Below are 121,896 nucleotides of genomic sequence, written 5' to 3'. Positions count from 1 at the left end.
CATCGTGACGTACGATAAAGTCCATAGTAGACCATGAACTCAATGTAACATCACAGAGCTGGAAATTACGGAACCAGCGAAGTTCTTAATCAGTTTAAAATTTGATGTTTTATTTCTTTAATCAATGGACTAGCTTTCAACATTTTGCAATTGAGATAAAAAATTGTAATATATATGGCGGACCGGCACCGGTCCACGGACTGGCGGTTGAGAATCACTGTTCGCTTGTGGTACCTTAAAATCGTGTACTGCATATACCCTGATTGGTAATAAGAAGTAGGAATGAAATACTGCTGCCATGCAAATTTTATATCAGCACACAATACAAAAATGATTACTTGGATAACATGCAGTAAAGCAGATAAATAGGACTACGACAAACCCGCTTATGTCCATGGACACAATACCAATGTTGTCATCACATAGCTCGACTATGATGCAAGATTGATCTGACGTCATATGCTGCAGCTGAACAGTAGCAGTGATGAAAGCATCAAAGAATTTCCGACGTTTGACAATATTAAACGGCGAGAGGGCAAGCGGTTCACGAAGGCAGACTTAAACCGTACACGTTTCACGTCGATGTGAACACAATGCGTGTCTCTGGGGAATTTCGGTGGAAGCCTTGATGGACGACCAGAGGTTGCTATGTTACACAACTTTGAATGGTATCTGAATAATACCTTGCAGTCGAATAGTTCATAGACTTCCTATCAGCTATACTTGTCCCTACAGAAAAAATTACACAAATTGTTTTACATCCAGTTTTAACCGAAGTATTTTAAACACTACACAGCACAGATTTGTGGATAAGTTTTGTTTATTGAAAATCACTTCTGGCATTTGCGCAAAACCGGTCGCACATTGGGTTAATATTGTGTTACTCGGTCACAAGGGTCAACTAGGATAAGGGCAAAAAGGGCAAGGGTCCTTTATATGGTAACAGTTACTTCCATTAGTAATGTACTGGGTTAAGTTTTCAAGTTACGTCCCAAAAGTTGTGCCGAGACATAAAAAAAGTTTGTAGAAAAGTGCTTTGTTATATACATCAATGCCCAACGATAGTCTAACGCACCATCGCTGTTACGTTAAGGTGACGTCACGCTACACACCAGGAATGCAAGTTAGAATAATCAACATATATATAATATATCGAAGAAAGATAACATATTTATACACCGTCAGTAAAGCTTAAATAAGATAATGTTTCTGTTAAGTAACGCGCTTTGAAAGGAGCAGATAAACCTAATAGTTTGCAGAAAAACCAAACACATAACACACGCAGAAGTGGATTCGACCGAAACGCAACCGTAGGATCAAATTTATTTGTAAAAAAAGCAAAAACTGTGCTTTTAAAGCAACGGGATCATGCAAGGCTCTACACATGTTAGTGGAGTAACAAAACATTTTCCGTTCTGAATCACGCAGAATTAATTGAATAAGTTCCATTTTACGATCGATAGAATCACAATTCCCTTTGTGACGTATGACAAAAATTACGTAACAGCTGGATGGACAGCAATTTGTGGAAGTTAACTGTTTTTTGATAAACACAATCCAAATGAAAGCGCCAAATCAAACTGTTTTGGATATGTTACGATCGTGCGAACTATTTCACTGTATCTACATAATGACGTCATCGCCGGATGCCTTGTCATCGATGAAAAGTGACGTCATACCCTAACAAACATATTCCGAAATGATTGAAGCCATGGAGACAACTATTGCTGGAATTGTGGCCTCACTTGTAGTTGTGACAACCAAGTTCCCAAGCAACGCCAACAGTTGCCTAAAAAACGGTCGCAAGTGACTTTATAGCTACATTGACCCGAAAAGTATACTAACTCTGAAAAACGAATGTAAAAATTGTAGCAATAGAATCGAACCCCGAGTTCTGGGATAAGGTTTAAAAACAACTTTGAATGTGAATGAAGCGAGAACTTAGTACCATACAAAGATAGTTGTTAAAACAGCAGTTCATTGTGGTAAAAAGAATAAATGGTAACAAGATTAAAAATAAAACAATGAAAACCTAGACCTGGGTTTCGATAAAAGGGTGCAGTTTCGACACCAAAAACGGACTATCTCCTACCTCTCGAGCGGTAGAGTGACACCAGGCTATGGAGCCGTTAAAATTAATATTACTTTGGGTGAAAACTCACTCCATGTTCGATATCCCAGGCAAGCAGCTTCAGAAAACTGCACAAAGGTAAAATGCATCGATTCACGGATGATAATCGATCTCAAGTAGAAAAACGCTAAAACTTTGAGACCGTAAGGGACGGGGGAGAAAACAGGTTCCGCGCTAAGCAGCTTTATTCTTCCGGGGGAAGTTGTTTAGGGGGGTGAGTAGGTTCAGGACCCCTTATGCGACGTTCACTAAGCCCCCCTTGAGGGGCGTCGTCCTTGATAATATAAAGGAGCAGAAAAAGTAGGGTCCGGTACATCAAACAAGATTGTACTCCTTGAGATTGGCCTGAAGGATGGTGTCCCGGACTGCAGCGAAGACGAAGCGGATGTTCTCGGTGTCTGTCGCGCATGTGAAGTGACTGTAGACTATCTTGTCCTGGTCTGGGTTCAGATCGACGAACATACAGAGGATGAATTCTCGAGCCGAATTTGCGTCTTTCGGTGGACCTGAATGACCAAAAAAAAAAATCATAATCGAGTCGCTAATCCACTCAAAGAGTTACTAAACTTGTTACGTAGGGGTGGGGTTGAATTTAAGCCAATTAAGCCAGGGAGTTGATTCAACACAGGGGTTCCCAACCGGCATCCTCGTGGGATGATAACTTTTTCGGGGTTGCGAAACCTATGAAAACGCAAATATTTGATAGTTCAAGGCAGCATTTTATAAAAGCAAGGGGTGGGAGCAACAAGAAAGGTTGAGGAAACCCCTGCTTTAGCAAAAAAAAATTACCACAGCTCTCAAGTGGACGGAGGGCAAACCACTTGCAGTAATTACCCTAAGTAGAAAGAACAAATTAATATTTTACTTTGACAACCCCAAACTTAACAAAAGAGCAATGGCCGCATATAAGCTATCACGACTCAAACGCCGAGCGACATTTATTCAAACAGAATACTGCGGTTATGAGAGACAGCGGTGTAATCTAAATTTTTATTAATAAAATATCAACCCGGAAATTTTTCGGAAAGGGAAAAATCATGTTCGACTTTGGGGTTGATAGTCTTACACAACAAAATTAGTAACATACAACCCACACAAGGTGACGTGTCGACTATTTTAGCCTTTCTTTTTGGGCCTGATTCACAAACCAACTATTTCACTATGGCGTGCCACGCGGTTCAGATAGTTGTGCGGTTACGTGGCGGATCGTATTAAGAGACGGATTTTCCGCGATTCTATTTCTGTGGATAGAAACGCAGTCATGTGACACAAATCGTTACGTGACGTGATTGTGATGAATGGTTTTTCAAGAACCAATATCGGACAAGCGAAACGAAACCAATGAAGCGAGACGTGGGCCCACTTTACCCTTCATAAAACCTATCATTTGCCTAAATATTGCAGCTTGCTATCGTAAACAAGCTTTGTTGGATAAGGCGTATTTGCCATCACCAACCGGAAATTAAAGGCTACTGTAATGTCATATTACAGTCGATTACTTACTGTTTATTTTTCTGTTGCCAAAGCCTTACTTTCTGTTCTACTGATATCATAACAAAGTTGGTTATATTTTGCATTAAATCAAAGATTAAGTTAATGCTGTTAAATTTATTTTTGCATTTATGATTGCGAATCAGTTAAAAAATGTTTAGTTGAATAACAGTAATTATTGTCCGTTCATCGACACGCGTCAATCGCTATAAACATACACGACCAAAAATATTTTAAAACATTTTAAAAATAGCAACGCTGATGACAAATATAGACGGACATGGATCAGAGATGACGATAGCGCAGTAAGTGTTAGCGGATCGTATGAAAAAAGGACAGAAAATCGTCTTAATCACATGTGTTAAACGTTATATGACGGTGTAGACTTATACAGTATTAAGATATCTTGCGATCATAATAGTTGGAGCAACAGGGTCAAATTTAACCATGCGCTAAACGCATGGCTGGCGAGTGGGAATCTTTACATAGTTTTTCCTTTCTGCAAAAAACGTAGAATAGCTTTTGAATCTAAACATGACTTCACAAAGCATCTGCAAGCGAAACAATTGAACAAGTCAAAGGCTAAACACTTCAAAAAACGTGAAATGTGAGAAAATGCGACGTATTTTTTCTGAAGTCTGCTACAGGTACGATGTAACCCCAATGTTATCTTTTATTAGTGAGCAACGGATAAAGCGCTTAACAATGCCATTAATAATTAATTAATGGGCCGAATAAAGACGGCTTTGTCTATGTCAGCACTTATGAAGGCAACGGAAAATCACACCACCCAAACGTACATAAGTTCGATAATTATAACCAAACTTGACAATCTTCTGTACAACTGCACTTAAGCTTTTGCACCCATCGATTACGGAAATCATACTGGAAAACGTGGAGATGAAGATGATATTAATTAGACCTTTTACGCCAGTTTAAGCGAATGAAAACGGTGCAACACGGTTGTCTCATGGCTGAAACTTCATTTTGCAATGTTATTGGTCAAAAGACAACGCCCATAGTAAAACTCTGTCTAATGGAATACAATTTCATATACCATAGCTAACACTGCCACCGGTTTTGCATGAAGATTGCGTCACTTAAATCATGATTCAGCGCTATTTTAGGAAATGCGACCAATTTACAACTGTGGTTGAAACTCGCGTCGCGGCCGCATATTTGTCGCAATTCACTGCAAATTTTCACCAATTTACACACAGCTTTGTGCATCCAACAGCAGAAATGACAGCTTGGCTGAAGTTGTTGTTTAAGCTCAAATGCAAAAAGGGATCTAACACGATAATGAGATATAATCAAAATTAAAACCCCAGCACGCACGTAGCATACAAATTACGTATCTCACAGTGTGTTATGGCATGACCCATGTGTGGCCACGAGTATGCGATGGAATACGAAATCAAGTCAAAAAATGCCAATTTCCTGTTCACGTGATTGGATATCATTCGTTGGTCGATGGAGCACGTTTCATTATGAATAAGTCGCGAAATACCGCGCCTGCTTGCATCAGGGCCTTGTGAGGTTTAGCAATTAAAAGCGTGCGCTAATCAAAAAACAAGCAGCCTCTCATCTCCGCCGCTGTTTCGTCCAAACCTGTCAATCAATGCGTGTGTTTGGCTCCTATTGGCAACAGAGGCAGGAGTTCAATGAATCCTTTCTCCTTTTTTTTCAAACAAAAGGGATTGAAACAAAAGTGATCACGACAAAACATTTGCCTGGTTTCATTTTCTTCGCAGAGTTTAACGACTTATTTTAAACTGACTTCAACTGCGATGGCAAAAAACACTAACAAACACTTTAGAGCTACAGTAAAGAGCAGAAGAAGGTCGTTAACTAACATTACGATGCTTTTTATTAAGTAACTGCTGTAAATAATAACACATTTTCCTAAGAACATCTTATCTTTGTTGTGAAACGTTATGACCAAAAAACTCTTTATTATACAGAGACCCCATGACCCACCGACACGAGCTCACCGGCTGTCGACAGCACAGGAAATCCACACCGCCTATATGTCGACGTCACCATTCGATTAGATCTGGTATTTAACGGCACTACAAAGGCTGACATACCTTCAAAATCGGGAAAGTAGTCAGCGAGGTTTGAATGTTCGATTTTCTCTTCCAGTAAGTCCTTCTTGTTGAGGAAAAGAATTACAGATGAATTATGAAACCATGGGTAGGTGATGATGGTTCGAAACAACGCCTTGCTCTCTTCCATACGGTTCTGGGGAATAAAAGAAATCTTGTGATATTTGTGGTCTCCCAGCTTGGTTGTAATGCTTTTAGTAAGGCTCACATTCCACAGTAACATCAGCATTAATTAACAACTTTCACGGATTATTTCAAAATTTTAACAAGTATGTTTTGAAAAATACATGTAAATTATTCCTTAATACCAATTTTAGCATCTGTTGATTTTTATTAATCCATAAATGTCAAGTAAAATTTCAAGCGAGTAACGTCACATATGTTTTGGCCTTGAATAACCTTTACTGGGGGAATGATAGCAGCAAAATTTGCATTTCCAGCTGCATCTTTAACACAAAAAGTACCGGTACCGAGTACTGACAAAGTACCGAATACCGGAACCGTCAGTACATTTTTGCGAAGTCCCTGTACCATTACCGATGGTACTTTCAAAGTACCAACTGCCCGCCTCTGTTAATTTCTGAGGATAACATTACAGATACGAACGTAACGTAAGTGTGTTGCAAATGAAGCATAGGGGTTAAAAATAGTTGAAACCTTTAACTGTATTATGAGTGGCGTCAACAAATGAAAGCAGACTTGTTAATTGAGTTTTACGAGCCCTGTGTGCTGCTTCACCATTTTTGTAATTACCTTATTCGAAAGATCATATATGCCTGATACAACATGATCAGTGGTTGTGATTGGCCAATTACAAGGGACACTACTACCATGTGCAGGTCAAGATTAGTTCAACTGTTCCAAGCGGGGACCTAGCTGCTATAACACTACCGCTACATATTTGAATAAAAGCAATTGACAAAGGAAACACCCAGTTTGAATAAATATTAACATTATAATGGAGAGTCTAATTACTAAAAAGACTTCCACAAAAAGAGAACTTATTGTAACACATTTAAATATATACTGAAGTGAACAGCAACCGTTGACCAATAACTAATGTGGCAAGGGTTGTCTGGGCGTAGTTCAACATTCTAATGATGAAACCATGCATGAAGATGGCTTTCTTTTTGTATTCAACGAGCCAGCACACCTAGCTGGTTCTGCCTTTACAGTTTTGTATTGCTTTGTACGTTATACGCGGCCTTGGCGTGCTGATGATGGGTGAGAAATATTGATCACCACAACAATTTATCGTTCTGCGTGATATATCATGCAAGTGACTTGAGTTTTGTAGACGGGTACAAATGCACTGATATTATTATAGAAGTTTCAGTTATCAACCTTGCAAATACAAAGCTTTCTTAACAGAATTTTCTCAAAAAGCCTGGAGGGATTTCACAGTAGCTACCAATCAGCGTAAGTGATATTCTTCAAGCCCAAGTCAATTCCACATCGGTTAACACATTGCTCTGCCATTTTGTTTCTTTTTGGTAGAAAAATCTTAGTTTAGTTCCAAACGTTCTTATTTTTTATCCCAAATAGATGGTAGCGCACCCTGTTTTTAATAGACAAGTACCTTTGCCTGCATTTCTATCAATGACCTCCCACATATTGTTATATAATAGTGGGATTGAATGTTGTTTCAAGAATCTGAACACTGATTCAATATTTTCACAAAATTTCTGATTCCAGAGACTACTGGTAAAGCAGATAGTTTTAGCCTGGCAGTACTTTTGGTTATAACCGCATGTGGGCGAAAACGTTTTTTGTCTGGATTAGCTTTCAACTGGCTGCTAGATAATTAATAGCTTGGCCAAAAAATTCGTTGGTTAATGAAATAAATAATTTTGTTGTGATTTACATTGCAGCTTTACACAAAATTCATTTACATTACAAGCTATAAAACCAATACATTTAAAAAAGGTCAAAAAATATGTGATTACACATATGTATATATACGGTATGTTATAATCTTTTCTACATCCTGAGTGGGTTTTGTTTGCTCAGTGCTGACACCAATAGCAAAGTACAAAAAACTGACAATTTAAGTGCTAATACTGCTTAGGAATTAGGATTTAATCTTTATGGTGTGGATTGATATTGACAGAAGGCAGCCCAGTCGGTGTTTAATTATTAACACCAACGCTTGCTTAGTAACCCTTGATATTTGTCACCCTGGTGACCTTTGGTTAATAATTAACTCAATGTATCATCAAAGAACAATAACAGAGAGACATCTATGCACACATGGATATTCCTTTATGACCCTGGATGGCATCATTACACCATAGACCTGTCGAATGGCAGCATCGTATAACATATAACCTAATCCAACTGTCTATACATTTTTACAAGTGTACAAGAAATCTACCAAGTAACATTGCTTAGAACTAAGATATTACCAGTATGATATAGATTAAATATATATAAGATATACAATTTTCATAACCAACCTCATTGCCTGCTTCAACAAGCACCTGATCATACTCGCTCAGTGCTACCAGAAACATAATGGAGGTCACATTCTCAAAACAATGAATCCATTTTCTTCTTTCTGACCTCTGACCCCCAACATCAACCATTCTGCATAGTTAGAGTTATAACACAATGCTTGAAATATTAAAGTATGAAAATACAATTGAATATATGCATATAACACCAAGCTTTCTAAACAGAAACAAGCTAACATTTTTAGTATATACATTATATCTGACGAAGGCACTGTGCAGACATATCATTAAAAAGTAGCGACAATAAAAACACACAAAAGCACATCGACATTATATATACTGTAATTGAGATCATGAATTGAGTCTAATAAAATTACATGACATGTCTATATATAAGGTTTACACGTTTAATAACAGTACTAAGCCATTTAAACTACAACTTCGCTATAGTCAGTGGTCAAACAAGCAAGCATGTAATTATGTAGTACATATATTCATCTATCAATATGATTTTTGTTACCTAAATATAATTTGATCTAAATCAAAAGGGTATTCAATGATGCCAGTAGTTGGAATTCTGACTCGTAAGATGTCTTGTTGCGTTGGTAGGAAGTTTGCATCTTTTATCCGCTCCAAAGCGGAAAGGTAACTGAAATGAAAGCATTCATACATTTTAATATAAATTACCAATGAAAGGTTGGATTGGGGGGTGAACTATAAATGATTATTAGCGTAGCCAACAGTTTAAAATAACATGCAATTTATAGCATGTATCACCTGATTGTACATATAACTTTATGTAGCATGTGGTTAGGTTATGTCATTGATTAGGTATGCACCAATGTTAAAGTGGATGACAGCACTTAACAGGACTTTAACAGAGAGACAAAATCTCTGAAATGCGCAAGTAATCCTAAAACACAATGAGAAGCACGTACAGGTTGTTTCACAATGAAGACCTTAAGGTTTATTGATCCTGACACTAACTCACGACCCTATGCCACAAACACACAGTGAAATATATTGATTTAACAACAGTCACTGACATAATATATGCTTTGCATAACAGAATAAAGAAAAGGTATGTCAGCCATGGTCAAAAAATTTGTTTTTCAAGAAACTTGGTGCTGGAAAATTAAACCACTGCGCTACCAGGAAAATCTACAGAAGAAAAAGACTGTAAATTGCTTTTAACTAAAAGTCTATCAATTCACCAACTTACGGTAAACGTTTCTGTCTGGATGGTGCCCCAAGGCAACTAGAACTACAAGGTTACACAGACAGTTTGGTGGCAGACAAACAACAAATAGTCTGAGTAAGCCTTATAAAATATGACGATACAAGTCTATGTACATAGAATTCAACTCGATCAGCGGGCTGTAGTTGGCGGATAAGAGTTATACTGTGGATGGTAACTACTACTAGACTATTGTCAGTATGGCGTAAATCCATTTTATTTATAAACTGTTTGTCCATTACATCATCAATGTTAGGGTAATTCTCGCTACCATCGCTGTTTATAAAACCATTCAATCAAGTTTATCCACGCAAGCTTTTTTAAAAAAGTGATGCTTTGGAAGGGGAATTTTGTGAATTGAGTTATTGTGCAAAAATCTATTGTGGTTTTCTGTATAAACACCAATCATTTATTTATCACAGAACACTAAAATATCTAAAACAATGCTACATTTCACATAATGCAAATGTTACATGTGCTTGTATGAAAATGCTACAAGTTTTTACGAAAATACTTGGTGTCCTATTCAAAACTGGCTCCAGCCTTTTAAATATGAGATCTTTGAACTGTTCTAAAAAAGAGTTAAAAGATCTTTCAGGTCTGACCTAGAGCCACCTTCAAAATTTAACAATATTCATTTGACTAACTTAAAACTTACTACTAAGAAACAGCCATAGATAATGTACAGTACAGTACAGTACAAATACATGTAACTTTTACTTTAAGTAAACTACTGGGTAAATGTTTGTCAAGAAGTCTAGCCAATGTATGACAAGCTTTCAGAGAGTTGAAGCTCTCAAAGACAGTTAGTTCCAGATATATAACATGTTCAAAAACACAATTTAAGCTTTTGGAAAATTGTAATCATGGCACTTTTGGAAGAGCTCCAAAACAAATTAGCTGAAAAGAATCAATTTGCAAAATCCACAACCTACCTTTCAAACAACACTATCAAATTTTATAAAATGAAATAAGATTTTTTTATTATTACACTTAATGTATTTTCAGCGTATTTTTAATAATAACCCATATTTTTCTTAAATGGCGAAGTTACACCTAGCCGTCTTGCAGCAGTGTAGCGTTCCATGATATAATCAGCACCGCTTGTAACGTTGGTGTCTGTATCTAATTCATGTACATCGACATCTACCACAGGTGAATTTACAATTAACGTCACTAATGACCAAGTGTTGAGTACTTCATTTCCATTACTCAATCAAATATCATCTTAAGTTGGGATAATAGCAATAGTATGAAGGCATTTTGTTAGGTCCAGTTAGATTACTTTGATTTATCTGAGTTTTTGAGTTAAACCATGTTCAGTTTACGTTCACCTCATGTGTTAATGTTAAAATGTATTTATACACACACAAATACATACAAGTCTATATATAGCTGTTTACTGATCAAAAAGAGAACGTGGTTTAAATATGCAGATAAGAATTATATAAACAAGGTAAAGTATGTCTGTGTATATTGTGTTATTGTTACTTAAGAAAAACGCAAAGCGGCCTTTCACAATCATTCTATGATATATATCTGCATACAATGAAAAAACGCTATATATCTGTGCATTCTATAGAGACTATCTTGCTTAAAATTACACAACATACAGAGTCAAAAAGTAAAATAGCACAAACAAACAACATCTAAAATTAAACTTACTAATTAGTGGAGTCTGATAACTGGTATTCTCTTCTTCGGTCATAACACCTTTGAATGCCTTGGTCTTGCCAAAGTTTTTGAATAAATGGAACAAAAATAACAAAATCTCTGTAATCTGACACTTTGTCGATTTGGATATCTCGAAATTCTTCAGCATTGCTCTGAAAGTAAAGAAGTGGTAAACTTTAATGACCAATAATCCATATGATATAATAGGTATATACACATAACCTATATAGTGTGCAAGAATACCATATATATACGCATCCGTCACCATTTTTATAAACATTATATATACACAGCATACGCAGGAACAAAAAGATATAAAACATCCAGCATATTTTGCCAGTAAAATGGAAATAGTTTTTTCATCATTGTTGGCTATCAAAGGTTGCATTGGTTTTAGTAGGCTATGGGCTAATACATAAAATATATATACGAACTATTGTATCAAAATAGGTATCAACTTGGAGTCTCGACGAGACCATATTATCACTCTTATTGCAATTTATAGAAACAAATGTTTGAATTTAACTGCATTTGCACTTAAAACATGGGCTTAAGCTGTATAACAACAGGCTAACATATAACATGTGCAATTTGTGAAATTCTACAGATGGAGAAATAAGTCTGTCTTGCTGTGTGTTGTACACAACAAAATCATCGTTTCTTTAAAAATCAAGTTTTACTATAATAAAAAGTAAAGGTCAGCAGGTAAGCGCTTGTCTCTAAACATGCATTCAATTAATTAAACACAATTTCACAAAAACAGAATCGTCTGTTAAAGCAAGTTCTCAATTAAACGTTGTCCTAAATATGGAGGATTTGTAAATTAACCCAAAGGCTACAGAATTTACTATAATTTATCTACACATTGAAATTTTGTCAAACATTTCTCCTAACTGTTAGGTTCCTTTAACAACATAATTCTCCACTTAGTGTGACATGAAGGAAAAAACGTCTTTTTTGAGCAAGAAATCATATGGGATTTCATTATTTAAAAAATCTGATGCCTTTGAGCACCACTACACCAGCATAAAGCTATATACCAGGGGAGGCCAAACTGCGGCTCTTTGAGCCTTTCATTGCGGCTCTTTAATGAATTAGTATTGTTGAATTTGACATGCAATTTTCCCGGACAAGACAAGTTGTTTGATCAGATTATGAAACAATGCGTTCTATCACACGTATTAACAATGGACTGATTGTTAGTAATAATCAAATCACACTCCAAAAAGTACATTATTGTACAGAAGTGTACTAACTTGTACACTGTAGTTAAGTAAACTGTCAGATTGAAGCTGTACGTCAGGGCTGACCTAGTTTTAAGTCTTGGTTACGGTTATAATAATAATTGCAAAAAGAGTTGGTGAAGCCCAGTTGGAGACTCATAGTATCACCACCCAGCACTAATGTTAATCAATAGCTACACTTCTTTGTGAGTGAATAAATTTGTGTTTTTTATTGTGTCTGTGTTGTGGCTCTTTTAAAACTGGATTATGTTATATGCGGCTCGAGCATGAAGCAGGTCTGGCCACCCCTGCTATATACATATATGTATGTACAGTATGTACCATTTACAAATATTGCAGTCTACTTACAGATACACATATCTGATTCATCACACACACATGCATATATAAATAAGGTATATGGCATATGGGTTATTAACAGTCATTAATGTGGAAAGTGGAAACAAACTAAATACCAGCAGCCTACTAAGCATACGAATTAGTTTCTTACATAATTTTCTTCATTTTCATATTCTATATGAAGCGTATTCATAGCAGCTGTCATATTCTGCATTGATGTGAGAATATTTTGGTATACAAGTTTGATGAAACTTCGTTTGTCTTCCTCGTTGTATCCATCTCCGTGGATAATTCGCATTTGTTTGATGAAGGTGCTTTTTCCACTCTCACCAGTGCCTAAAACGACAAATAAATTGTCACTAAACCAGTGAAGATGAATTGCAAAATGCAAATACTATATTGTCAGTCAGTCAGCCAAACAATAATAAGCTTTCTTCTATAGGCAAATATTAAATGCTGTTAGTTCTATATGTATATGTACATGTGAAGATAAATGATAGGCAACTTGGCATATTAAATACAGTATCACGTAAAAATATCACAACTATCATGCATGATGGGTAGTATCTGTTAAACTATACTGCACACAATATGCATCACTATAGTTATAGTATAAAATATATGATGAGTATACACATACAATCACTGTACAGCTGTTCGAGTAAATATATACAACAGAAATAGTTTTGATCAAATGGCTAGTCTGTACAACTAGCGCATACAGAAAATTAATTAAGCATTTCGCCTGACCATATGCTGCACACAATCAATGCATAATCAACGACTTTCGCTACAAAGCTGCAGTATATATAAGCATAGCTCAAGCAAAACACTCCATGAAGGCTTTAATGCTGTTTAGGTATTGTGCATAAAACGAGCTAATATGGTGACTGTTTAACCCAATCTGAAATTATTTAACCATCCATTGGTGAAAGAATGGCTAATTCAAATTTTCACGTAGCAACGTTTTCATTTCCTAGTTCCTACTACCATTTGTGCGATTAAAACATAGTCAAAAACTATGTTTTATTTCGAAGATTAGTATGCTGCATGTAACAAATTATTGGTATATGACCGTTATATGTGTATGTATTGAAACCAGTTAATCACAATATAAACAACTAAAACATTAGCAATTTGTACTTGTTTCGGTTCCAAAACACAGTAAAAATGCAGTTCTTACCCAGCAATAATAACTTCAGTTCACGACGGGCATCTTTTTTATGACGTCTAAGTTCACGCTCAATTTGCCCATTAATTTTTTCAGCCTCTATCTCTTCGTTCGATTTACAACAATTAGCTACAATGTTTATAACTCCCATTGTTGTATTATTGCAAGCAAATGACCATCAGGAAAATGCTTGGCAGGTTTTTGATACAGAATAAATATTAATCCACATTTTGTTAATCCATTCTTGTTATATCCAAGGCTAACCCATTTTCCATTTTCTAAAACTGGAAGAAAGTAGCTAATTTTTAAAACCGCATCTTAAAAAAGTATTAAAACCTAACCATTCTTTCAAAAACCTCATCTTTAGCGCTGACAACTTTAATGTCTTGCTAAAACATTTTAATTTGAGAATACAACTATACTGAACCGACTGAAGCTCCTTGCAGACAAACATTCCCACATAAATCCGTAAGCAAGCACCATAAAGATGCGGGATTACACTAAAATAATATTAGCAGTTTTATGAACAGTTAAACACACACTGAATATTTCATGGTGATTTTTCAAGTGCAACTGGAAGTAAACATAGAGTTTGGCTGATGACTAAAATGCAAATCTAGTTATTATAATATATGTTGTCATATATTCTATTCTATGCATATCTGGGAATGGCATATACTAACATATATACAACACGATATATACAGTACATATTAACAAAATCAACAATTTTGTGCAAAGAAGATGCATTAACAACAAAAAAGTGCGTTCCGAGAAAAAAGTATAGGCTTTTATATATATAATAATAAGAGAAAGAGCGACAACAATTGCAACATCTTGCACCAACTGCTACAATAACTAATTTTGCATGAAGTCATTTTTAAAACAACTAGCAGTACTACAGGTCAATTAAAGGCTACACAATCAACCTCACAAGCTTTACGACTAACTTAGACTAAATTAACCATGTCGAAGTAAGTTAAAACATAAGCTTGTAGGCTAAGTGGCTTCAGAAATAAATGATTTATACGCATTTCTACACTGTTGGGAATGGGAAGTGATGTGAATAGGCCTATATTAGCAACAAATAGAAAACAATTGTATCAGTCTAGTGGCTTTTAAATGCCACCGCATTGAATTCGAAAAAATACTAACTAGGCTAAATAAACTACAGCCTGGTGGCCTAACACAACAAGATTGTTTTATACAGATTTGTTTTTACCTTTTATACTTTTAACAATATCATTTCATTTTTTGGTCTAAGCTAGCGTTGGAATTGCTGACAACGCATGGTACAAGACTCGTTGTATCGCTAAAAGACTATGCAACGGTGGTTATTTACTGCTTTCAGTTAACTTATACCAGACAACGTATACCGTTACCAAACTGTCTCAAATTCTGTAAACATCATAGTGAGAGTAATAAAACGAGCTGAAAAAACATGATCTAGGTCTAGTACAGAAGTGCACAATCAAATGACGTCACAATTTGAGTAGCTGCGGTCTAGTATACAAATGCATTCTGTGGCTGTACGCTATAGACCCCAAAATCTATCAAAAGATGCAGACTCATTTTCACACAATTAACAGTTTACGGATAAGAAATAGGTTAGTCAAAAATTCCACCTGTTCTAGCTCTGCTTGACAACATCCGTATCTAAGGACATTACTTATTTATAGATTCTTTCAAACAACGAGATCGCTTTGCTTGGGAACGAGACTCGAGATTTCTGCTTTTTACTGACCGGGTGTGGTGTGCTGTTGCATTATGGGAAGTTATCTGATCAAAGCCGAAATGGAATGTTTAAATTGACGGGGAGAAAAAAGAGAAAAAGATTTTATTCTTTTAACCAAGAAAGTTTTCCTACCCATAACGATGAATGTTGTAAAATCTTGTATCTTTATTTTAATTCACATGATTCCTGATTCCTAGGTTAATAAAATAGACATTCATCTTTGTTATTGAAATCAACAAATGGCTATTTTTAGAAGTCTAAAAATGTAGACACGGGGAAAACCCTCAAAAAAAAAGAAGCTCCTGTAATTTACAAGTTTAGTTCCTCAGAAAAGGACAAACAAGTGTAAAAACTCGATTGACGTAAACCCATGTTTAGAAAAACCCGTGCAACAGCAACCATTTCGTTAATTGTTTAACGTTAATTCGTAATACTTCTTCTGATACAAAATACATGATCATTTGACTCGGCAACATTCAATGCTCGCATAGTGTCTAATCTCTAGGCTGAATCGTGCTTATTTCCTTTTCATGTGACCTATGTGTCAGTATAAAGACGTGTCCAGTGGCGATACAATATTTAATGCTTAAGTAAGTCAAATTCCCTTAACAGGACTGTTAAATAGTGGTTAATTAGATTTTGCGTTGGTCAGCAATTATTCCCTGAAAAACGTTTCTCGCGTTTACTGAAGTTACATGTGAGAAACAATCATGAGATAATTCACACTTTCTGTAGAAACAACTAGTTCCAAAGAAACAGCAACTGCTAAATCTATCTATCTGCGCTTATACATACCCATTTGTGATCAGTAACACCGAAAGAAAACACTGGTTAAACTTTCAACTACCATACCATAGCCTACCTTACTTTCCTCAGTCCGAGGGCAAACATTATGATACCAAATAACATAGCCTTTAATCATAAGACTTAAAGACTTCCATTAAAATACTTAAGATGTTTCAAGCAAGCACCAAGAACGTTTCCGCCGTCTTACTGTCGTGTTGAAAAAGGTCTCATTGTAAAGGAAACTTTACAATTACGCAATATGCCGTGACTGTAAGGCAACATCCTGGCTACTCATTTCTGAAAGAAAAACTTTTTCAGCAATTTTGTTTCAAAGTAAGGTCACTTTTACCCATAGCCCTAGCTTTTATATCAAGTTGATAAAGTGAGCCTGGATTTCTGTGTTTGATTACTTCTCAGTTTACCCGAAACACGCTTTTGAAGTCATTTTCTGTTTTGCCAAAAAAGCATGTTGGCAACATCAACGTATTGTTGTTGCAGCGACTACGGAACACTAATTTGTAAAACGTGCAGAAGTCCACAGAGCGCAATTTACACAAACGATATGTAACAGAAGAACTCTCACAAGACACTCACTAGCCTACTCTTAGAAATGCAGAGTTTGAGAGACAAATTGTTTCACTGAACTGCGCAACTTCGTTCCTTTCAAAACGTCTACTAGGCCTACAGCTTAAGAACGTAGGCCTACATTATATCTCCGTTCCCCAGGCGAAAATAATGGGATTCAAATACCGATTAAAACCAAACGCATTGACTTTGCGCTCGTTAAAAACGCTAGTGTTAAATTTGAAGGTTAGCTAAATTTGGTAAGAAGGTTTTACCAGCGCAACCGTAGAAAATATTTTGGGCTATGTTGGTTGTTGATTCTTAAAAGACCGCTGTCTCAGACAGTGAAACTAAATTATAATTTAGTTTCAGTGTCAATTTTGCCACTGATAGAAGATATAATGAACACTTCAAAAATAAAACTTGTCGCCTAATCTGCAGCAACAGGTCTATACACGTGATAATACACAAATTCGTTCCTGCAATTTTGCAGTCCCTTGCTAACCTGGAAAACGTCATAACACAATTTCAAGGTAGACTTGCATTAGCTTCCGTCTCAAATGACTCGTTTGAATGAGAGATAGACATATTCTGCCTTGGCTGTGTTCCGATGTAAATCTAGAAAAGTGTCGATGTTGTGGTAATGTGTTAGGACGACACGTTGCTATGCCTACCCTGTCTTTTCTCCTTCGTCTTCTGAACATACTAAGATCAATAAAATTGCGTCGACGTAAGAGTAGCCTACGTAGGCTTACGTCCATGACGTATGACGTAAATGCGTGATACAATGTTTTGTACGTGTGGTTCATTAGATATTCCACATGACCTTTGTCTGTCATTTTCGATCCATATAGCTAAAAAAGTAATTCTATTTTACGTCAAAACGCGACACGCCACAAACGGCCTTTGTGTATTATATTATATGACTTACGACTACGCTATTTATATAATGACGGTGACTACAAGCAGGTTAACGACAACCCATTAATAATGTAACCGTGTGATATGGCTATATTCGGGCAGCGATAACATTTCTGGAGATGTCAGTAACAGCCACGACTATTATTTTACTCGCACTGAATCACTGCAAAAGTTTAATGACGTCATCATAGCGTACACGTCATAAATATATACGCGGACGTGCAACATCATATGTTTGGAGTCAAAGTCATAGAAGTTCTATCGCTACGATAAAGGTAAATTTTCAAATTTAATAGTAGTAGACTACCGTAGTAAAATAGTAGTACAACGTCAGCACACAATCCCTGAACGTGGGTTGTTACATGGAAGGAACTTTTAGACGAAGCCTACCTTTCCACTTAGATTACGCCAGCCGAAACGAAATCATTACGTCAAGAACACGGTGAGAAACCAATCTCCCAAATTAGCCACGATCAAAGCAAACATAAATTTGAGAAATTACACCATGTTTTAAAAGATCCTCTTTTCGGCAAGCGCTTTGTTGTTTTTTTACGATACACCAAATTGACTTTAATCTTCATTTTGCAATAAATCAGCAGTCAAATAAATCAGCTTTTCTGACTTAGTTGTGTTATTAGCAACTACTTGGTACTGAAATCGGGAGTCACTTACAAGTGTTGGTTAAAGCCATATCAACCAATAAAAAAAACGCCACACCAAAACTGTCAAAAACAACCACCCCATACAAACAACCAGGAATTTGTTGGTGCTAATCAAGCCCCAAAAATGAGCAGACGTTTTAAGGCAGTGCTTCTCAACCCCTGGGTCGCGACCCAAAAGTGGGTCGCCATTTGGTTGGTTTGGGTCGCCGTCGCCAATTAAACTAGACCACAAAACCGTTCGATAACTGAGTACCTTACTCTATTCATTGCATATTGACTGTTTGTTGACGTCATACTGAATTGTTGCGGAAACACAAGTGAAGAAGCATGGTGATGATTTAATTATTTGCTGTGAGACTTTAGATTAGCTACGTTCGAGTAAAGGCTAAATATTTGTAAATATCCAATTTAGGGGTAAAAAATTGGGTCGCCTCAGCATCGCTATTAATTTACGTTTAATATTTGGGTCGGCGTAAAAAAAGGTTGAGAAGCACTGTTTTAAGGGAACGAAACACGTTTCCAAAGTTCTTTAGCGCCAACTTCCTGTTGTTTTCTGCAAAACTGGTTAACACCAAAAACCTGAAATCGATCAAGCTGGGCTTCCTTTGTCATCCTTCGTCAGCAATATGAAAAGAGCTGCTCATGTCAATTCAATCATAGAAAAAAGATCAGCATCATTTTCATTACGAATTTATAAACACAGAAACATGATTAACTTCTTGACTAATAGAAAACGACCGTTTTGAGAAAGGAATGGAACAAAAACTAAAGCTTTTCGCGTGTGATTGTTTCGCTGATTTTGCACGTACCCATTGAAATTATTGTGTCGTAGATATAAAAACACGTCCCCGTATAAAGGCCTATAACTAAGATTAACTTATTTTCATACTTTGAAACTTGTTGCCGTTATGGCAATTTATGAGCATCAAACCATGGCGTAATATTTGCCTGACTGCTAAAGTGTGTAAGACTTTGCAAAATGGTCTGGTAGCTACTGTAGTTGACAAGCCTATATCAATTTATTCCATCAAAACAAGAAAAGTAGCATAACGCTTAAATGCTGTTTGAAGATGCAGCTCAGTGCCATTTATTTTCAGCAAATTTGCTTTTTAATGTGTAAAAAGAAAAGCTATACTTAGTTTTTCATTGAATAATGAGTTATATCATAACGTACAAAAAACCGGAAATCCGGTTTAGCGAATGTTTTTTGGCTCATTGCGAATTATCGAAGACAGCTGATCTATAATGCATGCGACCTTATTGTGCACTTCCAACCTTTGAGTGCAAATAATTGTGAAGATTGAATGAATGACTGAATGAATTGAATGAAAACAAGGTTTGGGAAAATGTTAGACAATGCACACGCAATTTTAAATTACAAAATAATTTGTCACCAATAGCTGTCTATCTTGCAGAAGCGTTTAAATAATTGACGCTTGATTGAACTCGCGAGTCACAGGGTGTGTTAAAATCACTGTGCGTACAATCTGGGCATCAACTTAGCTAAGAATAATGCTTAGGTTACACGTTTTTTGGTGTCGTGTATGTTACAACAAAGAGCAGAGAGGGTATTCCTATTCATCCTATTGCCTAAGAGGTCAGACCACGTTAAGAACTTATGTATTTACTGCATGTGTTTTCCACAACAATAAATCTTTTAGAAAGGGTATAACGCGAAATAATTACAGCACTATTAAATAAACTTAGGTCTACGGTAGAATGGGAACGCGTATACTTACTACTTTAACAGAAAGATATCAGTATGGTATTAAGTACAGCTGCTTGCAACACTTTTATTATCGAATAAGTCTAACAAATATGATTTTCATACAGTGATGGTGTCATCCAATCGATGTATGCCAAAGTAATATGGACCCCATGTGCGTGGGTTAGATAAATATACGGAAATAACTTACCCAACAAGAGTAATTTCATCTCTCTTTTGTTGTCCTTGGAAGTTCTTCGTATACTATCCTCAATCGCTTTATTTACGCGCCGTTGCTCTCTCTCGGCCTTTGACAGAAAGCATGCCAGCTCCATTTCTGCCTGCTCACAAAATCGTCTTGGAAGAATTCGCTATTATAAACTTCTATAAATCCAGCAAAATTTCTTGAACCAGAAACAACAGATACAGCTTCCACCAGAACATTCGATTCCTGTAGAGACTAAATAATGCAGGTAAACCGGTGGGCTTTCCTTCTTTGATGAATTACCGCATATCCTATTTTATTCCACCTATGTCAAACAATACTGCCACACTATAAACACAACATAAGCCGAAGTACTGAATCTGTAACGTAATTGCTATGATAGTTAATAACAAAAAAACAATTACCAAAAAATCCTATCATATACGTTTAAACAACAGCTTATAGTCATGATTATGTAGGCATAATGTTGTTTCTTAGCAAACAATAGCTTGACATAGTTTGGTGGCGAGATGCATATGTTTTATGCCGGTGTCTTTTCGCCTTCGCTCACAAATTCAACCTCTGTACCTGTCATGAATATTTAAAACAAAAAACAAACGACTCGGTTTTTGTAGACATTTATGCAAGGCGTTTAAGGCGAAAAGAGAATGCACAAACCTAGTTTCGAATCCACCTTTTTGCTGAGGTGCCCGTTGCAAAATCATGCTTACATGTTAGGGCAAAACAACAAGATGAAAACATCTTGTCTGTTCTGTGTTTCTGCCTACTGCGCGTATAAGTATAACATTACACCAGCAAGCTATTACAGCTGGAACACAATATGGGTCAAGCGGTCAATTAGGAAAAAAAAACTAGGTTAAGATATTTAGGCATAACCCATATGTCATATTAGAATGCATTTATATGGACACGCCATAGAACTGTGAGCGCATGCTAAAAATAGCCTACATTAGCAACAAGTGCTTCCAAGGCAGAGTTAAAGTTAAATTGCTCGAGCGTTGATAATGTTGTGAAAATGTTTAAAATTCGACAGTCAAACAACCACCCTCTGTCTTACGCTGTTTCTCCATTTCTTGTTTTGCCGGCGCGGCCCCTGGCCAATTCCAACATCTGAAGACATTCTGTATTTCGCAATAATCGCCTTGAGAGGAAACTCCGTCAAAGCTCAGTTTTTAATTATTTATTGCTTTTTATGAAACCTTAAATTCACTTGCAGATTGTTTATCTCATCTACAGTCAACTTCTCGAACCATTAAGAGCTTAGCCCGGATCGCAGGAGTGATAATTTAAAACAATTTGTATGGAGCCCGACAATCATTGATCACACCACGAGACCTTACTTCACGGATTATTGTCGCTTCATTTCGGTCATAAGGTGTGATACGACGTCATTTTAGCTAGCGGAAGCTAAAGACGTATTGAACTCGAATTTCAATATGAAGCAATCTAATGTGCTATGGAATTTGAAGGCATAACTACCGCATTGAACGCATCAAACTTCATACACAATTCAATGTCTAGCATCAAAACTTGTCCTTTTTTATATCGCTGATAAGTTTCGTTTGCAACATTATGCATTTTACACGCCAAAATTTGCATGATTAAATTCGACGATATTGTTCAGTGTGCTGTTGAATGTTGACTATGACGTACTTAAACCATTGTTTTCCAGCGCACAATTTGCATGAAAAAGCAAACAGTTGCCACTGACTTCACGCATTGCACGTACAGAAATATTTAGGGTATAATATTAAAAGTTACTTCCTGTTCTTTTAATAGAAATAGCTTGCGCGAGGATGTGGCGTCACTTCAAGCAAAAAGGGAATTAATTAAACGGGCAAACATTTTATCTATTTACTACTATTTACTACTATTTACAACCCATGCAAAACTATGCTAAGGGCTATTAGGCCGGGAAAACTTTTATTAAATTTTTGCTGTTGTTGCTGCATGTGAATGTACTTGTTTTTAATGCGGCAACAACATTAAAATTGCAAAGTTAAGTTCAAACACCTCGCAATTAGTTTCATTTTATTTCGTTTCTTTTAATTAGTACCGGTAAGAAAATAACAGTTACTATAAAATAATTTTGCTCCATGTTATATACGACATTACTGGCTAAGTTATTGAAAGTTAAATGTCAAACTTTCTTGTAACAAAATGGGTGTATGTGGACAATGGAGTCGCGCCACGTTAAAAATGTGGCACCAATTCCGTGTGTCACTTCAACCTCCCGGCAAAGTGAACTGAAAGCTATAAATAAGCAAATCATATATACAAATGCTTTATAACGTCACGTTTTGACATGCCAGCATTCAGCAAGGCAAGCCTAAGGTTCAGTTGTGTCAAGAATGCCAACACTCTGTTGAAAAGGAAATACCTACTCCAGACCAGCTCCTACCACAGCTACTGATGGTGTGTTGTTTTTCATAAACACAATCATTCGTCGCTATCGGCCTAATATAATGTCTTAAACGCAAGGGCCCAAATATTCTATGCGCAGTACACAGTATGTTATAAACTATTTTAATTAAGTAAGACTACACTTTTGTCAAAGTCAGCAAGTTACGCTTCCAACGACTACTGTAACTGCTCTACCGTGGAAAAGCTGCAAGTCGCTCGAACTGTAACGTTTTCCATGATCGACCTTGTTCAGCATAAAATGATAGGTCTACTGTATCTGCACGAAAGCTAGCGTTCTTAAAACCTTGTTTTGCATTCACCGTTATTACGTCACCATTGATTCAACGAAAGCGAGTGTCAAAACAATAGCAGAACCACGAATACGCATTTTAGTCAGCTCTAAACAGCACTGTTTATTATGAACGACCTCGCTAGCAGTAGCTAACTTCCGGTATTAGCACATGCCTAGCGGTACAAACATTTTACGAAGATAAAGCCTACATGCTTCAGCATACGGATACGGTTGACAATATGAGCTTACTTGCTTGTAGCAGTAATAAATAACGGCATGGGCGTGTACTCAACAACTTTTTATTGGCTAAATCTATGAAACCAATTATGCAAAAAATTGTTTGCAATACAGTAATTTGTTTATGGTTTTGTTTTCTCATAGGCAGTAGGTCATATAAAAAATAATTTAACTTATTTTGACCAAGTCTTGCTCTGATCTGCCATTTACATAAAGGTTATATTCTTGCTGATAGAAAGTTGTTTAAAGGACTGGCAAAAACAAAACTTATTTTGCAGTATTCTAAACCAAAATCTACACTCTACAGTTTCCACATACAAGCAGTTAACGTATTGGCCTATCATTGTGACATCACAACGTTAAATCAGACTTCCGTTTTTGTTTTTTGCTCCTGCATCAAAGCATGCATAGTTTGGCTTCGTGACTTGGTTAGTTTTAAAAAGGTCCGTGTTTTTAGTACTTACTGTGCCGCCTGACAGAAACTCGAAAGAAAATTTTCTGAAAAAGCCAAACGTGTGTTTTACGATTCCGAGGTCTATGCTTTTTATGTTTATTCATTACCGGAGTTTTAAGAGATTTGGCCGTTTTAGGTTAGACAAAAACGGTAATCTGTACAGTATGTAGTTTATCTGTGTACGTTGCAGTCACATATACTGAAAAAATTTCGATTTACATGTAATTTATCTATGTATATATTTAGCATATACTGTACTGACACAGTGAAAACAATGTGCAATAGCGCCAAAAGGTGACAAGAAATTCAATGTTTTTCTTCCGCTAAACGATAAAACTTGAAATGATAAAAGAATGCTACAGGTTAAAACAAAATTTTCAGACTATTGCCGTGAAAGAGTTTTGAAAGAATGTTTCACTATGTTGCGCGTATATGAAACCACAGAAAGATTAAATAAAACAATCCAAGCAAGCTGCTAAAAAATGAAAGGTTATTTGTTCTTTGAATATCTGTGCATGCTAACTTAACATTGCTAATCGTGTGTGCCGTATTCCAACGGATTTTACAGGATTAATAGCAAAACCTTGATATAGTCTTTATAAAAAACTTTTAACAAAAATCATGGTAATATAGAAACAGCCAACCTCCTCTCCAAGTTGGCAAAATTAGACTAGACTAGACGATTACAGGCGACGATAAAGCGACTTGGACGCAAAATTTTGATCTTGACAAACTAGTAGTTGAAAGGCGAAAACAAAATTAAATTTGTGTTGAAATTGGCATTAACGGTGACTTGACGCTTCAATAGAAATAACCACATTTTACAAATTATGGTTTATATATCGTCTAAATTATATGGACTCGATGTTGTAATTGTCCCCAGTCTAAGTCTGGCCTTTTTCTCATGCAGGACAAAAGAACGAAACTAAAAAGGGGGCTTCGGTGCACCGGTGACGTACGGAATGAGCCTTCTCCCAACGAAGCTGTTTTTCTTACCCTTTGTTGAGCTGCGGTTCTGGAATAGGAATTAGCGCAATGCAAAAAGAGAAAAAAGGACAAGGAGCACTCTGTCACGTCACTCGCAATGGTCATTTTAAAACTTTTCAAGAGTCTTCGAATGTTCGGATGGAGGGTCGGATTTTCTGGCTTTCATTTTGAGTGTTGACTTAATTTCAGCTTCTTTCGTAAACTCTTTTCACAAAATGAATTATCGATTTTTGAAGGAATTCTTTTAAGTCCGTTTTCTTTTAGCTCCGTTACCTGGAGATCAAATCAACGTCTTTGAAATACTCGATTTCAGGTTGATTAAATTCGTTTCAAAAATATAAACTTCCAAGAGCTTAAAAACTGGTCCTATGCAAAGTACAACAAAATTTGACAGCGATGCATTTTTTAAACCATCAAAATAATCTACAAGGACAGAGACATGGTTGTCAGTTTTGTGAATGACTAATACTTCTGCTATTTAATTGTTTGCGATGTTGTTTGTTTATTTGATCACAAACAGATTTGTTTATATGGGAAGGGATCATTTCAGTAAACAGCAGCGTGTTTATCTAGGTAAAACAGAAATAGGCCTACACCGACTTTATACATTTTAAAAGCACAGACTCGCTCCACCTTTTATAACCAGGCATTCAGCTTAAAGGGGTAGGGCTGACTTGTTTACTTCATACCCGAAAATTATGATTAAAACGTCGGGCATTGTATAAACTATTATGACGTGACAATGGCATTCGGGTGTGTTGGTGTGTTTTATACGCGTGCATGCGCATGAAAGGCGAGCGTTAAAACCAAACAGAAGTCTAATCATTGAAGGCGTTTTGCTTCTCACAACACATCGACTGGAAATTGAAATAGGAGTGGTGAGCAAGAGAAAGAAAGAAACAAAGAAATAAGGAACAAGAACTGAGATTGAAGTGGCGGGGTGAGGTACTTTGTGATCATTGTGTGTTTTGGAACGTCTAAGCAACAACGACCGGCCTACCGTAGCCTTGAGAAGATAACTTTTTCTTGACAAAATTCTGTGATTTTCAAGTCGTACTGAAACCTTTGTGGGTCAAACTTTAGTTTATATCCTGTCAGCAGACTTATTTTCGTGACGTTAGACACACAGTAATCTGACGCAATAATTAAACATTATGACGTTAGTGAGTAGCAGCAGACCTTTAGAGGATATGGGAAAACTGGTGAACGAAAGTCATCCGGTTTTTAGGGGCCTGTATTCTTTAAACCTCGTTGCATCGCAGCAGCCTGGCATTATGAATCGAAGTGTTTCACCTCAATGTGGAAGTACTGGTGATGTCAACAGTGATGATGACGTTGATGATGAGATCATTAACGTAACTGATGAAGACGAAGTCGTTATGTCAACGACTGATCCAAAATCAACTGAGATTCTTCAAGATAACAAGGTGAACTTCTTAAAGTTAAAAAAAGTATCCATTAAGAAGTATAAAGTTATATTGTGTCTATGAAGTTAACAATACAACAGAGAAAATCTCTTGACTTTAGTCGTAACGGCGTCGTTGCCAGGTTACGTGTAGCAGATGACGCAGGAGTTATGCAATTGACTAATAATTTTTAGCTACTTTTAAATTCTCTGCGTGGATCTTGATGGCTTCAATGTAAAAAATGTAGTCTCGCATTGCATTGTTTGAAGAGGCTCGAAACGCACATGCGGTGCTTAAAACGCTCAACCACTTTAGTTGATAATTTTAAACCGGAGTTTAACGCATTAACATGGAACAACTCATCAAAAATTTTATGGAATATTTGCTGACGTGCATTTGACGTATTAATCCGCGATTTTTACATCTAAATTCGCTATTTCTCTATTTGTTGACTTAAATAAGCGAGAAAAAACTTTTTACAGTTAACCAGTTTCCGGAGTTTGGCGTTCGTCTGTCGTCGGTTGTTGTAATAGTTTATGAATATAACTGGTCCAGCGCACAGACCTCTGCCGATGACGGACAACGTTGTTTTAACTAAGTTCATTCGATTAAAATCGTTAAAATCATAATCGAGCCAAATGAAAGCATTCTATTTGGAGCAGGTTTATGTCATCTAAAATGGAATATGACGTCATAATTCGAAAGCGCGAACAATATAAAACCTGACGCCGTGATTGTGCAAGAATAGATTTTTATAGGGAGATGTCGTTCAACTCATTACGCGGTTGATCAATTTAAAGTGATATAATATAGAATATCTACTATTTCTTCCTAATTTCTATATTTTAAGCAGCTGAAAAGTATGTACTAAAATATAACGGTTAGAATATTTGCCATTAAGTTTTAACATTTCAATTAATCAAACACAAAAAATACAAAATTTCAAGACAGTTTATAATATTGTACGTCCATTTTGCAGAAATGCAACAAAGATTTGCAAGAGAAACAAGGTCCAAATGCAAAAGTTTATCAGCGAAGACCAAAACCGCCATTTTCCTACATTGCTCTCATTGCTATGGCCATAAAAGACTCTCCTACGGGTAATAATTTTCTTTCTAATAAAGAATTTGAAAAAGTATGTTGTAATAACAAAACTAATTCGAAACGAGCTATAATATATATATAATTTAATTTAATATATGATTTTAAAATGCGATATAAAATTTGACATTTGAATTATGATTGTTTGAATTTGTGTAGGCGTATTTATGTTCATCCATTTTTGCCATGCATTTGGGTAACTTTGGAAAAATCCGATGCTAATTTTAACCAATAGAAAAAACACAGCATTCAATAATGAATGTGTCGTAAATGGCGAAATGCTATGAATAAAATACATTAAAATATTTTATATTTATTTTTCTTAATGTATTCACTTCATTTAGCGCGAATAGGAAATCCATTAACAGAAAAGGATCGGCCAAACTTTCAAACTATCTTTTCATTTGGAATTAGAAGCCATGGCCGTAGTCTGAATAGAAGTTTACGTTAGCAACTACCAGTCTTACGAACAGTCGAAATAAAATAATACATCTTATCGGTTTTCGCGCTTTTCCAAACCCTGTGCTTTATTACGTGCTCCATTGACGCTAGTAATTTACCCCATATATCTTGCGGTTCCTTTTACATGAAATGAGTAGTTTGGAAACGCTAACCGAGCATTTGAAATTTCAAATAAATGATGATGACGCCGTAATTATGCTCAATAAGATTGCCTCGCATCGGTTAAATGAGAGATGTGAGCTCGACTTGAGTAGTTGATCTCGAGCAGTATATCTTCAGCTATAGAAGTTTACGCACTTGGCTGTTATAATACACACACACGCCACTATCACTTTAGCTAAAAACGTTGCGAAAAATGGGTAAAAACGCGGTTAAAAAATTCTTACCGCCATTTTAGATGTTTGAACAAGCCTACACTAGAGAAGAAGGGTTTGATAAACACGCAAATTTAAAATCCATTTAAAATCCAGTTTTTCATATCCACCCATAATCTGCGGTTGTTGGAGTGGCACTTTCGTACGAGTTTGCGTGTGTAATTTTACGCGGGAATCGCTATTAATAATGCCAACATAAATTAATTAAAACCATATTAAAAGGTTTGAACACGCGTTAGTAGAATGCGCTGTGAGGACTGACACTCGAAACACTTGGAATACTTGGCCGCACACTGGGTTGATTATGGCCTGGGGTAAGAATAATATTTTGATAAATTTCGCACTATATATAGGTGGTAGCTTATTATTAAACGGTAGCTCTAATAACAAAATGTCTTTTTGCGCAATTACTTTTTTGTTCTCTGCTGGGTTTGTGCCGTTGTTTTTCTTATGGAAATGTAAGCGTAGGTGACAAAGCATTAACGAATGGGAATCTACAAGTTTAAGGGCGACTTTGTCTGATTTTTGCGCCTATACCGCACGATATCCATTAAAAGTTTACTTTCGCCAAAATAAACACGGCCATAATACTTCTATTGTGACTTCGATAAAAATCTCTGTCTATACAAGGCCGTAGACATTTAAGAAAATTTTCCATTTGTCCAAGGTAAAGAAACTATCGTCTAACCGTTTCTTGTATCGATTGTTCGGGTTGAATCTATATAAACTCCTTTGCTTTCAATGATCGTATCGCGATACCAGCGTTTATATTTTGTCTTAAAGCAAATAAGTCTGTCAAAACCACCTCTGTCTGCTATGATCACAGAGGTGACTCTTGTAGTGTTTTGACTTGACTTTTTGTTTGGCTTTTCCTCTGAGTCATGACTCGCTTTAACTGTGCTCTTTCCTAAAGCATTTTGTGCCTGACTTAAGATTTTAAGAATTAGCTTGACGTTTGAGTTTGCTAAGTTAGAACTTTGCAAGAACTGAACCTCTGAACTGAACTGAACAAGAACCGAAATCTTTATCTTTCTTGTTCGCTTTCCAGGAAAATTGACCCTCGCTGAAATCAACGATTATCTGATGAAGAAGTTTCCTTTCTTCCGCGGACCTTACACGGGATGGCGTAACTCAGTACGTCACAATCTCTCGCTGAACGAGTGCTTCCGGAAGATTCTTCGGGATCCATCCAGACCCTGGGGCAAGGATAACTACTGGACCATAAACCCAAATAGCGAGTACACGTTTGCGGATGGGGTTTTCCGCCGGAGACGGAAACGATTGGCGCGGAAATATTCACACATGAGCAGCCACGGAGTGATGACGCTGTCGCCGACGCCATCAGTGACGTCACAAGGATCTTCTTCGTGCGACCCGAGAAGTGACTCGGAGTCAACTGGATCTCCGGTACCATTTTCCATCGATAGCATTCTGTCTCGTAAAGGTCCACAAGCAGCTTCACCTCCGAGTCAGATTTGGCAAACGTTCGTCCCTAAATCCCCGCCCCTTACCCCGGTCTTCCGCTTTCCCATGTCAGCGCCCCACTGTGACGCTATACCTACGTCGTTGTACGTCAGCCAGCCGGTGTTAGGCTACAAGCAGATGATGATGGATCCCATAACCTACCAGCATTTGATACACGCCCACACTCTACAAAGCAGCTTCTTGGCGTCAAGGGGAATCCCCGGACTTAATCTCGGCGACAGAGAACGTTTTTTCGATATCTATGCCCGACCCGGGGCGCCTAATTTGGGGCCGCCGCGTATGGTGCCCGTGTAAGTGCACCGGACAAATCTTTGTACTACCAAGCCATTCTACGACGATTTTTCCGTAAGGAAAATATTATCTTGTATTTATAATGTTTGCTTTGTACATTTTTCATCTTTTTCGCAAAACGAAAACGTCTTTCAGCGTTTGACATTACCTTAAACTTTTACACTTAACATCTTGTAGACCTGCTTAGCAACACCAGCTAATGGTTTTCCCTTTCCTCGCAACAAGCGTACTTAAATGCATTTGCTATGCAAATTTCCTATTTTGACTTGTGGTCGTCGTGCCTTGCACGTAGCAGACCTTCCTCTTCTTTGACATCACAGCCGAGTTGGCTGGGTAAGAATCGCTTTTGCTTTGTGACAAATTAAAAAGATAAAGCTTTGCTAATCATAGTTGTAAATACGTTTTGCAGCGACGAATCCTCTTTTCAGTAGATTTCCATAGAACAGAGCTGCCAATAAAGCGATCTATGAGATCATGGTGACGTCATTATAGGACGTTGCGCACAACGACACGGTCATATCGACTGTTGATTACTTCATCAACTGTTTTATTGTTTATTTCGTATTTTCTGTTTCAGTAACATTTAAAACATTCCTTGACTGGTTGTCGAAGACACTATACCCACTTTCAGGGCTTCATTTTCAAGCCAAGTTCCAAGTGTTCAATTTTCTAACCTTATAAATATTTACTTGGAATGTGTAAAACTGCTTCACGTGATCGATTGTGGCGTACGTTGACCTTTTTACATTTAGCCTAATTTTTTCTTCTTTTTTTGCAGCGCTGACCAACAGCTTTGGTCTTTAGCCAAGTTATCACGTTTTGTTTAAAACATGTTTCTCTTAACTTTTAACAATTTTACCAAACACTATTATTTTTCATTGCACTTTATAAATTTGCATGTAAACCAGGCATAAATGTATTATGACTTTGTTGGCAAAATATGGAAAAATATCATTCGGATATCACTCACTGTCAGTGAACTTGACTTCGAATTGTGATTGATCTTGATTTTATTCCCATGTTGTATTAGTTTATAAACCAAACCGGATTGTTAATAAAATTCAGTCATACTCTATCCTATTGTGCGTCAACTTTAGTCTGAAAAAGCTAAAAATTCGATTCTTGTTAGCTACGTTCGATTTAAAAAAGGATATCCTTTGTTGCTGTAGAAATAAAACCGCCATTTCCGTAACCCTATTCAAACAGATTTTTCTTTCCACAAAAGCACATCAATCGACGGGTTTCGGAACCTTATGTAAAGCAAACATTGCCGCAAAAGAAGGCCTTTGATTAAATTTCAAACGTATACTTATCCAAATAAATACGCAAACATTATCAGAGCGTTAATAATATTGACATTGGATACGTGTTAGCAACGGTGTGAAACGCAGCTGTCTGGTTTTTCTCTAACCCTGCTGTTGCTTTGTTCAAGCACAAAGGCAACCATCGCAAGGCGGGGTTAAAGCGCACCATGAATAGTGCAGACAATACTAACAATGGTTGTTCAAATAAAGCTCTATCCAGTGCTGTATAAAGTGAATTCAGTTCTATGTCGCAGTAGCCTACCTGTCTAAAAGCTAGGATAACGATTACACGAATCCATTTTCTGCGGCAAAAAGTTTAACTTTTTAATTTTGCCTACCTGCCTAAAAGTCCTGAAAAATTAAGCATTTCTCCAAACTTTATTAAATTCCAAATATTTTATAGCGGTTTCCGTATAATTATGTTTTGTGTAAGAAATTTTACAACTACGGTTCGTTGGTTGTGTATTAAAGGGAAGAAAAAGGCGCTGTAATAACTGCAGTTATTACAAAATAACGACATGTGTTAAACGATTGATCTTGTTGGAAATAAGAGAGTATAACTTCCGAACGCCGGGTCAAAACGACTTATCTAGACGAGTTTAAAATGTGTCAGGGACGTTGTATGTCTGCTGAGTGGTCATCACGTATGTTTGAGTGCTTTAACAGTTCTAGTCATTTAAACCCGGAAGCTTCATATTGAAAAAATGTCATTTTTCTCCTGTGGACGTAATCAATATGACCTATTGGCTTACATGGTGAACATATTTAACCATAGAAGTCGCGTAATATTGATCAAACAAACTTTTCATTGATTTGGACAGCTGATATAACACTCCGTTCTAAAAATGGCGCAATTCTTTCAATGAGATTGGCATGCATGAAATTGACTTTTCAGCACTGGGACGCTACCAAGCGGATCGAAAACTACTGCAACGTAATTTTTATAAAAGTCATAAGCGATAAGCATACACTTTTTTTTATCTTAAAAGTGACTCAACGTATCGCACAACGGTATATTCTTATGTTCTTTCTCACAGAAAGCAAGTTTGCAAGCTTTCGTTGCAACGCCTTTAAATTATTTATTATATATCAATTACAAAACTTCGAAGAGTTCAAAAAAAAAATTTGATCAGTTTGTTTTTCTAATGTCCCTAGTAAGTTTGGCGAAAAAGACTTAAACTTGCAACGCAAACATTACATGTTTTGTGTAACAAAAATTGTCAAAACGAAAATCTTGATATTTTCGCGAAATAGATCAAAAGTTAAGCTACCAGGTAATTAAAATGAAAACCAATGGCTTGTCATTTGTGTTTTATGTGTATTATTGCGTCATAAAGACCACGCGTTCCAATTCCCAACGCGCTCAAATTAAGCCTCGGCAACAGTTGCCGCAATGATTCCAATAATTAAGATTTCTCTTTTCCTGCGTACTCAGCGCTATAACGGGTATTCCCCAGAGAGCCTAAACGACAGTTGTTAGAAGCTTGAAGCGCATGGAAGCCGGTTTCTGCATCGGTTTATGGGCATGCGGCGGATTTCGACAAGAAAAACCGCAGAGCCGCCGAGCCGGGTATAAAAGCGTCCATATCAGCAGCAGCTGGCGCATAGGTATTCTTTGATACCTACTACAGTTTGGTAAGTTGGTGTTTAACTGATTTTGTTTTAGCCTTGTTCTAAAGTGATAGTGATTGGTTGCTTGTTAGTTTATAATTACGGCTTAGGCCTAGATGTCATAGTTAAATCCATGAAGTCTTTGGAACGATATCATCTGGCGTATTGAGAAATTGTAAATGTAGGCTTACCAATTAAAGTTTTAGGGTCTAGTGCAGCAGTGCACAACCACAGGATAAATTTGTATACTAGACCTCAGCTATTAAAACTGTAAGGTCTTTAGGTTGTTCACTTCTGCGCTAAAACCAAGTTTTTCTTGGTCATATTTTGAATAACCTATATTGGGCGATGTCAGGCGAGTGAGAGAGTACATTTTCTAAAGTTACACGTGCAAGGCCTGATTTTAATTCAAAGTAGACTGAATTTGTTTTATACGGACTTAAAAAGAGGTAAACTTAGATTTAATGAAAAAAAGTCGAAGGCAGAATATAGGCACAAATATAAGGTATGAAAGTTGAACTGACATCACCTCTAGCGAAGTAGCCTACAGGAAACCAGTCAAATCACCTTGATGTCAAACTGTTGTATTTACGAGCTCAACAAAGTAACTTTGTTTCAGATATTTTCTGACGTCATCAATCCAAACAGGACAACGTCATCATCATGGTGCCGCGTCCTACCAACAAAGAAACTGCGAAGGGTAACGACCTCAAAATTACGTCACAGTTATGTGGGTTATACTGGATAAATTTGTCGCCTAACCTTTAACCTTGCACGTGCAGGAGAATGCGGACCGGGAGACGACCCGATGCCCTTTCTCCGCCCCACCGAAAAGGAGCTGCTCGCTTTTGCCTCCATGTCCTACGATGGCAAAAAGAGCTGCTGGGTACCCCACAAAAAGGAGGGGTTCGTGAGGGCGGAAATCCAAGATTCGAGCGGAGAAAAAGTTACAGTCAAGACCAGCAAGGGCGAGGTTTGTTGAGCATGAAATTTCCCCCTTTTATTACCAAGTTTAGAAACGAGTTATCATTGCGTTAACGTTGTCAATATTTTACTATTTTATCTTACTTTTTTTATAGAAGCGCTTAAAGTAGTCATTGTTACGCTACGGAATTATTGCAGAAATCTTTTTTTGTGCCATCGAATATGTAAATTTAGCCAGTTTACGACCGTTTCTCTTCGATGATACAGTATCTCATCTACGATTGCATAAATAATAATTCGTAAATAGTTTACATTAAATACTTGATGGTAGTAACTCTTTCACCAGACCTTATCACTCAAAAAAGACGACATTCAGCAAATGAACCCGCCGAAGTTTGAACAAGCAGCCGACATGGCCAATATGACTTTCTTGAACGAAGCAAGCGTCTTGAATAACTTGAGAACCCGTTACGCTTGCTTGAGAATCTACGTGCGTAGCGGCTAACGGATAATTTAATTTATGAAAATAAGTAGGCTACAGCTATTGCCTCGTATTTGTTGTGAAAAGGCTCTTTTTCGGGTACTTAATGTACTGTACTATACTTTTCCTCTAAGCGCGGCCTATTCATCACTCATTACTTAATTATTTATGTGAGCATTGTTTTCTATATAGACCTATTCTGGTCTATTCTGCGTCTGCGTCAACCCTTACAAGTGGTTGCCAGTGTACGGTGTTAAGGTCGTTAGCATGTTTCGCGGGAAAAAGCGCTCCGAGATGCCGCCGCATCTCTTCTCGGTGGCCGATAACGCCTATCATGACATGTTGACTGATCGTGAAAACCAATCTATTTTGATTACGTAAGTACATGACAAACTTGCAATAGTAAACATCCCTACAGAGTCCGAGTCCGGCATTAGAAAGAAAACTAGAGAGAAAAGTTTCACCCTCATGAATGGTTGTCCGTTATCTCACCCCAAATAAAAATCTGTTTTCCAGCGGAGAGTCCGGTGCCGGTAAGACTGAGAATACAAAGAAGGTCATCCAGTACTTCGCCAACATCGCTGCCGCTGTGCCGAAAGATGGAGGAGAGACGAAGAAACAGAATCTTGAGGACCAGATTGTCCAGACTAATCCTGTGCTTGAAGCCTGGGGTAACGCCAAGACAATCCGCAACAACAACTCTTCTCGCTTTGTGAGTGAACAGGAGAGCAGAAAGATGCTTAAGCCTTAAATGCTTGGCTAGTTTAAGTTATTTTAAAAGAATTTCTGATAATGATCGTCAGATGGTCAGCATAGTTGTTTGCAATTCTATATTCGTTTGATTTATTCCGTCACAGTTAAAATGCAAAGTTATTGATAATAATAACAAGAATGACAAAAAATAACAAACGCACGCGAACAATTAACGCAAAAGTTTCACTCCGCTTGTATTGTATTCTAGAATAATATCATGCGGTCAAGCTTCACTTATTTTGTCGGAAGTAGAATTTATTTGTTTTTTCCTTCAACTTCCAGGGCAAGTTCATTCGAATTCACTTCGGCACCAGCGGAAAGCTCTCTGGAGGCGACATCGAGTCCTATCTTCTGGAGAAATCTCGAGTCATCTTCCAACTGCCGGCTGAACGTGGCTACCACATCTTCTACCAGGTAAGTGCAAAACGTTTTCGATTTTTTCCTTCCGTTTAATCTTAAATCTTCAGTTTGTCGGTTCGCTGGACAATGAGATGACAGTAATGAGTAATCAAGTTGTCTTGTGCTCTTTTTTTCCAGCTAATGACCTCTGGTGACCAGGGTCTTCTGGATACGCTCCAGATTACCAATAATCCACGTGACTATTTCTGGGTTAGCCAGGGCGTTACCACTGTCGACAACATGGACGACAAACAGGAATACGAATTCACCGACGTGAGTGACAAATATCTTTTAATGCTTTTATGCTATACGACGAGAAAGTCGTATTATCCTACGCAAAAGCTTTCTCAACTTATTCAGTACCAGCGGTGTCCTATTGATGTTTGTTTTAAGAATTGACTGACACTCGCATGCCTATTTAAGTAATTATCAATTAACCTATTAATTGACTAATATGGAACGTGATTACTTCTGTAACAGGAAGCTTTCCGAGTCCTGGGCTTTAGTGATGAAGAGAAACTGAATGCTTATCGCTTGACTTGTGGCGTCATGGTGTTTGGTAACATGGCGTACAAACAAAAGCCAAGAGAAGAACAAGCTGAGGTCGACTCCGTTGACGGTGGGTGACTGTGTAACTGTTAACTGTAACTTGTGTAACTGCTAACTGTTAACTGCTAACTGCTAACTGCTAACTGCTAACTGCTAACTGCTAACTGCTAACTGCTAACTGTTAACTGTTAACTGACTGTTAACTTGTGTAACTGAATCCTTACTTTCAGCCTTACTTTCGTGTTTTTATTTCTATGCGAGATGAAAATAGGCAGCAAAATAAATTGCATAGGCTCTTCTTGTAACGGACAACGCAATAACTCGATCCGGTTGTATTTTAAAACAACTTAATTGACGATACCTTGGATCAGTCAGTTAGCCGGGAAATAATTTATTGATGATCATATTTTCCATTTTTATATTAATTGCCATAATATGACGATAGCGGCACCAGCGGAATCTCAAACTTAAGATAGAATCGTTCAATTGTATTCTCTTAAGTCGTTTTCGTCTAGACTGAAACTTAATTCACCGCATCAAATCCTGATCTAATTTCCAATATTTCACTTTCAGTATCTGATAAAGTCTCCTACCTCTTCGGTATCAGCTCGCCTGAGTTCTGCAAGAGCATCACTCGCCCTCGTGTAAAAGTCGGTACCGAATACGTACAGAAGGGCCAGAATATCGCCCAGGTAAGCGAGGATATTCAAACAGCAATAAAGATTGTTTTGCAGTACATTAGACATGGTTGTAGTATCGACCGAAACGTCTGACTAACATAATACCTTCCGCTGTATTGGTTCTTGCATTCGGTCTACGCAAAAGATTGTTTTATTTCCATGTTTTCTTTACTGTCTTTTTACTGTGACTGTGCATTCGTTTCTGCTCTTTAGTGCAAAAATTCCACCGGTGCTCTTGGTAAAGCCGTGTACGACAATCTTTTCAAGTGGATCGTTTATCGCCTCAACGTTACCCTGGACACAAAGCTGCCCAAAAACTACTTTGTCGGTGTCTTGGACATCGCTGGTTTTGAAATCTTTGAAGTGAGTATAGCACTTCAAATATATACCTAACACTTTCGCGATTTGACGTTATAATAGTTTCAAGCCCAGGAAAGTATTGCCAATTCGTCTTGCAGTTATAGTCATTAACATTTTCGAAGCAGTTTCCTTCTTGATTTATGTTTATGAATTTCCTTTTATTAGTTTTATTAGTTATTAATCTCTAATACTGTTGTTAACTCACTCTTCGATTTTTCCTCTCCTGCGCAGTTCAACACCTTCGAGCAGCTTTGCATCAACTTCACCAACGAGAAACTGCAGCAGTTCTTCAACCATCACATGTTCGTTCTGGAGCAGGAGGAATACAAGAAGGAAGGAATCGAATGGGAGTTTATCGATTTCGGAATGGATCTTCAGGCTTGCATCGAGCTCCTGGAGAAGGTAACCGAAATCCGAAAAATTTTCAGAGTTTTCTGGAGTTTCTTTTAACCTTATTACCAAACACAAACCTAAGGCCAAAGACACCCCATAATATTGGCTAAAATCCAGAGTTTGATAGACAATAGTGATCTTTTTTCTCGAAATAATCGTACGCTAGAAGCTGCGTTTTGGATCAAATGCTATTCTCACGTGAAGGTTAAAACTAGTTTGAAATTATCTTTAGCCCAAGTCGAACGGTAAGATGCAATTTAGAGCTTAAATAAAAGTTTAACTTTAAGTTCTTCCTGATTAACATAACTACAGCGGAGGTATAACTGAACCCGTCCAAACATTTTGATTGCTTACTCTTTCTTATCATATGAGAGCAAGCCTTAAAGGTTTTGTTATCTTTTATCGAAGCCCATGGGAGTGTTCTCCATCCTTGAGGAGGAGTCTATCGTTCCCAAGGCAACGGACGAAACGTTCAAAAACAAGCTCTACGAACGCCATGAGAAGAAGTCTTCGGCCTTCATGAAGCCAAAAGTCGGAGGAAAAGTGAAGAGCAACGCCCACTTCTCTGTCATCCACTACGCCGGAATTGTGAGTTGTCATCTGGTTTGGAAGAACACAGTTGTAACGTGAACTTGAAACTTGTTACTGGTACACAATAGTGCAGTGGTATATAACAGTGGTCGGTCAATTTAATCCACGGCGATTAAACCCAGGACATTTTCAACCCACGGATGTTGTTTGGGTCGTCCGGGCTTGAATCGTTTGTGGGTTAAATCGAGCTGAAACCGTATCTTGAGTGAAATGTTTGTTGATTTGAAGTAATTGTTCGTATCATGGTAAATGACGTCACGTCCGCTCATAATTCTTCCTGAATCCATTTTTCTCTAAACCCGTCAGCCAGCTAAACTCTTAACGTTTAAGAATATTTCAACCAGAAGGGGCTAAATCCACTGTTCTGTAACAATCAGGTCGGATACAACGTCGGAGGTTGGTTGGACAAGAATAAGGATCCGCTCAACCAAACCGTGGTCGGGCTCTTCCGTAAATCTACCAACAAATTGATGGCGAATCTTTTCCCGGAAGTCCCAGAAGACAGTAAGAATACTTTAGAACGAAAACAAAATGTTTCGGAAAAACTAATCAACCACAAGCTTGATTATGCACGAGTTGAACGCAAACTCAATATCATACATCAGTTTATTTTATCTTAGTTATTCTATAACTTATTGTGACGTAATAACGCAACTTTGTGACGTAGCTGGCGGATCCAAGAGAAGAAAGGGCGGTGGAAGCTTCCAGACTGTCTCTGCGCTTTACAGGGTCAGTGGGTTTACCCTCAAGTTATTGCAAAATGAGGCTGTATTCGCGTTGTGTTATTCGTAGAAATAACTCTGGTCAAATTTTTCGTCAACCAGGAACAACTGAATAAGTTGATGACCAACTTGCGTAACACCAAACCCCATTTCGTGCGTTGCCTCATCCCCAACGAGATGAAGCAATCCGGCGTCATGGATGCAGGTACGTCATTATGACGAAATCAGACGTCATCCTGATTGTTCTGTTTTCCATTTAATCGCGTGTATATATGACGAGCTTCAATATTTTAGCGTTGGTTCTTGGCCAGTTGAAATGCAACGGTGTACTTGAAGGTATTAGGATCTGCAGAAAGGGATTTCCTAACAGGCTGCAGTATCCTGAGTTCAAACAAAGGTGAAATTTATGCAATGACAAACTTTGTAACTGAATCAAAACTACAACGTTTGCATAACGTTAATGTACTTCGTTTGTTGTCTTACATTTCTATTTTTTAGTCTTTTTATATTTCACCGCCATACACACGAGGTCTTGTAATCGAATAAAACACACGTCACAACTTAGGGACTCCTCATCTTATCGTAACCTGCACAGAACATAATTCAACTAAAAGACATTATATCCTCCTATAGATACCAAATCCTGGCCGCAAAGCAAGTAGCCAACATAGTGGACAGCAAAAAGGCCACCGAGACTATCTTGAGTGCAATTGAACTGGACCTTGCCCTCTACAAAATTGGTCACACAAAGGCAAGTAGAGATGATCCGCTTCTTGTTATTCCCTTGTTGCTTTGTTGCTTTTTACTTGAATACGAAACCGCTGAACTTTATTTCGTAATAAGTTGATACAGTAATAAGGTACAATGTACTAGTTCCTGAAGGTCTTTAGGTAATTTATTATTGCAGTACTCATGTAACAGTTCGAACAGTTATCATTTTTCGTTATTTGACCTTAAGTTACGACTAACTCAATAATTAATCTGTTAAGTTTGCAATGCGCTTGCACGCGCTCTAACGTAAGAATGTTTACTGCAGCTGAAACATCGCAGCAGACGTTTTAACTCAACTTACACAGTCTAAATACTTCTTATTTTCCTGTTTAATTGAAAGAATGTCCTCACGTTCTAGATCTTCTTCAAAGCTGGAGTCCTTGCCGATCTTGAAGACAGGAGAGATGACATTCTGGCCGTAATCGTGACTAAGATGCAATCGCGATCAAGAGGAAAACTGATGAGGATCGAATTTCAGAAGATGCTCGAGCGACAGTGAGTGACGCGTGTTTAAGAAGACACCTACCTGTATGACATCATAAAGCTGATATTATGACGTCATTAATTATTTCATTATTACATCACAGACGTGCAGCCCGTGCCATCCAGAGGAACATCAGAAAATTCCTCCAGTTCCGCGACTGGCAGTGGTGGAAGTTGTACACCAAGGTAAAAATCTCGGATGCTGTCACCTCCGCTTACCCATGAGACTTCATCTGCCTCATTATCACTATCCAGAGTGTAACTTATTTGTTCTCCATTTAGGTGAAACCCCTGCTCAACGTGGTCCGAGTCGAGGATGAGTTGAAGGCGAAGGATGAGGAGATTGCTGAGCTCAAGGAGAAGCATGAGAAGGAAGAAAAGCTGAGGAAGGAGTATGAGGAAAGATGCGTCACCCTCCTCGCCGACAAGAACAACCTCACCCTTCAACTTCAAGCCGTGAGTGAAATGTGTCCTAAAGCATCAGAAAACTCAACTTAAGTTGACTAAAATACCAGATAACATTAACACGATTAGTCTGCGGTGGCGTTTACTTTGCTAACCAGATCTGGAGCCCAGGTCACAGTTAACCGCTGACTGATGTTTAAAAGCATAAAACGAATAATTTCAGTTATAGGGATCGATAAGAATAAGCAAATAGCAAAAAAAGCAAATCTAGAAACTATCTTATACAAACACTGTTCAATCTCAAGTCGTTATCTCGCTGTTTGCCTTTTGAAACCGCGGTCTTATATAGAACAAACAGACGCATTACGACAAGCAAAGCGTTTCGCTGATTGCGCTGCCCGCTCGTATTTGAATTCCATTTATTTACTGACGTATTGATCAAGAGGTCAATGACCTTAGCTTTAGGTTGATCTATGGGTATCATTAAAGGTCAGGAGAGAGGTCGGGTTGAGGATATAACTATAATGATAGAACAAACACTTGTTTCGTATCATTGTTGCCTGTTTTTGTGAATTCGGTCTTGTCTTCACATCGATTGATCAAACTATTTAATCTTCTTTTACGGCTTATTGCTTTGTGTTCCGAAATTACATATTACTAAATGTTTTCTAAAACAAGCAAAGTCATTTCATTTTTTGCAAAGTCTGTGTGCTAATCGAGTGACTCATTCTTTACGCTTCTGACTTCATTATTTGCAGTTTGATTCATTCGTTTTTTTTGTGAGCTAATTTATGACGTAGCGTTGGACAGTGCCAGACGAACCAACGGTAAATTAACATTAACAAATGACATTAGTATATTACATTTAAATTTGAGGGACGAGCGGTGGTTTAAAGCAAGTTGCAGACGCTAACGTAGCTTAAAGAAATTTTCTTGAACAAGAAATATTTTAACGTGAATGACTTGGGCAAGTTTTACAATTTTCGTCCAAGTGTCCCCAATTTCAGGTTTAGTTTACATGGAACAAAATGTGACTTAAATTTATTCGCAATGTTGCGGTAATTTTATTCGTTATTTGCAACCAAAGTTGTCCAAACTTTCTCTTAAAGCATTTTTTGCATAAATGTCTCTTTAGAACGACTAAAACTGGTTTATTTTTCTTTCCTGAAGACGGCACGAGCGAAGTTTGGGTTTAATATTTGTCAAACAATTCATCTATTGTCTTAGCTGTCAGTCTCTCTCGTTCGATTGTTTGTTCATAGTCTCCCATTGTTTGACGTCAGAGATGACGATAAACTGTCATTTGTTAACAATCTTTACGATGCTGTCTCTTCAATCAATTCCTATTTTTACTTTCGGCCCTGTTTGAGCTGGACATAACTTAGTGAGAATTTGTCCGTTTACACCCGTATTAGTCAGCTACGTTCAAGGGTATTTTAAATGATTGCTCGAGCTAGTTCAGAGGAAAACCGATTTCGAATTTTGTGGTGATTTTGCGTCACGATACGTTTTCGTTCTGAGACAAGTTTTCGGAGAACAAGTTACAAAAAAGTACCATATAAAAGATTAAATATGTCAAATCTTGATGGTAGCGAAGTTGTCGTCCATCGACGCTCCCGGAATAGGAGAAAGCCAGTGACGCAGATTAACTTTCCCTCTGACAGTGATGACGAAATCGCCCATAAAACTCGTCCAAGCAACAGCAATGGAGCTTTGGATTTACGAAAATCTCCATCGCAAAATGAAAATCGAGTTTTACGCAGTTCTTGCAAAGCGCCATCTCACGAAGAGAATTTTTGTCACCCCAAGAACGACAAAGCCGTTGTTGGTGTCAGCTATGACGTCATTGGTACGTCTGATGATGTCGTCAACTACGGCCTGGTTCACGCCCCAAGGTATTCTGACGCTGATGATGAAATTGATGAAGTCACACACAGACGGTGCTCTCTCATGAGTGGTAAAATGAGCTCGAAATTGGTCGAGTTACGTAATCGTTACGTCAGCCATAACCTATTCGACGATCCAATACCTAGCGTTGCCAGTTCCGAGGAATTTGACCCATCTAACTATGACCAAGTAACAACCAGTTTAGGTTACGTCAATGATAAAACCCCTGATATAAACAATGATGTAGGTTCTTACAGTGACGGGCATGACAGGGTAACAAACTGGTTATTGGACGTTGATAACAGAGATACTGAAAGCGAAGGCCTTGGTCGACGTAGAACAGAAACTTCTAGCGAAAGCGGCCTGTTTATGGCGTGCAAAAGCTCGCAGAAAGGTCAAAGCACGCCCGAGCTAAACGAAAGCGGTAAAGAGAATCTTCAGCAGACAGCCGAACCTCAGACGGAACCGGTGTTTGTGAATGAAAATATCAACTCCAGGGTGCCGCCTTCTTTGCGATATAAAATATGCTTTGAGGTAATTCAGATGACAAACCTGGAGCCAGTTTTGACACCAAAGCACTTATACACCATGCAAAAAATTATTTACGTCCGATAAATAATATTTAGTATTTAATCGTTGTTATTTTTTACAGTGTTAGTTCCAGTTATTTCAAACGATATCATTAAAATGATCATTCTCTTACAGGAGCAAGAGAATCTTGCAGATGCGGAGGAGAGAAACGAGCAACTGGTCAAAGTCAAGCAGGATCTCGAAAACCAGGTTGATAAAAAATCTTCAGTTAACATAATCAAGACTGCTCAGTCAGCAAATATCATTGAGTTTTCGTTTGATACGATCTAGTAATTGTGATGTCACAATAGAATGCCGAGATGCAAGAGCGCTTGGAGGAGGAAGAGGCGACCAATGAACAATTGAGCGCCGCGAAGAGGAAGCTTGACAGACAAGTCGAAGATCTTACTCATGACGTTGAAGAAGCCGAGAGCAACATCAATCGCCTCGAGAAGGACAAGCAGGTTGGTTGTTTAATAATCGATTATTTAATAGATAAATAGTAGATGACGTAATCGATAAAGTGGTAATCGATTAATATTACCAGTTAATAATTGAATAATTTTATTTCAATAATTTTATCTCTTCCATACTTGACAACTTGCAAAGTATGGCTTTTGTCTTAAACGGAAGGAAGTAATCAACAAGTGGATTTAATTAATTGACAATCACTCGACTAATAAGACAATTAATATCATTGATATTACAAACGTCAAACAAACGGTAGCTCGTAGCAGTAACGAAATACTGAAGTTACACTCTCAAATGGTTGGTAACTTATTCTCCTTCTTCAGGGTCTTGATCTCAAACTCCGTGGATTGCAATCCGACTTGGAGCAGCGTGAAGAATCCATCAGCCGCCTCAACAAAGAGAAGAAACAGCTGGATCAAGTCAACCAGCAGACTCTGGAGGACCTCCAAGCTATGGAGGATAAGGCCAACCACCTCGGAAAACTTAAGACCAAGCTTGAGCAGCAGATTGAAGACGTGAGTTAAATACTCGCCTTTGTAATAAACTAGTGACAACCTGGTTGAATTAACTATTAACTCTACCCAACATTAACTATAGTTGATGGCGCATTAACCTTTCCAATAAAACAGTTGGAGCGTTTTAAAAGTTTACTTGGTTGCTACGTCATCACTGTGTTTTGTGTTCATCGGTAAATGCTTTCTAATTTTGAGCAAAACGTGTGAACTGTTTCCATTGAGCCAGCCTAAGTTTACGTTGAATTACAAAATGACTCAACCTACAAAATGGTAAAAGTATCAATGAACTAGGTGGAGGATTCCCTGGAACAAGAACGCAAGCAGAAGTCCGATCTTGAAAAAGCAAAGAGGAAACTCGAGAACGACTTAAGGAACGCGAACGACAACATCATGGATCTCGAGAAGGATAAATCTTCTCTGGAAGAAGTTAATCGCAAGTATGTATCGTGACGTGACAATTAACGGTAAAATTTGTCATAATAAAGATTTATTGCAACCTTTTTCATATTAGGAAAGACTTCGAAATCAACCAGCTCATTGGACGCTTTGAAGACGAGCAGAATATGGTTATCCAGCTCCAGAGGAAGATTAAGGAACTCCAGGTGAGAGAAAAAATATCTGTCTAAATACTACCTGTAAAAAATAATACAGAAAGACTGATCTGTCTTATCAATAAAAACTGTTACGAAATATTTTAATATTGAAATAATAGTTATTGCTGAACTTTTGATAGTAATAACTTTAATAACTTTTAACAGCGGTGACGACTAACAATGAACATAACAGCAATAACCACTAACAATAGTATTACGAACCTTAAAATCCGCTTGCTTCCTTCACTAGGCGCGCGTTGAAGACACAGAAAGCGAGTTGGAGATTGAGAGGACCGCCCGCAACAAGATTGAGAGAAACAGGAACGATCTTGTGCGTGAAATGGACCATCTCACAGAGCAACTGGAAGAAGCTGGTGGTGCAACAGCGGCTCAGGTGAGGCGGTGTCAAATGTAACAAGTGTTTGAACGCTGAGCTTATGGATAAGGTGACTGTTGTTCATTTTGACTGATGATGATTTGGTTTCTCTTGGTATGCAGGAGTAAAATTTCAGTGAAGTAAAATTAACTATCAGTTTATTCAATAGCCATACGGCGTCACGTTTTTTTCCATTCGTCTAAAATATTTTGTTGTCTATCATAAACCAGATCGAACTGATTAAACGTCGCGAAGCCGACTACCTTAAACTTCGTCGCGAGTTCGAAGAGGCTGTCATGCAAAATGACGCTGCCTTGAGCCAAATGAAGAAGAGACAACAAGACCAGATCAACGACCTAGTTGAAACGGTAGGTGTCGTCGAATCGTAACCTGGTTCGAAACCAGCCTGAACCGCTCTTCGTTATCATTTTCTTTTCTCTTCAGGTCGAGAGCTTGACCCGTGTTAAGAACAAGGTCGACAAGGAGAGAGTTCAACTTCAACTTGAACTTGATGACGTCACTAGCCAGCTTGAGGAAATCAGCAAGATGAAGGTAATTTGTGACGTCAGAAGCGGGACACACCACTTCAGAAATTACTGCCACAAGCCACAAGTCTTAGAAGCCCGATGTCGTAATTCTTCACGTTCCCTTGTCTTTTCCTCTCATTTCAGTCCCGTGCGGAAGCTAACGTTCGTGTCATGGAGGAGCAAGTGACCGACTTCAAAATCAGGGTTGAGGAGAACTTCCGCAGCATCAACGAGCTCACCATTATCAAGAACAAGCTCACCAGTGAATCAGCTGATAGTTCTCACCTACTTGAGGATGCTGAGAGCAAAGTGGGTGAAGAAATTCCCGAGAACGTCCGTTTGTGAAAAGTCGAATGTTTTTACCAAACTTTTGATACGTTTAGGTCAGTGCCTTGTCCCGTGCTAAGTCTCAAATGACGTCACATATTGAAGACCTCAAACGTCAGCTCGAGGAAGAATCGAAGGTATTATTGGTAGCCACTTCTGTTCAGCTGCTTAAAAATAATAATTACAGTAATAAGCATTTGTACAACGCTCTATAACTGGTAAAAACGTTCGCAACTTCATAGATTTTTGGTTTATGGAAAAGTGTTTATATCGTCTTGTAATCTTTATTCCAGAGCAAGCACTCTCTAGCTCACGCTCTCCAAGCTGCACGCCACGACTTGGACCTCCTCCGGGAGCAGGTGGAAGAAGAACAGGAAGGCAAGAGTGAACTTCAAAGAGCACTCTCCAGGGCGAACGCCGAAGTTGCCAACTGGAGGCACAAATATGAGACAGACGCTATTCAAAGGATGGAAGAGCTCGAGGAAGCCAAGTACAGCACTCTCTTATCTTCATCTCTTTTATCCTCATCTCTCTTATTCTCATCTTTTTTATCCCTATCTCTCTTATCCTCATCTCTCTTATCCTCATCTCTCTTATCCTCATCTCTCTTATCCTCATCTCTCTTATCACTCTCTCTGTTATCTTCATCTCTTTTATCCTCATCTCTCTTATCCTCATCTTTCTTAGCCTCATCTCTCTTATCCTCATCTCTCTCATCCTTATCTCTCTTATCCTCATCTGTCTTATCATCCTGATAAAGCTTGATAATCCCGCGCTTCAACACTGATTTTTTACCTTGTTCAATTCTTCCTCATCAGGAAGAAGCTTGCCATTCGTCTTCAGGAAGCTGAAGAGCAAACTGAGAATGCTCTTGCCAAGTGCGCCAGCTTGGAGAAGACCAAAATCCGTCTTCAGAATGAAGTAGAAGACCTGACTATTGATCTCGAAAGAGTAAGTTGCAAATAACAAACCAAACGATAATAATTAAAACCAAACAATATAAAACCAAACAAATAACATAGAAAAATAAAAATCACAAAAAATTGCAATGGTGACAAATTCGTATTATTAATTTTGAAAGAATATTTTTTGTAAACTCATTTTCAAAGCTATCAATTTCAGAAGAAAACGGCTTCATAAAAGAATGATAACAAAGCACTATTCAAGCATTGAGTTATGAGCGTCCAAACACATAAAAACAACAACAGGAAATTGATAAAACCGTTATCATTCCAGGCAAACGCTACCATCTCTGCCTTGGATAAGAAACAGCGCAACTTCGACAAAGAGATTGCAACTTGGAGCCAAAGAGTTGAGGAACTCCAAGCTGAACTTGAAGCCTCTCAACGTGAGGTCCGCACCTACTCAACTGAGATATACAAACTCAAGGCTTCTTATGAGGAAAGTATTGAGCAGCTTGACATCATTCGCAGAGAAAACAAGAACCTGACTGGTAAATCTACGCAATGTTTTGAAATTTTGCGTTAGCTCATTAGCTTTTTAGTGTTGTGTTGGCCTATTTTTCATAGACAATGAAACTAATGTTACGGATGAGAAAACTGCATTCAACTTTGCTTCGCATCTTACTAGTTAGCCTACTTAGTGCTTAATGCTTGCTAACTTGCTCTGTGTTAAGTGGAAAGTTTTTCAAATGTTTCCCAAACACTTTTGCTTACAGAGGAGATTAGCGACCTCACCGATCAACTTACAACCGGAGGAAAGTCACTCCACGAGCTCGACAAAGCCAGAAAGAAGGCTGAGCTTGAGTGTGAGGAACTGAGAGCCGCCCTTGAGGAAGCTGAAGGCGCCCTTGAGCTCGAAGAGGTAACAACCTTTATCGGAGTAATTCATTTTTATCAGCAACTGCAAAAACTGTAGTTTCTGTTTTAGAAAATCCATTTTGTCACAAAAATTGGTGTTTTGTTTCCAGAGCCGAGTCCTTCGCCTTCAGCTTGAGTTGACCCAAGTTAAGGCCGACATTGATCGCAAGTTGCAGGAGAAAGAAGAGGAATTCGACAGCACAAGGTCGACTTTGACAAGACATAGCTTACGTTTATGCAAAAAGTTTACTAAAACATAACTCCAAATAGAAATTAAGTGAAACGGTGTTTTTATAGAACCTAGACCTAGACCTAGACCTAACCTTGTAAGAACCTTTAACCTCCCGCAGGAAGAATAATACTTCCCACTAAACAGGCCTATGCTTGAACTGCTGTTAAAACGTCAGGGCTAGATACTACGCGTTTAAATAAAAACAAACAAAACCTTAACTGAAAACGAATTCTAACTTTATCCTCCTGCAGGAAGAACCATGCTCGTGCGATCGAATCCATGCAAGCGAGTCTGGATGTTGAGATCAAGAGTCGAGCCGATGCCGTACGCGCGAAGAAGAAGTTTGAGAGTCAGCTCAATGACACCGAGATGCAACTCGACCATGCGAACCGTAACTTGGGTGAACAGACTAAGCTTGTGAGGAAACTCCAAGTCACCATCAAGGTTTCATTTCTTTTGATTTCTTGTTAATTTTTTTCTGGCCTGGCAGAGTTGTTTAAACAAACTTTAAGCAATAAAATTCAATATTTTAATTTTTGTATTAAAGCTTTCCTTTCATAAAGCAGCTGACACGATTATTCGTGTCTCTATAATTTTGAAAACAGAAATTCAAAACCTACTTTTTAAGCAGAGTTAAGCGGTTTTAACGACCTTTTGATGTAGGAAATCCAAGACCAGATGGACGAAGATCAGCGCATCCACGAGGAACTCCGGGAGCAGTACAGCATCCAAGAGAGAAAGATCACCATCATTCAGTCCGAATATGAAGAAACAAAATCTGCTCTTGAATCGAACGAGCGCGCTCGTAAGTAATTTATTTTTCACTCAAGTTGGCTTTGGAGTTTCTGAGTATCCTCAGTGTTGAGTGCTTTTCGTTATGACCAGGCTAAAATTGAAGTGGAGTTTATAGGTTAATCTTAAAGTTCTACCATCAAATCTTTTTTATTATTATTTATTTTAGGCTTTTAGTTGTGTAGATTTATCTTATCATTTTGAAGTATCTGCCACATTAATTATTTGTCAATTAGTTTCTATTTAATCGTAATGACGTCACTGATGCGTAGGCAAGCACGCCGAAAACGAACTGCTCGACATCAGCGACAGAATCAACGGTCTCTCTGCTCAGAACTCCGCTTTGTCTGGAGCTCGCAGAAAGCTGGAGACTGAGAACGAACAGCTCCGAGCTGAATTGGAGGAGGCTCTTATGATCGCCAAGGATGCTGACGAAAGAGCCAAGAAGGCAACATCTGATGTAAGATAGAAAAAAACTTCCCTGACAGACTGATTTCCATGTTTCATAGCCCCTTTTGATTTTAGAATTAACTAATATTGGTTTATCAATTATTCGTGTTTAAATTTAATCGCGCTTGTAAACAACTGTTTAGTTATCTCCATCTTGCTTTTTATCACATGCTAAGCATATATCCGTGTAAAATTATATCAAGTTTCAAGTTTTTAGGCGTTTAGTCGAAGTTCAACTTAACTAGTTTGTATGCTTAACTCGATTATTCTTCCCGAAGGCATCTCGTATGTCGGAGGAACTCCGTAGCGAGCAACAACTGCTGATGTCATTGCAACGAGTGAAGAAGACTCTTGAGACTCAAGTCCACGAGATGTCGGTATGGAAACACGTTATGATACAAAGTACCACAACAGCAGTACAATAAGGACAAAAACCGACAAAGCATTTTTTCGTATCTTTTGTTTTTGGAAAATTAAATTCACTGAAAAAAAAGAAAATTGTAATTGTTGATTATTGCAACTTGGTACAACAAGTCGCTTTCAACTCTTTACAAGTTAAAAAGAAAAATGAAAATTGAGAACAGGCTGCAATAAGTTATCTCTTCACCGCAGATCAAACTAGATGATGCTGAGGCTTACGCTCTCAAAGGAGGACGCAAGGCTCTGGCCGCTCTCCAGGCTCGCATCAAGGAGATAGAGTCCGAGTTAAACGCTGAACAGAAACGTCACGCTGACACTCTCAAGAACTACAGGAAGATGGATCGTCGCCTCAAGGAGCTTTCCTTCCAAGTATGTTATAACCTTTGATGTGACGTAGCTTCCTTTTCTGCGTTGTGTTAATTTTTGACGCATTTAAAGTGTCGTTGTTTCCATTATTCGTGTTGAATTTTTCAATCTCACTTAAGCTGCATTGAACTTATCCTCCACTTATTTCTATCTAAGTTAAATCTCCACAGTTTAATCAAATCAATGATTCAAACTTACCGAGGTCATTATGACGTTTTCGTCGTCATTTAATCCAACCAATCTCCATGTGTCTCTCTTTTTAGGCCGATGAAGATCAGAAGAATCAACTTCGCATGCAGGAGCTCGTTGAAAAACTCCAGCTTAAACTGAAACAATACAAAAAGATGGCTGAAGAAGCTGTACGTATCCGTCACTTATGACGTCAAGGCATAGGTAATTTACTTACATACGTCATCCATTTGAACGATCGCTGTTTTTGTTCTGCAGGAAGAACAAGCGAACCAGAACTTGGCAAAATACAGAAAGGCGACACATGAATTGGAGGAAGCCGAAGAGAGAGCAGAATTGAGTGAGTCCGCTCTCAACAAAGTCCGCACAAAATCCAGATACATGGTGAGTGATAGATGTTGGGCCTGGCCTGGTTTAATCATCCTGATTTAAAATAGTCTGCTGTAATTTATGAAACAGCTCCAAGCGTACCTTGCATGTATATTTCATGAATCTTTAAAATCTCCTGATTTCTTTTAATTTGTTGGTTGAATAGTTAAATAATTCAGTGTTTATTGTGATTTGGTAATTGAATCAGAGTTACTTCGGTTAGGAAGGACATTGTATATCGTTGCATAAACGCAATTGCTATCATTTCAAACCAATGATAATAACAATCACACTAGTAATTAAACAATCATGATATTTGAGTGACAATAATGCGGCAATTTTTGAAGTAGAAATCGTAAAATTCGTTAAATCGATACTTTTAAACGCAACGCCTCGTCTCCTACACTTTTGATTCATCTCGATCTTCTTCCTCTTCCTAGTCTGCCACTGGAGGTAATGCTGGTGGTGGCGGTGGAAGCTACTCCTACAGCATCAGCCGTAAGGTGGTTACCACCAAGGGAGAAAGCAGCTCCTCCCGATAAACCTCCACCTCCTCTTCTCTCTTCTTTTTCTTCATTTCCATGTAAGTGATTGGTGTCAGTAATTATTACAAGAGAATATTTAGCAACCGGGGAATGACCAAGGTTCTAATCAATCTGTCCGCTTGATTCCGGAGTTGTTCTTCTACATTTCTCTTAACTCCGTCTTTTCTTTCCAGCTCTCATTATTCTCTTTCTCTTCCATCTTCTTCTTTCACGCTCGCCAAGGCTGGCCGGAAATGACGCAACATCCTTTCCTTTCAGACCAGTCTGATATCGGAGTCAGTCATGCATGAAACGCAGGAAATGACGTCAGAAAACTCATCCACTCTTCCGATGTTGTCTCCGGCCAAGCCGATCTCTCCATCTCCTCATCACCTGCTCTCGGCCGCTGTTCGTTTCGCGTCAACGAGAAAGTCTGTGACTTCAGATATTGCGTCACAACCTAATGACTTAAAGTCTGCTCACGTAATGACTTCACGAAGAAATACGTCAATCAATGCGGAACTAAACTTCGCTAACGGCACCCATGAGCACGCCTCATTAAATAGTGACGTCATTCATGATGACGTCGACGTGATGTCATCTCGCACTGCATCGTCATCATGAGAGTTTTCGTAAAAAATCAAGAAAAAATCTCGCCGTCTATTCAACTCAGTCGCTAAGTACGAGAGAGTCGTCTGTTGTGGTTTTATTTGCGTTTGTACACAACTTGTGTTGCGAAGTCTCTACATGAGCTTCGCGGTTTCGAAGGATTTTTATTGTTGGTGGCATCATAATGTCATTTCATTTACTTCATTTTTGTCGCCTGCACTTACGCACGGGGCAGAATTTTCATTTTTCACATCGTTCCAATTCGTATCTTTTCTTGTCGTCGTCGCTTTTCACAAAGTTATTAAAGCAACCCCGCAAATGAAATGATCTCTCTTGCAGTGTCTCTGAAGAGTAGGACTTACAGGGCCAGTTTACCACGTCTACTTTACACCAACAGCATATGCCTAGGTGCATAAATAGTCACTTAAGTCAGTTGCAAAAAATAGGGAAAGCCAAAATTTTATATTTCGGAACAACTGCCGTAATGCAGCACGTTACAGAAGGTAGAATTGAAATATAAAATAGCAGATTTGTTTCAAACTTCTGATAGAACCGCTACGAAGAGTTCGTCCCTTCCAAGTCTCATAGCAAAGATAACTAATTGATTGTTTTCTGACACGCGGTAAACTTTATAAAGTTTTTTGAAGTCATACTACGCGTTGTTTTATCATTGTCAGAGCCGTCTCAAATTTAAGTTGTTTCTTTTACATAAGTGTGATTGTTATGGAAACATTCTTTTTGTTTCATAAAACTCCTAATTGTTTGGCAATTATTTGTCACATTTACCATAAAGTATACAAGTTACGTCGAGTCATAACTAACTCAAGTCAAATCATTGCAAACTGAGACCCGAGTTGACTTGGGTCCAGCCATAGATTCAATATTTCGAGTCACTGCAACATTGTCTTTAGAACGACCAAGTATACTCAGTTTCACATCAACAGAATGAGCCAGATAAAAATTAAATATTTTTATGTAATGTAGTTCAAAATTTTTCAGTTTTTTTTTCAGATTAGATTCCATAGCAGTATATATTATCGCGTGTGTGATGTCATTCGTTGAATGAATTATGACTCATTGAATGTTATTTCCGCTAAGCAGCTTGTTATCGGCGATTGTTTTCCTAAAACCTAACCACGACGCAGTTACCAATCGTTACCGTGCAACTAATAGGGTAATCAGTTATCGAAATGTTTTGGTAATATAGCAGATGACATAAGCCTATAGCTAGCATTTCTGCTGCAGCAAGTCAGGTTCGGTTTGTACAAATTGTATCCAATTTATCAGGAAAGATTTAGGTGATGGCTTTGTATTATTTCGTATGTAACCAGTCGAGCTAGAATACAGTATATTTATACAACTTAAGATAAATCGCTTTTGTGGTCCAGCTTTCTCGGACTGTTTGCCTAGCTGATCTTTTCGTCTGAAGAGCGTCACCTTGCTTTCGTAACATGGACATCACGTTGACCTCTGGCCTTCTATTTTTACTTTCATTCGCACAAGAGGGGACGTCCCATCCACGTAAGTATTGAAGTTTGTTTTAGTTACATTCTACATTCTTATTATTTTTGTGATAAGCGCTGGTCTAAACTGGTAGTTTGGGCGAGTCCTTGGTCTTTTATTAAAAGGTTTTGACCAGGCGATATTGAGGGCTATGTTGTGATATTCACTGAAATGTCAAATTGGACGTGATTTAAAAAAGCTATTTTGTTTCAGATCCTTATGCTGGAGACCTTGGTGCAAATGGTAGGTTAAAAGCAGCAATGTATTTATAACTGTCAATCAAGATAACTCGTATCACTGTAATAAAAAATAGCCACGTTACTTAAAGCAGCCGAAAGTAGAAGTTGTAATACAAGTGGTGGCATTTCATTTTTTTCCAGTTATTATGTTATGTCAATTAGTATTAAGTCAGGCAGTTAGTTATAGGCCTAACTAACGTAATAAGTAAAGTGTGCAAGTAATAAATTTAGCTCAACTTACCTTAACTAACACTTAGCTTACACTTACAGTAGCTATAATAGAATTAGTGTGCAAATTTCCTGCCCTATAGCTAGCATCAAAAAATCGCTTAATTATATTTAGAGTTTCGATTTCGCGGCAAGATCTACGCAGTTGTCCGGAGAGATCTCTATCAACCGGAAGCAGAATTTTTCTGTCGGCGTTGGGGAGGACGATTAGCGACGATGCCCGATCGGGAAACTCAGGAATTCTTCAACTTCGCTACAGGCATCGATTTCCACGACTTTGGTGGCTTCTGGTTAGGAGTGATGAAAGATGGAGTACAGGAGGCAACTCAAGGGCTCCTCAACGACAGTAGACTCTACACAAATTGTACAGAAAATCCGGAGGATTGTCTTTTCGACACCCCGGGACCGTTTTTTGATAATGATATTGTGAGTGAGACGTGTATTGGAGACGCGTCCTGCTCCGAAGAAAGATGGGTGGATGCGAATGGTAACAACGTCACCTACCTACCGTGGAAAAACGGGTTTCCCGAGCCTGGCGTTCAATGCGGTCTGTTCGTCATCAATGACTGTCAGCACTTTGACGGGTGCAATGAATCCGCACTCGTTGTTGAGAAGTGCTGGCAGTCATGGTGCTGGTCATGTCATGGTGGTGCATTTGGAGCGATTTGCGAAAAGGAGGGTGAGGCGCAGCTGTTTATTTTTTTGTAAAACTTACTGCGGGTTTTTCCTCGTCTACAGAATCATTAGTCCTCTTAAACGATTAAATTATTATTTGCAACATTTTAGTGAACATTTTTTATTGTATCCTATCTATATTCATGGAGCGACTTAGCAATCCATACACTGTATCGCACAACCTCGACTTGTTTTAAGAATGTCCGGCGGAAATGGAAGCTCCAGATCCCGCAGTTACTCAGGACGAAGAACCATGGGAGACATTTCTTAATCTTCAAGTTTATTGTGGTCCGAGATTTTATAGGGTTGTGTAAGTGCTAAACAATTTTATTTTTAAACTGTTTTAATTGGCTAATTTTATATAAATTTTAATTTAAGACTCTTACAAACCACTGAAGAAAAAAAACTAAGTGTATGATCTATTCATTATTACTTGACGTAATTAAACAAAGCATTTGTGATGATCGTGGCAATGCTTGTGTCTGTCTCCAACCTGCACAGTGCGCAGGTTTTTAAATTACATTGGAACTTCTACTGTAGCTATCATCTATCAACCAGATTTAACAGGTTTAATCCACGTTTATCACATAGCATCAACACGTGCGCAAAGGAATACGTCGACATTCAAAACATTCGTCTGGGCTCAACAGCAACATCTAACGACAGTTGTCCAGCGACAAATGGCAACGTTCTTCAAGCAGAACTGGGAACGGGAACATGCGGAGTCGTTGGCGATATGGTGACGGTGAGACAGAGAAGTAGCATTCATTTAACTGCTATTTGCTCTAGTTGGCGACGTTTGCATTTCTCACTGATCACAAGTGCGACTTATGCGACTACGAAGGAAAGTCGTGCATAGTGTGGCAAGCAACTTTATTGAGAATGTTCTAAATCAAATTTCGCAATGAAATATTACAATATTATTACCGGTTCCAACACCACAATATCTTAACCAGATGTTATTTTTGCCGTAGTTTCCGTTTTGCGGACGTTGCGGGCGCAAAAAACGTTTTCTGAATCCGATTCGCTTTCTTCGCTATAACTTCACGATTCATGCCGAGTTTGGGAGTGGGAGACATCCGCAAGATGGTGCTGTGATTCAACGTTATCAACCCATAACTCTGACGTCAGAATGTTTTACTCCTGTCGACATATACGCTCACCTACACCCGAGTGATAGAATCATTACCGAGTTCGGGTGCAGATTAACGCTGCTTCACTGTTTTATAAATAGTTGGATCATCTTAAATTAATAGGTTATTAGATAATGTCAACCATGACGTCTTAATTACGTCATGGCTGATATACCAATTTTATGTTCAGAGAACCCAACCGTGTGGACGCTGTTTCCGGAAATGGGGCCTTTGACATCAATATGGAAATTTTTAGCGACCGCAATTTTACCCAGCACTTTTCCGGTGATCCCCCCGAAGTTTTGGTACCTGAAACGGTGTATGTCGTCGCATCGGTGTCACGTGACGGTGTTGTGTTGCAGGTGATTGCAGAACGTTACTTGCAAGTCAATTTTTTTTCTTAGTCAACTTTTTTGACTTTTTATCTTTTCAAATATGCAACGTGCTTGGTTAAGAGCTAGCTTAACTAGCTAGCTAGTTAACTAACTAACTCACTAGCTGCGCAGTCACTCATCATTGTTGCAAATTTTGTTAGGCTGATGAATGCTGGGCGTCAGACTCTGACAGATTTATTAGAGACGACGGGGTTGTTCACTTTGATCTCATTTTAAGCGGGTGACGTATTTTGGTTTGTAGTTCGTCCTGTCTGTTATGTTAAGTTGTAACCTGCGTGTTGTTCGCTTAGGTGCCCAGTGAACGACACCGCCGTTTATGAGAACTCAGTTTCTTCGGAAGCCTCGTTTTCGTTCGAATCTTTTCTTTTTACTCAAAAACCGGAGTCGCTTGTTTACATCCATTGTCTGGTACGCGCACTTCCGACTGATCACGGAATTGACAACGTGAGTTCCTCATTATTTTTGTCGATTAATTTGTGACATTAAAAACATTTCATTTCCTTGTCAGTTTCTGAAACTTATATAAGTGGTTAACACTTGTTCTATGTCGTCATAAGGACTGCGATGGTGTCAGCGACAGAAGGAGGCGAAATGCGGAAGCAATCGCATCTAAGCAAATGACTATTCCATTTAAACTCGTCATGAACGCGAAGGAAGCAAAGCAGGCCCAACAGGTCGCCATCGATGACACTACCCACGATGACGTCGGACATGACGTAGTTAGGGGATCTTCCTGTGAAAAGGTGAACATTAAAATTGTCAAATTTCATTCTTCTGTAATCCAAGATCCCAAGAATTATATTCCTGTTTAGCGAGCACGTTTAGAGAATTAACAGTCCAACTATGGTATGAAAGTCACCTATTTTTACGCATAAGCCCACACCACGCACAAAGTAACACCATTTTCCTAGAACAACGGAGGCTGCACGCATGAGTGCTCAGCTGACGACAAACTCGGTGTCACGTGTCTTTGTCCACTTGAAATGGTATTGGGGAAAGACAAACGCACTTGTTCAGGTCAGACTATACGCCTTTGGAAATTGTTTGTATCTTGACTTAACTTACGACATCATATGTAAGAGAAGAAAAAATTCAAGTTACGAAGTACCCCATGTAGGTTCACTTAACGATGGTCTACTTTTGCACTTTTCTGTGGCAGATTTAGTCACAACTCACAGGCCATCATTTAACTAACCATTATATTTATTTTTCTTTTATACTCGATTTCAGAGTCCAGCAAGATCGATAATGAAAATTTTGAAGCGGATTCAGCGGAGGTACTTTTCTATTTTGCACTGGCCGCTTTTGCTCTTTCTTTGCTGCTCGCTTGCGCCAGCTACCGGGTATTCAAAGACAGGTTCTCGAAAAAGGTTGTTGTGTATTAAATGTCGCATTGAAGCAGCTGTGATTTAAATCCACTAAATCTTAAGTGCTTTTAATTGAAATTTGTACTCAGTACTGTGGTAACCAGTAGATTAACTTTATTTGCTTCGCTGTGTATGGATTTTTTTCTCCAACTAATTCTATTGCTCAATGTCGCTATACCCATTTACTAAACGTTTGCACTTATGCTTGCTTATACACTTTATTATCAAAATAAAAGTAATCATAAAAATCTCTCTTGTTTAATACGTTTGATCAGAACAAACCCGAGGACAAAGGCATCATTTCTATAATATAACAAGCTTCACTGCTAGCGACAGCGGGCGATTTAACACCAATAATTATAACACGCTAGCAGGCGTTGTGAGTCATTGATGATAATTTTTAAATGCTTTCTGAGGTTGACTTGGCCTGCTTTTTCACATTAGAGCGATATTTTGCCACGAAAGCAACGGATAGAGCAGTTAGACAGAATGACCCAACCAAAAAGAATTTGGTCATTATGCTTACGTCATCAGAAAAATCAAGATCTTCGTACATGACGTCATCAACTTTATACAGACCTGCAAAGGTTTTTAAACACTTGAGTGAATTAACAACGTTCCGCTTGAGTAAGTGGAAGTGATATGATATAATACGATATGACGGAAGTTACATGCGAACCTGGATTTTCAACTTCACACGTTTTCCCGTCGCTTCCGAGGGTCATCGAATCCGGACACAAACATTCTACTCCTCCATCTTCAGCAGAAGAGCATTGATGCGAACATCCGCCGTTATCCTTAGTTGGAGTAATAAAAGTTATTGGAAATATCTAAGTTATTAAGAAAAAGTACTGAAGTCTACTACCAATTAGTAGATTTGTTGCAAATCTATTTGCCAGGGAATATGGAATTGTCAGTATCTGACAGCAGAGAACTAGCTGACTTTAAGCGATAGGGAAGCAAAAGGACACTATTGGGCATCAGATGAATCTGTTAATTAATTATTTAAGAGGGTTATATTGATTAATTAATCAACCATGAGTGATGACAAAATCATATAATTCTCTGTTGTTCGGCAACAATTGCTTCACAATTTAAGTTTCAACCAATCAATCAATGAAAACTCACCTTGGAGCAAGAACCCGAATCAAGGAAGGCGATGGGACCGACACGAATCTTCATCAAAGACTGAGGATTTCTGATTGATCTCCGTCTAGTTGTGTTTCCTGTCGGAAGGCAGGACTGCAAACATGGAGATGGAAAAGTTAAAGTCTGGAAACCGAGGGATTAATTAATGATTTACCTTAAATACAGCTATACTTATTCATAAGTTATCAGTTAAGAGTTTTGTTAATTTATAACAATTTTTTGACTGTTAATGCTACTACTAACACATGCCAAGTGATACACTTACGGGATTATCATAGCAATCGTCAGATACCCTAGGGTCGCAAACTGTTAATGCACATTCAAGGAGAATTACATTTGGTACAGGCAAGGTCCAATGAAATGACGCAAACTTCATAGAGAATTTTGTGCCGTTATAGTTGCTTAAAATCGTCGTTTTTGGGTCAACCGGGCAGCTTAAAAAACAAACGTGTCAGAGATTGAAAGTTAATCAACTAGTTTGTTTTTCTTCTAGAATTTGATCCAGGATTGGGCAAGCGTTTAACATAGATTTTTCTTACCTGTCCTGAACCAGATAATACCAAAACTTTTGAAGTAAAAACGGACAGGCAATGCAAGTATGTACCTGGAAGTTTAAATACGTTTTGAAACAACGAGCCGGCAAAAACTATCTTAAGAATGTTTCGGTGTATGCGAAAAAGGCCGGGAAATGATCGGTTTTACTGTACAGTGCCAAATACAGAAGTCAGATACTGATAATGCACAATAACATGCCGTTTGTATAGTATATATGCAGTGTAAATAATAATTCACCATTCAACTACGGTACCGTATGCAATGCAAAAGTCTTGCAAAAAACAAAGTTACACCTATTTCTCAAAATAACATTAGATCTAAAGTGTAATTACCTGGACGACAAAACCATTTTCAGGCACCTCAAAGAGCTCGACACCAACGTATACGTCATCAGGGACAGTCACATTGAATGGTCCGTTCAATGGCTCTATGAAGTTGTCGTTTGGAAATAAAGACATGACAGCGTGGAAATGACCATCGTGTTCATCCAGCGTGAATGTGAGCGAACTAGGAAGACAGAAACAAATTTTGGGTTTATATTCCAACTTGCCGTTTTATCGGTATGAAGCTGTAGGCCTACTTGCAAAGGTAAACTGCACGGCTACTATGGTTCAGTTTGCAAAGACATATATTCTACAGCATAATTAATGTGCGTATTGTTCGGCTGCAGACACTTAACTCAAGCTATCTCAGTAATTGGTTCACTGCACATACTTTGCAAAGGAGTTAACAGCATCAGAACTCGAAAGAACAGAGTTGTTGTAAGTGCATTGGAACGTTAAATTAAGGCAGCTTGGTCTTGATATGTGAGCGTCCTCTACTTTTCTTCCAGTCGTACTTATTTGAGCGAGTAGTCGATATGTAAATTCCGTTTGTTCCAAATCAGAAACCTGCAAGACATGAAACTAAACAAACCAAAAAACGTCTAATTTTATTTCGCAATGAAACAGCTTTACAATTTCACAGTTAACTTTAAACTTTGCAATCGTTTCGTCTTAGAGTTCAATGGAAACCTTGTCACTGAATTTAATCAAAAGCATTCGCAAAACTTTACCGACAGATCTGCAACGCAAGAGCTGTTTTGAATAAGAGCAATAAGAGATCCGTTGTGGACAGGGGCGCAAATATTATCCGGTGGATCACCAAACTGGATGTCAATTAGATCCAAATATGTGCGAGCACAGTAGTTTAACCTGGGTAATAAATCGTAATAACTCTGTCAATTGTCAACTTTTACTGCAATTTCCGTGAAAGCTTGGTGTTGTTTTTTAGTTTTTTTTGCCGCTACTCCCCTAACTGTATCAAATAAAATGTTTCAAGCTTTGAAACCCACCTAACAAGGCTTACGTAGACCCGACACAATAAGCAATAGGCATACAGACTCACGTGGTTCTGACGAAAATATCACTACAAACTGTCTGAAGACCCAAAAATTCCTCCAAATTGACGTCAACTTCGGGGGATAAGAAGGGAGTTAGATCCATAACGTCTGGACATGCTGAAAAATTAATTTTGAGATTGTTAAGACGTAAATTGCATTGACGTGGCGCAATTTTAAATGATTTTCTACGAAAAAAATCTTACCGTCTTTCTCACAAATGAAACTATTGGAAGCTAAACATCGTGACGTCATCCAATACGACGTCACGCAGCCTACCGGGTCGTGACAATCCTCAAACACGTTCACGACGCAATCATCTGTGCTGGTATCATTGCTGGGCTCGCCCGATGCCCAATTGTTGTAGCTTGCCAGTGATGAACCATCGACAAAGAAACGACTCTCGTTCAAGCAACTGTCGTCATCAAAACAAGAGCCGGCAATTGCATCGGTTACTGGATGCGGTCCTTCCACGTTGCTTTGACAGAAGTCATCGTTGGTTGAGTTTTGGCAGTCAACATAGGCTTCAGTCAGATTTTCAAACGTTCCTAGCTCGCTCAGACCAATGTCACCAACTATCCCTATCCAGAAACGACGTCCTGTGACTGACGGTACGGCCCACCTCAGGAAATCGTCAACATCTTCGGACATAAGTTTGACCAATGATCCTCCGTATCTTACACAGTGTAGGTGAGACGCGACAAAATTGTCTTGGAAGTTACTGACGAGATAGATTTTATCATTGGTGAAGAACTCTGGAATACAATTTCGCATAAACTTTATAAAGGTTCGTTTTGCAACCATCGGTGATCGACCTGTTTTTTAATCGCAAAATCGACTGTTTCCAATTAAAATAACTTATTTGTCACTGAAAATACATTCGCTTCCTTGCCGTAAACGAAAATAACTTTCCTTACCCGTTCCACCAAGCTGACCTGTGGATGGATCTGAAAAAGCAAGAACAATTTTCCACTTATTAAGTTTATTTATCTGCTGTAAAACACCCATCATTTTTACACAATGATGTACGCAAAGCATGAGATAGATTTATGCGGGGACGGATGTAGGAAATCGATTTAGGGAGTAAATGTTAATATTGTCTTATAAAAGCGCTATATAGTGCGATAACAAAGCCGTAAGAATAGGTAAGTTGGGCTACAACCCATGGGCTTTTTGCTGATAATTTAGGTCGCACAAATATGTATATGTATATATCAATATATATACCGCAAGAATCCGGCGGCACACTGCTGTGCAACTGTAACGACAATTCTGTTTCAAACACGACATGTCATGGCAGCAGCTGTACATGGCGCCCGGGTCCAGTGAAATCCAACCAAGTGCGTAGATCCAAGCAGCTTACTTTGTTCGTTTTTGTTTTATTTATTTTAGTAAAGACCGTTTGTCCAAGGTATAAGGGAGTTGCGCATCGCCATAGCCCGTATAAGTAAATGTTTACTGACAAATAAACAATTGCAAGTTCATGCGCGAGTCAAATGTATCAGCTACATTGTCATCCTTTTGCATATTTCCTCATTGTTGTAAGGCAAGCTCAATGACGTGCTCATTAGTGAGAGAGATCAGCATCAGTAGGCTACAAAAGTTATTGCACCAGAATACCTCAACTTTAGGTCCTTTAAGTATCTTGAATGGGAAATTTTTTAATTCCAGGTTTCAAGACCCATCCTACATTGTAAGATTATTTTGTCGTGTATTATTGTCCTGGCCTAATGTCTTGCTTATTTCCATGGTTTTGTCGTAAACTCCGAAGCTGTTCAAACATCTATAGAACACTGTTTCCTGATCTTTTTGTAATCGAGTGTCACTTAAAGATTCCAGCGCGTAGCCTCATAAAGTTCTAAACACTCGTATTTAAGTTATGACACAAAATAAAAACTCATCCGTAATTTTTCACGCGAAGGGGACAGTGTACCTGGCGATATAGCCTACAGATTGTGTGGTGTCACGGGTTGGAAAACACTATTCGGGCGCTAATCGATCACAAAAAGCGATGTCAAAAATCAAAAAAAGATGGGCAATTGCTTCGGGGAAAGACAAAGTAAGATCACCAAGACCAAGATGTTGAGAAATGAGGATTTCTGACACAAACCAAACATCGTTAGGCTACCTTAAAACTTCCTACAAACGTTTAGCCGGCAACAATTTCGTGTATACTGTATAGGATTATTTATTTTTGATTAGGAATCTTCGTGTGAAACTGTTTTGAAGCGTCATTCGGGAATAGGCCTACTGCACAATAAGTTAGAAGGCAATCAGCCAACAAACATTTCAGAAATTATTCTGTTGTTTGTGGCATAAAAGCTCTGCTTTTTAACTGTGGTAGTTTGTTTTAAACCTACACGCCAAATGCACAAACGTGCTGTATTTTTTACGGTTGTCGTTCAGTTCGACCAACGTTCGATCAAACCCCAGAGCAATTCAACCCACAGATATTGAATGGGGATCAACCTGGATTGAACCGACCGGGAAACATATTGTACAATCCGCCCCTGCCTTCGAACAAAACGCTTCATTTACTTACGTGGTAACAGCTGTGCTTTTGGCAGAAATGTTAAACAGACCAGAACAGTAGCGATCACATTGAAAGTTGTCATATTCTTTATAAAGCCTCCAACTTGCGGGAGACTGAACGCGGAATGTTTAAGACAGTGCGTATTTATTCTCTGTCTAACACTAACCTATATACACCTGTAGTAAACAGTCGTCAAAATGAATGCGCCCAATGCAAATCGAAAAACAATGTATCGGAAGTCTTACCGGAGGTCTTTTGCGTTGATTCATACGTAATAGGTTGTTTACGCCCAGAATGGAATATGTTGGATGCTATATTATTAGCTGCCACTATTTCAACGGGAAAAATTTGTGCGTTAGAAGCTATTTTTGACAGGTTCTTGTTAACATAACTTAAATGTTATAACATAGTAATCTAAATTTACATTTACTATAACATAGTAACTTAAACTAAATTTATTTGTAATCCAAATGTAACTCCAATAAAACCCTAAATACTTAAAGTCAACTTTTTGCATACCCATTCTCCTAATCTAACCGCCGATCTTAAACAACAGGCTGCGTGACCTACATGCGGGGAAATAGTCACTTCGCATATTAATTATAGATAGCGTATAGAGTAGACCATTGGCATGTCAACAGAGTCCTAGTTAAATAAGGCGTGACTCTTAGTTGAATGAAATAAATCTCATTTGTCATAAATAGGGCGATTATTTTTTGACTTGTCAAAAAAAGTCAAAAATTTGTCAAATTTATAGCGTTAGGTCAAAAATTGTCAAAATTTTTTACACAGTCAAAATTGTTTACAAACTGCATTGTCGTGGTGTCGTCGAGGTTGCACTGTCAGTGAACTCTTCATTTTACACATTGTAGCCTACTTTATACTGTTGTAAATGGCCCATTGTCTACGTATTGTGAATCATAAACCATTAAGTTAAATAATTAGGTTGATATGGTGTGATGCTCAACACACCTCAAAACGTGTAAAATTTTTGGTAGGTCCTAAGTCATTTTGCGGCAGCTGTAGGTTAGGTGCAGCTCTTGCTTTAGATACTTCATGTATCTTTAGTTTAGTGTGTTGAACAGTTTTTGTTGTGTCTTAGCTGCAGTTTTTTGGTAGTGATTTGTAATTAGCTCATTTCCCTTCTCAGAATAGGCTAGGTCTGTGTTCAGATTTTTGCCTTTCTGTTAGACTTATGCACATACTTTCGTTTTAGTTAGATTAGCTATATTTGGCTCCAACGTTGCCACTTATTTTGTATTCTGTCCTATTTCTATGTGTGTCTACTTCCTTACTTTGTTTTTCAGCTTAACTATTTAGTCAGCAACTTTATTCGAGAATAACCAGGGTCTTATTTTTTCTTAAAAAGCTGCTAAATTTTCATAGCTGTTTGTGATTTTTCGAAATGCCGAAAACATCAAATACGCGCGACAACAAAACTTGGATTTACATGCCAGAGTTTCCAAAAGAGTTTTGCAGGAACCCGAATGGCGAACTGTTTTGCGTCCTGTCCGTCCGTTTTGCGTTTTGAGTTCTTCATACGTCAAAATTTGTCAAAAAAAAGTTTTTTAATGTCAAAATTTTCAATTTTTAGGTCAAAAATTTTCGTTTTTTAGGTCAAAAAATAATCGCCCTAGTTATAAAGCTTATTATGACAAAACAGTCGCCATTTTATCGTCATACTTGAGATTCCTACAGCAGTACATTGTAGAATGTAAAGTATAGTAAAATATTTGCCATAAAATAACATTTTATAAATTCAAAACCGTAGGTACACATTGTCTAGTTGTTTCACCACTCAAAAAAGCCTGAAAAAGATAGCAAATAATGAAAATTTAAACAAAAACTTATTCAAAATGCCTCCATCAAATCTTCAACTTCCTTTAGTAGTTTAGTCTAAACTAAAAGCATTTGCAACAGTTTTGTCAACAATGCAAAAAGTTGTGTACAAGCGATATGTCAAAAAATCAGCTCTAACATAACTCAATATTAAATAATATAATATTCGTTCAACTATGAATACTAAACGTGAAACATATGAAAGCTTACAGAAAAATTTACACCAAGCGTGGTGACAACAAGCAACAAAAAATAGATTTGACACAAATTTAATCACAGGAACAACCAACTAATTCGCATAACAAACAATATGTCCAGACAACATCTTGAAATCACAATTTGAAAAGGCAAAACAAACTTAAAGTATTTTTAAAGCAAGGTAAAACAATTACAGTACCACAATAAATTAATGAACAAACGCAATTTTGTGGAAAAGTTTTCTAGCGCGTATATAACAAACTTAATTGAAGATGGTTAAAATACGTAATACTCCATTTCAGATAAAAAAAGTTTTAATATTAATTCACTAAAACAAAAACAATCTAACAGAAAAATTTAAGCATACTATGTTGCTCGTAATGTGATGTTAGTTATTTCGGGATAAGTTCCCCAACGTAATGGGAAACCGTAATAGACGCTACCTTGGGACACATAGACATAACTATCCTCCTTTGGACGATACAGGCCACTCATAAAGGGGTTGACGAGGTAACAAAGCCATATGATGGGGTACATCTGGCCACCGTGAGTATGCCCTGAAAAATTATTGTTTAACTTACAGAATATGTTGTGTTATAGTTACATAATGTGAATCTTAATAGAACAATCTTTGGAATACTCTTATAGGATGGTTTGATTCTGAGGTTTAATGATTGTTTTGTAACTGAATATGTTCTAAGAATGTCTGATAGTTAAGTTAACCAAATACCGTGTGTTGGTAAAATGGCTTTGCATCATAGGTTACCATCAGTTGCAGATAATGCTAATTAACTTACCAGAGAGGATTAGTTGAATACTAAATTCGGAGTCGAGAGCAATTTGAGCCGCTTTTGGTTGATGAGCGATCAAAATGGCAGGATGTGAAAGGTCGCATCCTCTGTAAGCTTTGCTCAAGTCCATACCGTGACCTTCGTAGCTGAAATAGATCATTTCTTTAGTGAAATGCATACTTTCTATTCTTGAATTTATGGTAAGTTTAAGAAATTATTGCTGGCCATTGTAACTATAGCTTATTCGGTAGAATCTGCTTAATATGACCTCCCACTTTATATAACCGATTTGGTATGGTCACAAGTTTTTTCATACAAAATTTTCCGTTTATTATGACCAGTTATCAAACATTATGACCACTTCTTTCTTTTTTTTATCATTTTTTTTTGTGTGAATTATGCAACGTGACAATGACAACGGTGTCACACGTACTATCGATTCATCTACTGACGTTCACTTTGATGTTGCTTTCTACTGATATTAATTAATCGAATAAATGATGAATTCGATGTTTTTTGTCATTTTGCACGAAACTTTATCGATTGTGGTGTGGTTACACAGCATCATAGCAGCTTCGGTTATTGTGACCATTTGGATATTACGACAAAAATGGTTTAGTTCCAAAGTGGTCATAATCAGCAGGGTCTACTGTAGTGCCTTTTGTGCTTCATTCCGTCAAAATTGGACGAAAGACGGAAACGTTACCACAAATTGGTGATGACTGCGTTGATTTAAAACAGTGGTTTTCAACTTTTTCTGCTGGACAAACTGCTCTTAATTTTATATTGACTCAGTCAAGTAGCTTAAAAAACCACTTTAAATGGCAAGTGGTATTTAAATCTGAATATTCTTACCAATGTCTGTCATATTCGATACCTATTAAACCTAATGTTGAAATGAAAAGTTTCCCAGCCTGGGTCTGCTAAAGCGGAGCAGGGGGCCTTCGAATTACACTTTAATTCTTCATGAATAGTCTATCAAGTAACAATTTTGGAATTGGAGGTCCGTGAGAAAATAATTATTGCAGTTAGGGGTCCACAAATAGGAAAAAGTTGGGAACCAGCGTTGAAGAAGATAGTGTAACAGTTAAAATTACCGTATCTGATCTGCTTGTATGTCATCGGTGCCGAGAATACAAATCCAATCATTTGGATTGCTTTTGCTTAGAATTTTTCTGTTGGAATTATGCAGCACTACAAAACCTGAACAGAGATATGCAATTATTTTCAGGTAATTAACAAACCTTCTACAGTTAAAAGTAATACGACTTAAAACTAAATACAGTATAACTATGTGAATTAAGTTGTGCCCAAAAGTATGCTTACCATATGATTCCAAAGCCTTAAACCAGTTTTCAATGTCTCCAGTGTAATATTCATGATTTCCTAAAGTCAGAAAAGAGATATGTATAACCTTAAACAACCATAAAATGTGTTTTAACAAAGAATGTTAATGTTAATTCCAGAATCAACTGATCTATTTTCAAATAAAAAAACAAGTTACCTGTTGCAAAATACTTTCCGTATGGAGCCTTTAATTCAGCCAGTGGAGTTGCTGCCCCATCAACATCAGCCAGTGTGGCATCCATCAGGTCCCCGGAAAATACAACAATATCTGAAAAATATAAAGCTCTGCATTGTTACCGGCTAACATTTTTACCTGCAGTATGAGCCACAGAACTGCAAATCAAATGAAACTAAGTCTTGTTTCAGCTGCGTTTTTTTCGACTCTGGCTAGAAAAAGGGCCTGTACTTTAAAGACAAGAATATAATGGCACCATTTTCAGTAATTAGCATAGTCAATAAATCTGTTTCAACTCCAATTCAAGTGAAGTCAATATATCATTACAATTCTAATCTTGTATTTCTCGAGGAGCTTAATGTGATTTTACTACTGGGATACATTTTTCTCTGGCTGTGAAAAGACTTTGCACAAGTTAAATTAAGCGTAGAATTCTCTCCGCTTGAACATGCTTGTCTGCGCGCATTTTAGATTTTTGTGGTTTTGACCATGAGGATCAGAAAACAGGAGCAAGTGTTGCATGTGTCTTGCCAAAGAGCAACATAACATAGCACTGCCATATTTCAAACCCACTATCAACTAGCAAAAATGCGGCCAGTGTTTAAAATAAAGTGACACTACTGTTGCAATGCCCTTAGTCGAAGCAATAAGAATGCTTGCTTCTGTTCAGTGGTCCAGATGAACACTTCCACATTCGGGCAATAAAAAACAACGCCTGTCCATCGAAAATTGCACAAAGACAGCTCGATAACCAGGGTTTAAGTGACGAGGAATCGCCAGTGAGAGTCGTGCAAAGAATTTTCTCAGTTTGAAGGAAAAAAATACCGCACCACACCACCTCGCATTTGAAGTAGAAATTACTAGTCTGACAATTGCCGTACTACGAAAACATCGTGAAATGAAGTACCTGGATTTAAAGCATTGGTCATATCCACTACTCGCTTCAGCTGAGTGTAGCCAACTGTGGGACCGAGATGAATGTCACTGATCAAACCAATTCTCATTTTGTCCATTGATGGAGCTAGTTTAGCTATAGGAACTTCAACACTGAAACCGTTTGTATATATACAAAAATAAATCACAGCTGAAAACTTGCATACATAATCTCTTCTAGATTTATAGTATCATGATTTCATAGCTATTGCGGTCATAAAGATAACAAAAATGGTTGCAACCCCATTCATAAATACCTAATAATTCGAGGAGCTTGAACAGCTGTTTGAAATGCCATCACAGAACATAAAGTGATAGTAACAACCACAAAAAGCGATATCTTCCGAGAACTGAAGAACTTTATGCGAGATGTCTTTCTTAGAAACTTGAAGAAATAATCTAAGGGCACTAACATGGCAAATAACAGTATGTAAGCACCAAAGCAGGTCCAAGCCGCCATATTTAGCCATGTTGGTTCTCGGGTGACAAAGTTTGTCGTAAAAGGGGATATGTGAGCAAGAACCAAAAAGAACATGACTATGCTTTTCCACGTGCACTTCACAATGTTAGGAGTACTGTCTTCCAGAACATCTTTAACTACGCGCTGCCAAAGGTGCTTAGAGCCAGCATAGAACACCAGATTAAGAACAATCGCAAACTGAAAGCGATAAACCTTATACTTTGTGCCGGATGGTAGTGAGGTAAAAACATAAGCTTCGAATAGAAGCAGAGTAAGGCATACTACCGTGCCTGCTAGGATTTTAAACCACATTGCCAAGCGTATTTATGACCACATTTTGCCTGTGTTATATATTACCACACCTTACAACATCTGAATATAAACATAAAATGAGATTACTTACAACCCGAACACACAAATGAAGTTATTAACGTAAGCGTTGTACATTGCTCATAAACATATTAACACATTGCAGTTTTACGGTAAATCTTAAGTACCATGACACATGCAAGAAAAGACAATTAAAGCAGTTCTATTTCTGAATAACATATTTGTGAAAATGCAATGTAGTGCATATTAAGACAAGACAAAGTAAAATAATGAGTGAGTACAAACTTTTTCAAAACTCACACAACAAAATCCTTTAAAATTAATTCCAAAGTTATATATCAATTTTTATCATACTAAAGTAAATGGGTAAATGGGAAAAGTAAAAACTAAAGTAAGTGAAGTAAAAACTAAAGCAAAGTAAATTTTTATCATACTAAAGTAAGTCGCAAACAAAAAACTCAAAGCTTCACGAAAACTTAACTCGGTAACGTACATGCTATAAACTGGATACATAATGTCCAAACATCATTAAAAACTTGTTAAACTTAAAAAACATTATCGAAAAACATATAAACATTATTAAAATCATTAAAACACACATTTTTATTCATGTTCATTAAAAACTTGTCTCAACGAACTTGTGTTGTTCCGCATCAGCGCATCCGTGGTGAACGTAGCCAGAAAGTTGTTGTTGGAAGAATTGTGTGAAATTTTCCAGAGGACAAGGTTTTGCATTTTACTGAAATCCACATTTTTTAATAGTTGGCCTTAACTAATACATAATTGTTGTCAAACTTAAAACGATTGTTTATCAAAGTGTTTTAAGCTTCTTATTCTAGTTGATTTATGCATTAGGTTTTATTTGTTGTTAGCAGTTATAATACATCAATGTATTTGCTGTTCTCTGGGAGAAAAATCTCTCGTACAACAAAGATCAAAGCATATTACACAGCATAAGTATCTTTAAAGCTTTGCTTACTGCAACCTAAGAAATTGCACCCTGAAAGTCCACATGGTCATATATCAGTACCGGTTTCTAAAGAAGTTTTACTTCCTAAGCGCCATGCCATGATAAGTGTGGTTTATGCACTTTTGAGACTCATCAACAGGCACACCAACTTTTTTCATTTTTACACAACTTATAAAATACTAAAACCAAGGGTGGTTGATAGCAAGGGTAATAATAACTTGACTTTATAAACTATCTTAATACCTACTATAAGTTTACAAACTTGTTACATATTAATCGGTTAGATGGAAATTTTTCTGCTCAGTGGAGACTGCCATCGTCAATCAATGTTATGTGAAGATAATTGTATATAATTGAAACCACAGAAGATGCAGCAATTTATTGTAGGCAGTTCCAGGGGCAAGCTTTGAAGTAAAATTTCAGAATATACTGAATGCTTAGAATTTTGTCTTATTTAAAAAAAATTGTTTGAGAATTGCCAAAATTTGCTACAATACCTCTTATTTCTTGCAAAATTAACGAGCTCTCTTAAAAGTACCGTAGAATATATGACATTTCGAAACCTTCAAATATATGACAAAGGACAGGTGGGTTGGCCTAAGAACGAAAATTTATAACAAATAAACGAAGAATGCTAACTTCAAAGCAAAATTTGTTTCATTGATCGCATAAGCTTTCGTTGAACATTTTATCAAAACGCAGTATGCTAAATGCTTAGCCACAATGAGCTTTTTTAATGGGCTTCAGGGTCATTATCTGTCAACTAAGAGCTGGTCATATAAGTTTACCTTAGATTTAGTGCACAGTTTTTTAAACCCTATTATAATCTCTAACTTAACTGAATTAAAAAACTACCCTACACCTGTAACAGGCCTACCAGAACAAATTCAGACATGTAAATCCTTCCAGTGCTTGTATTATGATCCGAAACAAATCAGCAACGTATTATCACTGACAATTGCAGAACAATATGTAGGCCTAGCATTTCGGTGTAAGCATTTGAGTCCTTTTATGATCTTGGACGTTCTTTCTTCCCAGTGAAGAGAGCGTGCAAAGAAACGTTGGCCACCTTTACAATCTTGAATCGAACACCTGGAATGTCACCAACAGCGTGACCACTACGACCAAATCCAGCAACCAGAACTTCGTCGTTTTCTTCAATATAATTCAAGCAACCGTCGTTGGGTACAAAAGCGGTTATCTTCTTACCATTCTTGATCAGTTGAACCCTGACACATTTGCGAATAGCGGAATTTGGCTGTTTGGCTTCAACGCCTATTTTTTCAAGCACGATTCCCTTGGCGTGGGACGCACCACCGAACGGGTTAGCCTTTAATGCTGTTCCCAAGTGGGACTTTTTGTAATCTTTGTCGTGCCATTTCTGATCACGACGCCTGTTTCTCAATTTTCGGGCACAACGAAGACCGCTTGGCTTACCCATGTCGATTTCAAAGCCTGAAACCACGAAAAGGATCTTACTTGTAAGCGGATGGTTAACTGCGTGGTATGGTATGTATTAAATGCAATACGAGAGAAGAACGGTAGGATTGATTGTTTAAAAAACCCTCTTCGCATGACATACATAGATGAAATAAGCCGGTCGTAAAGTTAAGCTATTTCGGATTTTTTATAAAGTAACAAGTTTTTTCAATTCTTCCGAATCTTTATGTTATATGTAAATTTAAAGTAATTTTCTTGTTTTTAAAAAACTAAGGGCGGTAGGCAGAAAGTCGGAACAAAATTGATCTCGATTGCAGATTGGATTAGATTTCGAATAATAACTAAATTTAATTGTGCAACAGAAACTCGGATCAACTGATCCGAGATTGTCATTCAAAATTTTGTAAGCGTCATCATTATAGCGAAGAAATCAAGAAGTTTTGATGTTAGAGCGACTTTCACCGATTTGTGTTTATAGAGATCGGTGAACTTTAACTTTGTGATGCTTGCAGCAAACCAATATAGTCTACTAGCGGCGAAAAGATTTGCAGGTGTACGCTGGAATGTTGCTGAAGATCATGTAACCTTTCATATTTCCACCGAGGTAGCCTAGGTTAGGTAATTAACAACTTTACAAGACATGCACCTTGTAAAGCTGTACCGAGTCCCGATGCCGTTGTTAAATTGTGTTTTTGTTGACTTGTAGCGGCCTGTGTCGAATTTTTAATACCCTTACATCATTTATTGAAAAATTATTTTCTAGTTACTGATTGAAGTTTATGAACTTGTTTTTTGATAACACTTTAACTGTCGTTTGATATTTGGAAACTTGCTCTGAATAAATTCGTGTGAACACTCCCTTTAGTACGTTCCCAGGTTGTTTCCGGCACCTGTGCTGATAAGAAATCTTTATTGCAAATGCCCGTTTCTTAACTTTATACTGATAATTAATTTATCTACGTGTCAACTTCAACTGCATGTAACTCCCATTGCCAACACATTGTTTTCCGCGCTTTACATGTTCTGAAATGCTCCTTTTTTTTGTCGAACATTTTTATTCCCATTGCTTCATGTTTTATAAGCTCGCAATTCTACCAGCGAGCAGAGAGAGACAGATGAGCTTTCTACGCTAGTCATGGTGATTGCAACTCAATAGACATCTTATAATTAGTAGTATTGCTATATGCTCTTGATTATGCGTAATATTGAGAAAGTGTAGAGCACCTACAATAAAAGCTTTTCTGGTAAACTATTTCTGTTATAATATTAAAACCTTTCGGCTGACAAGAAGTTAGAGTATTTTAACCGCACACAACAATAGAGTCAGATAATTGGACAGGTAAATTAAGTTAACATATGATAAGTTAGTCTCTGCAGACTTATAGGTCGATGTATTGTCCTAGAGCAAGGATGTCCAACCTTTTATTATGGTGGGCCGCATTGTCACTTGAAATAATTGAATGGGCCGCAAAACCTATTAAATTTCAAGAAAAATGGGTACATGAAGTACATACTTTTGGAGTGAAAATGACTAGCGGGCCGCACAAAAATCTCAGGTGGGCCGCACTGTGGCCCGCGGGCCGCAGGTTGGACATCCCTGTCCTAGAGTCTAGAGTCTAGAGTCTAGACAGTGTGGGAATAGCAAATATACAACTATGAACTGTATTATGTATGCTATCAACAATCAAGCAGGACGGTAAGTTTTCTAAGTTCATTGACTAGGTCCTAGCCAACTAAGCCCAAGGTTGTAACCATGTCATTTTTGACTCGAGTCTATTCGAGCTGAAAAGTAACAAAGCTCTTAAAGCGTAGATGTTACCGCTCACACGAAATCACTTTCATTGGTCAAAGGCAGTTACCGGTAAAAGTAGTTTAGGCAATGCCTACCACCTTCGGTACCGGCGCACTTTCTTTTCGGCAAGCTGATTCGTATATGATTAGGTTTAAGCAGTTTAGTTTACACATAGCCATAGCCTATGTGATTACCACTACATCTAAAAACTTCTTACCGGTAAATTCGGCAACCTATTCCAAGCATTCCAATTCATCCTTGATGGCGGAAGCAATTTATTTGGCTAACATTTTCAGGCCGTAGCTACTATCCCTGCATGGTATGGTATCGCACTATTTATCCTTGAACTGAGGAAAGTTTTTGCCCGACTTAAAATCGGCGATAACTCCTCTCAGCTTGACCTCCACTTACCGATCGAGTTTATATTTTTGTGTAAGTCCCAAAGGAAACTTGTCTTTTTGTTGATATATTGGCGTAATTTGGAACTGTCTGGGACCACTGAACATGCAGTAGCAGGGGTCATACATACTTTGCTCAAGAGGATCCCATTTGTAGTGCAACTGGCGATCGATTCCGTCTCGCATGTTTACGGTCCATAAACACCAAATGTTCCGCCACTGAGCAACAATAGCTACTATTTAAAAAAAAATCACCATAATACACGCATGTTAATGATTTCTTTAGTTATGTCAGAGAAAATGTGGTTTAATTTTTCATTAAATCAAATTGGCTAAGTTACCTTTAATTAGCCATTCAAATCGTTGTTATGGTGCAGGCAAACACATAGTGGGTGATAACAAACAGAAGTAGGGTGTTTAGGAGGCTTCACACACCAAAAAGTGTCATAAAATCTTTGTTTGTTTTATTATGCAGTGAATTTACTAAAAGACTGATTACTTAAAAAATCCTGCATGGGGCTCTCTGAAATTTTGCATGTCAATTTAGTACGCTATGGACTACCATTCCATAAACTGCCATCAAAAAAACATGATTCAAACTTAATAGAGGCGCTGTATAAATAAACACAAGAATTGCTGGCCTAAAAACAATGTAAACTACTTTCATGCTAAGTTTTAGCTTAATTCTGCACGCGACATGGGACATTGAAGCACACAGACTGCTACGTTAATTCTCAGGCAAGAAAACGACACCAACCATGCTGCCTTCTGATTGGTCTACACAGGTTTAAAACCCTACGTAAGACGTCCAACAAAATCATAGAAATCTTAGCGCTTAGTGTTTGACGCTTCATTTAGTCGATTCGGGGTCACCATTTGTAGCGACTGGACTCGCTCGCAATTTGATCAAATCCAAAGTGATGCAGCCGACTCAAACCTCAGTAGTTAGTACCACTGATCGAGTAAAAACCCTAATAAGCTGTGTAGCCTTTACGTTTGTGGTGCCTTCTTAAAGTGGCAGCGGCAAAAAAGACGCTACAGTGAACTATCTTTCTTGACGCTAAAACTCCATACCCAGTGGCACAGGTGCACTGTTAATGAAATACACTATCTCAGGTATGATTTTGCCACATTCTTCTGTTTGTACTTAGACTGTGAAGTGGATTCCAGTTTAAGGTTTACGATAAAACAAATCAAATATCATTAAAGAAAACTTTGATGAAGAAGTGGTGATCTTAAATTGGGGATCGGACTTGACTATAGACCCCAGAACCAGTGCATGAAAATTGATTTAAGGAAAAGAAAATTTTCTAAATCTAGAAATTTCGATAAAGTTGCTTTCTGAATTTTCACTCGAACGTTTTGTAATTTGTTGATTTATGTAATTAATGTTTGTTTCTCTGTTTTACTCCAAGCATTGTCAAATCTGGGCACCCTTTTGTTATGAGCGATCTCAACAGCGACATTCTTTTTGCAAAATGTAAACGGAACCGTGAGTGTGCACTTTTTTAAAGGCTCCTTTTTTGCGCAAATAACGCTGCAAACACACAAAATGGACACAAATTATTGGATTTAAAAATATTATGATTTTAGACTGCCGTAAAGTATAAGACTATAAGGCTTTAAACAGTGAATAAAAAATGACTGCTTTGAGACTACTTTTACTCACATTTTTCGTTGTCCTGAAAAATCGTCGTTATCCACGAAAAAACATCAAGACAATACGCAACACTAAGCCCATCAGAACTATGTCATGGCGGATCAGTATAAACGCTTTGCTTTTTAAGCTGATTACAATGGTCAATGAGGCTGATTACAAATGGGATGATAGATAGACTCACACAAATGAGCCGAATCGTCATCATGCTGACGTACTTTGTTTCACGTTGCCGTTATTTTTATAACTTAAAAGATTCATCCTTTGAAAGTTTTCAATTTTGGAAGTTAAACATTGAAGGTTATATTAAACTTAGGCATGTGCAATTCTGGAATGTTCTAAACACTCCACACGTCTATTAAACATTTGTAACAGGTGTGACCAAAACAAAATTTTCAACTTGGGATTCCATGAAAATTCCTAACATTTACAGCAAATAATGATAAGTAATTAAAGGTTGGAGTAAAATGCAAATTTGCAACATACGAATGCAATTGGTTTTGGAAAATGCGCCAGAGTGAAAACATTTTGAATTTCCAAAAAGAACGGGAGCATAAGCGGCAAAACGAGCTGGCTCTTTTCTTCAAAGAACACCGAAATCACTAGCATTTTTTCCAATCACGAGCAAGAACGACGCTCTTTTTAGGAGAACGGTTTCCCAGCTCTAATCATTGTAAAGTACTAACTCTGTCAATGCCTAACCACATTAATGCTTTTATTTGAATTAGACAAAACCTGGATAAAGATACGGAATCGTAAGTCCACTTCGGTAGAGTTTGTACACTCCCAACACTCCAAGGCTACTGATAATAAAGACAGAAACTACAAATTCTTGTTTCATGCGGCGAATAGCTGGGGAATCTATCTTGAGTTTGTCAAACATTGCTTTCCTGCTGTTTAAACGTGGAAACGCTTTGTTAGGGATTTCTTTTCCCAGAAATTTGCACAGAGGCTCCCAGCCATCTCTTACACTGTACACAAGCAGTTTGTCTTTTGGTGCGTTCTGTAGAAAGAAAGCTTTCTTGTAAAAATAATTTTGCAAAGTTGTAAGACATTTTCGCCATGTCCGCTGTCAAAGCTTACCGCGATACATCCTGTTTGGTGTGTACGGTAGGCCAATCTCATCATTGTTTCGTTTTGAAGAAATTTGTAGTCAAAAGGATGTCTCATAACTGCACCTTCGAATATTCTTACTGCAAAGTAATTTATCATCAGTTCATTTAGATGTAAATTTCAATGTTGTTGGCTTACCCCCTAACTGATAGTATTTAAACAACCGTCTTCCTGTTGGAGTGATTAGCATCATCATTTTAAACAAAAAATAATCATCCATTGATTTCCACTGGGCAATATAACTCGGGAGCCAATCGTCTTCATCTCTTGTTGTTAGTATGATCTGCCAATAGCGTAAAAACGTGGTTTTCATGAAGGTTTTTCAGATAGCAAGACGTTTATAACATACTTTAGCATCAGGGAAAGCATCGTGGATTTCTTTCCAAAATTTTAGCGGTACCATATCCGCGACTACATCTACATCTTTGTACATTCGTTGAAAGCGTTCTTTCGTGGCACCCTGGCTGCATATTATTTCTTGCCATTCATCGTAATGATACCAAAAATGCTCCAAGTAATCATAGACGTTGTAGCCCAAAGTTTCCAGTGCGGCTGCCATTGACTTGGTCCCAGTTTTGCAATAACCAGCCAGTATCACTTTCATCCTGCCTTGCCTACGTTCTAAACTGAGCAAATAACATGAAGTCAATTACCAGGGATGGGTCAACACGGACCCAAACCCGAATAGATTCGCCGAATATTGCCTGTGCGGTAGATTCGGGCGAACACGAATACTAGCAATGAGGAACCCGGATACTATACTACTTACAAATTTATCAACTGTCGTATGAAATAATGATTTATTTTCCTGGCTAAGCTAAACTAGGATCAGCATTTCTTATAGAAAATCATTTACTTGAGGATTTTGCTTTTCAAATTGCCATTTAATCATTAGTCTTCAGTAATTAAGTCATGTTACAGCAAGATTTGGCAACTTTTTGATAAATTTTATCATTGGATGCCGACACGAATAGATTCGGGATTCGTTCTGGTTAACTTTAACATATTCAAATTTGCACGAACCCGAATAATTGTCCTCGCTTCACAGCCTTAATTATCAATTACCAGAGTGATATTCTTTTCGCCTTTTTGTCGACATACGCCTGTAATCTAAACGTTACATTTTACAAAATAAATCAACGGTTTACAAAAAAATATTCACAATAGTTCTATTCGTTGTATTTGCGTTCTTTTAGAATAATTATGGGAATGTTCTTATTCAATCTATTTAATCTCTCACTTCTATATCGAAACGCGCTCACTAACTCTACAGCATGTGCAGAACAAATTTAAGCTCCCTACATATCGAGCATCGCGTTAGTAGTTAAACATTTTGCAGGACGTAATTTGACACTCAATTTATCAGCATGTGTTTCTGGAAATAGCACAAACGATAATGCTGTATACCAAAGAAACTTGCTTTTTCGTCGCAAATGTCGCTTATCGCATTCTGTGACAACAGCAATCAGTTAAATTATAGGTTTTGTTCCCGTTCTTTTCACTTGTCCTATACCTTATCTAGGGTTACCATATGTCTTATTTTAGGAGGATTTGTCCTCTTCTTTGAAGAAAAATTAATGATCCTTCGAGGACACTGAAAAACGCCCAAATGTCCTCCCTTTTTGCAATTTGCGTTTTCTTGCTTATACAGTATTTTCAACAGAACTATATTTTTATGTGACTTTTTGGCATGAGGCCTAATCATTTTCTTGTCATTGTTTTGATTTAGAAAACCATAAAAGCTAAGCCATAATGCCAAAGAAGAACACCGTGTTTTCTAATGAACTGCGGTATAAGTATCCTTGTTTCAGAAGAAGACGTAATGATCCTGAAGCTGAATGCATTACTTGTGCGTATGGTATGGCCGAAATGTAGGACATGCAGCGTTCGATAGTAAATAAACAAAATATATCGCTAATGTTTTCATATCTGCTGAGGAAATCCGTAGGAATTAGGTTTTTTTTAAATATCAGCGCAAAACCATATGTCCTACATTGCTCATTGCGTAGTTTAACTACTATCAAAGTTTTTTTTCCTACTCCAGTTACTCATTTTCATTTACACAATTGACTGTCATTGTCTGAGGACACTTGACTTCAAAAATAAACCAATTCACACCTTTATAACTTGCGTCTACTAAATATCAAACATAAAAAATTAATACGTTGTAAAGCATATTTTTTGAAAATATTCACTACGTGCATGTAGACTACTCTGCTACTATACATAGCTATCGAAATCGGAAACCTTTAAACATAACACGAGACACTCGTATGGCTTCTTCTCTTAATTGGAATTTATTTTTGGAAATGGCTTAAGGGAAGAATTCGACCCCTTTTCAGCTCCACGAAATTGGTATAGGCCTACGTGCACATGATATGCTAGGTCTATTATACAGTACCTGTGTTCAAACAAACTGACTCGCTGATTGAACGTTTACATGCTGACGAACAGCCAAGTAATTAAGCATAAATTTTTTATCTCATTGAATGCCAACGGAGCTCTCTGCTCTGGAAACCCAATACAATAGGCTACTACAAGTATTAGCAAATATGGGAAGAAGGATGCATTGGGGTGTCAAAAATACTTAAATTTCATGAATGGTAATGGCAAAGGTGGGAGCCTTGCCGGAGGTATCAAACAATTCGAATTGCCGAACTCTCTAAACCGGTGCATCCAAAGTGTAGGCTGCAAAGTCAGTCAACTTGCTACTAATTAGTTCGTCTCTTTGACAGAGAACGTCCGATCCAATTTACACGACTTCATTGCTGCATTTGTTTTCTGACTCTACAGTCTACAACATATAGTAGTAATTTATTGATTTACGTCTCACGCCAGGAATCGTTTGCCAGATAATTTCAGGATAAAAAAAGGCAATAATAAGATTTATGATGAAACTTGTGAGATCAACTTTACACTAAGCATTTACACGTTTTAAGAAATAAATTTGGAACAATACTGCACAGATTAGCAATCATGATATATATATACTGAGTTTATTCCTCCCTGAAGACAACAACTGGAACCTTTGCATGGTGTACTAGGAAGTCACTGACTGAACCAAGCACAGTGCGTCGGATCTTTCCCATGCCTCTGCTTCCAACTATCACCAAATCTGCATTCTCACTTTCCAGAAATGAAGCCAAGGTTTCGCCTGGTGAACCACCATCTCCAACTAGTACGCGAAATCGGCAGTTTACCTAAAAAAAGTTACATTTTGTATTAACTGTTAACTTCGAGTACTATCGGTAAGGTAATGTACGGCAAAGATCATAATGACGACTTCTTTACTGCACTGTTGAAACGCGAGGTAAATTGGCCGTTTATATTTAAGTCTTCAACATGGCTTGAAAGCTACAACAGGGATTTAATCTCTGCAGCAAAAAAATTAAAAACGACTTTGATTACAAAATGAAGCCACAGTACACTGTATTTCCGGAAATTGCTCACTAAAACAGATATTGCATGTTGACGTAATGTTTTTACCTTTACTTTAATCAAGCTGACAAACTGTCAATCAAGCTGTCGCAAATAAGCACAGTTGTAGTCGTCAAAGAACATTTTATGAAATTGGTCGTAGTAAACATATAAGACTTAGTGCAAATATTTGACTTTAGTGTCGACAGATATGGTTGTGCGACAGATTTGAAGATAGTGAGCTTCTAGATATGTTTAAACAGTTGTAACCTTATTCGACAAATCTTTTGACAGTTGTGGTAGCTGAGGTATAATTACTTACTTGCATTGCCTTTGCTTTGCTAAGGTACTTCGCTTTCATTTCTTCCATTTTGCTTTTGCATTTTTCAACCGCACGTTGGAATTCTTCCTTTGGAAAAACAGCCTCCTCTAAAACAACATTCATAGTAAATAAAAGGTTATTCTGTTTTTAAAAATACAAGTAGAAACCGCTTGATACATACACGGTTAATACAACCAACCGCTTATTACATCCAAATTCCTTGGGACGAAATTTTCCTATACCTTTCCCATTATAAAACCTCGGTTAATACATCCAGCAACTGTTTAATATGTCAACTTTCGATTTCCCAAACAAGCCAATTGTTCTTTAGTGTGTACAAATAATAATTGGTTATTTTAAGCAGCAATGCGTTAAATGGAGTATTGTGATGCGACACTAGTTTATCCATTCAAAAAGATTGCGTTAGAATAGCCGTAATTGTAGTCATCAGGGGCATAGTTTAGCATGGGCATTTAAAATCTGTTTTTACAACAACCGCTTATTACGTCTAAAAACATGTTGGCCTGAGGTGGATGTATTAACCGAATTCTACTGTATCTTGTAAATACAGCCGTCAATAACACAGCCATTAGCAATATCGTCTAATATATTTCAAATAATCAATCAAACAACGACCAAGTAGTGAATAATCACTCACCGTAAAAAACAAACGATGGTAAATGAGGCTGATTTCCAACGTACACAGCGAGCACCTCATTGCCTTGCGTATGGAATGACCTGAAATACCCTAAAGTAAAATAATCGTTTAAAAAGTTCCTTGCATGAACTGGTAATACAGGAAGTTGTGACGAGGTATATAGGATGTAACGGTTTTAAGCGACACCATAATTACTCTTTGCTGAATGTACCAAAATCGTCTCTTGTTATTTAATAATGAATCATATATGACAAACTTTGCAGAGGTAAACCTACATGAAAATGCCTCTTCCGCAGATACACTACCATCGACACATATTACAACTTTCATGGCTACCTCCAAGCTGAATCTTTCAGCTGTGACTTGCGTATGGCAGTGCTACAGCTGTATGACATAAACTGTTCATCTCTATGTCGTTGTGGTTGTACAGGGGTATAGCTAAGGTAAGGAACATGATCTTTAATCTTATGTAAATAGCCCTTCAGAGCAACGCTTGTATCAATGTTTACAAACCTATGTACAACAAATGTTTAATTTCTTGTATTACCTGTATCCCTACCGTGGTAGCCGTACATTCATGAAAAGAAAGAAATTTTATTCGATTTCAATTTTACGTTTTTTGTTTCCATCTTTCGAACTGGAAATGTGATTTTATTACTTAGCCTATTTTATCATCAACGAGTGACAATTCTTTATCACAGAAGTATTTTCTTTTTGTCTTGATCACTGTTGCGTTTTTTTTGATTATTTTGGCGGGCGGTGCAGGCAAACCCGAGCAGGGCTCCAATAAATATTCTCGAAATAAAAAAACTTTGTTTTATGTACATCCGAATATATAATTTATTTTTCCGAGTAACGAGGTAAAAGATTGCAACGTTTTCGAAAATAATCAAGCAAAGGTACTGTGCAAATGAAGACGAATTAAATCAGAAGGAAGCTCTAACTACGACGAAAACGATATCGAATATTTTTTTAAACAAACTAGATAGCTGGTTTCATCAACCCTCCCGTGAGCAACGTGAGCATAAGGTCTTGCTTTTTCAATATCAATTGAAGCATGGTAATGATTTGATCATCGTCGTCATCCTTGTGTTCTTCTTCTTCTTTAGTTTCTTGGCTTGGTTCTTCATCTCCATCCTCTTCTTTGATCTCACTCATTTCTTCTTCAACTTCGAGATCACTGCCGTCGGTCGAAGGACCTGCATCCTCTGTCGTGGGTTCAAGTTGCTCTTCAGAATCGTCGGATTGTGCTATCTCGTGATTTTCATCAGAGGTGGTTGATGGTTCTTCAACCACAGGCTCACTTTCTTCATCGATGACGTCGGCATCTTGTACAGCGACATCGCTGTCATCATCACCTTCGACTTCGTCTTCTTGCAGTTCTTCTTGCATTTCATCTTGAGCCATTGCCTCATCCTCAACGTATTCGACTTCTTTTAACTCATCTTCACCGTCATCGACTTCTTTTACCTCATCTTCACCGTCATCAACTTCCTTCACCTCATCTTCCTGGCTTTCACATTGCTCTTCTTCTGCTTTAACAGTCATTTCGTTATCATCTTCCTTGGTTTCATCTTGTTCGAGTTCGTCATCAGGTAAATGATCGCTAGTATCATCGAGATCTTCTTTCATATCATCGTGTTGCTCTTCAGGATCATAGTCGCTGGTTTTTGTTTCCTCCTGGTCGTCGCTGATGATTGCTGGTAGCTCTTCCACTTCCTCACACTCTATTGGTTCTTCAGGAGTTTCCTCTTTTACCTCTGTCTCGACTTCGGAAGGAAGTTCATGTTCTTCAGTGAGGTCCTCGCAGTCGGACGTTTCATCCTGTTCAGTTTCCTTGGGAAGATCTTCTTCACCAAGTTTCGTGTCCTTTGCACAATCATCTACGACTGAAATCTGGTTGTTCTGTTGTTCGACCCCGAGTAGATCGTCATCGGTCTCATCTTTGCTGTCTTTAAATCGAAAGATCAGTTTTCGACAGGCTCCTTTAAACCTGATGTAGACATCTTTAGACTGGATTTCCAAAGATCCGCTTGAACTGCGGCTATGGCTATCGTTAGCTGGATTCATTTTGCTATGCTCCGACTGCTTCAAAGATTGTCTCTGATACCGAGAGTCTCACCACTCCTAAATTATATAGCCAGAGAGTTATTACGTTAATTGACGTAAGTTGAATTGATAGATCCGTTACCGGTACGTGTTTTGGTGAAAACGTTGTAAAATTGACGATTTGTTTTCGTTCTAATCACGCGATTTGCTTGTGATCATTTCCCGTTCCTTCGCTGAGGTAAAACGACACGGATACTGTTTGCGTTGTTCAGTACTTTCGAAATAAAGATAAGCAACTGTTGAGTGCAATCGTTGTGAAGATAACTGACGCAGAAGTTACTCAACGATCTGTTACGGAAGCTGTGCACAATGACGCTGCAGCCGTCACCGATTTTACACGCAATTTTGTTTTTGTTTTCTCTGCTTTTGTTCATATTATGTGAGTCTGTTTTGTTTTACGTATGAAATTACCCAATGTATTTTACGACGAAAAGAGTTTTGCAAGAAAAGGCATTGTTTTGCTTTGCCTTGAATTGGCTTTTGTGCAATTACTGACACAAACAAATGGAAATGACACGGTAGGTTCGTTGCGTTACAGCTCAATTGGGTGGTATCGCTAAAAAGTATCAAATAGTTATACGTTAATAGAACAACATAGATATAGTAAGAACTATAATCAGCTTGAAAACAAAAATTTCGATCTATAATAATTGCCTTCTACAGTATACAACCTATTTCTTTTACCATAGAATGTGCAATAAGTGAGCTTTTTTTTGTTTTCTGTTTCTTTATTCCACTTGTTTCTGTGTTCTTGTTGGTTTATTGCAAGTTGTTGTCGTGTGGTGTGGTGGTAACTCATGTACTGTATTGTGTGTTTAATTACTGACAAGCCTTTTTGTCTTTGTCCCAATTCTTGCAACTCATCTCCGGTCAATCATCACTATTGTCTTGTTCATTTCATTCTTCATTGTTCATTTCATTGTTCATTTCATTGTAAATGCATTCCTGTCAACCTGTGAAAATATTAATGTTCTCAAACACCTCAATGTCGTTGGGTTCAACTCGACCTGAATTGGGTTTAACAGGGTTCGGTACGCCATCGTTCATTTTAGGTTGAAACACATACTGTAACTTGATTTATATCGAAGGACCAAGTTTTCTATTGTAGACCGGTAATTTCCTTATGACTTTTATCTTTGTATCGATCCATTGTTTTTTTGTTATAGGCTACTCAATTATTTAATGTAGTTCTGCCTTGGAAACAGTTTTTTTTTCTATTAGGCCTTTTCATTCAGCCTTGTTTACCCCATATAGGCTCCATTGTCTGAGATTACTCTGTTCATGTATAATAAAGTTTTTGCTTTTTATATCAACCGACTTTTACGTTCGGATATTCTTAAAACATGTCATGCATGTTTAAAATCTTATTATTTGTACACGCTGTAGCAACGAAATTCGTCGCAGTATAACGAATAGGTCGTCATTTAGTTGTGTGCAATATAGTCAAAATGAAATTTGACGCAGTAAACAGATGTGAAATCAAAAGTACTGATTTAACCACTTCCAACAGAGAAATAATTACACTGTAATATTTCTGAATAAAAACAAAACGGAATAATATTTCCAACTACAATCTTTAAAGCAATTGATACAAATAGACTTCATCAAAACAATGGTTTTCTGACTATTTAGAATTAACACCTCGATTGTTCGATTGTGCCTTCGATAATTTCAGAAGTTGTTACTTCGACTGATTTGTGAATCACTGATTTACCACCTCCACCGCTGTCTCTTCCAGCAGCACCATATTCGATTGTGCCTAATTCGCCTTCGATAATTTCAGAAGTTGTTACATCGACTGATTTGTGAATCACTGATTGACCACCCCCACCGCTGTCACTTCCAGCAGCACCATATTCGATTGTGCCTTCGCCTTCGATAATTTCAGAAGTTGTTAAATCGACTGATTTGTGAATCACTGATTTACCACCGCCACCGCTATCACTTCCAGCAGCACCATGTTCGATTGTGCCTTCGCCTTCGATAATTTCAGAAGTTGTTACTTCGACTGATTTGTGAATCACTGATTGACCACCGCAACCACCGTCACTTCCAGCAGCACCATATTCGATTGTGCCTTCGCCTTCGATAATTTCAGAAGTTGTTACTTCGACTGATTTGTGAATCACTGATTGACCACCGCTGTCACTTCCAGCAGCACCATATTCGATTGTGCCTTCGCCTTCGATAATTTCAGAAGTTGTTACTTCGACTGATTTGTGAATCACTGATTGACCACCGCAACCGCCGTCACTTCCAGCAGCACCATATTCGATTGTGCCTTCGCCTTCGATAATTTCAGAAGTTGTTACTTCGACTGATTTGTGAATCACTGATTGACCACCGCCACCGCTATCACTTCCAGCAGCACCATGTTCGATTGTGCCTTCGCCTTCGATAATTTCAGAAGTTGTTACTTCGACTGATTTGTGAATCACTGATTGACCACCGCAACCACCGTCACTTCCAGCAGCACCATATTCGATTGTGCCTTCGCCTTCGATAATTTCAGAAGTTGTTACTTCGACTGATTTGTGAATCACTGATTGACCACCGCTGTCACTTCCAGCAGCACCATATTCGATTGTGCCTTCGCCTTCGATAATTTCAGAAGTTGTTACTTCGACTGATTTGTGAATCACTGATTGACCACCCCCACCGCTGTCACTTCCAGCAGCACCATGTTCGATTGTGCCTTCGCCTTCGATAATTTCAGAAGTTGTTACTTCGACTGATTTGTGAATCACTGATTGACCACCCCCACCGCTGTCACTTCCAGCAGCACCATATTCGATTGTGCCTTCGCCTTCGATAATTTCAGAAGTTGTTACTTCGACTGATTTGTGAATCATTGATTGACCACCCCCACCGCTGTCACTTCCAGCAGCACCATGTTCGATTGTGCCTTCGCCTTCTATAATTTCAGAAGTTGTTACATCGACTGATTTGTGAATCACTGATTGACCACCACCACCGCTGTCACTTCCAGCAACACCACGTTTATCACCTCCATCCGCATTGCTTTCCTTTTCACCGTTAGATTTATCGCCTCCTTTAACATATTTCTTTGGACCTCGCCTGCAACGTCTCTTCCATTGTCGCCTCCAACGGCGTTTGCATCTTCGCTTCCATCCACGTTTTCTGCCGCCACCCTTTCTTTCGTCATCAGAAGAGTCAGTATCATCCGAATCACTGTAAACAGAAGACGAATCATCATCATCACCGCCTTGTTTCCTTTTGCAACGTCTCCTCCATCGTCGTCTCCAGTGGCGCCTGCCTCTTCGCTTCCATAGACGCTTTCTTCCGCCGCCCTTTCCTTTGTCATCAGATGAGTCAGTATCATCATCCGAATCACTGTAAACAGAAGACGAATCATCATCATCATCGCCTTGTTTTCTTTTGCAACGTCTCCTCCATCGTCGTCTCCAGTGGCGCCTGCATCTTCGCTTCCATAGACGCTTTCTTCCGCCGCCCTTTCCTTTGTCATCAGAGGAGTTAGAATTATCATACGAGTCACTGTCATCAGAATTTGAATCATCATCATTATCGCCTTGTTTCCTCTTGCAACGCCTCCTCCATTTTCGTCTCCAGCGGCGCTTGCATCTTCGCTTCCATCCACGTTTTCTGCAAATGCCTTTTCCACCATCATCAGTGTTTTTAGAGTCGTCATCTGAAGATTCATCATCCGAGTCACTGTCATCAGAAGACGAATCCTCTTCATCATCACCTTGCTTCCTCTTGCAACGTCTCCTCCATTTTCGTCTCCAGCGGCGTCTGCATCTTCGTTTCCATCCACGTTTTCTGCAAATGCCTCTTCCACCATCATCAGTGTTTTTAGAGTCGTCATCTGAAGATTCATCATCCGAGTCACTGTCATCAGAATTTGAATCATCATCATTATCGCCTTGTTTCCTCTTGCAACGCCTCCTCCATTTTCGTCTCCAGCGGCGCTTGCATCTTCGCTTCCATCCACGTTTTCTGCAAATGCCTCTTCTACCATCATCAGTGTTTTTAAAGTCGTCATCTGAAGATTCATCATCCGAGTCACTGTTATCAGAAGAAGAATCATCTTCATCATCACCTTGCTTCCTTTCGCATTGTCTCCTCCATTTTCGTCTCCAGCGGCGCTTGCATCTTCGCTTCCATCGACGTTTCTTTTCTTTGTAAGTCTTACTTACTCGCCTCCCTTTGCATGGTTTATCAGCATCGTACCCTGCAATGTTATTACTATCGGTCTTTGAACTTGAATCCTTGCATGATATGATTACATGTTTCTCCACTTTTGTTTCTGCTGTGCTAACAGGTTCGATTCCTTTTTCCATATCGTCTGTCACTAAGTAGTGTTCTTATAAATCCTAAGTCAACACAACGGTTTATATAGCAATATCATTTCTTCGTAGAACATTGAACGTTTTTTCCCAAAATATTACGCATATTTTCAGAATTTAAATGCTATACCGTTTACACGAAATTAAGCTGCAAATACGAAATGCAGTTCTGCACGTTTGATTCACTTCGTTTCATGAACCATAGCACAGTATAGCCAAAGAACATAACAACCATAGCTTTTAAAGGGCGTTGCCGGTTTCAATCGTTATCAAACTTTTTGTTGTTCTTTTTTTATGTTCGTGTTAATAGAAAGCGAGACACATCTTCACCTATAATTGCATTGCTGCAAACAATGTTGCACGGCTGTAATCTTCGCTCAGTATATTCAGTGTACATCTTATTTCACGTCAATTAAGCTTTGCTTTTCAATATATCGTACATTGTTCATAAGTTTGTGATAAAAGTGCGGATGGCATTTTACACAACTTTCTAAGATGTAGCCCTACCCGTATTAACATATTTACTAAAAACTACTTCGTTAACACCAATACATTAAATAATTGTTGGTTATTTGACATGTTCATTGTATACCGTATGATGTTCATCTGAAACTTTTACAGTCGGTACCAATATTGTGTTTAAGAAGAATTTGTTTCATCTTTGCTGTGTATACAAACTATACTGAAGGATGCAAGTGTAATAAACTGTTATATCAAACCCGGGTGTACGTACCTCTTTCTTAATTTATACAAATCGATTATTATGTAAATGGTTTGCTGAAACATTCAGAAAGATAAAGCCAAAAATAAAACGATTGCTAACAGTTTGAAAGAAAAATGCTGGTCTACAGTAATTGCTGTTCAATATAGGGGTCAGATGTGCAAGTCTGTGTTTCATCATATTTTGTAGGTAAAGTCTAGCTAAATAATGCGATCAATTGTTGAAAACTTTAACGATGTGTTTCGATTAACTATACACAGCCTTTCGCGCAATTAGTGCTTTTATCTTGGAGAACTTGCATGTAGCTTTGCTTTAAAGCCTGAAAATTGTCTCCCATTATATCAAACCAGGCATCCAATGCAGAACAAATGATACCTTCTAGTCGAAGTGTTTGCTGAAGACATAAAGCAATATTAAACCATACCACCCCTTCCTAGAGGCCGTATACGTCTATTTTGTAAGGGTTATTCTCGGTAATTCGTCACATCCTGAACAGAAAAGAGTAAGACGAACAGCATCCTTAGATACCTTTCAGCTACTACCAAACACGCCCTGTTGCTTGAAGAAGCTCTTAACAGCAGTGCTACACGAATCGACGTGAAAATGACGATACCAGTATTTCACATAATATTTTGACGATACTGCGTTTATATTCGGTTATCCTTGTATATCTTACCACATTTTAATTTTAAGATATTAATTTATTCGGACAGAAAACAACTCTTATGTGTTCATCTTTTCAGTCGTTTCGGGGGATTCAGAGAATTACGACGATTACCGTAAACTCAACCGAAATGATCTAAAACCGAAATGATGTAAACATCGTAAAATGAAACATATTTTTTATTTGAAATTTTGTTCAGATTAATACAATGCCAATGTCCGAACTCTCTAAAGTGTCCACAAATATCAGAATTATTGTGATTAAGCTCTAATATTTGCACCATTAAATCTTGGATGCTGCTATGTCGGTGCAAATATAGTCACGTGTTCCAAATTACGATATTAATCTACATTAGTATTGACAAGGTTTGTGTTGGCACACTTAATCATTACCTTTGCGGAAATGTTTGCATTTATCACCTAGCAATATCAGTCACTGACAGAAAACGACAATGACTGACAATGCGCTGGCTTTTAAGTTTTTTTGCTAACCTCCTACAAATGTTAAAATGTTCTAGAAAAGTCTGGAATAGAAAAAAAAGATGTCTAGTGTGGTTATAGACGAAGCTCAGCGTTGCACACATTTTTACCGACAAGCGACGACGAACAACAGGACGCTGGACTTTGCCAGCACTTGTTTGGCCACTTGGTGGCAAAATTGTTCTTCAAATTTCACCCAGTTCTCCAACAAAATTTTTCACTCGCGAAACAGTATACTTATTTAACTTACGAAATTCGGCGACACGTCCCAGCTATATATATTCCAGGGAATATGGAGAATTCTAAAGGATTTACGGGAATTACTAAAGGACACTATGATTTAGTGCAATAAGATATTTGTGCTTATTTTCGCAGAAGCGTTGTCAGTTTGACCACAAAGGGTTCGACTCTGTTTTCGAAAAATTAACTGAAAGTTAGTTATTGTATTTTTATTACTTTTAATTTGTTACCATTTTGATTATAGCTGGCTTAGTTCAAATTATTTATCGGCTTATTTTGCAAGAGTATGAGAAAGGTTTGTTCGCAGGAAAAATGTGGTTTGTGCAATAAATGATTCGCTCATTAATATGCGGTTTTAACTGTGAGGTAATTTTTCACTTTGTCATTCGTTTGTTTTGCAGCGAAAGTGCTAACAGGGCTTCCTTGTTGAAATGAAGTACGCACAAGCTTTGCAGCACTTCATCACAACTGATATTTGTCTCAGGATACACGAGTATTTGCATGTAGGCAGTAGGCACGAGACAAGACTTCGAAAGTATGCGTATGGAACTGTTAAACATGCTCAAAAAAACGTGGACATGTTAAGCCATTTAAATGGTGTTGGATGTTTTGTCTTATTTTATATCATCTTTATTATTGCTACATATTAGGCTGCCATTTAATAGGAAGCTGTGACGTTTTGTGTTGTGTTTCCTGCCATTGCGAAGAAGAGTCTGAACAGAGAAATATCACAAAACTGCCAAATATTCGATCAAAACAAGTCAAGTTTTTATCCCTAGTTGCGCTATCGATGTAATTCTCTTAAGGTTTTAAGAAAATCAATAAACAAAATACAAAAGTGTGTGTTTCTATTGGAATTTGCACAAAAGACAAGCTCGGTACTTACCCGGATTGGAGTGATAAGAAATCTTCACCGAGTTTAGGTCGTGCAAACACTTTCCCCAGTCAGAGGATAAAGATTGTTATACTGTACCATACCAGCAAAGTGTCAGGTCTCTAATCCTAAGTGTACTGGAGATACAACTCAAAGAAATAGAAACAACATTTCGGTGTCATTTGGAAGAAAATGAAATCTTAAGACTTTAAGTTGTGCATGAGCTTGTCTCTCAAGAACTTGATTTCTTCATAACCTTTACAACAAATCTTTATTTCTGTTTTCGAATAAAGAACTCAAGAGAAAATGCTCACCTGTAGTCCTATCACACATTAAATAGCCGAAATGAAGCAGCGGTAACTTATATGGGTTTACAATTGGTTTGAGTTTTAATCATGTATAAGATGTATACGCTTGAACATTCAAGGAATCAAAACTAAAACAATGCAATCTCTAAAAATTGTGTTTTAAGTCAAAACATTTAAACCGCATGATGTGGTTTGAGCTCATATGGATCCATTCAAAACTGTGTAACATTTGGTCAATAGTGTTAGCGTAAAGTACAAGCGGTTATGTAATGAACTATAGATAATAGCGTATAAATATAACCTACAACTACACAAATACACATATTAAACTTCTAAGAAACATTAGGCGCTTTTCTACCCAACCAGTTGGTTTTTGGATATAGCATATGGTGGCATTGACAACATATTGAGAACGCATTTTCGCACGTGCATTCATTACCGTATCGAATTTTTCTCACTTATCGGCAATTACCGCCGGGTCTAAACGTCTAGGATGACTGTGAAATTATCATTTCCGTCTGTCACCAACCCTATACTCGTTAAGGCTGACAACCAGCAAATTTCTGACAACGATAAACGAAATGATCTAAATGATTACACGTTGCTTGTGATCTAACTCTTGTGAATATATACGACGCAGTCGTTTGCAGGAGAATCTTTGAGGAAATGATGCATAAACCATCAACACGGACCGGGCTAATGAAAATACTGAGATCTCACGAATACCAGTTCGGTGAAAACAAATTTTGCAGCACATAAAAGATCTTTACTCATCTTCGATTGATTGCCTGGGGCTAGAACACAGACTTCATCCTTCACCAAATCCTTAGCTGTTAGAAAGTTGGCTTAAAAGATGAAATACAGTAATAACCTTTTAAATGTAATAAAAAATGGTTTGATTGATATCACACAACGTCACAACGTGATGTCACACACTTCAGTCACCACGTACACTGCTGTTTTTCATGGCAAGGTCAACAAGCGGGTGTTAGAAAATTGGCTTAATAGATGAAATACAGTAACAACCTTTCAAGTGTAGAAGAAATGCTTTGTTTGATGTCACACAACGCCAGACTATGCCTTTTAGACAAAAATAAATAAAGCGTTGTCGCTTTCAACTTTCATATTGCAGCTTTGTTGTGATATTTCTTTACATAACTGCGAGATAGCGAGTTGAACGTTGAAAATTTTGTTATTAGGTCTGAGCCTCTACTGGAGCCCTCTAGCACGGTCAATGTTCCTCATGATACCGCTTGCACATAAGTCACCGCATTCGCAGCTGTTTTTCATGACAAGGTAAGCGAGCGGGTGATTTTGTGTAAGATGAATTCTTTTGTCATAAGCCTTATAGTTGCAAAGCACGGGCAGACTGTTATAACTGTTATATATAACTTATGCATTTATTTGTTATACATGTATAACTTACACTTACAGTAACTTAGTTGCAGTTGTGTAACTAATGAAATAAGAAACACAGAGCACGAGGTTTAATGGTTGTTTAACTCAGCATGACTATAGCAAATAATGTGATAATTGGAAAACCACTGGCAATTATTTTGAGATATGCACGGAACCTCCTTAGAAAGAAGATTTGCAAGAAACGGTGTGTTTAAAAATGAAAAGAATAAAGGATTTGGCTTGGTTCCTTATGCAATACACAACGCTGGCTAAATTACAGTATTTGAAATGTTTTTCACCGTAAAGGGTTCTCCTTTCTTTCTGACGGTTTCCTGCTTTCATAGAATGGCAGAGAATGTATGCCTTTTCCTGAACAGCCTTTCTCTGCGTTAAGGCTTACAGTTTATTAAGCTATGAGGATGAAATTTTGGTTTCATTTGCAGTTTCTAGTCAAGCACTAGATTCAAAGGGTTATGGACCCACCAGAAAATGTTCCCAAAGCTGCGCCTAACAAATGCATAAAGGTCCCAGCAAAAGATGTAAATATTACATACAATGGAAGCTTATTGAAACTTCAATTTCAATGTCAAAGCTCTGCTCCATGCAACGATACAGTGAAAAGTTGCACAGTAGGAACGACAGCAGATTGCGACAAAAGCAAAAGAAGCATTCGAAAGTGGAAGCGTCGATTTAGACGACGTTTCAGGCGGAGATGGAGGCGAAGGTGTAGAAGAGATGATGAGGATTCTTCTTCCTCGAGTGATGACAGTGATGATTCCGACGATAATGATTCCGAGGACGACTCGTCAGATGATGACTCTAACTCTTCCGATGATGGCGGAAAGCGTGGTGGCGGAAAACGTCGACGGAAGCGAAGATGCAGACGTCGTTGGAGAAGACGATGGAGGAGACGTTGCAAGAGTAAGCAAGGTGATGATGATGATTCGTCTTCTAATGACAGTGACTCGGATGAGGAATCTTCAGATGATGACAGTGACTCATCTGATGACGGTGGAAAGCGTGGTGGCGGAAGAAAACGTCGATGGAGGCGAAGATGCAAACGCCGTTGGAGACTAAGATGGAGGAGACGTTGCAAGAAGAAGCAAGGTGATGATGATTCGTCTTCTGATGACAGTGACTCGGATGATGAATCGTCAGATGATGACAGTGACTCATCTGATGGCGGTGGAAATGGCGGTGGCAGAAAACATGGATGGAAGCGAAGATGCAGACGCCGTTGGAGACGAAGATGGAGGAGACGTTGCAAGAGGAAGCAAGATGATGATGATTCGTCTTCTGATGACAGTGACTCGGATGATGAATCGTCAGATGATGACAGTGACTCATCTGATGGCGGTGGAAATGGCGGTGGCAGAAAACGTGGATGGAAGCGAAGATGCAAACGCCGTTGGAGACGACGATGGAGGAGACGTTGCAAGAGGAAGCAAGGCGATGATGAAAATGATTCGTCTTCTGATGACAGTGACTCGAATGATCAATCTTTAAGTGACGATTCTGACAGCACCGAAGATGGTGGAAAGAGCGGTGGCAGAAAACGTGGATGGAAGCGTAGATGCAAACGCCGTTGGAGACGACGATGGAGGAGACGTTGCAAGAGGAAGCAAAGCGGCTCCTCTCCTCCCGGAGAGAACGACGACAAAGATGGTGCTTCAGACAATGACTCTGGAAGCGGTGCTGATGACAAAGAAAAGAAGAATCGAAAGGAGAGAAGAAAAAGTTGTGGTGGCAGAAAACGCAAGCACAGCAAACGACGAAGTTCACAGAATCGTGATGGTGGCGATGGTTCTAACGATGAAAAGGGAAGCAATGCTGATGGAAGTGATGATGAAGGCAAAGAAAAACAAAACTGCAAGAGAAGACACAGCAGTAAACGACGTCATAGTCATGGACGAAGTCGAAGTCGAAGCGGAAGTAGAAAAGGCTCCAAATGCCACGGCAAAAGCTCAGGGAATGATTCTGATGGTTCTCATGGCGGAAAAGGAAAAGGCAAGAAGGGTGGGAGGCATAAGAGAAGAGGAAAGAGGCGAGGATCCGGGAATTGCAGCGATGGATCCGGTAGTGATAAATGTAAAGTCGTCGAAGTAGGCCCTTGCCCAGCCCCACCTTCTCCCTGTCATGCTCCTGAACCCAAGGGTTGTAAAGGCGTATAAGAAATGACGCAAGCTGTCCATGCATTCAAACAATGCGCAAACTTTTACAGCGGTAAAGTGTTTATTAAAGCAATATTTTTAATCGGAACACTAGACTATTAATAAACGAAATTTCAGTGTTGATTATGGGTTTTTTTTGTTAACTACTACACTATATCATTTATTATAAAGTGTTTTATGTTTTCTATACGTGTACGCCCGCAACTTTGGCGTTAGCCATTTTGTTAACCCTGAGCTTTGAGTGTGTGTTATATGGAAGGTAAAACCATAATAATAAAACCAATAAATAGACGTGCTTATTTATATTTTAAACGTATATATCAATAAAGTATAAATTAAATGAAAACGAAATGAGAGCAACAATATCTAGACAATAAACTGCATAAATTATCACATGATAACCGCAAAATTGAATTGTATAAAATACTTTTATAATATTAATGCCAAAACAAAAAGGGAACCTCAAACCAGAGTAAAACAGAACACAAAGTAATAACGTTATAATTGTAGGATTCAAGTTAAACTTTTACGCTAATAGAAGGTATTGAAATGCCCAAAGCTTGCTGAAAAACAACATCTGTTCGGTAATTCTTTATAATTTAGCCGCTGTCGTCTTCGGCATATATTTCTCTCAGTCTTCCTTCGTAGTGCAAGCTGTCTAAGCTACGCTGAAGGTCTCCAAATCTTGGTCTTTCTTCTGAATCAGCCATCCAGCACATCACCATTATCACGTACAAGTCATCCGGGCAATGTCCTGGTTGAGGCATTCTGTATCCTCTTCTTAACTCTTCTTGAAGATTTCTTCCATCTTTATCTGTACATATATGTGCGGAAATTAATTGTTGAAATGTTTATTGCTAAAAATTTGTTATCGTAGATTATGTACGATTGTCTTTTGCCTTACCTTGCGTTTTATAGTAAATGTAAAATTTGATTTGTTGCCTGAAAAACAACCAAAATTTTATTTCATACCAGGAAAAGGTCTTTCCCCCTTTCCAATAACTTCCGATAACAGAATTCCAAACGACCACACGTCAGACTTTGATGTGAATAATTCCTGAAAATAAGCTTCGGGTGCAGTCCATTTAACCGGCAGTTTGATTTCAACGTTTGCATTTCTCGGCAAGTATCTGTCGTCCTAAGACAACCCCAACAGAACTTTACACACAACATGTCACGTACAACAACCTGTCGTAACTGCTAGATAGATGTATATGTTAAACATTGCGTCTTTAAGTTGTATATATGTAGTATATATTCTATAAGTTCTGCAACCCTGCAAATGTGTGCCCCCAGCAGCCGGGGTGGGGGATGCGTTTAAGTCTCCTGCGCCCTTGCTTGTGTGTAAATGTTTTCAAAGCTCCATACCTGAGTCAGTCTTGAAAGTCCAAAATCTGCAATCTTGCAATTATTTTCTTCATCGACCAGAACATTGCGAGCAGCTAAGTCTCTGTGAACATAATTCTTGCTTTCAAGATATGACATGCCATCAGCTACTTGCACTGCCAGTTGTATCAAGGATGTCGTGTCCAGGTTCTTCCCCTTTCCTGAGAAATAAATTGGTAAGATGTTGCAGGATTTTCATAGAACTATAGGTTATGAAAAATATATAAAGAGTTAAAAAGTAGATCTAACTTGAAATATATAAAAAAAACTGTTTTATTAATAAATGATATACTATAACTATTACGTATGCTTTTAGTATTTAGTTTATAACTTTTTTACTGCATGGTTCTTACCAGAACTAAGAAAATTTTTAAGATTTCCATGGCACATAAATTCTGTGATTATGTAAAAAGGTTGGATACTGGTGCAAACTCCATAGAGCATAACTAGCTTTGGATGGTTTAAATCCTTCATTGCTTCTGCTTCTTTTAAAAACTGCTTTTGTCCATAAGGTCTAGAGAATATTTTAAAATTAAGCTTTAACTATACCTACATAAAAACTTAAAAAATGCATGTTTTATGATGAAGTATAATGTATACTTGTATGAGGTATGCTTAAGAAAGTACAAAATATAGTTTCAAAAACATTACAATGAACTTTATAGATTAGTACAGTCTAATCAATACAGCTTAAAGCTGAAAACCGACATAAAGTACTGTAGAAAACATGACAGCATTCACAAATGTTTACTTAAATGCATAAATGTAAAGCGAAATGCTCCATTGTGCATGCACTGACATATCTTTGTTCTTGCATATATGAAGAAGCCTTAAAGTGAAGGGCAAGTTCAAAAACAAGTTGGCTTTACCTCAAAGTGAAGTTGTCAGTAAACATTCTGGAGAAAGGATTTGTATTAATATGTAGTGGTTGGGCAGTTGTCGCCAAAACTGCATCGCAAATTTGACCTAATATTTTGATGGAGTGGACGGTCATTATGACGTCAAAATGTAAACACAATATGCTTAATGACTGTAGTTTGTATAGGTGTGGTAGTAGCGGTAGGTTAACTAACGCGAACTAACGCGTTTTGGATGGAAAACATCTCCATAGTTATAAAAGTGATTAATAGCAGATAATGTTTATTTTCAGCAAAGAAATGTGACAGATGACAACACATGAACTAGTAAAGCATTCATGTTTTTGCCGTAGTTACCGGTACCGGGTTTGGCTAGAGCCAGCAGCCAAGACTGCACAGGACTGTAGGTTAGCATTTACATTCTACATTTACCAATACAAATACACCAACAGTAAGCTTGTCTAGACTTACTTAACGCTAAATGTTCCAGTTATACACTTAAGTACGCTATAATTATTCCTATTACTATTTACTTGTCGGCCTCAAGAAACATTGTATTCATACCTAAACCAAATACCTGAGTCATCTTTATTGTTTGTTTGTATACTGAAAACTATTCTTTAAGGCCAACAATTCAAGATTTAATGCCAAGTTGTTTTTGGACTTGCCCCTTACGTTAATATGTTTATAAACTTGCCAGTTTTTAATGTTTTTACGGCCACGTCTTGATTTCCTTTCCATTTCGCCCGATACACAATTCCAAATTGTCCGCTGCCGATCTCATTTCCCATTCGCAAATGTTTCCGATCGATTTCCCATTTGCGATGAACAATTTGAAATGGCCTCTGTGCTGGTATTTGCTCATACTAAAGTAACAACACAAAATTGTAAAGAATGAAATTGTTGCATAGCTTTTTCGCGCTATTTTGTGGCACTGTCATTTTGCGCTTATACCGTCACACGTCATGCGTTATACTTTTTAAACCAGGAAACACGTAAATGTAAACTATTGATTTCAAACAGTGGCTGCTTATACTTTAAGCATTATCGAATTTATTTTGCCATCTTAAATATTGGTTCTTGTGCGTGAGGCAGCGAAAAGCAAACTAGTGGATTCAAACGCTTACAAGAAAAGTTTCCATGTTATCAAAAAAAAAAAAACAATCTCGTCATGTTATTCTACATGTCATGTTGGTTATTATTTGCCATTAGTTGGAAGAGTATTGTAGTGCTGAGCGTTGCTACATCACAAAGTGTGAACTCTGTACGACTAAAACTGCTACAGCGTGGCTTATGTAAAGACAACTGCTGGTAGCGGATACTAAGATATTTGGTTGTTGTGGGATAAGTTTGACCATCATCAGTGCGCGTTTCCCACTACCACATAAGCTACATAATGCACATATTTCGATTTTTCACTATTTTATTTAACATGAACGGCACTTGCTATTTATTACAGGCGTATTCGTTTTTCCATTTACTCTCTTTTTGGTGGTTAGGTTCTTTTTTATTCCCTTCTGTTTGCAAGAAAGAAGCTAACCAACCAACTATAGCAGACAATCCGCTCTGAAAGAACTATCCCGTTGTAGCAATATAGAACAAATTTAACGAAGCAATATAATCCTTTGTGAAGATTTCTACCACAACAATATTCTTGTTGATTTTTGAGCGAAAATGTAAAATGTTCGGGTAATACTTAACAGGGGTGACGTGATTGAACGTTCCGGCTGTGGTTAATGTTCAACGCATTCTCGATACTAGACAAACTTTGTAACAAACAACATTTTATTTTGTAACAAACAGTGCAAAATGTATAATGGATGTATATAGAACACATATTATCATATAAAGATATATTTGTAGTCTGCATCATACACTCTATACAGTGGTGGGATTCAGCCGGTTCGCACCAGTTCGTGCGAACCGGTTCTTGGAATTTTATTGACCTCCGCGAGCCGGTTGTTAACAAGCGTATGTATAGGCCTGTGTATATCGGCCTCAGGTCAAGAATATAGCCAATATGGCTTGCTGCTAGTAAGAGAACCGGATGTTAAAATGTTTGAGTTCCACCATTGACTGTTGTATATATTAAAACATATAAAAACTGACTTCGTCTGACCTTTGTGATGGGCGAAGTAAGTCTGGTGGGCAAATCGCGCTGGTCGGCGGTTTGATAATACTGCACAAAAGTTGACAGCGTTTTGAATCTTCTGTCGCTACTTGAGAGGAAATATTCGCTGTTTACTTCGTGAATTGGATAGTATTTCAGTTCAGGTGTGCTTGATGTTTCACGGACTGTTAATTATAATTATTTATGCAAACAGTTAGTTAGGGTTTTGACAAGCATTTTTAAAAGATCAAACGTGACAACTTGCAGTACATAAGCCGAAGTTTCAAGTACGAAAAACTTACAATGATCCTATAAGTACCACGAAATATCCAAAACTGAGATTACTTATAGCAGTTTATGCCCATGTGGGAATCACCAGCCAGGTTTTACCTGCTAAAACAAACTGATCGTGACGAGTCTCACTGTTCCTCACTAGAAAAGACCCGTTTAGACTATTCGGTGATAGAAGCAGCCTCTGCACATCAGTTTTGGATATATTACCATGATACCACCTAAACACAAAAGTAACGCCTTTATGGATATAGAGTGAATGAAAGTCTTTTGCTTTTAATATCTTTAAACTTACATTACATGATTATCCACTAGTCTATACAGTAGATTATGACACCCATTAATTTTACATTACACAATCAATTCGTACGGGTTGTCGTTAAAAGATTCATCTTTAGCAAGATGAGACTTTGACAATAAACCAACTCTACCAGATGGGCCAGGACCGATATTTCGAACTTGACACAAGCCATTGGGGAACTCTTTTATTATTTGAAACTTCTCTCCTGCAAAGAGCTGAATACTCACTACACCAGTCACAAGTGCCAGGCAGAGAATCATAAGCTAAAGCGTAAGCTGTCGAACCACTTTTCCAACTATGGCATATAGTGTACTGCAGGAAGGTTACCAGAAAGTGAAGGTATTTTCTACTAAGCAAATAAAATGCTTTATGTTTGCGAACCGATATAGGATAAACTTTAGTAGTTTCATAACCTTACCTTTAGAAAATGATAAGTGTCCTGCTTGGCCTGTAGAGTAATCTAGCAGTGCTACATAAATATTGTCATTTTGAGGATGGACTTCAACGTATTCGTCATCTTGGTCTGACAGCGAATTCGCAATTGCATAGTTTTGCTCGTCTAGTTAAAAGTGCACTGTATTTAACCTTTGACATGTCAGCAAACTTAAAACACTGCAGAATTTCATTGTTGTGCTAAAATAGAAGTAGCACAAACGACAAAATGTGAACTAAAGTTCTTGATTGGATTAAATTGGTTGGTTGGTTAAATTGGATTAAAAGTTTGTTTTATAAGATGCCAATCTTCCACTCAATAAAAATTGATTGATTGAGTGGCTTAATATCAATGTTTACTGACTACTTGAGACTGTAAATTGCCTTATAGTTATATATATTCAAAATTTAAATATAAGAATGAATATGACTTCATTACATTCAGGTTTAGAATTTTGTCCCAATGCTGGGCGCTCTGCTTACAATGTGAATGTTTCGTTTTTGTTACAAATTAAATAAAATCCCAAAAATGTTTGTTTGCAGCATACAAAAAAAGCAAAGTTCAATACGTTTTAGTGCTTATAAGTTCAATCAAAGCACTTAATGGAAACGTAAACGTGACTTTACCTCTTCCATCGGTATCATTTATTTTAATTGAGATTAGCAGATCCCAAACAGAAATTATCTCAAAGATATTCTAAAAAGTTGATATCATGCAACAATAATTACACGTTTTACATTAATTACTGTAACCATTTTAGTGATTACACGTAGTAGAACACACGTTGGACCGCTAAGAAAATCAACAAGTTCCAAGCTAATATGAACAAAGTATCACATATTTTAGCTTCATAGCAATATCACCAAAATCCAAAAACAGCATGATTTAGTCTGTTATCAGAGAATGTGGAATATTTTAACAAATTCGTTTTAAATAAATGCAGCGATTGTACAAAATACTTTTGTAGAGAGTCGCAATGGCAGCAACACAAAGTTCAAAGTTCAACACAGAGTTACTGTTACTTTGTCATAACAATTAAACATTCCATCTTAAATTTGCTGACTACACATTTTTCTTTGTATTGATCAACTGTTACATTATTGAAGTTTGGCTAAACTTCCTCAAAGTTTAGAGATAAAAGTTATAAAGTTATTATATAAAATTATAACCATTACGAAGCATATTTGCAAAATTATCAAACTCAACTCATGCAGTCGGCCTTTATTTGTTTTCATCTACGCAACAGAGCACTTTCAACTTATTTAATTAACCTAAACGGATGAATTTTAAAAGTCCGACAAAACCCTTGCTTGGTTATCTCTGACATAATACGTAAACAAGTTTATGTCGGTTGCGCTAAGTCTTGTAGAAAACTTATAATTAATTATTATTTAACTTAGATATGAATTATTTGCTCATATAATTATTTGTCACACAATGATCGTAGCAATTTGCAAACCTCTAGAGAATGAGGAATTGACATAGTTCTCATAATTATTCTGTAAATGACCAACTCCAACACTTCCTTGTTCTTCATGAATATCCCGTTCTTCTTGTTGTTCTTCATCCTCTTCGTCCAGAACACTTGAAAGGCAATCGCGGCAAAATCTTAAGCTTGACCGGCAGATCCCCATTCTACCAAACACCACCTTTCGCAAAGTGTGACACTTCGAATATACTTTTACTTTTGTTGCGTTTAGTAACCTGCTCGTTTACACAAGAAATCTTCTTCCTAAACTGCCCATTTTGTCTTTGTTAAGTAAACATTTTAACCATTCATGGCATATGTAGTGTCAATGTTTCGAGTGTAATGTTTGCAATTGATAACCCTGTCCAACGTTTAAACGCTTTGAAAATCAATTCTTGCTGTAAGGAAGCATAAAGTGCTGTCAACTGAAACATCTAACATAGTATAAAACTGTTAACGAATTATCGGCAGCAAATTTATGTATTTTGGATGTAGAACAAGTATGCAAGCCAATATACGAAACGAGAAATGACATATTGAATATTCATTTTCTCTGTTATTTATAACGTGCGATTTCTTGAGCGTGTTCATCCCATGAAAGTCTCTTGCTTTTTTTAATTAATAAGCCAAAATAAATTGAATAAGTTATTCATTTCTTGTTTAGGCAAGCCTATAACAGCCGTTAAAGTTAGGAAACCTATAGAAATGTCTTAAATATGCAACGTTTACATGACTTGTGGTAATTTGCTCTGGTTATTATTCTTATCACGTAAATTAGTGTCTTTTACTATAACAGTTATAGTATAACTGTTTCTCGTAGTTTTCTACCATCTTGAAACAAGGTCGAACTGAAATGCAATCACGAAAAGGCTTTTTGGCGCATGTCCTATTTCCTGTAACCATTCTCCACTCACACCCTACACCATTTTTGATGTGATTTTATAATTCGTTTAGAGTACTTGTTCACTTACCTGCAAGTTTACACAGGGGAGCGTAATTTTAACGTACTGCTCTTAGTTAGACAAACATTTCAACACAACTATAATCAGGAGTCAGTATTTCGAATGACGCTGTTTGGGCCTGTTTACTAATTGATAGCAATGTTTCCTCTAAGCTGCGCGCGTACGCAAATGCGCACTGCTGACACGGTCTCCGCGCACAGAAAATCTGTGTTGCGCACAAGAAAATAAGCCAACCTGAATTAAAAATAGAATAAACGCATAATAATGGCCACAGTGCGCACGTGGCACGTCTGATGTTGCTCACAGTGGTCCAAGGGACCGCTCAGAGAGTTAGTGTGTTTGCTCAGACTCGTGAAAATTAGAGGGAACATTGATTGATAGCTTTCAAAGTTATGTATACATTAACCACATTTATCTCAACACTTTTTCATAAAGCTAATAGACTGTTTTTCCAACCTTTAAAGTAATTTATAACTTGTTTAAACAATTGGACAACGGAATATTTAATTCTACTACAAGTTTTTTCTTTATTAACAATTTTATTTCACAACCTTTTTAAGCATGTGGCCCTTTTATTATGTAAGCAGTAGTTGTGTATTTATTATATTACATTTATTATTTGTATTTATTGCATTATATACTGTATGTATGTAGATTGAAAAAATATATGTTCAGCATTTTGTGACTTAGGTCTTAATGTAGTTTATATGTTAAAATGTTGTTGTTTAATGTAGTTAAAATGTTTTATCTTAACGCAATAAAATACAGAAACGACTAAAATCTAACAAACAAAGCACGCTTTACTGTTTAATTACGTTTAAAATTTGCAGCCTCGGTAAATGTACAATTCAATTGACGTTATAACCAACCAAGTTCATCACCTAAAGTGTGTGCTGAATCAATACGCAAATTTCAGTTGTTAATTGAACAAAAACTATACTCGCCCTTAAACAATCGAACTTTCATAATTTGGCAGCAAGCGATTTTGACATTTTTTTCAATTCCGATTGTAATGCAGCTATTGACTGCACTGCATTGTACATCCTCGAGCTCTGTCTTTAGTCGGCTGGAACCAATAAATAATAATCGGCCTAAAATTTACAGCTGTCGAAATTTTGATTGTCACCAAGTGTTCTTAGGAACTTATTTAGAGAGTCTCTGTTCACGTTGCATAACTTAGTCCCTTATTTAGTTAAAGAAAGGCGCTTATCCGTATTAAATTTGAATTTGACTTTGGTATAAAGTGACATTAAAATAAAATGGAAACTACACGTCGTGTTTAAATTATTGAAAAAATTGGATATTTAATGCCCGAAGTAAAATAATCAAAAAGAATAATAACGTTAATCCAAACACTCGAAGTAAAACATGAGAAATGAAAGGAAAACACAAAACACACGCTTTCGTGTTTTTCAAATCTTAACGATCCTTGCAAAGAAACGGTACAAAAACCATCCGGCGGAGACCTTCAGCAAAAGTATTTGAGTACTTTTTCGCTTGGTTGATTAGCTTGTAACTTGTAATGCGTTTTCAACTGTGCAGATAAAACGAAAAGCGTGAACAGATTCGTCAGAAAGAGCGCCGTATCATGTTTCAAACAAGAAGCTGTTTGCGTATGCCGTACATACCTGAATAAGAAAAATTTAGGATCCTTTATAGCAAGTGCATTGAGACAGATAAAAGCTGGGCGAAAGTAGCGGTCAGGTCTTTATAATGCTAATCCTGGCAAAATGTTTACCCGTATGCAATCTTGAAATATCATGGGTATATATATATATATATATATGTATATAGATCTATATATGACCTATATATATTATATATAGGTAACCATCTTTAGCTTGAATTGTTACAGTTTAGAGTTTCAGCATTGAGAATTTGTCAGTTTTCATTGAACTAGCAAGACCAACGTTACGAAAATAATGTCTTTTCACCTAAGCTAAGTTGGATCTGCCAAAAGTTGGTAGAAAGAATATAAACTCAAGTTTGCTTTTATTGCATTGGTCGTGTACTACCGCACAATCTATGGCAGTGTATGCCACCACATTTTCTGACCATTTTATCCTATAACCATCATTTTATCCTATACGATAATTGACTGTTGATTATATGGTAAAGTTAAAATTCTAACTTAATATTTGTGTTCATTTTTGATATAGATATAGTACAGGATATATCCCTATTACGAGAAGAAACTATTCTTTCTGTATCTTTTATGAACTTGTACGTATAGCCTTGAATTTTTACGACTTTAAACGTTGCATTTGTCGTCAATTTCATTAACATCATAACAAACAAGAGCTTGGTTACCAACAAAAAGGAAACGTGCAATTCTAAATGACAAAATTACGTACTTTAAAGTAGGGGGGCGTTTCGAAAGATCACTTTGTCAAGTACTTAATAAACACAATTGCTATTATAGTATATATTTCAAACAAATATGCATGACGTAAAAGCTGAGAACGTAAGCGAAAAGAAAACTACGGTATGTGCATAAATATTTACAAAAATAAAATTACTAAACCGAGCGTTAAGGCCAAGTCTGCACAGAGGCTTCATGCTTCTTCAGGCTTCGAATCTTGCGTTTGTTTAAGGAAGTCGAGCGTGAAATTTTGCAATTTAGCGAATGCAAGTTAAGGCACTAACTACTTTTAGCATATTTCATTGCCTGGTGTAAACCCTTACTGTACCTTAGTCAAATCTCAAAGAAAACACGCTTAAAGCTTCCAGAATGGCTTAAAAATAAAACTGTGGACAAACGGTTTGCTTATACTTATAGGGTTTGGATAAATTTTGCAGAGTGTTCGATTGCTTGCCAGAACAATGTTGTGATAATATGATATACTCAAGAAATAGTTGCTTTGTGAGCTTTTGTTTCATAGAAAATATTTACTCCATGTCATTTCTCAACAGGATCTGTTGTATATGCTATGGCATCAATGTTTTGTGTTCACAAACATTTATTAATTATATTTATTCATTTAAGACTAAAATCAATTAATCCTATATATATGATGTGTCATAAATTTGAAACAATACTGAAAGTGCGCTACGCTGCTTTATTTTTAGCGGTGCTGAATCTACGTGTTTGAGGTCAACTGCACTGCGATAATGTTTTTATTTGTATTCGTAGCTACTCACTCTAGTTCATGCTTTTCATGAATTTATTTTTTTTGTCTCACAGACAAAAACATTAATTGCAATGGGAGCGACTTTCTCTAAAGTGATATGCTGCAAGTGTTGTCGAAAATGCTTCAAAGAAAATAAGAAGAACGAAAACGAATACGAAGAACCTGGTAAGTTGGAATTCAAAAAAAGCAAAAGTATTTGTTTTTTTTTTCTGGACAAATTTTAAATTTTCAAATTTAGAAAGTTTTTCTGGACAAATCATATAGCATAAGTATCACTAATAATAGATACCATTCATGGAGAAAACTAAAGATTTTATGTTGACTAAAGTGTGAAACTTTTTAAATATTTACCGGTATATATAGACCCAATATTATCTTAGCTAATCCAATAATATTGCTTTCCTCAACAGGTAAATTGTAAATTATAAAAATTATATTTATTAGAATTCACATCAAAAATTTGTGAGTAACATATAGAAAAGTAAGTATAGGCTACCCATAGGTATGAAATTGTAACAGAATATAATGTTTGATGTATAACCTTAGATATATGATTAATAAAGCTACAACAGAATTTACTTGATGTTTTTCGAGTTTGATTGTGAATATTACGAAAGTAATAAACCGGTAATTATGGTTGAATCATTTTCAAGAACCGAATCAAACTACCATGGGTACGTCTGAAACACCAAGAAATCCAGAAGAAAACCAGCCAGTACCCCTGAGTGAAGCAAGACCTAGACTGACAGGGTGTGAAAATGAAAATTTTGAGCCTGAGCAAAGTAAAGTGACGTCACTAATTTGCAGAATAAAAAAATAAAATAATAACGAACATGAATAATAAAATATTATGAAATAACACTAGACAAACTAACAAACAATATAATTACGACAAAATAATATAATGAATAATTTAATAAAAGAAACTTTTTCATTCTGATTTCATTGTTTTCATAAACATCAATTACGTTATAGGCATGTCAAATCGTCTTAGTCATTGTATGCTTTTGTACTATGTCATGCTTTCATCACTAACTTTTTCTTTATTATTTTCAGTATATGCAGACATGGCTGGAATTTCAGTTTTACAAGAGTCTAGTTTTGCTAATCCTCAAATACCGTGAGTTAAACACAAAGCAATATTTTGAATTTTAGTAACCGTAAATGTAACACATTTTGCTACTGGCTATTAGACCTTTATTGCTTCAAATTTTTGGTTTGAAATTTGTTATTTTGTTAGAGAATACCACGGTCAAATTGAGCGAAACGAAGCAGAAAGACGCTTGCTTGGACCGGACAAGTTGAACTATTCATTTCTGATACGGGAAAATAAAGACAATACTGCAAAATATGTTTTATCAGGTAACATGAAGTATTTTAGTTCTATCGTAAGTGAAACAACCCATCGCAAGGCGCACTCAACAAAATAAAGTTTCTTCACTTCCTAGTTCGAATAAACTCAAACAATAATGGAATGCAACACCAAAAAATTATGAAAGATTCCAAAGGCTATTATGGTCTTGACCGGAGCACAAAGAGTTTCACATCTTTGCGGGAACTTGTACGTTTTTATCAGAACAACGGGACCGATTGGATCATTAGACTGAGCACTCCTTGTTTGAAGGTATAATATGTTGCACATCATGACACACGGCCATGTATTCAATTACAATGAATCTGTTTTTGCTAAATATGGTGTAAAATTTGGGAAATATCTTTGGTTTTAGGGGGAGAATCAATCTGTTACTGAACCTGGAACTTCTGACAAGTGGGAGATCGATCGTACATTTCTCGGCTCATTCCACCATCAACGTTGTTTCATGCGCTTCACAGATTATAAAGCGAAGTGGTCCTTCACCTTCGATGTTGCAGTTAGAAAAACTATGCAAGGCGAGTAAATGATTTATTTCGGAAAGTATTTAATAAAATTGATCTTTATTACAGACAGTTTTTCTCACTCAGGCTTACGAATGTACAAAGACGAGTTCATTTTTGAAGTATCAAAAATGAAAACAATTCAGCACGCCAACGTTATTCAAGTCTATGGATTTTGCACTTTACAACGACCGTATTTTATAGTTACGGAATACATGCCCTACGGTGATTTAAAAACCTACCTAACTTCTGGTGAGTGCAACAACACATTTTTCAAAATTAAGACCAAAATGTTGGGAGTTGCGATCAGTACCTATAGAATAAATACAAGAACCAAATCAGTAGAAAGAATTTTCTTAATCAGACGTTTTCGGCCGACACTAAAACCATTCCTACTTCCAACTATGCTTCATTGAGAATCAGTATCTTAAGTATCGATCCAAACGTTAAACATTTTCTACTGTTTTGACTCTTTGTTAAGATTGTGTTAAAGTTAACTGGTTTTATTACTGTAATTGGCCACTGCAAATTTAAATTTGGCTTCTTTTTAGACGTATGATTTTATTCAAGTAGCCTCATGTCAAAATTAATCCATGTTTTAAATTTACTGTAATACATAATATATATTATATATATATATATATATATACATAAATACTGTAATATGTCCGATGTCTATATATTTAGAATATTTCATGATCATTTTGTTTAACGCCCTCTTGCCAGACAAAGGTAGCAGCTTGCGGTCAAAAGATCTGTTATACATGGGTGCACAAGTCGCCTGTGGAATGTCTCACCTTGCAAAACACAACCATGTTTACGGAAAACTTGCAGCACGCAATATCGCAGTAGGCGACGACAACATATGCAAAATTGCAGATGTGGGGCTTAACAAGCTGAGCAGGGTAATAATTCTTTTCACGATTCCAGGTCTATTTAACCCACGTACGATTTAACCCAAGAACGATAAACCTAGGACAACCCAAACGACATCTGTATAGTAGCCAATCTGTACATCTGCATAGTACTATTGAGTTGAAGTTTCCTGGGTTTAATTGTTCGTGGGTTGAATTGATCGGTAACTTTCTTTCACACATGTGCGCTCTCAGTGGATAAACTTGCATGTATGCTAAAAACAAACATAGTTAAAGTAATTCACACAATTTTGGTTTATTCATTTTGCTAGCTACAGCCAATAATATAATTAAATATTTTATAGTTTGTATCTGGTTTATAACACCGTCTAAGTTAATTAAGTATTATTTAACAAAAATATTTTAATACTCATAGTGGTTACGAAGATCTTACAGTTTGTATGACGAATTTTCTAGAGCTATGTTTTTGAAAACTTTACATTTCTGCTCACGGTACAATTTTTACTAATGTAATACCCAAAAAAGTGACCTGGGGTATCTCAATCCCCAAAACTTTCGCTTTAAAATTATATAGGACAGCACATGAACTTATGACCAGAAGATATTTTCTTCCCTTTGCTTTTGACGTATCAATTGCCCCATGCAGATAGGGTCTTATCGCTGTAACAATCTTTCATGTTGCTCTGAAAACACAATACAGAGTATCTCGGAGCCATTGTTTAGATTAAGTCTTCATAAGTTCCTTATAATCAGTACTGGTATGTTGCAGTAATTTGAAGTTAACAATAATTCAACTTATACTGAAGCAGACATCTAATTACAGGAATCTCAACCCGATACTACAGCGCCCGGTCAGTTTCCCGACAAATGGAAGGCTCCTGAAGCTTATCGCAAAAATAGATTCACATCACAGTCTGATGTCTGGTCTTTTGGTATTTTGCTGATGGAGATCATTACAAAAGGAGACGAACCCTATCTAGGTAATTTATTTATAACTTTCGTTACCGTCATTGTTAAAAGGAAGTCGCCCGCTGCTTATTGACGTCAGCAATTATGAACTATTTACTGAGCAACTTCGTCACACTTTACAGGTTACAACGATGTCGGTTTACTTCAGGAAAAGATTAAAAATGGACACCGCATGGATCGACCAGAATCCTGCCCTGCTGCCTTATACGACATCATGCTTCAATGCTGGGATCTAGTTCCTCAAGCTCGACCTTCTTTTGATGATGTATACAAGGAGTTAAAAAATCTTTACACGGAACCTGAAACTTCTTGGCTCCTCCCCCCAAATCCCCCATCTTTTACAGAAGAGCTTCAGCAAAGAATCGGTGCCGATGAACAGCATTTTCCGCCTCTTCCGCCTTCACTTAACGAGGAAGATTAGTGAAGATTCAATTGTAAATTTTTTTAAAAGTTATCATCTGTTCTTTTAATATGTAGGATGTATTATACATTAAACTAACATTATAAATACAATCGTCATAACATTAACGTTAATTATTTTGTGGTCACAAGTGGCATTAAGTGTAAATATGAAGAAGAAATAAATTGGGGTAAATAGCAAATAATTGTCCATTTTATAATGCGTGATGCATAGCTGAAAAACTGAGCTAATGTAGAATTTAAAAATACCCAAGAAAAGAGGCAAATCTATTTAATTAATTAATTTATTTATTTATTAAATAATTGAATAGCAGAATGATGGTAACTCTTGATAAACTGAGGTACTGTATATGAGCCTTGTGAATAAGCTTACCTTCATAATTGCTATAATACTATAATTGCCGAGTTGTCCCACCGAAAATACGCTTATCAATGCAATATTTTGATAATTGCTACATGTCACGAGGTTATCTGGGAGGTTGTGTTTGCATAACAACGAGTACCGAGTACCACCAGGCAGTAAACATTTCCTACTGAGGAATTTATGTTGTAGTTGAATGACCTCATGTATCTTGTCATCAACCTGTAGTTGATGACAAATGTGAAAAAGTAATTGACGCAGCTGTTCAATGTTTGTCGACAACTTTTGTTTGTATCAAAAATACTTCCAATAAACTGGTATTTATAGCCTATAGTCATACTGCATTGTTCAGCAAACAACTTTGTATGTAAACCACATTGCATTCGGTGGAAGCTTTTCAACTCGAAGGCTAAAGGCTCGGCTAAATTATTTCGAGTTATCCGAAGTTTTCATTCACCTGAATTTGTTAAAATTGGCCGAAAATAACAATTTAACCCTATTTTGACTAGGTGTGGCTTCTCCTGCACATAGTCACAGCAAAACGTTGCGTACAGTTGCATTGTTTGCTGTAGAAACTTGAAATTTGGTGATTTTTCCTAAAAAATGTTCAGCTATCTGTCCATGTTTGATTTATAAAGTTGGATTTTGTCATTTTTGAGATATTGTCATATTTTCATAATTTTGCTCTCTCTCCGCATGGAAGCGTGTTGTTTTCGTTTACTCATTTACGCACCACTAACTCGACTAACTATTCTCTTGCGTTCTATTCTCGCGGTCAGCAGGTTTTCCGCACAGCGGGGGCGCGGCGTAACAAGAAAAATTTCTAGAAATGTATCACTTTTAGAAATACTTAATTTACACTAAATTCACTATCTTTAGTTTTACAATTATGATGTATACAGGAAGCCAGATGTTTTTGCTACTAACCTGTACAAATCCGATCAGTTTACGACGTATAGTTTTCGAGTAATTAACGACTGAAAATGTGTGTGCAGTGTCGGCCACACCTAGTTAAAATAGTAAAGTCGCGAGCCCGGTATGGATAGGGTTAAACCTGCCTGAAAGTTAAAAAATTAGTGCAATTTTAACAATGATTTAACGCGATTTTTTAAGTACATTTTAAAAAATAAATAAATTTTGCTTGAGTTAGACATTGATATGAAGTTTAATGCTGCGCTAGCCATGTCCAACTGTTAGGCTTTCAGGGCTTCAACTTTCCTTAATCAACCTACTAAGTTATCAGTGTAACCTCTTTGATTGTTTGAGCACCCCAAACATGGCATACAGTACTGCTGCGATAAGCAAAAACACTATATCAACGACATTCGACATTCTTATATGATTCTTTGATGCGTGTTTAGCTGCAAAAGATAAAGCGTTCACATCTATTTAAACTTTTATGCAGACTTTCATCTCTCGCAGTCCTTTTACCTAGCTGCAAGTCGCTAAAAAGCAGCAGGGAATGACGTCACTTGCATGTCGGCTAATTTTGTTCTGCTGAAGCAATTTTTAGCTACGTGTTTACTAATGGATGTTCAAATCGAGCAAACGCCTATTTTAGCCCAAAGGGAAATAACAGAACTTCACATTTACTTTGCTTTCCTTCAGATTTAAACAAGCTACATTTATTGGCAATGTCATGTTACTACAGACCATGTACACTTATGACGTCGTACACATGTTACTACTAGTAAGTTTGCAGACATCTTTAATGAACATATACCAGGAAATGATCCAAACAGTTTATTATTTTTTTGCAATGGATACTTTCAACAAATCTTAATTGGTAACACAAAGCGGCAATAAATTTAAGTTTTACTTTATTTATTTTAAATGCCTGTAGTGCAAAGGATTATATAAAATCACAGCATTATGTTAAGTGTATACAGAAATGGTTTCAAGTTAAAAGTATGACAAGGCCAAAGTTGCTAAATCGATTTCAATTGTCATAAGTGTTGAAGTAAATCACAAATAACTTTTAAAAGCAGTTTTCGTAACAGATCACTTAAAGTTTTGTAACCTTTCAAGTGTCATAAGGGTAAGAGTTGCTAGAATCCTCTTCAAGGTCGTCCATTTCTTCAAATTCCTCTAATCTTCCTTGGAGCTCCTCGAACGACGGCCGTTCCTCGGGTTCTCGTTTCCAGCAGTCTGTCATGATGACGTGTAATTCGTTGGGGCACTCTTCAGCCTTTGGCATTCGATAACCGGCTCGCAATTCCTGTTGTAATTCTTCTCCGTCTTTGTCTGTTTTAATACATTGAAACAAGAAACCGTTTTAAGATATCAAATTATTGTTAAGAAATCAGTAACAGATGGCCTATATGTTATCAATGGAATGTTACTGGTTCGTATTCTAAAAGTATTGCCAAGTAATATGGGCCTATTGCCTAGATGTATACAAATAAATATCCAGTTACAACAAACTATACCTCTAAAAGGTCTTTCGCCTTTGCTTATTATTTCTGTCAGCAAAATACCGAATGACCATACGTCGGATTTGATTGTATAAATCTCTTTGAAATAGGCTTCAGGTGCAGTCCATTTTACCGGAAGCTTTATTGAAGTATCTGAATTCCTCGGCAAGTATTTGTTGTCCTTCAAGTTTAAATTTAGGTTTAAATACTTAACAATAACAAAAACAACACTTTTGTTGAAAAATCAAAATCTTGATTGAATACAAGCCGAAAAAAAGCATTCCTCTATTATGTAAGACAATTTAAAAGTTCCATGCCCACATTTAGTGAGAAAAAGAAAACGTTCAATGAAACTTCACCTGTGTTAATCTTGCAAGCCCAAAATCGGCAATTTTACAATTTCTATTTTCTCCAACCAGAACATTGCGGGCAGCTAAATCTCTGTGGACAAATTTTCTGCTTTCAAGGTACGACATACCTTCTGCTACTTGTGCGCCCAAGTTTATTAAGGCAAAAGTGTTTAACTGTTTCCCTTCACCTGCATTGTACAGAAACATAAAAAAAGTTCCAAGCTCCTTGTTCTAGTAATTTTTACATTTATAATAAAAGTCAACATTAGAAGCATTATGCATTAGATTTACAAAGTTTTAAAATTATTTGTAAAATTTGTTGTTTAATTGAGAAGTTATTTTGAAAACTTATCATTTATAGAAAAGCAAGTGGTTTGATGTTACCAATGGTAAGAAAATCTTTCAGACTGCCGTGACGCATGAACTCAGTGACTATGTAAAATGGCTGTGACTTCGTGCAAACTCCGTAAAGCATGACCAGTTTCGGATGATGTAGTTGTTTCATGACTTCCGCTTCGTTAAGAAAATCTGCCCGGTCCATTTCCTCTAAAAGTTACGATGATAAATAATTCTGATAAGAAATCTTAACGATACCAAACCGTAGCTATAGCATTAATAAACATTTCTTTTCTTACAACACTGTTACTAAAAAATTTAGCCTAAAAATGGACTTTACTATAAACTAAAAAGTTGCCTCAACGGGAGAGCAAGTTCAGATTTTCGTTACGAACCATAGGTATATACCGTCCAATACTTATTTTATCTAGGCTAAATCTTGGTTATGCCTGTTTTCAAAGCTTTGACAGCGACTTCGAAGGTGTCTTTCCATTTCCCGCGGTACACTTTTCCGAATTGTCCCCGACCAAATATACCCCCAAAGCTCAAAAACTTTTCATCTAATTCCCACTTGCTTGCAAGGTCACGTGATAATCCATACGTCTGTGGCTTTTCATCCTAAACATATAGATGACGTCAGTCAAATAAGATTTTAAAATTTTATAAATCTAATAACGTTCTTATTTCAATCCATAACTTTTGGTTACAAACTAAAAAATTAAGGCTTTACTTGACAAGGTATACGTTTATAAAAAGTTACGTTTTAAACAGCAAAGTTAAAAGTAGTTTATGTATACAAACTTTAGAGCAAGTTGAAGTCAGTCGAATGGGTAGTTCAGATTGTTCTTCGGACTGATAATGCTGCACAAAAGTTGACAGCGTTCTGAACTTATTATTGCTTTCTGTCAAATGATATTCTCCTTCGCTGGAAAGTTCAACGCGGTAGTGTTTTAGCTGTGGATTGCTGGACGTTTCTCGAACTGAAAATTTAAACATCATTTTTAAAGTTTGTTATTTGTTTTTTAATTTTATGCATTTAGGCAACTCCCGATTTTATTGGTTGGCGAAATAACGTTAATGAAGTATGCAACCATAAGTCATATTCTATTGATGTCAAAATGAGTGTCACGTACGTATGATCAGTGTGGGCGTTCTAGCACAAAGTCACTGCAGGAATTTCTTGATGCAGAATGTGCAATTTTGTACCTGATAGAACGTACTGGTCGTTTCCTTTTCTGCTTTTCCTCATAAGGAAAGCTCCGTTGAGATTACTGGACGAGAGTAGTAGTCTATTTACGTCACTTCTCGAGATTGCTCCATGATAACACCTAGTGTAAAGAAAACTGAAAAGCTTTTTGCTTGATATTCTACTTGCGGCCCTTGCAGAAATCAATTTGGCAATTAATAAAATACTGAAGGTGCACTTGCAAAATAAGGTGCACTTATAACACAAGTTATTTTAAAAATCCGTCACCAAACACAACATAAAAATATCAAAACATCATTTTACTCCGAGCACTAATTTTTTATTCCAATAATTAATCTGTCAAGCTCACGAGTAAGTGTCTGGAGAGTCGATTTTGGCGATGTAAGTTTTTGGTACGTAGCCTTCTAACTCGGGTCTATCTGAGCATAGTTTAGAAACTTTCAACCATCCATCAACCACCTGGTCCGATATTAGTTTGAATTTATCACCTATACAACAAACTTTGGTCCAAGGGCCATCATAAGACTACCAGGCTGACAGGTACGTCACAGGTTAAAGAAAATTAACTTGTAATCTGAATTAAAAATTATTTCTTCTACAGCAGAAGAACGATTATTCTGCGATAACTAAAATTTGTTTTCTTCAACAACTAACTTGACAATAGCAGATTTTGGATTCTCAAAAACAACTTGCCTTGACTAAATGATAGGTCGCCATTTTGCAAGGCAGAGAAATCGTAAAGAGCAACGTAAACTTCATCATTTTTCCCCTCTATGTTATCAAATATTTCATCGTCATCGAATTCTAATTAAAAGATATTGGACGTATAATTACAATATATACCGTATTATATATATACAATATATAGTAACATTTTTCACTTGCATATACCTGTGAATTTACTAACTTACTTTAAAGGATAAGGCTTTTTTACCCAGGGAAGGTTGAAAATATTTGCGGATAAGCAGATGCTGGTACAAATAATACAGCATATATAGTCTTACCTGACACACTGAAGTCTGCAAAAGTGTTCTCATGAACATTTGCTGCGTTGTGATGGGTTGTTACGTCATCACTGTCGTCGCTGGAATTGCAAAGACAACGCCGAAACCTATCTAAAATATTCCTCATGCAGGCATTCATCCCGTTTTTCGCCTCAAGTAACTTTTTGCGTCATATCCGTTAATAGTTCACGGTCCCAGACTTGATGCATTTGCTTTCCTAACTCATGGTGAATGGCTTACAACGCTACGTTAAGAATTATAAAGTTAATTTTGTGACTGCAGCTATAATATAAGTAGCCTAGAACCACAACATTTTTCGTTCGAAGATACCTTACAAAGAACGGAGTATACCTAAGTGTTCATTACGTGGTGCGGTTGAGCTTGGTATAAAAATGTAACCTGTTTTCAGTTATATTCAATTTAGCAGTAACTGTATTTTTTGTGAATTTAAGTTTAATTTGCTAGAACGCTTTTTATTCTGTTGAAAACTTATAACCTTGCGAGTTATTCCTTTCCGGTTTTCTAATAACATTTACTGTAATCGTCGTTACAATCTACCTGCGATTAAAAATAACTGAGACTTTTTGCACCAACTTTAGTACTACGACTTACCGTGGGTTACAATAACCTACATCTTGTTAGTTGTAGTCATTTCGTTACGAAGGTTTTAAAAACAAACCGAACAATACGGACAATAAAATGGAGGTGATATCCCTAAACAAAGAAAGTTGTGTTTATAGTAATAGGATATCCGTCACTAAAGTGCCCTCACTAAAGTGGGGGTCATACGGTTCGCATATTGATCTGATCTGCATCGGTATATTGCCTTTATTATTAATGAAAGGACCTTGTTTTTCAGATGTGATCTTAATCCTACATGATAGCACGGTATATTCTACAGCTATAATTTACTCGACTCGTTATTCGAGCCCTGGACTCGCAATAAATGTAGATTGCGTTCCGTGTTCCGTACTCAGTGGAGCAGTGGCGTATCGTGGTAATGCTTTCCGGCAAAGCATTAACGACAAGAGCAGAAATTAGATGAAATGGTAATATAAATATAATTCATTCAATTACAGCAAAAACCGTGAACTCTTGGTCGCAACGTACTGAATGTTTTGCAATCACTTGTAAGAGTGAGTAAAGAAAAGAAAAGAAACTTCCGCGCGAGTAAATCTATTAAGTTGTCGCAATATGTCGCAATGACTATTTTCAAAGTAAGACTATTTTATTCACGCAGAGCACTTTTCAATAATAACCTGTAAAAGCTCTGAGTTTCCGGGGTCACCAGTGTGAGTTTCAAATTTGGTAGCGTGACTTGCTTCAAAGTAAACTGGGCTTGTATTGTATTGTCAACACTGAGCTTTGAATTGCGTTGTATTCAACAACAAACAAACGGATTCTCGCTTGTAGGCGTAGGCTACATAAAATGTAAAAGAGGACCTAAGTTAAATTGCCTACAAAGCAAGACAAAAGCACTCAAGCACGATCAACAGGGAACTGACGCCGAGATAAGACCTCCCACCTTTGTAGTATTTCAGTCAGTTTCCAATTTTTTTATTTTATGCGTTCAGTTTTTACCTACTATTGGGTTCGGTCATTCGTTAAAAATCGGGATTCATTGAATTTCACTTAAAGTTGCTACTCCAAAAAGTCTGTTTTTTTCCAATTGTGCCCCCAATCTTACCTACTTACGAAACCGTTAACTATAGACTCATTCCGGTTCACTGATCGGACGATACCTCACACATTTTTTACCTAATGTCTACAGGTTTAGAGCAAGGCAAGCTTAGAGCTTAAGTTCAACCCAACTGGCGTGATCCGAATCTACAACCAGGTATTTTGTCGGATTGAAGCCAGCACCTTTCAATTCCTTTACGTTTTCGCTTCTCTTCACCGAAAACGAGAGACTCGAAGTCTTCTTTGCCGCTTATTTAAATGCTTTACATAAGTCATAAAGTTAAACTCTCCATAATCTCTATCTTACAAAATGCTATGTGTAATTCCATTTCCCTAAACGGCATACAAAACATAAATTGGTAGCGTATAGGAAAATATTAATTGTCGTCACATGGCAAACATCAACTGGTATTTTATACATTAACAGAAAACATTTTAAACATTAACATCACAAACAATACGAGCAGACGATGGGATCTGGCATTAAAATATTTCTTAATCTGTAAATGGTGGCGGTAGAAGATTATTTTCGTAGGAATTAGAATTTGGCAAATTAGTATAAGGAGGAGGAGATGGAAAGCAATTGTCATGTGTCATGTAACGGTTTTTCAGCTTCAGATATACGTCAGCGAAAGAAGGTCGAGTTTGCGGATTAACATCCCAGCACTCCAGCATGATGTCGTACAAAGCACTAGGGCAATCTTCTGGTCGATCCATGCGGTGTCCATTTTCTATATCCTTGTGGAGTAGTCCAATGTCTGTGTAGCCTGTGAAATGCAACATGTTTCACCAAATAAAATTTCTTAAGGATGAGTTATAAATATTTAAACATTTTTATTAACTAATCATTTCCGTATCAACTTTTTAACAGGTCTTTTGAAACAGTGAAGGTTAAAATTAGCTTACCTAGGTAGGGTTCGTCTCCTTTTGTAATGATTTCCATCAGCAAGATACCAAAAGACCAGACATCAGACTGTGAAGTAAATCTATTTTTGCGATAGGCTTCGGGAGCCTTCCATTTATCAGGACAGTGAGCATCTGTTATTTTTCTTGGTTGGGCTTCCTGCATTAACACGCTTTGTTTAGCCAATTAAGGTATAAAAGTAATTTAAGTTGAATTTCAACATTATATTCTTAAGTTTACATAAATTTCATGGCGTAATCAATAACCAATACTAAACCCCATCTCCCAAGGCACAGCTAATTGTAGGTTAACTTAGATATAACTTGTAAACCTTCGGTAGCGACGTTAAGCTACAAAGAAATAGATAAGTAGCAAGTAACCAATTTTATGAGCAAATAAGTACAACTGAACATAAAACCAGGCAATTTGTAACTAACGAGTTTTGAGCAAGTAACTAGCAGCGAGCCGGTAACCAACTTCATCCGATAAATGAATATTACCCTGCTCAGCTTGTTAAGTCCCACATCAGCGATTTTGCATATGTTGTCGTCGCCTACTGCGATATTGCGTGCTGCAAGTTTTCCGTAAACAATTTTGTGGTTTTCAAGGTAAGACATTCCACAGGCGACTTGTGCACCCATGTATAAAAGATCTTCTGCTGGTAGATCACACCCTTTTTCTATGCAATTTTAGTTGACAAAAATACAAAATAAACAAAAAATACGAATCTCACATTACTCTGGTAAAACGGCGAGCATAAATAAACTTATGTGATCGGTTTTCAAGTACATTGAATTTCTTGCATAAAACAGACCATAAATTTTCATGTTTCAAAATAATTTCGTGTTTGACTGTATTCACCCGAGATCAAATATTCTTTTAGATCCAGGTACGGCAAATATTCTGTAACTATGCAATACGGTTGTTCCATAGTGCAAAATCCATATACTTGAACAACATTGGCGTGCTGAATCGTTTTCATGGTCTTTATTTCGTGGTGAAACTCATCTTTGCTTATCATCCCTGAAAGCGGAAAATGTTGTCTTTTTTTCGATAAAACTGCAACATTTGATGTATACTTAACAGGTTTTAAAAAGAACAACAAAAACAAACTTGCCTTCATTGATTTGTCTAACTGCCAAATCAAAACTTTTTGACCATTTTGCATTATACTCTTTGAAGCGCATAAATGTTTCTGGCTGAGACAAGAAGTCAAGCCTTTTTCGTTCGATTTCCCATTTGTCGAGAACACAAAAAAATCCGGAGCAAGTTGGCTGTCCCTTAAAGCAAGAAAAGGTTGGATATCGTATACCCAGTAGCAAGACTTATTATTGTAATTAAATATTGCGGTCACAGAACTTGTGTTATCTGATAATCGCATTAGTGTACAGCGCTCACCTGGGCAGGTACGCAAGGAGTACTTAGTCGTATATACCAATCGCTTTGATTTTTTTGATAAAATTCTACAAGTTCTTCCAAATATGCGAAAGACTTTTCACTCTGATGGAGACCGTAACTTCCGTTGGCATTTTGCATGATTCTTTGATGATGTACACCATCTTGGTTTGAGTTTAATCGAACTAAGAATCGATAAGCAAATTTTATTTTATGCAGTTTAGACTCTTTGTTGGTTTTGTGTTCACAGTGTCAAGTTATTTTACCTGACAAGACGTATTTTGCAGTATTGTCTTTATTTTCTCTTATTAAAAAGGAATAGTTTAGGTTATCTGGTCCAAGTAATCTCCTCTCAGCTTCTTCTCGGTTAATTTTTCCATGATACCCTCTACAAAAATAAAGAAGTTAAATTCGATTTGAAAATCAACCCAACGGCCAAAATGTTCCTCAAAGAAACAGCCATTTTGTCGATGCACAACTATTATGTAATAACATTCACTTTTTAACGATAATGATCGAACGTTATTACGTCATCTACTACTTATGATTTACCACTTTTTTCAGATTTTATAATTTAGATAATATAAATATATTATGTCATTACTCCCACTCACGCGACGTTGGGATTTGATAGATGTTCATTTGCAATTCCTTCCATAGTTTCGTATACTGAAAAATGCAGCAAACATATTTGTAACAAATTTAATACGGGATCACGTCAATTGACCGTGAACAAATTAACCGGCGACAATTGGTTGTGATCAACTGACCGGCAACAAATTGGCCGGCGATTAAATTAACCGGCGACAATTGGTCTTCATCAACTGATCGGCAACGAATTGGCCGACGATCAAATGTGTAGTAGTGTAGTGTCATATGTGTTTTGCAGCGAATTTCTTTTAATGTATTACTCGTATTTCCGGAAGTATTTTTGTTTATTTAAATAAATGTTTCAATTTGTATTGAAATAAAAATAAATTTTGTTAAAAAAAGGAAATATTTACAAACAAATATTTACTTTACATATCATAGGCCTATACTACCATCAACTTAAACACAATAATTCAGCACTTGCACGGTCAATTTACCTCCCGGTCAATTTTCATTCCGGTCAGTTGGTTCTAGGTCTAGGTAAATTTACGTCACGGTTAGTTTGTTCGCAGTCAATTTACGTCACGGTCAGTTGTACCCGGTTAGTTTGTTCGCGGTCAATTGCCCACGGTTAATTGTCGTGGAACCTTTAATACGTAGGTAATTAAAACCAACAAGACTGTTAACTTTTGAAAATGCTTTTTAGGCCTATTTCGTTATTAACTATTATTACTAAAACATTATTGAAACTAACTTAATATTTTAGCCTTGCAAATATCGTGTCATTGTTGCTCAAAGCTTACTTGATTCTTCAAATTGAAAACTGTTGCTCTCATTCCAATGCTGGCCACACGAAGCTTTCTGGTGAGATTCTTTCGTAGCTCCAATATTTGTGACATTTTCTTCTACGCTTCGACGTCTTAGCCTCATGGACGTAAGTTTTTCTAAGTTGAAATACTGGTATTAATTAGGTAATTTCATACCTATCATGATTCAATTTTAATGGACAGAAAGGACATATTTTATTGCCGGTTGTACTCCAACTCACTGCAATTGTTTCGCCTAACACATGAAAATGTGTGGAAAACCGCTTGTATGGATAAAGAGTTTAGTTCAAGGTATTCCAGAAAAGGCCGTGCCAAGGCCAAGCTCCAGGCATTTTAGAAAAGGCCCAAATTTATTGTTTTTCCTAATTACTTCCGTTCATTATAATTTTAAGCACAGACGTTTTAGCATTTTTAGTTCCTCATCAAATCTTTATTTTATAAAAAAAAAATACAACCCGTGCCATTACATATGAACAAAACAAAACCCTAAATAACATTTCTTTGGCTGGTTCTAAAAGTAAGCTTACCAGGGGTTCCTCCTGTTGGCATTTCGTAAGGATCTTCTTCAACAAGATTTCCAGTGCTACACTTGCAGCATTTCAAACTGGAAAAACTTTTTCCCATTATTATTTAAAATATTGCACTACTACAGCAGAATAAGTTCTACGTTACAAACATGAAGTTATTGGCTGGACACTTTGGGTATTCTTGTTTTGCTTAGGACCACTATACAAAAGCAGATACTTCAATGGTATGTGAAAGAAATTTGTCCCACCAATGTTACCGCTCGGTATGTACTAGGTATAATTGATGTGGTATTATTTCAACGTTTGAAACAACACGCAGTTTTAAAACAGTGGTACGATGTAGTGAAAGTAGCTATACATTTGAGTGGACACTACCGTCCATTGTTAACGTATAGCGAATACTCTCTGGTGTTACGATCTATATTGATTAGCTTTATAGGATATGACAGAGCATTTCATGGATAAAACGATTTTCTATCTTTGCAGTATTAAATCTTTTTCTTTCAGATGACAAAATCGATATCAACGTTGATTAAAATATACGTGTTCGTGCTGTATTATAAGGTCCTTTGGGGTTTTGAGTCCATCTGTTCTGTTGCCCTTTTGGTCTATATTCATCCAGTCCTGATCGAGATATTGACAGTATGAAAATGAGTTCCATATGAAATGGAATAGAGTAATTTCTTTTGGCGTGTGGCTAATCATTTATTTCATGTTGAATAACATATTGGACTTTCAACGCAAACTGATGGAGGCGATGATGGCAAAAGTCAACCTTCGGGTGGTTCATATCCAGAGCCAAGCCCAAGCCGATTAGACATGGAAAGCTCTTAGGCTAAATTAACAAATTGCAAATCTTACTGGATCCTTGCGATACACCTGCACTACACTACAAAAAACCTTCTATTTATGAAACTACTTTTGACTTACAAAACAAAATAATGTTTTAATTTTTTCCAAAAAGATGGTCGGAAATTGTACCAAGCTCATTTTATAACATCATCTAGTCATCTCATTAAGAGATATTAGTCATCTAGTTAAGAAATGTTAGGCTTAACTTATTACAAAAATCTTCAAGCGATGATTGAAAAATTGTAATTATACGTTTATTAAAAGACATCCCGCCAAATTATTGAAGGTGGGGAGATATAATGAGAGAAAAGAGAAAGTTCTGTCGAAACGAAGCGCGTTTTCATTCGGGCGCTTCCTCCTCTTTTTTCCGCCGTTGTGCGGGGCCATTACGTTCACGGTAATAGCACTGCAGGAGAGGGATATTGTTGAAAACTTCGCAACTTCACGTACAACTTGCAAAAAGTTGTGTTTTGTGCAAAGAGTACATTTACCGCATCATAGCGTATTTTATGGTGCTAGTATGTTATTATATGGAATCTTATTCACCAATGTCTGGTATAACAGAAATCATGTGTACGTTTTTCTAAATCCAGTCTTACCTTATCCCTTGTGTTGGGTAGGACTGCACTTTAAATGTATGCTGGTTATACACCCGAGTCTAACGCACGCAAGCAACATATG

At 37.3% G+C, this 121,896-nt stretch overlaps 15 protein-coding genes across 22 annotated transcripts; 5 read left to right on the top strand and 10 right to left on the bottom strand.

Moving 5' to 3' along the window:
- Positions 1-802: 802 nt before the first annotated feature.
- On the bottom strand, positions 803-20,814 carry LOC143451375 (guanine nucleotide-binding protein G(q) subunit alpha-like). 2 transcript variants are annotated; one of them, XM_076951868.1, is made up of 7 exons: positions 20,433-20,814; positions 12,829-13,013; positions 11,086-11,246; positions 8,704-8,832; positions 8,187-8,316; positions 5,713-5,866; positions 803-2,637 (listed from the first exon to the last, which is right to left on the bottom strand). In XM_076951868.1, the coding sequence occupies exons 1-7, from the start codon at positions 20,554-20,556 to the stop codon at positions 2,447-2,449; spliced, it is 1,074 nt and encodes a 357-aa protein (XP_076807983.1). In that variant the 5' UTR covers positions 20,557-20,814; the 3' UTR covers positions 803-2,446. The 2 variants fall into 2 exon arrangements, with proteins under 2 accessions (XP_076807983.1, XP_076807982.1); XM_076951867.1 differs by lacking the exon at positions 20,433-20,814 and adding an exon at positions 13,861-14,152.
- Positions 20,815-25,768: 4,954 nt separating this feature from the next.
- Positions 25,769-31,014, top strand: LOC143452816 (uncharacterized). Its single transcript, XM_076953939.1, has 3 exons — positions 25,769-26,247; positions 27,206-27,326; positions 29,212-31,014. Exons 1-3 carry the CDS (start codon positions 25,975-25,977, stop codon positions 29,940-29,942), a joined length of 1,125 nt encoding a protein of 374 aa, XP_076810054.1. The 5' UTR covers positions 25,769-25,974; the 3' UTR covers positions 29,943-31,014.
- Positions 31,015-32,812: 1,798 nt separating this feature from the next.
- LOC143452118 (uncharacterized) lies at positions 32,813-51,237 on the top strand. The gene is made up of 45 exons (XM_076952978.1): positions 32,813-32,878; positions 33,474-33,554; positions 33,637-33,827; positions 34,125-34,268; positions 34,452-34,636; positions 34,776-34,971; positions 35,295-35,426; positions 35,550-35,684; positions 35,892-36,030; positions 36,534-36,652; positions 36,854-37,003; positions 37,232-37,402; positions 37,802-37,981; positions 38,362-38,488; positions 38,652-38,713; positions 38,809-38,911; positions 39,001-39,103; positions 39,340-39,457; positions 39,836-39,972; positions 40,065-40,146; positions 40,243-40,416; positions 42,958-43,032; positions 43,134-43,286; positions 43,617-43,808; positions 44,100-44,245; positions 44,320-44,410; positions 44,652-44,795; positions 45,008-45,145; positions 45,222-45,329; positions 45,449-45,613; positions 45,688-45,768; positions 45,925-46,121; positions 46,450-46,582; positions 46,868-47,084; positions 47,310-47,455; positions 47,562-47,656; positions 47,935-48,127; positions 48,347-48,488; positions 48,748-48,935; positions 49,204-49,302; positions 49,538-49,714; positions 49,975-50,070; positions 50,159-50,284; positions 50,710-50,852; positions 50,988-51,237. The coding sequence occupies exons 2-44, from the start codon at positions 33,518-33,520 to the stop codon at positions 50,809-50,811; spliced, it is 5,889 nt and encodes a 1,962-aa protein (XP_076809093.1). The 5' UTR covers positions 32,813-32,878; positions 33,474-33,517; the 3' UTR covers positions 50,812-50,852; positions 50,988-51,237.
- Positions 51,238-52,563: 1,326 nt separating this feature from the next.
- LOC143451499 (uncharacterized) lies at positions 52,564-57,165 on the top strand. Its single transcript, XM_076952108.1, has 13 exons — positions 52,564-52,700; positions 52,791-52,923; positions 53,119-53,148; positions 53,488-54,051; positions 54,246-54,357; positions 54,639-54,792; positions 55,022-55,245; positions 55,371-55,542; positions 55,716-55,795; positions 55,866-56,019; positions 56,133-56,318; positions 56,487-56,592; positions 56,806-57,165. The coding sequence occupies exons 2-13, from the start codon at positions 52,854-52,856 to the stop codon at positions 56,958-56,960; spliced, it is 2,007 nt and encodes a 668-aa protein (XP_076808223.1). The 5' UTR covers positions 52,564-52,700; positions 52,791-52,853; the 3' UTR covers positions 56,961-57,165.
- A 13-nt stretch (positions 57,166-57,178) lies between these two features.
- LOC143451500 (uncharacterized) lies at positions 57,179-62,759 on the bottom strand. The gene is made up of 12 exons (XM_076952109.1): positions 62,567-62,759; positions 60,942-60,971; positions 60,231-60,779; positions 60,033-60,144; positions 59,701-59,839; positions 59,361-59,536; positions 58,979-59,153; positions 58,631-58,695; positions 58,357-58,525; positions 58,071-58,184; positions 57,622-57,739; positions 57,179-57,521 (listed from the first exon to the last, which is right to left on the bottom strand). Exons 1-12 carry the CDS (start codon positions 62,637-62,639, stop codon positions 57,343-57,345), a joined length of 1,899 nt encoding a protein of 632 aa, XP_076808224.1. The 5' UTR covers positions 62,640-62,759; the 3' UTR covers positions 57,179-57,342.
- Positions 62,760-64,649: 1,890 nt separating this feature from the next.
- LOC143451501 (transmembrane protein with metallophosphoesterase domain-like) lies at positions 64,650-68,789 on the bottom strand. The gene is made up of 7 exons (XM_076952110.1): positions 68,098-68,789; positions 67,815-67,954; positions 66,890-67,000; positions 66,712-66,771; positions 66,483-66,588; positions 65,392-65,531; positions 64,650-65,151 (listed from the first exon to the last, which is right to left on the bottom strand). Exons 1-7 carry the CDS (start codon positions 68,610-68,612, stop codon positions 64,961-64,963), a joined length of 1,263 nt encoding a protein of 420 aa, XP_076808225.1. The 5' UTR covers positions 68,613-68,789; the 3' UTR covers positions 64,650-64,960.
- A 1,711-nt stretch (positions 68,790-70,500) lies between these two features.
- Positions 70,501-71,083, bottom strand: LOC143451502 (small ribosomal subunit protein uS12). The gene has a single exon (XM_076952112.1). It carries the CDS (start codon positions 71,039-71,041, stop codon positions 70,610-70,612), a length of 432 nt encoding a protein of 143 aa, XP_076808227.1. The 5' UTR covers positions 71,042-71,083; the 3' UTR covers positions 70,501-70,609.
- Positions 71,084-75,589: 4,506 nt separating this feature from the next.
- Positions 75,590-76,621, bottom strand: LOC143452138 (uncharacterized). Its single transcript, XM_076953000.1, has 4 exons — positions 76,350-76,621; positions 76,139-76,283; positions 75,971-76,080; positions 75,590-75,890 (listed from the first exon to the last, which is right to left on the bottom strand). Exons 1-4 carry the CDS (start codon positions 76,602-76,604, stop codon positions 75,612-75,614), a joined length of 789 nt encoding a protein of 262 aa, XP_076809115.1. The 5' UTR covers positions 76,605-76,621; the 3' UTR covers positions 75,590-75,611.
- Positions 76,622-78,798: 2,177 nt separating this feature from the next.
- LOC143452318 (uncharacterized) lies at positions 78,799-80,773 on the bottom strand. Its single transcript, XM_076953239.1, has 4 exons — positions 80,673-80,773; positions 80,398-80,487; positions 79,740-79,846; positions 78,799-79,200 (listed from the first exon to the last, which is right to left on the bottom strand). The coding sequence occupies exons 1-4, from the start codon at positions 80,725-80,727 to the stop codon at positions 78,997-78,999; spliced, it is 456 nt and encodes a 151-aa protein (XP_076809354.1). The 5' UTR covers positions 80,728-80,773; the 3' UTR covers positions 78,799-78,996.
- An 11,171-nt stretch (positions 80,774-91,944) lies between these two features.
- Positions 91,945-93,980, top strand: LOC143451783 (uncharacterized). The gene has a single exon (XM_076952509.1). It carries the CDS (start codon positions 91,992-91,994, stop codon positions 93,687-93,689), a length of 1,698 nt encoding a protein of 565 aa, XP_076808624.1. The 5' UTR covers positions 91,945-91,991; the 3' UTR covers positions 93,690-93,980.
- Positions 93,981-94,288: 308 nt separating this feature from the next.
- Positions 94,289-95,549, bottom strand: LOC143453045 (tyrosine-protein kinase SRK3-like). Its single transcript, XM_076954196.1, has 4 exons — positions 95,429-95,549; positions 95,058-95,236; positions 94,662-94,827; positions 94,289-94,503 (listed from the first exon to the last, which is right to left on the bottom strand). Exons 1-4 carry the CDS (start codon positions 95,547-95,549, stop codon positions 94,289-94,291), a joined length of 681 nt encoding a protein of 226 aa, XP_076810311.1.
- On the bottom strand, positions 95,440-101,578 carry LOC143451784 (tyrosine-protein kinase FRK-like). Its single transcript, XM_076952510.1, has 7 exons — positions 100,527-101,578; positions 99,053-99,193; positions 98,704-98,839; positions 98,433-98,554; positions 98,052-98,227; positions 96,630-96,798; positions 95,440-95,589 (listed from the first exon to the last, which is right to left on the bottom strand). Exons 1-7 carry the CDS (start codon positions 100,699-100,701, stop codon positions 95,564-95,566), a joined length of 945 nt encoding a protein of 314 aa, XP_076808625.1. The 5' UTR covers positions 100,702-101,578; the 3' UTR covers positions 95,440-95,563.
- Positions 101,579-103,101: 1,523 nt separating this feature from the next.
- LOC143453361 (tyrosine-protein kinase SRK2-like) lies at positions 103,102-109,467 on the top strand. 6 transcript variants are annotated; one of them, XM_076954669.1, is made up of 11 exons: positions 103,102-103,261; positions 104,682-104,793; positions 105,282-105,410; positions 105,685-105,748; positions 105,869-105,990; positions 106,077-106,252; positions 106,356-106,518; positions 106,591-106,755; positions 107,230-107,408; positions 108,202-108,358; positions 108,470-109,467. In XM_076954669.1, exons 1-11 carry the CDS (start codon positions 103,211-103,213, stop codon positions 108,766-108,768), a joined length of 1,617 nt encoding a protein of 538 aa, XP_076810784.1. In that variant the 5' UTR covers positions 103,102-103,210; the 3' UTR covers positions 108,769-109,467. The 6 variants fall into 6 exon arrangements, with proteins under 6 accessions (XP_076810784.1, XP_076810789.1, XP_076810785.1 ...); XM_076954674.1 differs by lacking the exon at positions 103,102-103,261 and adding an exon at positions 103,345-103,456 and having other exon boundaries at positions 108,470-109,466; XM_076954670.1 differs by lacking the exon at positions 103,102-103,261 and adding an exon at positions 103,472-104,360.
- Positions 109,468-110,856: 1,389 nt separating this feature from the next.
- On the bottom strand, positions 110,857-114,679 carry LOC143453466 (tyrosine-protein kinase FRK-like). The gene is made up of 10 exons (XM_076954810.1): positions 114,440-114,679; positions 114,129-114,239; positions 113,785-113,923; positions 113,435-113,556; positions 113,030-113,208; positions 112,678-112,846; positions 112,277-112,438; positions 111,902-112,080; positions 111,558-111,723; positions 110,857-111,372 (listed from the first exon to the last, which is right to left on the bottom strand). The coding sequence occupies exons 1-10, from the start codon at positions 114,576-114,578 to the stop codon at positions 111,152-111,154; spliced, it is 1,587 nt and encodes a 528-aa protein (XP_076810925.1). The 5' UTR covers positions 114,579-114,679; the 3' UTR covers positions 110,857-111,151.
- A 1,800-nt stretch (positions 114,680-116,479) lies between these two features.
- LOC143453467 (tyrosine-protein kinase SRK2-like) lies at positions 116,480-120,546 on the bottom strand. 2 transcript variants are annotated; one of them, XM_076954812.1, is made up of 10 exons: positions 120,364-120,546; positions 119,813-119,953; positions 119,033-119,087; positions 118,685-118,806; positions 118,422-118,603; positions 118,141-118,297; positions 117,885-118,046; positions 117,524-117,702; positions 117,026-117,182; positions 116,480-116,886 (listed from the first exon to the last, which is right to left on the bottom strand). In XM_076954812.1, exons 1-10 carry the CDS (start codon positions 120,458-120,460, stop codon positions 116,615-116,617), a joined length of 1,524 nt encoding a protein of 507 aa, XP_076810927.1. In that variant the 5' UTR covers positions 120,461-120,546; the 3' UTR covers positions 116,480-116,614. The 2 variants fall into 2 exon arrangements, with proteins under 2 accessions (XP_076810927.1, XP_076810926.1); XM_076954811.1 differs by having other exon boundaries at positions 118,141-118,303; positions 120,364-120,544.
- Between the last annotated feature and the right edge of the window lie 1,350 nt (positions 120,547-121,896).

The sequence above is a fragment of the Clavelina lepadiformis genome, chromosome 4 (genome assembly GCF_947623445.1).
Source record: "Clavelina lepadiformis chromosome 4, kaClaLepa1.1, whole genome shotgun sequence".
Classification (NCBI taxonomy): Eukaryota; Metazoa; Chordata; class Ascidiacea; order Aplousobranchia; family Clavelinidae; genus Clavelina; species Clavelina lepadiformis.
The sequence above is the reverse complement of the archived record's forward strand: the minus strand, read 5'-3'. Positions and strand labels throughout refer to the sequence as shown.

Bases quoted from the DNA above. Each gene is read 5' to 3' on its own strand.
- LOC143452118 (XM_076952978.1), top strand. From the start codon at position 33,518: ATGGTGCCGCGTCCTACCAACAAAGAAACTGCGAAGG. The intron at 38,489-38,651 runs GTAAGAATACTT...TTTGTGACGTAG, and splicing joins CCCGGAAGTCCCAGAAGACA to CTGGCGGATCCAAGAGAAGA. The intron at 45,769-45,924 runs GTATTATTGGTA...TCTTTATTCCAG, and splicing joins AGCTCGAGGAAGAATCGAAG to AGCAAGCACTCTCTAGCTCA.
- LOC143453045 (XM_076954196.1), bottom strand. From the start codon at position 95,549: ATGAAGGATTTAAACCATCCAAAGCTAGTTATGCTCTATGGAGTTTGC. The intron at 95,237-95,428 runs GTAAGAACCATG...TTTATTTCTCAG, and splicing joins TAAAAATTTTCTTAGTTCTG to GAAAGGGGAAGAACCTGGAC. The intron at 94,504-94,661 runs GTATGAAATAAA...ATATATGTACAG, and splicing joins GGGGGAAAGACCTTTTCCTG to ATAAAGATGGAAGAAATCTT.
- LOC143452318 (XM_076953239.1), bottom strand. From the start codon at position 80,727: ATGAAAGTTGTAATATGTGTCGATGGTAGTGTATCTGCGGAAGAGGCA. The intron at 80,488-80,672 runs GTAGGTTTACCT...ATTTTACTTTAG, and splicing joins TGCGGAAGAGGCATTTTCAT to GGTATTTCAGGTCATTCCAT. The intron at 79,201-79,739 runs GTAAGTAATTAT...AACTTTTTTTAG, and splicing joins GCAAAGCAAAGGCAATGCAA to GTAAACTGCCGATTTCGCGT.
- LOC143451499 (XM_076952108.1), top strand. From the start codon at position 52,854: ATGGACATCACGTTGACCTCTGGCCTTCTATTTTTACTTTCATTCGCA. The intron at 54,793-55,021 runs GTGAGACAGAGA...TTTTTGCCGTAG, and splicing joins TCGTTGGCGATATGGTGACG to TTTCCGTTTTGCGGACGTTG. The intron at 56,593-56,805 runs GTCAGACTATAC...ACTCGATTTCAG, and splicing joins AGACAAACGCACTTGTTCAG to AGTCCAGCAAGATCGATAAT.
- LOC143451783 (XM_076952509.1), top strand. From the start codon at position 91,992: ATGGACCCACCAGAAAATGTTCCCAAAGCTGCGCCTAACAAATGCATA.
- LOC143451500 (XM_076952109.1), bottom strand. From the start codon at position 62,639: ATGACAACTTTCAATGTGATCGCTACTGTTCTGGTCTGTTTAACATTT. The intron at 59,840-60,032 runs GTGAGTCTGTAT...TTTATTACCCAG, and splicing joins GATATTTTCGTCAGAACCAC to GTTAAACTACTGTGCTCGCA. The intron at 57,740-58,070 runs GTGAGTTTTCAT...ACTCCAACTAAG, and splicing joins ATTCGGGTTCTTGCTCCAAG to GATAACGGCGGATGTTCGCA.
- LOC143451501 (XM_076952110.1), bottom strand. From the start codon at position 68,612: ATGTGGTTTAAAATCCTAGCAGGCACGGTAGTATGCCTTACTCTGCTT. The intron at 67,001-67,814 runs GTACTTCATTTC...TATATTTTTCAG, and splicing joins GACCAATGCTTTAAATCCAG to ATATTGTTGTATTTTCCGGG. The intron at 65,532-66,482 runs GTAATTTTAACT...GATCTATTTCAG, and splicing joins ATACAAGCAGATCAGATACG to CTACGAAGGTCACGGTATGG.
- LOC143451502 (XM_076952112.1), bottom strand. From the start codon at position 71,041: ATGGGTAAGCCAAGCGGTCTTCGTTGTGCCCGAAAATTGAGAAACAGG.
- LOC143453466 (XM_076954810.1), bottom strand. From the start codon at position 114,578: ATGAATGCCTGCATGAGGAATATTTTAGATAGGTTTCGGCGTTGTCTT. The intron at 113,924-114,128 runs GCAAGTTGTTTT...TTTGTTGTATAG, and splicing joins CGACCTATCATTTAGTCAAG to GTGATAAATTCAAACTAATA. The intron at 112,847-113,029 runs GTTTGTATACAT...CTATATGTTTAG, and splicing joins TGACTTCAACTTGCTCTAAA to GATGAAAAGCCACAGACGTA.
- LOC143453467 (XM_076954811.1), bottom strand. From the start codon at position 120,460: ATGGGAAAAAGTTTTTCCAGTTTGAAATGCTGCAAGTGTAGCACTGGA. The intron at 118,807-119,032 runs GTGAGTGGGAGT...TTATTTTTGTAG, and splicing joins CTATCAAATCCCAACGTCGC to AGGGTATCATGGAAAAATTA. The intron at 118,304-118,421 runs GTGAGCGCTGTA...TCTTGCTTTAAG, and splicing joins CTCCTTGCGTACCTGCCCAG to GGACAGCCAACTTGCTCCGG.
- LOC143451375 (XM_076951867.1), bottom strand. From the start codon at position 13,999: ATGGGAGTTATAAACATTGTAGCTAATTGTTGTAAATCGAACGAAGAG. The intron at 8,317-8,703 runs GTAACAAAAATC...CTAACTATGCAG, and splicing joins TTAGATCAAATTATATTTAG to AATGGTTGATGTTGGGGGTC. The intron at 2,638-5,712 runs GTATGTCAGCCT...TTGGTCATTCAG, and splicing joins CTACTTTCCCGATTTTGAAG to GTCCACCGAAAGACGCAAAT.
- LOC143453361 (XM_076954669.1), top strand. From the start codon at position 103,211: ATGCTAATCCTGGCAAAATGTTTACCCGTATGCAATCTTGAAATATCA. The intron at 104,794-105,281 runs GTAAGTTGGAAT...ATCATTTTCAAG, and splicing joins AAACGAATACGAAGAACCTG to AACCGAATCAAACTACCATG. The intron at 106,519-106,590 runs GCGAGTAAATGA...TTTCTCACTCAG, and splicing joins AGTTAGAAAAACTATGCAAG to GCTTACGAATGTACAAAGAC.
- LOC143452816 (XM_076953939.1), top strand. From the start codon at position 25,975: ATGACGTTAGTGAGTAGCAGCAGACCTTTAGAGGATATGGGAAAACTG. The intron at 26,248-27,205 runs GTGAACTTCTTA...TCCATTTTGCAG, and splicing joins AGATTCTTCAAGATAACAAG to AAATGCAACAAAGATTTGCA. The intron at 27,327-29,211 runs GTAATAATTTTC...TTCGCTTTCCAG, and splicing joins CATAAAAGACTCTCCTACGG to GAAAATTGACCCTCGCTGAA.
- LOC143451784 (XM_076952510.1), bottom strand. From the start codon at position 100,701: ATGGGGATCTGCCGGTCAAGCTTAAGATTTTGCCGCGATTGCCTTTCA. The intron at 99,194-100,526 runs GTTTGCAAATTG...ACTTTTAACTAG, and splicing joins CAATTCCTCATTCTCTAGAG to ACGAGCAAAACTATGCAATT. The intron at 95,590-96,629 runs GCAAGTTTATAA...AATATTCTCTAG, and splicing joins CGTAAAAACATTAAAAACTG to ACCTTATGGACAAAAGCAGT.
- LOC143452138 (XM_076953000.1), bottom strand. From the start codon at position 76,604: ATGAAAGTGATACTGGCTGGTTATTGCAAAACTGGGACCAAGTCAATG. The intron at 76,081-76,138 runs GTAAGCCAACAA...ATTACTTTGCAG, and splicing joins TAAATACTATCAGTTAGGGG to TAAGAATATTCGAAGGTGCA. The intron at 75,891-75,970 runs GTAAGCTTTGAC...TTCTTTCTACAG, and splicing joins ACCAAACAGGATGTATCGCG to AACGCACCAAAAGACAAACT.